This window comes from Taudactylus pleione, unplaced genomic scaffold, assembly GCF_031769625.1.
Source record: "Taudactylus pleione unplaced genomic scaffold, aTauple2 ptg000913l, whole genome shotgun sequence".
Taxonomy (NCBI): domain Eukaryota; kingdom Metazoa; phylum Chordata; class Amphibia; order Anura; family Myobatrachidae; genus Taudactylus; species Taudactylus pleione.
The window spans coordinates 1078943-1223121 of NW_028285314.1; the positions used below are offsets into that span (position 1 = coordinate 1078943).

Consider the following 144179-nt stretch of genomic DNA (forward strand, 5'->3'; position numbering starts at 1 on the left):
TGAATAAATGATTATTCTACATGCCAACTACAAGACAACAACAAAGGGCTAAATAACATGCGTAATACATAAAACATAATGACATCAATGTAAGTGGTAGCGCAGTGTTATTATTTTCTTATTCATAAAAAATCTTGTGACACTGTAAGTAATAGTGCAGTGTGCTATTCTTTTCTTATTCATAAAAAATCTTGTGACACTGTAGGTCATTGATACAGCAGTGTAATATTTAAAATTGGTACAAATTGACGTGTGTGCTGTACCCCACTTCACTCGGGTTTGTTGATATGGAGAATGATCAGTTGAGAGGAGAGCAAGAACCACATACTAGTGCTGGAGCTGCTGCCAGTGCCACCAGTCATGACGAAACTAGTCCGTCTACGTCATCTACTAAAGCCGATGCCCAAGGGCATACAGTGCTTAAGTCAGGGCATCTAAAATCAAAGAAAAAAATCTTTTACATTGGTAAATAAAAAAACATCAAAGGGAAAGTTATCTGCAGAAATACATAAAATTGGCAATATGCCTTGAACCACACAAAGTGGCAAGGAAAGGGTAACACCTTGGCCTTATTTATGACTGGTGGTTCTGCCTCTTATGATGATGTAAGTCCTTCTCCCTGTTGACATTTCAAAAAAATTTAAATCGTTAAGGCACAGGAACCAACTGAAATGTCACAAATCCCTGAGGAGAGTCTAAGTGTGTCGGTGGGTGCCATGTGTGAGCCTGACCTTTCCAAAACTGTACTCATTGAAGAGCCTCCTTCCACCACTTGGGCGTCCTCTGCAAATGTGGGCATGAGCAGCACGAGTCACAATGCTGACATAGAAATCGAGAATGCTTTTGTGGAAGTGCACCAAGATGAGGAGGATATTTGTGTAGTTGATGCAAAAAAGGATGTTGATGATTATGCTGATGATGAGGATGTTGTTGATGAGGATGTTGTTTGTGTAAATCAGGCCCCAGTGGAAACAGTTGTTGCCCATGATAAGGAAAAGTCCATTGTCAAGCCTGGGCATAAAACAAAAAATCCACATATGTTTGGAATCATTTCTACCCAAATCCGGACAACAACGGTCAAGCCATCTGTACCTGTTGTCATGCCAGAGTAAGTAGAAGTAGGGACCCTAACCATCTAGGAACCTCCTCCCTATTATGTCATCTACAGTGCATGCATCCAAAGTGTTTGCAAAGTTCAGAAACTTTGACTAAAAGAGTAACAACAAGTAGTCCAGCATAAGCTAGCTCCCTTCTCTCTGCTAGTTCCAAGCACCTGGCATCTTCACCACCAACACCTTCATCATCAATATCCTCAATCATGATCAGAACTATTCCTGCATCCAGTTTGATGAGGCTAACTCAGTCCTACCCTGTCCTGGATACCACAGAAGAATCCTTAAGTGCTATGCCTGCTGCTGCTGGGAGTGAATCTTCATCCCAGAAGGGGACCAGGAAGACTACTAGTAGTAGTTAAAAAAAAATCAATTGACTGTTATACAATCCTTTGCACAGCGAATCACTGACACCATAACATCTATGCTGGTATTAGATGTGCGTCTGATATCCGCCATTAATGCAGTGGGTTTTAGACAGTTAATTGAGGTCCTGTGTCCCTACCAAATCCCAGCTAGGTTCCACTTCACTAGAAAAGCAATTCCCAGCCTGTACAGGGACTTTATAAAGAACTTAATTAGTGTCCTCCAAAATGCTTATACAGATGAAAGTAAGCGTTCCACAGGCGCTGTCACAAATATGCAATCCTCTCCCATTTTCTGGATGCGATATGTCTCAACCAGGGGAGATAAAACAATAATCAAGAGTCAATCCAACAAAAACGTAAACAATGAGATGGGATAATCACTTGGGCACTCACCTTCTAGAGGTGCCCTATATTCCTATAAAGGTTTCTTTAACTTCATTCACCACCATCAATAAAAATATCTTCACTGTATGAGATACAAGTTTTCCCCATAGGGAATTAACACACCTGGGACCATGGATTGATGTTTCCCAAAAGGTTTCTTTGTATCCCTCAGTACTTCACATAGAGGTTTCATGAAGTGGGATAATAAAAAGTCCTTTATTCAAAGTCTTCCTTCCAAAAAACATTTATTACAAATAAAAAATCCAAAAAAAGAAATGAGATAAAAAGCACAGAGTGAAGGACCACCTATAGTAACTGGAATCACCTATATCCGGATCAGGGTTCCTCCAGAACAATGATTGATAAGGGAAGTCCAACTCTGCATAAAATCCTACTATACACAGCAACGTGTTTCAGACTTTCCTGGTCCTTCCTCAGGATGAAGGCGCGCATGCTGAAAAAGTGGGCGTGGCCACATGCAACAAAGGGACGTGGCCACTGAAAAATGGGACGTGTAAACATGACACACCACCGTTTCTCGTCATTCTGGGAACATTCCTTTACATTCCATATGCACCTTAATGCCCCCAGTAGTAGTGCCCCTTATGCAATGCCCCTAGTAGTAGTGCCCCTCATGCAATGCCCACTGTAGTAGTGCCCCCTATGCAATGTCTCCAGTAGCAGTGCCCCTTATGCAATGTCCGCAATATATAGTGCCCCTTATGAAGTGCCTCTTATGCAGTGCCCCCAGTAGTGTCCAATATATAGTGCCCCCAGTAGCACCGCTTATGCAGTGCCCCAGTAGTGCTCAATATATAATGCCCCTTATGCAGTGACCAATATATAGTACCCAAAGTAGTGCCCAATATATAGTGCACCCAGTATTGCCCCTTATATAGTCCCCTTATGCAGTGCCCAATATACAGTGCTCCCAGTAGTGCTCCTTATACAGTGCCTCCAGTATTGCCCAATATACAGTGCCCCTTATATAGTGCCCCTTATGCAGTGTCCCAGTAATGCCCAAGTAGTGCCCAATTTATAGTGCCCATTATATAGTGGCCCCTATGCAGTGCCCCTTATACAGCGCCCCCAGTAGCAGTGCCTTTAACATAAAACACCCATAAACACACACAATATTATACTTATCGGAATCCCTGCTCCTGCTCCTGCCCCTGCGCCCTCCACTGTCCACTGCTCCTGTCCCACTCGGCACTATGGGAAAGATGTGATGACGTCTCTCCCTTTACCAGTGTGGGAGCCGGAAGGCAGAGCTCAATAGTGAGCCAATAAGAGTCTGCCCGACAGTGCTAAAACAAACACACCGCAGCCGCTGTGTAGTGCCGCGGACCGCACATGCCCTGGACTGTGGCCAGCGGCACCCTCCCGCGCCACTGGGTTCATCGGCACCCAGGGCACATGCTCTGCTCGAACCCCCCAAAGTTGCGCCACTGGTAAGCAGTGCAGTCACAAACAGCGGTGAGCTAAACTACTACCGCATCGGCACTGTGCTGTCGGCATTGTAACTAGAGATGTGCGCGGACCCCCATGATTTGGCTTTGGTCCTAATTCATCATTGTGTTTTGGTTCGGATTTGGTTTTTGTTTGTTTCTGGATTCCTTAAAAATCGATAAAAAATTAAATTGATAAAGCGTAATAAAAAAACCCAATAAAATAGCTAAAATCGTGTAATCCGGACCTGTTTACATACTTTCCAGAACCCAAGTTCGGTTTTTAAATCCGTGTTCCGAAATTACAGCAGACATCTCTAATTGTATGTGCCACGCAATCATGCAGGACCTATGTATTACATACTTGTCTACACTCCAGGAGACCACCCTCCTGCATCCAGCCCACCTCTCCCATTGGGGCGTGATGACGCATCCCACTGTGAATCACATGATCGCAGCCCCCCCATCAAAAGCACTGTACCACAGGGGGAGGGGCTTCAATGACCGAATTTGTGGCTCCTACGCCACCACCACCCACCCCGGACCTCTCTCTTATCAATATGCAGCAATAAGGTAGATTTTTTTTGTTATCGCTGTAATAATCACATACATGACAAATTGTGGTACCTCACAAAAGAACAGGGGGCATGGTGATGATATCTGCATAACGATGGGATCACCCCCCCCCTGTAGCCTCCTCTGAACTGACGCATGGCTGGCTGTGAATGGTCAGAAGAGTCTTCCACAGGGGGACTGGGTGGCTAGAGGGGTATAATTGGCATCCTGCCCAAATTTTACCATGAGGCCCAACAATGCTTTGTTCCGCACCAGCATGGCAGCATCAGTCCTTTACGCAGGAAGATAGATGTTCTGCTTGAGCACATGCAATAGTCTGGGTTCAATTTATTCAGTTATTCGCTGCTACTTTATACTCCAAATAACTATAACACCTGGTAATTTTACTTGGGGGCTGCAGGAACCCCAGTAAAATCCGCCACCTCAGTGAGTCAGTTGCAATCCGTGACTGCACTGGCAACACTGTGACTGGCACTGACTTCCAGTTGAAAGCGCCATCACACACAGGACAGGCAGTCGCAGTGGAGGTGTTTTCTCCCCCAGGGACTGCCGGTCCGGGCTAAGATTAGCCTAACAATAACCTACCCCCTAGGCTAACCCTAACCTTCCCTGGGGGGGGGTGCCTAACCCTAAATCCCCCCCGGGGGTCCCTAAACCTAACCCCCCATCCCTGGGCTAAGTGTTATATTTACCCATCAGCGGACGATCGGGATAGCGGGGGTCAGTCTTCCGGCGTCGGGAATAAGATAGGCATCGGCATTTCGACGCCTATCTTAAGTCCCTTATCGGGCAGGTCCAGTTCGAGATTTAGACCAGCGGCATTGCGTGCGCCGGTCTATTAACTACATTCCACGCCAGAATATTCCATCGTGCTTTACACCGATTCCAAGTCGGACGCAGCAGCTGACGTTTTTGCATCTTTTGCCGAAGTCTCGACTGTGGCTTTATGCCATACCTGCCTACCCTTCCGGAATTCGCGGGAGGCTCCTGATTTTTCGGGTAACCCACCCCCCGTACCCTCGGAAAGGTAGGCACTTCTCCCGCATTCTGCATACTTCCTAGTGAAGTGGGCTTAATGAAGAGATTCTTATGAATTCTTAATGACGTGTCCCGTCAGGCCACACCCCCGTCACAACCCACCTGCTGCTTCTCCCGGGGAGGAGAAAAAAAAAAGTAGGCGAGTATGCTTTATGCCAATGTCAATACAAATACGCCATTCCCTGGTGTACAGCTCATAGCTGCCAACTCTCCCTGACATAGCAGCAATCTCCCTGATTACCCCCATTATGTAGCTGTTATATTAAAAAAATAAACAGATATATACATCCAAATGGGATCATTAGTATAATGTCCCTGCATTGGTTATAAGGCACTCAGGCCTGATTCAGCAAGGAACGCACGCTAGTAGACGCAAGTATCCGTCCGCTGTGAGAATATGCTAATCAATGCACACGCACGGAGACCGCAGCACAAGATGCGGACGCCCAGCCCCATATAAAACCGCCCATCTCCCTTTACTCACATTCTGTTCAGCACGCAAGTTAGCGCAAACATCGCTAACATCGAGAACCATCGGGAACAATAGTGGTTGACCTGACCTGGCGCAGGATTTTGGTCGCTTACTGTGTACAGCTTACGGTATGGCTGCGTATGCCGGCGCACTGTCTTGATTATGCACGCCCCTATAACGGCGTTATGATGCCTGCGTTCGCCTGACCACCCCCCCGTCACCACCCACAAATGGCACTTCCTGTCAGTCAATATCGGAAGGGTCTGCGTGCACACTGAATGTAGTCTGCGTACCCTAACCCTATCGCAGTGGCTGGTTCACACGTGCGCAGATCAAAAATATCGGCCAAGTGCGTGCGTTCTCTCCTTTGTGTTCCTTGCTGAATCGGGCACAATGATCCCTATGGCTACAGGCGTTTACTGAAAAGTATCAGTGTGTTTTCATCAAGAAATAGATCTTACAAACTGCTTTGGGGCTCATTTACATTTGGATGTGAGTCAGGTTTAGGACACGCCTCTCAGATGTAGCAGGACACGCCCACTTTACCGCCGTGCTCATTGGCGTAGCTTTCACACTCTCCCTGACATGCTTTTTCAAAAGTAGGCAAGTGTGGTACAGCTGAGCGTCCGAATGTGCAAGTACTGAGACGCCCACTTGCAGAATCTATAGACGCCATCAGTCGCACCAGCCCTGTGGCGGGCACAGATTACCCGCCTGAGTATGGCCTCCTGTGTAAACGATTCAGAGTCTCTGCACCCAAACACTTTCAGCGACAGGACCACGACACTGCCATAATACGCTGTGTCTTCATGTTCCCTCCCAATCACCGCTGAGGAACGGTTTTGCGACAGTGCATGTGAGTCTTTACTGCGTTTCTATATGAAGACCATTCAGGACACAAGCGCAGACAGAGAAACATTGTCCGTTTGCGTTAATATTACAGATGAGCTGGTCCGGTTCCCTGAGAACCGGACCCACCCCAACTTCAGGGATCCGGGGCGACCTGCCTCCTGCCCCGGATCCGTAATCGAGGCAAAACCTTGAGATCCTCTGTCGGATCTCGAAGTTTTGCCTTGAGCGGCCATTTTTAAAAATCCCTTTGCCTTCAATGGGCAAAGCGCTGATTGACTGACAAAGCCATCTGTCACAGCTCTCAGCCAATCAGCGTTAAGCCCATTGAATTCAGGGAAAAAAAAGATGGTGTTGGTTCCCGCGGCCGGCACCCCCTGCTGCCGACACACCTGCTGCCGGCACCCCCCATGCCGGCACACCACGCTGCCGACACACCAGCTGTTGGCACCCCCACTGCTGACACCACTGGCTCCCCCATGCTGCCGACACTGCCGGCACCCTGCATTGAGAACACCCCTGCACTTCTAGGAATGATTACATAAGAGAACGATGGCAGAGGGTCACAGCTAGTTGTAGTTGGGTCAGGATTGGCGATGGCTGGCTTAGGATACAATTGGATGACATAATAAAGTGTCCAACTGACTACATGTTATAAACTTTTATCACCAAGCAGAACTCTAATGGAGTGAGGGCAGGGGGTGCAACCACAACACAATCGCATCTTCTTTCTATGGGTTACACTACATTTAGGGTCCCATTTATCAGCGTAACTTATTACCAGCGGCATATTCTGTTTAGTAAAGCAGTGATCGCTAACGAATATGCCACTGGTAGTCAGCATTACTTACCTCTCCAGCGAGGTCTGGCAGTGATCCCCCTTCCTCAGCGGCGTCTTCTGCTCTGTTGCTGGCAGGGTATCGCTGAACGTCCTCCAGTATTCTTCATCCTTCTTCTTGCCAGGACAGCTCTGTGACACCCAGCTGTCCTGGTGATGTCATCACTTGGAGTTTATGACCCGGGTGATGTAATGAGTACGCACAGCCATCGGTGTAGCCACTACCGAAGAGGGATCCTTCAGATCCCTCTCCAGACCAATTTTTAATATTGTAGCCAATACGGTACAATGTCATACTTGCCACCTCTCCCTCATGTCAGGGAGACTCCCTGAAATAGCAGCAATCTCCCTGTCTCCCTGAGGAGTCTACCAATCTTCCTGATTGCACCCTACCCCCATTATGAAGCTGTTATGTTAAAAAACCTCAGAGATATATACATTCAAATAGGATCATTAGTATCATTTCCCTGCATTGGGTATAAGGCACAATGGCCCTCATTCAGAGCCGCTCGTTAGCGGCAGTACGCTCGTTCCGAGCGATGTTTGTACATCTGCGCATGCGTACGGTTTTTAGTACGCATGCGCGAACCAGTCAGTGCGGCCAAAAATCGTTTGTACGCAATATAGCGAGGGCCTGCTATTTTGAGTGACAGAATGAGGCGTATGTGGGTGGTAACAGGGGAAGGTGCTTGAAAATGGGGAGTGGAGATCCGAACGCAGGCGTGCTTAAAGGTCAAAACGGGCGTATTATGGGTGTGCATAATTAATACAGCAGCGTCATTGACCACGTCACTGGGTTATTTTATAGCCAGAACTGCTCGCAAATTTGTGGTAGCAAACACCAACCACAAGAATAGCGAGCAGTTCATACGCTGCTCGATGTACTCGATTAATCTAATAAATAGCGGACATGACGTATGGTGCGAGCGGCCAGGGGGCGTTTTTAACAAATAAACGAGCGTATGTTTTGATCGCTCGTTCAGACTTAGAGGTGTGAACAGACTGCAATTTGCGAACGGATCATTTGAATAGCCACCCCTTGTTTTTGAACGAACGACCGCAAATAGCGAACGGCTCTGAATGAGGGCCAATGATCCCTATGGCTACATGCATTCTCTGATAAGTATCAGTGTGTTTTCATCAACAAAATAGATCTTACTAACTGCTTTTGGGCTCATTTACAGTTGGATGTAAATCCATTTTATGACATGCCTCTCAGATGTAGCAGTACATGCCTATCACATGTATGACACGCCTCTCTGATGTAGCAGTACATGCCTATCACATGTATGACACGCCTCTCTGATGTAGCAGGACACGCCTATCACATGTATGACACGCCTCTCACATGTAGCAGTACACGCCCACTTTACCGCCACACTCATAGGTGCTGACCACCCACAGCTATAGCGAGCGGCCAAAAATATGGTCGCGATGGTCAAGACCTTCGCGACCATCGGGCTTGCGACGAGACCCTTGCGGTAGGGTCTCGTGGCCGCAAGCCCCCAAAGAGCTTTCGGCTCTAACAGAGACGGAATCTCTCCACTGACATCACTTGTGATGTCAGTGGGGCCGGCCCCAGACGGTAGGCGTTCCCATGGAAACGCCTCCGTCTGGGCAGCCACGCCCCCGGCACGCCCACCAAAGGGGGCGTGCTGTCACTCACCATCGACAGCATGCCCCCTTTGGTGAGAGACCCATAGCGACGGCTTGTCCATCATTATTCGGGTCTCGCGCATGCGCACGACGGAGCCGCCTCCGTCGTGCACATGCGCACTTGGCCAACATCGACCTGCTTGCGAGCGCTCAGCGCTCGTGAGCGGGTCTGAATTAGGTCCTGTGTTCTCCCAGCAGAACACAATAAAGATTAGAAAAAAAAATAAATTGTTTTTCTAATCTGTACTGTGGTGTGCTGGGAGACCATGTGACAGACCAGTAGGACGGAGCCGGAGGCTGCTGCGCGGACAGGTAAGTGCGGGACGGGGAGGAGGTGAGCGGAGGGTGGGGAGGGGTAGAGGGATTACACAAAATTACCGCAGCTCTAAGTAGTGCTGCGCATGCGCTGGGTTTACGAATGTAACAGCGCATGTGTAGCACGGATTCCAGCTGCGGTAAGTTAGTGTAGAGAGGGATAACTATCTATTTCCCGAAAAGCTGTCATCACAAAAATTACAGTTTTCCGGAATAGATAGTTATGGAGAGGAGGAATGATGAATCCTTCTGTAATTAGGCAGAACTCCATGCCAGTTCTAAACCTAATTACCTCCATCGATTTTTATGTGTTAATGAATAAGCCCCCCAGTTAGATTGAATTAGGAAAGGTTTGGAGTGTAGCCAATTACACAATACGTTTTTTAAAGATTTAGGCCCTGATTCAGAGCCGGACGCTATTTGCGCTCGCTCGTTCATTAAAAAGGGGTGGCTATTCAAATGAACCGTTCGCACTTTGCGGTCTGTTCATGCCTCTATGTCTGAATGAGCGAACAAAACTTGCGGTCGTGATTTTGAAAAAGACGCCCCCTGGCCGCTCGCATCCTACGTCATGTCCGCTATTTAATAGATTAATCGAGTACATCGAACAGCGTATGAACTGCTCGCTATTCTTGTGGTTGGTTTTTCCTACCGCAATCTTGCGAGCAGTTCTGACTATAAATCAACCCAGTGACGTGGTCAATGACGCTGCTGTATTAATTATGCACACCCATAAAACGCCTGTTTTGACCTTTAAGCACGCCTGCGATCTAATTCCACACCCCCGTTTTCAAGCACCTTCCCCTGTTACCACCCACATACGCCTCCTCCTGTCACTCAAAATAGCAGGCACTCGCTATATAGCGAACAAACGATTTTCGGCCGCACTGACTGGTTTGCGCATGTGTATTACAATCCGTACGCATGCGCAGTTGTGCGAACATCGGACAGAACGAACGAGCGGCCGCTTACGAGCGGCTCTGAATCAGGCCCTAAGTCAGATAGATCAATTTCTGTAAAAGAATACAATTTGTTCCGAAAACACTTTTCTATGAAACCACAACAATATTATTTCCTTTTTATTTTTCAGGAACTTGGTGGTATCTGTCTGCTCCTCACTATAATGCTGGCCATACACGCTGCAATTATCGGGACGGTCAGCCCGATATCGGCGGATCGCCGCGATAATTGTAGCGTGGGGGGGGCAACCGAGGGTTAAATATTGCTCGGTCGGGCATGCTGGATTGTCCAGCATGCCCGTCCGATGCGATATTCACCCGGTAACTGTCGGCCGCATCCGGCAGTGTATGCCCAGCGCAGCCGACAGATAGACATTTCCTAAGGTTGGGTCTCGGCCCTTGTAAGCCCCAGGGAGCTTCCTGCTCTGTTTGAGCAGGAAACTCCCCACTGACATCACTGATGATGTCAGTGCGGCCGCCCACAAAACGGTAGGCGTTCGCATGGGAACGCCTCCGTTTTGCAAACCACCCCCCCCGGCGAGCCTACCAAATGGGGCGAGCTGTCAATCAACATCGACAGCCGCCCCTTTGGTAACGAGCTCCGGAGCGACAGAGTTTCTCGCCGAGTTTCTCTGTCACTACGGGGCTTGCGCACGCGCAGCGGCAGCACTGCGCGTGCGCAAGCCCCGTAGTGACAGAGAAACCATCGAGTCAGTTACGAGCGCATCGGCGCTTACGACCGACTCTGAATGAGGTCCTAGGTCCCTTGTCACTGAAAACTTGGTTACTTCTAAATGTCAACTACTCAGTGGGCTAAACATCAATGACGGTTGTCAGCGTGACGCTATCTCATTTATGAGTCAGTCCTGTATCTCTTCTGCGGCTATTCTACAAGGGCGCTATATTTTACACTGATTATCCTGTTTGGCTACACTAAATGTAGATGTAAATGGTTGGGGATCACTGTGTAATGCGGTCTACTGTCTCTACCTCACTGCACAGAGGTGATAAACTATAGTTCTGTGAGAGGTCTAATCTCCGATTGTACTCACGATGCTATCGCTTCAGCCCCAGATGTCTCCTCCTAACTCCGACTGACTCGGGCCCCTGCGTCACCAGCAACCGCCTCTCAACAGCCAGGCTGGCTTAACAACCTCCGTCCCGATCTCCGCCTCTGCCGCACCTCCCAGGACTCCCATTGGACACGGACGGGAGTACCCGATCTCCTCCAGACAATCTCCGCCTCTTCCTACCACTCCCTAGTAGGCTGCCGAAAGGTCTACAGGCCCTGCTGTCCTCCGCGATGCGCTGAAGCCTCCGTCTGCCCTCTCCAACTGTCGGTAACTCCCAGTAACCGCCCTGTCAGCGCGTGTCTCCTCATCAGTTCTAACATCTTAGGCAGTACCATACATAGGTACTCAGGGGGGTTCCTTCTTACATTTTCTCTACATTAATGACCTTCTTACAACATAAATATTCACTTACATACATCATGCTATATATATATATAATTATATATATATATCAATAGGCTATATATATATCAATATATATATCAATATATTAACATCGAGTTCTAATACACAGTTCCTCTATAATGAATATAGGGCCTGATACAGACCCAGTCGCAAGAGCTGAGCGCTCGCAACCGGGTCGATGGTGGCCCACAGCGCATGCGCACGACGGAGCCAGCTCCGTCGTGCGCATGCGCGAGACCCGGCTAGCGACGGGCACTCCGTCGCTCCAGGTCTCGCACCAAAGGGGGCGTGCTGTTGATGTTGAGTGACAGCTCGCCCCCTTTAGTGGGCAGGCCGGGGGGGTGGCAGCCCAAACGGAGGCGTTCCCATGAGAACGCCTGCCATTTGGGGGCAGCCCCACTGACATCACAAGTGATGTCAGTGGAGAGATTCCGGCTCTGTTAGAGCCGAAAGCTCTTTGGGGGCTTGCGGCCACGAGACCCTACCACAAGGGTCTCGTCGCAAGCCCGATGGTTGCGATGGTCTTGACCATCGCGACCATCATTCTGGCCGCTCGCAATAGCTGTGGTTGGTCACCCACAGCTATGTGAGCGGACAAGAGGCCGCACCAAAAAAATAAAAGCCCGGTCCTGATTCAGAGAGCGCGCTCTGTCAGAGCGAGCGGCTCTGAATCAGGCCCATAATTAGCTTCTGGGATATTGCAGTTAGCTTTAGGGTTAATCAGTACTTTCAAGGTACTTTCTAATAATTTACATATACTGTCAATAGGCTTTCCACATGTTCTTGATATGCTCTCAATATGCGTGCAATAGGGACGTCTACCTTTAGCAGCTGTAACTTACACGGCCTCCACGGATCTCTGCATCGGCTGTCTCCGGATCTCAGACTCACTCTGCTGGTGCTTCTGCAGCCATCCATGGTGCACCATCAGTGAGTACCGTTCGATATATCGTTCAGACGTGGATCAGAACGATATATATCGTACACATCGTATAGTGTGTACGCTCGACCCTGCGTTCCCAGTCATCGTTCATTGCATCATCCCATCTGCTGTCCTGTATCGTTACATTGGCATACCTCCCAACTGTCCCGCATTCAGCAGGACAGTCCCGTCTTTCTGGGACCGTCCAGCTGTACTACCCATGGGCCGCAGTATCCCGCGGTGGGAGGGGAAGTTGGGGGAGCACAAACCGATGCTCTACATAGCAGAGGAGTGGGTAAGCAGAGGCAGAACAGACGTTAACGGGGGTGCAGCGAGGCTCGTTCCCATTTTCCTGATGCTCCGCCCACAGAGGCAGTCAGTGGAAAGTGGGTTAGATAATTGCACACAAGCCTCTCATATAGTTTAGATGGGATGGAGGGAAGAGAAAGTGGAAGAGAGGTAGAGCTGAAGAAGGGAAAGTGCCACTGGAGAGGGAAACATGACAGATGTGAGCAGGCTTGTGGTGGAGGGAGCCGAGGAGCTGGTGTGGATAGAAGATATTGCAAGTAAAACCCTCGGCAACTGTAGAGAAAGAATTGAGGGCGTTTAGGTGAATGGAGGAGAAGACGAGCAAGGACGGATAGTCTCCCTTTTGGCTTTGATGTAGGTGGGAAAGTCAGGAATGGACATCAGAAGCTGATGCATAACTATGTCCATCGATCTTCCAGTCTACATGGACATAGGACCTGATTCAGAGCCGCTCGCATCCAGCGTATGCAAATTTGTCACAGTGATGCCATGGGAAGCGCGCGCTCGCTCGCCAAGGCAAGGCATAAGCACGCCCACTTTGGCGGTGCGAGCGATTGCTCTGTGTATGCAGACACCCACTAGCGTATGTAGAGACGCCCACTAGAGCACATCATCTCCAGGAAGTGTATTAAAACATTGGTACATCGAGCACCATCGGATGCGATCGCAGCGCTTGTGGTTGCCATACCCTACCGCAAGCACTGCGAGGACTTCAGTGTAAAAACCAGGCATGTGACATGTACTATGACGCTGCCTGTTAATTATGCAAGCCTTAAAAACGGCGTTGAAACACTCAGGCACGCCTGCGTTCGCACCTCCACTCCCCCGTTATTAGTGTCCTGCCCCTGTTACCACCCACAAACTGCCTCTCCCGTCACTCATTTCACTGGGCTGTCTTTGCTGGGCGAGCGAGCGGGCTGCGATCGTACAGAGTAGTTCGCGCACGATCAAAACGAAGCGTGCGCACACACGTACGCAAACCATCGGGCCGCTTGGGAGCGCACAGCACTTGCGAGCGGCTCTGAATCAGGTCCATAGTTTTTCCATCTGATGCTGGGTTTGCCAGTGGCGTAACTTCATCCCAGGTGCCCGGAGGCAAGATAAATGTTGGTGCCCCCCCCACCCCCAAACTAAAATGTACCACCCCTCAGCACCTATGCCAGCCCCAGCTGCCGCCGCCCCCTTATGCAGTTCCTTTTATATAATGCCCCCAGTAGTGGTCCGCCTATGTAGTGCTCCCCAGTAATGGTCCCCCTATGCAGTACATCCAGTAGTGAGCCCCCGGAAGTTGCCCCCAGTAGTGAGGCCCCTGTAGTTGCCCCCAGTAGTGAGGCCCCTGTAGTTGCCCCAGTAGTGAGCACCCTGTAGTTGACCCCAGTAGTGAGGACCCTGTAATTGCCCCCAGTAGTAGGCCCCTGTAGTTGCCCCCAGTAGTAGGCCCCTGTAGTTTCCCCCAGTAGTGAGGCCCCTGTAGTTACCCCCAGTAGTGAGGCCCCTGTAGTTGCCCCCAGTAGTGAGCCCCTGTAGTTGCCCCCAGTAGCAGGTCCCTGTAGTTGCCCCTAGTAGTGAGCCCCTGTAGTTGCCCCCAGTAGTAGGCCCCTGTAGTTGCCCCCAGTAGTGAGCCCCTGTAGTTGCCCCCAGTAGTGATGGCCCCCACCGCGCACACACACACAAAAAAACAAAAACAAACACTTACCTTTATCCCCGCTCCAGTGCTGCTGCCGTCCATCCCTGGTGTCTGCTCCTCGGCACTATGGGAGTGACGTCATTACGTCACTCCCATAGTGCTCTGCGGGACCTGGAAGATGGAGCTCACTCCTGAGCTCCGTCCCCGGCGTCCGCTCCTCGGCACTATGGGAGTGACGTAATGACGTCACTCCCACAGTACACTGTGGGACCCGGAAGACGGAGGGAGCTCCGTCCTCCGGCTACCGCCAGGAGGATAGGAGCCGGGCGCCCGCTGGTAACACACTCAGCGGGCGCCCGGCAAATGGAGGGTGCAGGGGTGCGACTGCACCCCTTGCACCCTCCGTAGTTACGCCAATGGAGGTGGAGCGCCGATCACCAGCGCTCCACCTCCATGCAGCTCCCGGGGACAATGGAGCCAGGTGCCCCCTTCAGGGCTGACGCCCGGTGGCAAATGACTCCATTGTCTCCGGGAGTTCCGCCACTGGGGTTTGCATAAAATGCCAGTCCTCACAAGCCTCCTCATGATGCCCATATGATGCTGCATCAGTTAAGTTCAGCTGCGGACACCCTGAAGGGTTGTCCGCAGCATGGCAGATAAAATCCAAATCTGATGGGGAATGTGCATTGAACAACCAGTGATGTTTAATTGTGTTAGCTATGTACCCACTGGCGTAACTACCATGGGTGCAGCGGGTGCGGCTGCTATGGGGTCCGGACCAACCCGGGGCCCGGCCCTCCCCCTGCACCTACGGTGCGAGGCCTCTGTCCGTGGCGGCCCTTCCCTCCGCACCCTCCTCACTCCCCCATCACTCTCCTCACTCCCCTCTACCCCACTTACCTGCTCCGTGGTCGCACCCCCCCCCCCGCTCCTTGGTTTTGTCTTACCAGTCAGTTCCGCCCCCACTCTACCAATTGACTGATACTGGGAGAAGGCGTGGTCGCCTCCTCCCAGCATCAGTCAGTGAGATGGAGCCGACCGGGAGAGAAGGTGCGCCTGCCCAGCACAGCGCGACCATGGATCAGGTAAGTCGGGGAGTGAGGAGGGTGTGGTGGGGGGGCCTCAGGCCAAGGGGGGTCCATGGGACGAGAGAGGGGGGGGCCGCGGGCTGAGAGGGGGGGCCTGTAAAAAATTTTGCTATGGGGCCCCCGTAGGTATAGTTACGCCCCTGTATGTACCTACATGTGTGCTGTGGCCACCTCTAATCTGTGGTCATCCCTAGAAAGTCAGGAGTGTTGTGAGGACAGCGGTGTGGTGATGGAACATAAGGAGAGGCTACCTTTTACTTGTCTGCCGGCTCATTGTACATATTTTACATTCTGTAATGTACTTCCTAATACTTACTTATGTTTGTTAGTTGGGCCCCATTTTCTTGTCTCCCCAGCTGCTGGACGGATCATTTGCCAGGAAGTGGTCAGTGGAGGACCCCAACCAAGCTGTGGAGCAGGGCCATAAATAGGGTGGTGCCACCCAGGGGCTGGCTGGTAACTTTTAGCCTGGGGGGCAAATGCATGCAGGTGGCCCTGGCAGAGGAGTAGCGTGTAGCCAGGGTGCCCGGAGCACGTGCGTGCTACGGTGCCCCCGCCCCTCAAGTGTATGCGATTAATGTAAAGTAAAAATAAAGATTAGGGGTAGTCCCCTGTAGTGGTGCCCATATGCAGTGCCCCATGTGTGCCCCAGTAGAGGTCCCCCTTATGCAGGCCTCCAGTAGTGCCCCCAGTAGTGATCCCCCTATGCAGAGCCCCTTATACAGTGCCCCCAGTAGTGGTCCCCTTGTGTTCCCAGTAGTAAGCCCCTTATATAGTGCCCCCAGTAGTGGTCTCCCCCTTGTAGTACCCCAAGTAGTGGTCCCCCCCTTGTAGTGCCCCCAGTAGTAGCCCTCCCATGTAGTGCCCCCAGGAATAGTCCCCCCTTGTAGTGCCCCCAGGAGTAGTCCCCCCCCTTGTAGTGCCCCCAGGAGTAGTCCCCCCCTTGTAGTGCCCCCAGTAGTAGCCCCCCTTGTAGTGTCCCCAGTATTGCTCTCCCCCCCCAGTAGGCACACATAATAATAAAAAAACCCACTTACCTTAATCCCCGCTCCCGCCGCCGCCATCCGCTCCTCCGTTCGTCCTCCCGGGCCAGGCCGCTCTGCATTATGGGAGAGACATCATGACGCCTCTCCCATTACCCACTGCAGGAGCCGGAAGATGGAGCGGCTCCTGCAGTGGGCGCATCAGCAGCTACTGAGAGTCTGACAGACTCTCATTGGCTGCCACTCAAAACAAACACACAGCTGCCGGCGCCGGCGGCTGTGTGTTTGTCAGTCACTGTGTAGTGCTGACTGAACTCTGTCCAGTCAGCGCTACAAGCTCGGTGCAGTCTGTGTCGCATGGCACCCTGCCCCCGGCCCAGCCCGCCACTGGTGCCACCACAGGGCAGGGGGCGCTGTTTGGGCCTGTCAATTTTCCTGTTTATTATCATTCTCACTTGTAGCTTCCTCTTCTTTTATCCCCAGCATCTCCTGGCCTCCCCTATCTCTTCCCTGGCCCTTCCCCATGAGGCCATGGCCCTCTCTCAGGTGCACTATATTATGTCCCTATTTATCCCCAGCATCTCCTGGCCTCCCCTATCTCTTCCCTGGCCCTTCCCCATGAGGCCATGGCCCTCTCTCAGGTGCACTATATTATGTCCCTATTTATCCCCAGCATCTCCTGGCCTCCCCTATCTCTTCCCTGGCCCTTCCCCATGAGGCCATGGCCCTCTCTCAGGTGCACTATATTATGTCCCTATTTATCCCCAGCATCTCCTGGCCTCCCCTATCTCTTCCCTGGTCCTTCCCCCATGAGGCCATGGCCCTCTCTCAGGTGCACTATATTATGTCCCTATTTATCCCCAGCATCTCCTGGCCTCCCCTATCTCTTCCCTGGCTCTTCCCCGTGAGGCCATGGCCCTCTCTTTGGTGCACTATATTATGTCCCTATTTATCCCCAGCGTCTCCAGGCCTCCCCTATCTCTTCCCTGGCCCTCCCCATGAGGCCATGGCCCTCTCTCAGGTGCACTATATTATGTCCCTATTTATCCCCAGCATCTCCTGGCCTCCCCTATCTCTACCCTGGCCCTTCCCCGTGAGGCCATGGCCCTCTCTTTGGTGCACTATATTATGTCCCTATTTATCCCCAGCATCTCCTGGCCTCCCCTATCTCTTCCCTGGTCCTTCCCCCATGAGGCCATGGTCCACTCTCAGGTGCACTATATTATGTCCCTATTTATCCCCAGCATCTCCTGGCCTCCCCTATCTCTTCCCTGGCCCTTCCCAATCAGGCCATGGCCCTCTCTCAGGTGCACTATATTATGTCCCTATTTATCCCCAGCATCTCCTGGCCTCCCCTATCTCTTCCCTGGCCCTTCCCCATGAGGCCATGGCCCTCTCTCAGGTGCACTATATTATGTCCCTATTTATCCCCAGCATCTCCTGGCCTCCCCTATCTCTTCCCTGGCCCTTCCCCATGAGGCCATGGCCCTCTCTCAGGTGCACTATATTATGTCCCTATTTATCCCCAGCATCTCCTGGCCTCCCCTATCTCTTCCCTGGCCCTTCCCCATGAGGCCATGGCCCTCTCTCAGGTGCACTATATTATGTCCCTATTTATCCCCAGCATCTCCTGGCCTCCCCTATCTCTTCCCTGGCCCTTCCCCGTGAGGCCATGGCCCTCTCTTTGGTGCACTATATTATGTCCCTATTTATCCCCAGCGTCTCCTGGCCTCCCCTATCTCTTCCCTGGCCCTCTCCATGAGGCCATGGCCCTCTCTCAGGTGCACTATATTATGTCCCTATTTATCCCCAGCATCTCCTGGCCTCCCCTATCTCTACCCTGGCCCTTCCCCGTGAGGCCATGGCCCTCTCTTTGGTGCACTATATTATGTCCCTATTTATCCCCAGCATCTCCTGGCCTCCCCTATCTCTTCCCTGGTCCTTCCCCCATGAGGCCATGGTCCACTCTTAGGTGCACTATATTATGTCCCTATTTATCCCCAGCATCTCCTGGCCTCCCCTATCTCTTCCCTGGCCCTTCCCAATCAGGCCATGGCCCTCTCTCAGGTGCACTATATTATGTCCCTATTTATCCCCAGCATCTCCTGGCCTCCCCTATCTCTTCCCTGGCCCTTCCCCATGAGGCCATGGCCCTCTCTCAGGTGCGCTATATTATGTCCCTATTTATCCCCAGCATCTCCTGGCCTCCCCTATCTCTTCCCTGGCCCTTCCCCATGTGGCCATGACCCTCTCTCAGGTGCGCTATATTATGTCCCTATTTATCCCCAGCATCTCCTGGCCTCCCCTATCTCTTCCCTGGCCCTTCCCCATGAGGCCATGGCCCTCTCTCAGGCAGTGGCGTAACTAGGGTATTTGGACCCCAGGGCAAATTTGAAAAGGGAGCCCCCCCCATGTGCACGCGCCGAAAAAGTTGGCGTGGTCACTTAAAAATGGGGCGTGTCAACATGACACACCCCTTTATTTTCAAACTGAACATTCCTATCCATATGCACCTTAACCCCAGTAGTACCCCTTATACAGTACCCCCAGTATGCAGTTGTGGTCCCTCTCATGCAGGCCCATAGTAGTGCCCCTTATACAGTATCCCCAGTAGTGGTCCCTCTTATACAGCCCCCAATTAGTTCCCCTTACTCAGTACCCCCAGTAGTGGCCCCCCCAAATGCAGTGCCCCAAGTAGTGTTCCCCCTTATGCAGTGCCCCCAGTAGCAGTCCCCACAATGCAGTGCGCCCAGTAGCGGTATCCCCTTATGCAGTGCCCTTTTATATAGTGCCCCCAGCAGTAGTCCCCCACATGCAGTTTTCCCAGTAGTGATCCCCCTATGCAGAGCCCCTTATACAGTGCCCCCAGTAGTGGTCCCCCTGTGCAGTGCCCCTTGTGTCCCCAGTAGTAAGCCCCTTATATAGTGCCCCCAGTAGAAGTCCCCCCCTTGTAGTGCCCCCAGTAGTGGTCTCCCCCTTGTAGTACCCCCAGTAGTGGTCCCCCCCTTGTAGTGCCCCCAGTAGTAGCCCCCCTTGTAGTGCCCCCAGGAATAGTCCCCCCTTGTAGTGCCCCCAGGAGTAGTCCCCCCTCTTGTAGTGCCCCCAGTAGTAGCCCCCCTTGTAGTGTCCCCAGTATTGCTCTCCCCCCCAATAGGCACACATAATAATAAAAAAAAACACTTACCTTAATCCCCGCTCCCGCCGCCGCCATCCGCTCCTCCGTTCGTCCTCCCGGGCCAGGCCGCTCTGCATTATGGGAGAGACATCATGACGCCTCTCCCATTACCCACTGCAGGAGCCGGAAGATGGAGCGGCTCCTGCAGAGGGCGCATCAGCAGCTACTGAGAGTCTGACAGACTCTCATAGGCTGCCACTCAAAACAAACACACAGCTGCCGGCGCCGGCGGCTGTGTGTTTGTCAGTCACTGTGTAGCGCTGACCGAACTCTGTCCAGTCAGCGCTACAAGCTCTGTGCAGTCTGTGTCGCATGGCACCCTGCCCCCGGCCCAGCCCGCCACTGGTGCCACCACAGGGCAGGGGGCGCTGATTGAGCCTGTCAATTTTCCTGTTTATTATCATTCTCACTTGTAGCTTCCTCTTCTTTTATCCCCAGCATCTCCTGGCCTCCCCTATCTCTTCCCTGGCACTTCCCCATGAGGCCATGGCCCTCTCTCAGGTGCACTATATTATGTCCCTATTTATCCCCAGCATCTCCTGGCCTCCCCTATCTCTTCCCCGGCCCTTCCCCATGAGGCCATGGCCCTCTCTCAGGTGCACTATATTATGTCCCTATTCATCCCCAGCGTCTCCTGGCCTCCCCTATCTCTTCCCCGGCCCTTCCCCATGAGGCCATGGCCCTCTCTCAGGTGCACTATATTATGTCCCTATTTATCCCCAGCATCTCCTGGCCTCCCCTATCTCTTCCCTGGCCCTTCCCCATGAGGCCATGGCCCTCTCTCAGGTGCACTATATAATGTCCCTATTTATCCCCAGCATCGCCTGGCCTCCCCTATCTCTTCCCCGGCCCTTCCCCATGAGGCCATGGCCCTCTCTCAGGTGCACTATATTATGTCCCAATTTATCCCCAGCGTCTCCTGGCCTCCCCTATCTCTTCCCCGGCCCTTCCCCATGAGGCCATGGCCCTCTCTCAGGTGCACTATATTATGTCCCTATTTATCCCCAGCATCTCCTGGCCTCCCCTATCTCTTCCCCGGCCCTTCCCCATGAGGCCATGGCCCTCTCTCAGGTGCACTATATTATGTCCCTATTTATCCCCAGCGTCTCCTGGCCTCCCCTATCTCTTCCCCGGCCCTTCCTCATGAGGCCATGACCCTCTCTCAGGTGCACTATATTATGTCCCTATTTATCCCCAGCGTCTCCTGGCCTCCCCTATCTCTTCCCTGGCCCTTCCCCATGAGGCCATGGCCCTCTCTCAGGTGCACTATATTATGTCCCTATTTATCCCCAGCGTCTTCTTGCCTCCCCTATCTCTTCCCTGGCCCTTCCCCATGAGGCCATGGCCCTCTCTCAGGTGCACTATATTATGTCCGTATTCATCCCCAGCGTCTCCTGGCCACCCCTATCTCTTCCCCGGCCCTTCCCCATGAGGCCATGGCCCTCTCTCAGGTGCACTATATTATGTCCGTATTCATCCCCAGCGTCTCCTGGCCTCCCCTATCTCTTCCCCGGACCTTCCCCATGAGGCCATGGCCCTCTCTCAGGTGCACTATATTATGTCCCTATTTATCCCCAGCGTCTCCTGGCCTCCCCTATCTCTTCCCCGGCCCTTCCCCATGAGGCCATGGCCCTCTCTCAGGTGCACTATATAATGTCCCTATTTATCCCCAGCGTCTCCTGGCCTCCCCTATCTCTTCCCCGGCCCTTCCCCATGAGGCCATGGCCCTCTCTCATGTGCACTATATTATGTCCCTATTTATCCCCAGCGTCTCCTGGCCTCCCCTATCTCTTCCCTGGCCCTTCCCCATGAGGCCATGGCCCTCTCTCAGGTGCACTATATTATGTCCCTATTTATCCCCAGCGTCTCCTGGCCTCCCCTATCTCTTCCCTGGCCCTTCCCCATGAGGCCATGGCCCTCTCTCAGGTGCACTATATTATGTCCCTATTTATCCCCAGCGTCTCCTGGCCTCCCCTATCTCTTCCCTGGCCCTTCCCCATGAGGCCATGGCCCTCTCTCAGGTGCACTATATTATGTCCCTATTTATCCCCAGCGTCTCCTGGCCTCTCCTATCTCTTCCCTGGCCCTTCCCCATGAGGCCATGGCCCTCTCTCAGGTGCACTATATTATGTCCCTATTTATCCCCAGCGTCTCCTGGCCTCTCCTATCTCTTCCCTGGCCCTTCCCCATGAGGCCATGGCCCTCTCTCAGGTGCACTATATTATGTCCCTATTTATCCCCAGCGTCTCCTGGCCTCCCCTATCTCTTCCCTGGCCCTTCCCCATGAGGCCATGGTCCTCTCTCAGGTGCACTATATTATGTCCCTATTTATCCCCCGCGTCTCCTGGCCTCCCCTATCTCTTCCCTGGCCCTTCCCCATGAGGCCATGGTCCTCTCTCAGGTGCACTATATTATGTCCCTATTTATCCCCAGCGTCTCCTTGCCTCCCCTATCTCTTCCCTGGCCCTTGCCCATGAGGCCATGGCCCTCTCTCAGGTGCACTATATTATGTCCCTATTTATCCCCAGCGTCTCCTGGCCTCCCCTATCTCTTCCCTGGCCCTTCCCCATGAGGCCATGGCCCTCTCTCAGGTGCACTATATTATGTCCCTATTTATCCCCAGCGTCTCCTGGCCTCCCCTATCTCTTCCCTGGCCCTTGCCCATGAGGCCATGGCCCTCTCTCAGGTGCACTATATTATGTCCCTATTTATCCCCAGCGTCTCCTGGCCTCCCCTATCTCTTCCCTGGCCCTTCCCCATGAGGCCATGGCCCTCTCTCAGGTGCACTATATTATGTCCCTATTTATCCCCAGCGTCTCCTGGCCTCCCCTATCTCTTCCCTGGCCCTTCCCCATGAGGCCATGACCCTCTCTCAGGTGCACTATATTATGTCCCTATTTATCCCCAGCGTCTCCTTGCCTCCCCTATCTCTTCCCTGGCCCTTCCCCATGAGGCCATGGCCCTCTCTCAGGTGCACTATATTATGTCCCTATTTATCCCCAGCATCTCCTGGCCTCCCCTATTTCTACACTCGCCCTTCCCCATGAGGCCATGACCCTCTCTCAGGTGCACTATATTATGTCCCTATTTATCCCCAGCATCTCCTGGCCTCCCCTATCTCTTCCCTGGCCCTTCCCCATGAGGCCATGGCCCTCTCTCAGGAGCACTATATTATGTCCCTATTTATCCCCAGCATCTCCTGGCCTCTCCTATCTCTTCCCTGGCCCTTCCCCATGAGGCCATGGCCCTCTCTCAGCTGCACTATATTATGTCCCTATTTATCCCCAGCATTTCCTGGCCTCCCCTATCTCTTCCCTGGCCCTTCCCCCATGAGGCCATGGCCGTCTCTCAGGTGCACTATATTATGTCCCTATTTATCCCCAGCATCTCCTGGCCTCCCCTATCTCTTCCCTGGCCCTTACCCATGAGACCATGGCCCTCTCTCAGGTGCACTATATTATGTCCCTATTTATCCCCAGCATCTCCTGGCCTCCCCTATGACTTCCCTGGCTCTTCCCCATGAGGCCATGACCCTCTCTCAGATGCACTATATTATGTCCCTATTTATCCCCAGCATCTCCTGGCCTCTCCTATCTCTTCCCTGGCCCTTCCCCATGAGGCCATGGCCCTCTCTCAGGAGCACTATATTATGTCCCTATTTATCCCCAGCATCTCCTGGCCTCCCCTATCTCTTCCCTGGCCCTTCCCCATGAGGCCATGGCCCTCTCTCAGCTACACTATATTATGTCCCTATTTATCCCCAGCATTTCCTGGCCTCCCCTATCTCTTCCCTGGCCCATCCCCATGAGGCCATGGCCCTCTCTCAGCTGCACTATATTATGTCCCTATTTATCCCCAGCATTTCCTGGCCTCCCCTATCTCTTCCCTGGCCCTTCCCCCATGAGGCCATGGCCCTCTCTCAGGTGCACTATATTATGTCCCTATTTATCCCCAGCATCTCCTGGCCTCCCCTATCTCTTCCCTGGCCCTTACCCATGAGGCCATGGCCCTCTCTCAGGTGCACTATATTATGTCCCTATTTATCCCCAGCATCTCCTGGCCTCCCCTATCTCTTCCCTGGCCCTTCCCCATGAGGCCATGGCCCTCTCTCAGGTGCACTATATTATGTCCCTATTTATCCCCAGGATTCCCTTGGACTCTCCTATCTCTTCCCTGGCACTTCCCCATGAGGCCATGGCCCTCTCTCAGCTGCACTATATTATGTCCCTATTTATCCCCAGCATTTCCTGGCCTCCCCTCTCTCTTCCCTGGCCCTTCCCCATGAGGCCATGGCCCTCTCTCAGGTGCACTATATTATGTCCCTATTTATCCCCAGCATCTCCTGGCCTCTCCTATCTCTTCCCTGGACCTTCCCCATGAGGCCATGGCCCTCTCTCAAGAGCACTATATTATGTCCCTATTTATCCCCAGCATCTCCTGGCCTCCCCTATCTCTTCCCTGGCCCTTCCCCATGAGGACATGGCCCTCTCTCAGCTGCACTATATTATGTCCCTATTTATCCCCAGCATCTCCTGGCCTCCCCTATCTCTTGCCTGGCCCTTCCCCATGAGGTTATTCCCCTTGTTTTGGGTGTGTTCTGTCCCTTTGAAAAATGAGGGGGGCGCCAATGCTCTTTCTGGCACAGGGCACCAAAAAGTCTAGTTACGGATCTGCTGTGGAGACCATGGAGGAGCAATGACAGACCTCCTGGCAGCGGGGGCATTGCCAGATAAGGTAGCAGGACTGGAGAAGCCACCGTCACATCATAATGAGGGCACACCCATGCCCCCCTACAACAGCACCTGTTAATGTGAAAGTCTAAACCTTGTACGTTAGCTTCATACCCAGTGGCTTAACTAGGATATTTGGAGTCCAGAGCAAGATGGAAAATGGAGCCCCACCCCATGTGCGCACGCAGAAAAGTGGGCATGGCCACTGAATAATGGGGGCGTGTCAACATGACACACCACCGTTTCTCGTCACTCTGGGAACATTCCTTTTCATTCCATATGCACCTTAATACCACCAGCATTAGTGCCCCTTATGCAATGCCCACAGCAGTAGTGCCCCTCATGCAATGCCCACTGTAGTAGTGCCCCTTATGCAATGTCCCCAGTAGCAGTGCCCCCAGTTGTAGTGCTCCTTATGCAATGCCCCCAGTTGTAGTGCTCCTTATGCAGTGCCTCATTAATGCCCCTTAAACAGTGCCCCCCATACTGCCCCTTATACAGTGCCCCCAGTAGTGCCAAATATATAGTGCCCGCAGTAGTGCCACTTATACAGTGCCCCCGTAGTGCCCCAATATACAGTGCCCGAGTAGTGCCCTTTATGCAGTGCCCAATATATAGTGCCCCTTCTACAGTGCCCCAAGTAGTGCTCCTTATACCGTGCCCCCAAATATATAGTGTCGCCCCTTATGCAGTGCCCCCTGTAGTGCCCAATATATAGTGCCCCTTATGCAGTGTCCAATATATAGTGCCCCCCAGCAGAGCCGTAACTAGACTATTTGGTGCCCTGTGCCAGAAAGAGCATTGGCGCCCCCCTCATTTTTCAAAGGGACATAGGCCCTCATTCAGAGCCGCTCGTAAGCGGCCGCTCGTTCGTTATGAGCGATGTTTGCTCATCTGCGCATGCGTACGGATTGTAATACGCATGCACGAACCAGTCAGTGCGGCCGAAAATCGTTTGTTCGCTATATAGTGAATGCCTGATATTTTGATTGACAGAATGAGGCGTATGTGGGTGGTAAGGGGGGAAGGTGCTTGAAAACGGGGGTGTGGAATTAGATCGCAGGCGTGCTTAAAGGTCAAAACGGGCGTTTTATGGGTGTGCATAATTAATCCACCAGCGTCATTGACCAGGTCACTTGTTTTTTTTTAACTCAGAACTGCTCGCAAAATAGTGGTTGAAAAAACCAACCACAAGAATAGCGAGCAGTTCATACGCTGTTCGATGTACTCGATTAATCTAATAAATAGAGGACATGACGTATGGTGCGAGCGGCAAGGGGGCGTATTTTTCAAAATTACAACCGCAAGTTTTGCTCGCTCGTTCAGACTTATAGGCGTGAACAGACCGCAAAGAGGGAACGGTTCATTTGAATAGCCACCCCTTGTTTTTGAACGAACGACCGCAAATAGCGAGCGGCTCTGAATGAGGGCCATAGTGCACTCAAAAAAGGGCCATGGCCTCATGGGGAAGGGCCAGGGAAGAGATAGGGGAGGCCAGGAGATGCTGGGGATAAATAGGGACATAATATAGTGCACCTGAGAGAGGGCCATAGCCTCATGGGGAAGGGCCAGGGAAGAGATAGGGGAGGCCAGGAGATGCTGGGGATAAATAGGGACATAATATAGTGCACCTGAGAGAGGGCCATGGCCTCATGGGGAAGGGCCAGGGAAGAGATAGGGGAGGCCAGGAGATGCTGGGGATAAATAGGGACATAATATAGTGCACTTGAGAGAGAGCCATGGCCTCATGAGGAAGGGCCAGGGAAGAGATAGGGGAGGCCAGGAGATGCTGGGGATAAATAGGGACATAATATAGTGCACCTGAGAGAGGGCCATGGCCTCATGGGGAAGGGCCAGGGAAGAGATGGGGGAGCCCAGGAGATGCTGGGGATAAATAGGGATATTATATAGTGCACCTGAGAGAGGGCCATGGCCTCATGGGGAAGAGCCAGGGAAGAGATGGGGGAGGCCAGGAGATGCTGGGGATGAAATAAGAGGAAGCTACAAGCAAGAATAATAATAAACAAAAATTTGACAGGCCCAAACAGCACCCCCTGCCCTGCGGTGCCCTGTGTGATGGCACCGGCCGCACTACCCTAGTTACGGCCCTGCCCCCCAGAAGTGCCCAATATATAGTACCACTTATGCAGTGCCCCTTATATAGTGCCCCCCAGCAGTAGTGGCTTATACACATAAGAGTGACACACACAGCACATAATGATTCGCAAACTTGGTCCTCAGGACCCCACACAGGTCACGTAGCAGGTGCACAGGTGTATTCATTACTCACTAACCACTGACACATTTTAAAACATTCACCCACAGGTAGAGCTAAGTATTTCACTTGTGGTTCTGTGAGGAGATCTGGAAAACATGCACTGTTTGGGGTCCTGAGGACCGAGTTGGAGAACCTGTTCTCTATAAAATTACCTGGCAACTTATTCATTTGCACATTGAGACACAATGGCTTACACTTAATGTAATCTAGACCAGGTAATTGCAATCAGAAGTTGGGTAAATTATAAGCAAATCCTTCTGACTGACCTGCTGGGACCATATAACATAATTACAGTGTAAGTACTGAGAGTTTGCTACACATGCAGAGCGAGGGCGGGGAGGGCTGGGAAGGTTGGCTGCAGTTACTAGCATGCAGGGGCAGATATTTGGGGAGGGCTGGGGGAGCTGCACACAGTGCACAGTGATTAGCAAGCGGGGCAGAGATTTGGGGAGGGTTGGGTAGGGGAGGCTGCACAGAGATTAGCAGGCAGAGAGGAGGGTTTGAGGAGGGATGGGTAAAGAAGGCTGCAGAGAGGAGGGTTTGGGGAGGGCTGGATGGAGGAGGCTGCACAGTGATTAGCATGCAGAGAGGGGGGCTGGGTGATTAGCATGCAGAGAGGGGGGCTGGGTGATTAGCATGCAGAGAGTGGGGCTGGGTGATTAGCAGGCAGAGAGGGGGGCTGGGTGATCAGCATGCAGTGGGGCAGAGCCCTGTGTAGGGAGGGGGAGTGGCATGCAGGGGGCAGAGATTTGGGGAGGGCATGCCTGGCTGTGCCGCAGGAAGTACTGAGGGGATACGAGCTGCAGACAGGTACCTGCTGTACTACTGACATGTGCATGATAGAGCTATAGGGAAGTGTGACTGTATGTACATTACACAGAGCTGAGGTGTGAGGTCATCAATACACAGGTGACTGCTTATGTGTATATTATATATGGGGACAGGTGTCTGCTTATGTGTATATTATATGGGGCACAGGTGTCTGCTTATGTGTATATTATATGGGGGGGCACAGGTGCCTGCTTATGTGTATATTATATATGGGGCACAGGTGTCTGCTTATGTGTATATTATATATGGGGCACAGGTGTCTGCTTATGTGTATATTATATATGGGGCACATGTGTCTGCTTACGTGTATATTATATATGGGGCACAGGTGTCTGCTTACGTGTATATTATATATGGGGCACAGGTGTCTGCTTACGTGTATATTATATGGGGGGCACAGGTGCCTGCTTATGTGTATATTATATGGGGGGCACAGGTGTCTGCTTATGTGTATATTATATGGGGGGCACAGGTGTCTGCTTATGTGTATATTATATGGGGGGCACAGGTGCCTGCTTATGTGTATATTATATGGGGCACAGGTGCCTGCTTATGTGTATATTATATATGGGGCGCAGGTGCCTGCTTATGTGTATATTATATATGGGGGTCACAGGTGCCTGCTTATGTGTATATTATATATGGGGCACAGGTGTCTGCTTATGTGTATATTATATATGGGGCACAGGTGTCTGCTTATGTGTATATTATATATGGGGCACAGGTGTCTGCTTATGTGTATATTATATATGGGGCACAGGTGTCTGCTTATGTGTATATTATATATGGGGCACAGGTGTCTGCTTATGTGTATATTATATATGGGGCACAGGTGTCTGCTTATGTGTATATTATATATGGGGCACAGGTGTCTGATTGTGTGTGTGTGTGTATGTATGTATATATATATATGTATATATATATATATATATATACACACACACACACACACAATGTGTGTATGGGGGGTGGAATCACAGGTGTTTGTATATTCTATGTGGGTCACAGGTGTCTGTATGTATATTAAATGGGGATCACAGGTGTCTGTATGTGTATTAAATGGGGATCACAGGTGTCTGTGTGTATATTAAATGGGGATCACAGGTGTCTGTATATTATATAGGGGGGTGGGGTCACAGGTGTCTATGTATATTATATGGGGGGGTCACAGGTGTCTATGTATATTATATGGGGGTCACAGGTGTCTGTATATTATATGGGGGTCACAGGTGTCTGTATATTATATGGGGGTCACAGGTGTCTGTATATTATATGGGGGTCGCAGGTGTCTGTATATTATATGGGGGTCGCAGGTGTCTGTATATTATATGGGGGTCACAGGTGTCTGATTGTATGTATATTATATGGGGGTCACAGGTGTCTGTATATTATATGGGGGTTACAGGTGTCTGTATATTATATGGGGGTCACAGGTGTCTGGTTGTATGTATATTATATGGGGGTCACAGGTGTCTGTATATTATATGGGGGTCACAGGTGTCTGATTGTATATTATATGGGGTCACAGATGTCTGCTTATGTGTATATTATATGGGCGTCACAGGTGTCTGTTTTTATGTATATTACTGTATATAAGGTCACAGGTGTATGATTACATGTTTATTATATGGGTGTCAGGTTTCTTGTATATATTATATGGGGTCGCAGGTACAGTATCTGCTTATTTGTATATTACAGTATATGTGGTCACAGGTGTCTGCTTATGTGTATATTATATGGGGGTCACAGGTGTCTGCTTATGTGTATATTATATGGGGGTCACAGGTGTCTGCTTATGTGTATATTATATGGGGGTCACAGGTGTCTGCTTATGTGTATATTATATGGGGGTCACAGGTGTCTGTTTTTATATGGGGGTCACAGTTGTCTGTTGTACAAGTGTGGGTTAAGGTGCTATCGATTCCTACCTATCTAAACACTCTAAAATTGTCGCTATTTAACGTTATGAGTCACACAAGAAATAATTGCTTTCAGACTTTGATTGTGGCTCCAAAGCACAAAAAGTTATTATTCACCATAAAAACAGATAGTTACACGCTGTGATCTAAGTACAATTAGCGCAAACAAATTATACAGACACAAGGTACAGTCACGTACGCACACGCTCTGGATCCAGATCCCGGCATCAAAGATGAAACCTCCGTCAACAGCAAAGCAAGAAGTCTAGCATCTAGTTTCAGAGAGCCTGCATATATAATCTAGCAGAGATAGGCAATACAGTAGAACAGGTTGGCATGGTTCAATTGGTTCTTCTTTCTGGTTCTTCTGTTACAGTACAGTTCATAGGTCAATTCGTATGGTCACATTCCAGCCTCCAACAGCTCTTTGTGTCCATTTTCCCGCTGCATAACAAATTAGACTGCATTACAGGAAACATTTCAATCCCTAACTCTCTATGATCCATTACTTGCAGACACATGTTGCGATTTCTTCCCCGATGGAACTGGAAATCTGCAAAGACACAGTGGTTTAGAATGACACCAAACACGGTCTGCTTATCATGCACTAAACCTTAGATATCGAATAACATGTATTTCACAACATTACTGATCATGAATAAAACCTTAAATATTAACCATAATACTAGGGAACCTTTTTATGTAAGTGTGCAGTGTGTAAATATTGGGGTATTGAAAAAAGACGCTAGTTATTGTTGTGCGACTACGTGTTTTGTGGAGTACACCGTGGTACGTGTTTTGCAGGGTTGATCATATTATATGTTTTAGTAACTGTCTGTATTTATATTATGAGGACTTTTAACATCTTTCTATTGCGTGGGAATCGCACAACGCTAAATAATAGCATCGCCCGTATGTACTTATGTGTGAGATTTGCAAAAATGGCGCTGGGCGGCCAGTCGCAAATGGCGTCTTGTTGCCATTCGCAAAATGGCGTCGTGCAGATTTAATTTTAAACAGATTCTCTCAGCCAATTATCCGGCTTTGACAGTGCGTACACACTTGCCAATATTTTGGACGACAGAACGATAACTATATTGTTCAGTTGTTCACTATATCGTCCCGTTTGTACGCAAAAACGATTAACGATAACGACCAAAGATGCGCGCTCCTGCAGGTCGTTGGTCTCTTCATCGCCCGAACATGCAGGCTAATCTGATGATATTGTCGCGGTTTTGAGGATGATGGAGGGTGCTGGCACTGAACGATATCGTGCATGATATCGTTCAGTGTGTGTGCTCAATGTCGTTAACGACACTGAGCACACACCTGCCAGGGAAACTCTAGACGATACCGCTCATGCAGCGAATCGTCTAGTGTGTATGCACCATTAGACTTAGCGGAATGAGGCCCTGATTCAGAGCCGGACGCTCTGACAGAGCGCTCGCTCTGAATCAGGGCCGGCCATCTTTTTTAGAGTGGCCTCCCGGCCGCTCGCATAGCTGTGGGTGACCACTCACAGCTATAGCGAGTGGGCAGGAAGATGGTCGCGATGGTCAAGACCATAGCGACCATCGGGCTTGCGATGAGACCCTTGTGGTAGGGTCTCGTTGCCGCAAGCCCCAGAGAGATTTCGGCACTAACAGAGCCGAAAGCACTCCCACCGACATCACTAGTGATGTCAGTGGGGCCGGCCCCAGACGGTAGGCGTTCCCATGGAAACGCCTCAGTCTGGGCAGACACGCCCCCGGCCCGCCCACCAAAGGGGACGTGCTGTCACTCAACATCCACAGCACGCCCCCTTTGTTGCGAGACCCGGAGCGACGGATTGCCCGTCGCTATGCGGGTCTCGCGCATGTGCACAACGGAGCAGTCTCCGTCGTGCGTATGAGCACTGGGCCACCATCGACCTGCTTGCGAACGCATAGCACTCGCGAGCGGGTCTGAATCAGGCCCTCTGTTTATATGACTTTTATATGGGGTATTACGTAATCACAGTCCTAGTTGCACCTCTGTGAGTATGCCTGCCTTGTGCGTGCTCCTAAATAATTATCAATATAAATCTGCATCTTCTACCCGACTCAGAACCCTGGACACTGAACATGGGTGAAGCTGGGTTTCAGTACATTACCCCCTTTCACACCTGGGTGATGGTCCCGAGTTATTCCTGGGTCGTCACCCTTCACACCAGAACCCGGTCTTCCGTCCAACAGTGGGCGCTTGGAGATGATGTAATCTCCAAGCGCTACTGTGCCCGCCAATCAAGTCTTTTTTAGGTATGACCCGGGTTATGCCTTTCAGACATATGTTGGGGCACTAACACGGGTTGCAAGTCCCGGGAATAACCCCGGTCCATTGCAGTGTCATAGAGCCGGGACTGCGACCCGAGTAGCTTCTGTTCAGACATAGCCACGACCCGGGCTGATGCGCTTACACAGGGGAAAAAACCCGTATTTTTGGCGTATGTCTGAAATGGGTAATATCATATATCTACAATTAGAGATGTGCCGGGACTCCCGTGTTTTGGAAAAACCACCCTCAATTTTTATGGGTTTGGTTTTGGACTTATTTAAATTTGATACAAACAGCTAAAAGCATGTAATCCATAACCCGAGACTCAGTTTTTACATTCGAGTCCTGGACTTACAGCCGACCCGAGCCGGGACTCTAATCAGAACCGATAAGTCCTGGATTTACAGCAGACCTGGGCTGGAACTAATCAGAACCCCCAAGTTCCGGACTTACAGCAGACCTGAGCCGGGCATCTAATCAGAACCCCTAAGTCCTGGATTTACAGCAGACCCAAGCTGGGACTCTAATCAGAACCCTTAAGTTCCAGACTTACAGCAGATCCAAGCTGGGACTCTAATCAGAACCCCTGTCCTGGACTTACAGCAGACCCGAGCCAGGACTCTAATAGAACCCCTAAGTCCTGGATTTACAGCAGATCCAAGCTGGGACTCTAATCAGAACCCCTAAGTTCCGGATTTATAGCAGATCTGAGCCGGGATTCTAATCGGAACCCCTGTTCTGGACTTACAGCAGACCTGAGCCGGGATTCTAATCAGAACCCCTAAGTCCTGGACTTACAGCAGACCCAAGCCGGGACTCTAATCAGAACCCCTAAGTTCTGGTGTGTTAGATTCTCGCTTCTCTATGTACCACAGTCTGATGACACAGTGCAGGTATATAGTGCAGGTATATAGTGCAGGTATATTACCTGTCTTATCAGGATACATTACACTGATGTGAGGTTTTAGTGTTTATTGTCATTTAATATGTATAAATATTAAACAGAGCGGTGTCTGTATAACCAGTGTGGAAATACTCAATGTCATTATACAGTGCGATCTTATCATTATTATTATAGATACTACGTATTATTATACAGCTTGTCCTAATCACTATCAGTGTATACTTAGCATTATTACACCGTTTACAGTTGTCATTATCAGCATATAGATAATCATGGTTGTTTAATGCTGTATTTGTAACTACAGAACTCTGTTAATTACACCGCACTATTATTAATGGGTAGGTACAACACATGGGTTTATTATATGATATTTTCCTATTATAAATGTATACTTACTTTCATTATGATCCCTTAATTTCTATTTTGCATATACGAATGTATTTATGACATGGTGTAGTAGTGTATGTACTGGGCTGTGTGTATGTGTGTATGTATGTATGTATGTATGTGTGTGTGTGTGTGTATATATATATATATGAGACATGGTGTAGTAGTGTCTGTACTGGCTGTGTGTGTGTATATATATATATATATATATATATATATATATATATATATATGGCATGGTGTAGTAGTGTCTGTACTGGGCTGTGTGTGTGTATATATGACATGGTGTAGTAGTGTCAGTACTGGGCTGTGTGTGTATATATGGCATGGTGTAGTAGTGTCTGTACTGGGCTGTGTGTGTATATATGGCATGGTGTAGTAGTGTCTGTACTGGGCTGTGTGTGTATATATGACATGGTGTAGTAGTGTCTGTACTGGGCTGTGTGTGTGTATATATGACATGGTGTAGTAGTGTCTGTACTGGGCTGTGTGTGTATATATGGCATGGTGTAGTAGTGTCTGTACTGGGCTGTGTGTGTGTATATATGACATGGTGTAGTAGTGTCTGTACTGGGCTGTGTGTGTGTATATATGGCATGGTGTAGTAGTGTCTGTACTGGGCTGTGTGTATATATGACATGGTGTAGTAGTGTCTGTACTGGGCTGTGTGTGTATATGACATGGTGTAGTTGTGTCTATACTGGGCTGTGTGTGTGTATATATGACATGGTGTAGTAGTGTCAGTACTGGGCTGTGTGTGTGTATATATATATATATATATGACATGGTGTAGTAGTGTCTGTACTGGGCTGTGTGTGTATATATGACATGGTGTAGTAGTGTCTGTACTGGGTTGTGTGTGTATATATGACATGGTGTAGTAGTGTCTGTACTGGGCTGTGTGTGTATATATGACATGGTGTAGTAGTGTCTGTACTGGGTTGTGTGTGTGTATATATGACATGGTGTAGTAGTGTCAGTACTGGGCTGTGTGTGTATATATGGCATGGTGTAGTAGTGTCTGTACTGGGCTGTGTGTGTGTATATATGACATGGTGTAGTAGTGTCAGTACTGGGCTGTATGTGTATATATGACATGGTGTAGTAGTGTCTGTACTGGGCTGTGTGTGTGTATATATGACATGGTGTAGTAGTGTCTTTACTGGGCTGTGTGTGTATATATGACATGGTGTAGCAGTGTATGTACTGGGCTGTGTGTGTATATATGACATGGTGTAGTAGTGTCTGTACTGGGCTGTGTGTGTATATATGACATGGTGTAGTAGTGTCTGTGCTGGGCTGTGTGTGTATATATGACATGGTGTAGTAGTGTCTGTGCTGGGCTGTGTGTGTGTGTATGTGTATATATGACATGGTGTAGTAGTGTATGTACTGGGCTGTGTGTGTATATATGACATGGTGTAGTAGTGTCTGTACTGGGCTGTGTGTGTATATATGACATGGTGCAGTAGTGTCAGTACTGGGCTGTGTGTGTACTGTATATATGACATGGTGTAGTAGTGTGTACTGGGCTGTGTATGTGTATATATGACATGGTGTAGTAGTGTGTACTGGGCTGTGTATGTGTATATATGACATGGTGTAGTGGTGTCTGTACTGGGCTGTGTGTGTATATATGACATGGTGTAGTAGTGTCTGTACTGGGCTGTGTTTGTGTGTATATATGACATGGTGTAGTAGTGTCTGTACTGGGCTGTGTGTGTATATATGACATGGTGTAGTAGTGTATGTACTGGGCTGTGTGTGTGTATATATGACATGGTGTAGTAGTGTCTGTACTGGGCTGTGTGTGTATATATGACATGGTGTAGTAGTGTATGTACTGGGCTGTGTGTATATATGACATGGTGTAGTAGTGTGATATACTGGGCTGTGTGTATATATGACATGGTGTAGTAGTGTATGTACTGGGCTGTGTGTATATATGACATGGTGGAGTAGTGTCTGTACTGGGCAGTGTGTGTATATATGACATGGTGTAGTAGTGTCTGTACTGGGCTGTGTGTATATATGACATGGTGTAGTAGTGTCTGTACTGGGCTGTGTGTATATATGACATGGTGTAGTAGTGTCTGTACTGGGCTGTGTGTGTATATATGACATGGTGTAGTAGGGTATGTACTAGGCTGTGTGTGTATAGATGACATGGTATAGTAGTGCCTGTACTTGGCTGTGTGTGTATATATAACATGGTGTAGTAGTGTCAGTACTGGGCTGTGTGTGTATATATAACATGGTGTAGTAGTGTCTGTACTGGGCTGTGTGTGTGTGTATATATGACATGGTGTAGTAGTGTCTGTACTGGGTTTTGTGTGTATATATGACATGGTGTAGTAGTGTCTGTAGTGGGCAGTGTGTGTATATATGACATGGTGTAGTAGTGTCTGTGCTGGGCTGTGTGTGTGTGTATATATGACATGGTGTAGTAGTATCTGTATTGGGCTGTCTGTGTATATATGACATGGTGTAGTAGTGTATGTACTGGGCTGTGTTTGTATATGACATGGTGTAGTAGTGTCTGTACTGGGCTGTGTGTGTATATATGACATGGTGTAGTAGTGTCTGTAGTGGGCAGTGTGTGTGTATTTCTACTTCAGGGTCCATAGGGTTCCACAGGATACCTTGGGGTATAGGTGTGACGTCAGTCGCAGGGCACCAAAGAGTTAAGCTTTCAGCCTCCCAGGATGCACTAGGTCCCCCTCCTATACCCCGCCCCCGGGCCAAGGCACCTCAGTTTACTTTGGTGCCCGGCCGGAGTCGGGTGCACCTGTTGGAGTGGGGGCTAGAAGAGCCCCTGAAGCTTATTCTTCATGCAGCTGTGCCTGCACAACTGGATGTACAGCATGGACAGTCAGTCCTGACGTCCATGCTGTCTTCCCTACACCCCGCCGGTACCAGAATGCCGGTACTGATCCGGGGATGCTGGTGGGCGTCTGGGGTCACAGCTAGCGGTGACCCCAGATGCTCCGGACCATGGCCGGATTCAAGGGGGACAGAGGTAAGCAGCGGGGTCCCGCGGTGGGTCCCCGCTGATCACATGGTCCTAAGTCCCCAGGCAGGGGGCTCCCTGGGGACTGGCTGCAGCGTGGAGCCAGGCGACCAACCTGCGCTTCCACTACCCCCTGGGACAGCGGACCGCAGCAGAGCGGTAGCGCTGCGGCGTCCCAGGGGTTAAATGCATGCCAGGGGAGCGCGCCTTCCCTGTCTCACAGCCGGCGCCTCCCCCGCTGCACACAGCCCTCTCTGCATGCTGCCGACTGGTCCTGTGGCAGCGCTCCTCCCCCAGGCCAGCCTCCTCTCTGCTCCTCGGCGGCCATCTTCTCCAGAACGCATGGTGAACGCTGCTGGAAGCGCTGGACGGAAGCATCGTGGTCTGGGTCCCCCCGCATACCTCTCCTCCGCTGTGGTCAGGTCTGTGTATGCAGCGCTGTGTCCTACCAGGCCCTGTGTCTGTGTAGTTGAGTGATCAGCGCTGTTAGTGCAGGAATTGTTATTTCTCTGCATTGTATGTGACTGTGCTAGCGCTGCTGCCTGTAATCTTTTCTTCATCTAAACTGTCAGCTTTATTACTGTCCCTGTTCTTTCTGCTAAAGCCCTTGCGGTGCGGTGCTGCAGGGTGGTCTCTCGCCTATTTAATACTTAATTGGTGAGAGAGGTCACATACGTGGTGCCATCATGTCTGAAAGTGATTTTCCCCTCCGGCTACAGTGTACCACGTGCAAAGTACCGTTAGCGGAGGGGGAGGGTAGCGCGGAGGGCCTTTGCCGGCAGTGTTTGTCCATGGCGCGGCCTATTACGGTTACAGCACCGGTACAGGAGCCGCCCTGGGCTTGTTTCGCTCAGGCGTTAACAGCTTTAGTGGGCCAGTTAGCTCCGCAGCCCGCGTTTACTCCGATGGGTTTGTCCCAGCAGTCTGTGGTGTCGTCACCCATGCAGGGGTTCCCACGACAATTGGTGGTACCCCACAGTCTCCCTATTTCCCCGCTCCCGGGTTCTCAGGAGCCAGCGTGGGTTAACTCCCTGACGAGTTCTGTACAGCACTTGTCGGATGTGTTGCAAGGGGAGTCTGTGATGCGGTCTCATAAAAGGCCGGTGGCGTCTCTGTCCGCTCCTTATGAGGATGACGAAGGGACGTCTGATGATGGGGAGATTCTAGATCCTTACGATCAGGAACCTCTCCATACTAAGGACGCTGATGCTAAGTCCAAAGTATATATTCCTGGACTTATTCGGGCGGTCCGCACAGCCTTGGTGATTGAGGACGAAGTTCCCCCAGCGGCTAAATCTAAGTATGCCTTTTTCAAAGATGTGAAGGGCGATGCCACAGTCTTTCCTCTTTCGGGTCAGTTGGTGGACCATTTAGAGGAGGCGTGGAAACAACCTGGCAAAAGATACCAGCCGCAGAGACGCCTGGCGGTGGCTTATCCGTTCGCGGATAATTATTTTGCGAAGTGGGAATCCCCTCCACAGGTGGATTCTCACGTGACCCGTCTTGTCCGTAGTGCCACATTGCCGATGCCATCCATGTCCTCCCTTAAGGATGCTACGGACCGCAAGGTAGAAATCTGCCTGAAGTCCGCTTATTCCCTTGCAGGGGGGGCAGCACGGCCGGCTATGGCCATTTGCTGGGTTGCCAGAGCGATGGAGCGCTGGGCGGATTCATTAGAGGCTTCTTTTGAATCCGACTGTCCGGCCGATCAGGCGGAGTTGATTGGCAATCTCCGTGATTCGGCCACCTACATCAACGAGGCGGCTCTAGACATTAGTACTCTGGTGTCTAGAATTTCTTCAGCAGCGGTAGCTGCTCGTCGCACCTTGTGGCTGCGATCCTGGAAGGCGGACGCAGATTCCAAGAAAGGTCTGGAAGCGTTGCCGTTTACCGGAGAAGTTCTCTTCGGTCCGGATCTGGATAAGATTGTGGCCACGCTGGCGGCAGCCAAATCTGCCTGTCTCCCGTCGGCCGCTGCTCCTTCTGGTTCGGGACCATCGTCCTTTCGGTCATCTAGGGCCCAGGGCAGGCCCAAACCACAGTCGTTTCCTCGACAGGCTGGCCCTAAGAAATCGGTCAAGCCCCGGAAGCAGGCATGGAGTACCAGACGTCCGGCCCCCAAGCCAGATGACAAGCCTGCGGCCTGACGGTCCGGGCCTCCCTTTGGGGGATCCCAGGGTGGGAGGCCGCCTGCTACAGTTCGCCCAGTGTTGGTCGACCACTACGACAGACACTTGGGTTCTGGAGGTGGTTTCTCACGGATACGCCCTCTCCTTCCGGCACAGACCCCCGGCTCGCTTCTTCACCACGGGTCTCCCATCAGACCGGAACAAGGCTACGGAGCTGCGGAAGGTATTGCACACTATGCTCCAGGCTGGAGTTATAGTGGCGGTTCCATTCTCCCAGAGGGGCCAGGGTTTCTATTCAAATCTATTTTTGGTACAGAAACCCAATGGGTCATATCGTCCGATTCTCAACCTCAAAGCACTCAACAAGTCTTTGCGGGTCCCGAAGTTTCGGATGGAGACCCTACGGTCCATCATTCTGGCGCTGGAACCTGGGGACTACTTGGTGTCATTGGACATACAGGACGCTTACCTGCATGTCCCTATTCTTTGGCGCCATCAACAGTTCCTCAGGTTCGCAATCAGCAGCGACCACTTCCAGTTTCGGGCGTTACCTTTTGGCCTGGCAACAGCACCACGTGTTTTCACCAAGGTGATGGCGGTCATGGCGGCTTCTCTGCGGCTGCAGGGAGTCCGCATGTTGCCGTATTTGGACGACCTGTTATTGGTGGCAGGATCTCCAGAGCTCCTGTTACGCCACTTGGACCTGACCATTGCACTGCTGCAACGGCACGGCTGGCTAATCAACTGGCAGAAGTCCACTCTAATCCCGTCTCGGAGGATTCTGCATCTTGGAGCCTTATTGGACTCGGGACAGCAAAGGATCTTCGTGACGGAGGACAAGATCTCTGCTTTACAGTCAAGGGTGCGCAGTTGTCTGCACAGTCGCCGGGTGTCCTTACACTCGGCGATGAGGTTACTGGGCTCCATGGTGTCGGTGTTCGACATGGTGGAATACGCCCAGTTTCACTCCAGACCTCTGCAGCACCTGATCCTGTCCAAGTGGAACGGGCTGACTCAGTCTCTGAAGTCCCAGACGATTGTGCTCACCCAGGAGGTTCGCCTGTCCCTTACGTGGTGGTTACAGACGACCCACCTCAACAAGGGACGTCCGTTCGGGGTTCCAAATTGGGTCCTGTTGACAACGGACGCCAGTCTTCGGTGCTGGGGAGCAGTTTCGGGTCCACACTTGTTCCAGGGCAGGTGGACGCCGACAGAAGCGGAGCTTCCAATAAATATCTTGGAACTCCGTGCGGTCTTCAATGCTCTCCAGCAGGCACAGCGGTTTCTCCAGGGTCGCCCGGTGCAGGTCCAGTCGGACAACGCTACCACCGTGGCCTACATAAACAGGCAAGGAGGAACTCGCAGTCGGGCGGCTCTCGTAGAGGTCTCTCGGATCCTGGTTTGGGCGGAGCGCAATCTTCCGGCCATATCAGCGGTCTTCATCCCGGGAGTGCTCAATTGGGAGGCGGACTTTCTAAGTCGCCAGGACGTTCATCCGGGGGAATGGTCCCTGCACCCGGACGTTTTTCAACTACTGGTGGACAGGTGGGGTCTTCCAGAAATCGACCTCATGGCGTCCCGGCACAACAACAAGTTGCCGGTGTACGGGTCTCGCACAAGAGGCGAAGGGGCGTCTCTGGTGGATGCTCTGTCCGTCCGGTGGACGTTCCGGTTCGCATACCTGTTCCCTCCGGTCTCCCTTCTTCCACGGGTAATCCGGAAATTCAAACAGGAAGGAGGGACGCTCCTGTTGATAGCTCCCGCGTGGCCCAGACGGCACTGGTTCTCAGACCTTCAGGGTCTGTCCGTGGACATTCCTCTGCGGTTGCCGCTACGACCGGACCTTCTGTCTCAGGGTCCTTGCCTTCACCCGGACCTGACTCGGCGGTCTTTGACGGCGTGGCTGTTGAGACGGCCATGCTGAGGTCCCGGGGGTTTTCCAGCTCTGTGGTGCGTACCATGTTGCGAGCTCGGAAACCGTCTTCCGCGAGGATATACCATCGCGTGTGGCATACGTTCTTCCAGTGGTGTCGACCGAGAGGTTATGCACCGCGGGAGTTTCGTCTGTCTCGGATTCTCGCCTTCCTGCAAGCGGGACTAGATCATGGGCTTCGCCTTGCTTCTTTGAAGGTACAGGTTTCGGCCCTATCTGTCTGGTTTCACCGTAGGATTGCTACAATCCCGGATGTGCGCACCTTTATGCAGGGTGTTCTCCGCATTCAGCCGCCCTTTGTTCCACCTGTGGCGCCTTGGGATTTGGCTGTGGTCCTGAGGGCTCTCCAAGGACCGCCGTTTGAACCACTGGGCTCAGTGGATCTTAAATGGCTAACAGCTAAGACTGTTTTCCTTCTGGCCATTGCTTCGGCCAGACGTGTTTCTGAGTTAGGGGCTCTTTCTTGTAGACCCCCTTTCTTGGTTTTTTATGGGAACAGGGCAGTGCTCCGCACTCGGCCCGAGTTTCTTCCCAAAGTTGTTTCCCAGTTTCATATTAACGAGGAAATAGTTGTTCCGGCCTTTAACTCACCGGGTCTTTCCGTGGGTGAGGCCTCTTTGGATGTTGTGCGGGCCTTAAGGACTTATGTTGACCGCACTTCTTCGTTTAAGAAGTCGGACGCTTTGTTTGTCCTCTTTGGCTTCCGTAAAAAGGGTTGGCCTGCTTCAAAGCAAACTTTGGCAGCCTGGATCCGTATGGCTATTTCTGAAGCTTATCTTCATGAAGGCCTACCGGTCCCTCCTTCTCTGAAGGCTCATTCCACTAGGTCTGTGGGTCCTTCGTGGGCAGCTCGACGTGGTGCCTCGGCAGTTCAGATCTGCAAGGCTGCTACGTGGTCTTCTGTCCATACCTTCGTGAGGTATTACAGGTTTGACACCTTCGCCTCTCAGGATGCTTCCTTCGGGCGGCGGATTCTCCTTTCTGCACAGGAGCGTCCCCACCCTTAAAGGATACTGCTTTGGGACATCCCCAAGGTATCCTGTGGATACCCTATGGACCCTGAAGTAGAAAATATGAGATATGGTAAGAACTTACCCTTGTTATCTCTATTTCTACGAAGTCCATAGGGTTCCACAGGACTCCCGCCCTGTCGCACCTGTGCTGCAGATGGGCTTTGCTCTGGTCACCGGTTTTCCGTCTCCCTCTGGTGAGAATGTGATTCTTGTATGTGTCCAGATCTTTGTTCTCTCTCTTCCTTCTCCTCCTCCGGCCTATGGCTTGGTAACTAACTGAGGTGCCTTGGCCCGGGGGCGGGGTATAGGAGGGGGACCTAGTGCATCCTGGGAGGCTGAAAGCTTAACTCTTTGGTGCCCTGCGACTGACGTCACACCTATACCCCAAGGTATCCTGTGGAACCCTATGGACTTCGTAGAAATAGAGATAACAAGGGTAAGTTCTTACCATATCTCATATTATATGACATGGTGTAGTAGTGTCTGTACTGGACTGTGTGTGAATATATGACATGGTGTAGTAGTGTCTGTACTGGGCTGTGTGTGTGTGTGTATATATGACATGGTGTAGTAGTGTCTGTACTGGATTTTGTGTGTATATATGACATGGTGTACCAGTGCCTGTACTGTATAGTATAGTGTGTGTGTTGGATGTGAGCTGTAGCTTTATGGTGTAGTAGTGCCTGTACTGTATAGTATAGTGTGTGTATTGGATGTGAGCTGTAGCTTTATGGTGTAGTAGTGCCTGTCCTGTATAGTATAGTGTGTGTATTGGATGCGTCTGTAGCTTTATGGTGTAGTAGTGCCTGTCCTGTATAGTATAGTGTGTGTGTTGGATGTGAACTGTAGCTTTATGGTGTAGTAGTGCCTGTACTATATAGTATAGTGTGTGTATATATGGCATGGTGTAGTAGTGTCTGTGCTGTGTGTGTGTATATATGGCATGGTGTAGTAGTGTCAGTACTGGGCTGTGGGTGTGTGTGTATACATGTCATGGTGTAGTAGTGTCTGTACTGGGCTGTGTGTATAATATATACATGTCATGGTGTAGTAGTGTCTGTACTGTGTAGTGTGTTTTAGATGCGAGCTGTAGCTTTATGGTGTAGTTGTGCCTGTACTGTATAGTATAGTGTGTGTATTGGATGTGAGCTGTAGCTATATGGTGTAGTAGTGCCTGTACTGTATAGTATAGTGTGTGTATTGGATGTGAGCTGTAGCTTTATGGTGTAGTATTGCCTGTACTGTATAGTATAGTTTGTGTATTGGATGCGAGCTGTAGCTATATGGTGTAGTAGTGCCTGTACTGTATATTATAGTGTGTGTATTGGATGTGAGCTGTAGCTTTATGGTGTAGTAGTGCCTGTACTGTATAGTATAGTTTGTGTATTGGATGCGAGCTGTAGCTTTATGGTGTAGTAGTGCCTGTACTGTATAGTATAGTGTGTGTATTGGATGCGTCTGTAGCTTTATGGTGTAGTAGTGCCTGTACTGTATAGCAGGACCGTAGCTAGGGTAGTGCGGCCGGTGCCATGGCACAGGGCACCACAGGTCAGGGGGCGCTGTTTGGGCCTGTCAAATTTCTGTTTTATTATTATTCTTGCTTGTAGCTTCCTCTTATTTCATCCCCAGCATCTCCTAGTCTCTCCTATCTCTTCCCTGGCCCTTCCCCATGAGGCCATGGCCCTTTTTTGGGTGCATTATGACCCTTTGAAAAAAGAGGGGGCGCCAATGCTCTTTCTGGCACAGGGCACTAAAAAGTCTAGTTACGGCTCTGCTGTATAGTATAGTGTGTGTGTTAGATGCGAGCTGTAGCTTTATGGTGTAGTAGTGCCTGTACTGTATAGTATAGTGTGTGTGTTAGATGCGAGCTGTAGCTTTATGGTGTAGTAGTGCCTGTGCTGTATAGTATAGTGTGTGTATTGGATGTGAGCTGTAGCTTTATGGTGTAGCAGTGCCTGTACTGTATAGTATAGTGTGTGTATTGGATGCGAGCTGTAGCTTTATGGTGTAGTAGTGCCTGTACTGTATAGTATAGTGTGTGTATTGGATGCGAGCTGTAGCTTTATGGTGTATCAGTGCCTGTACTGTATAGTACAGTGTGTGTATTGGATGCGAGCTGTAGCTTTATGGTGTAGTAGTGCCTGTACTGTATAGTATAGTGTGTGTATTGGATGCGAGCTGTAGCTTTATGGTGTAGTAGTGCCTGTACTGTATAGTATAGTGTGTGTATTGGATGTGAGCTGTAGCTTTATGGTGTAGTAGTGCCTGTACTGTATAGTATAGTGTGTGTATTGGATGTGAGCTGTAGCTTTATGGTGTAGCAGTGCCTGTACTGTGTGATGCAGTAGTGTGATACTCTTCCTCTCTCTCCCAGTCTGGGCGTAGCTGTGCTCTCTGGGATGGGTGCACTGGGAGTGACTGGTGAGATCACAGCATGTATGCAGGAGTTACAGGATGGAAGTGCTGTGATATGTACCCAACCAAGAAACAACAGAGGTGACTCCAGGGCAAGGCCCAGCTGTGTGCCCGGGTGCAGTGTGTGAGGGGTGGGTACAGTGCAGGCAGTGATGTAGTGACTGAGCTGTGTGTGATGGGGAGTAGTGTAGCAGGATGGGGAGGGCTGAGCTCAGTGAGTGATGTAGTGTCTGGGTGTGTGATTAGTTCAGGAAGAGTACAGTACATATCTCTGCAGTGCAGAAGGTGATGTAGTGTCACATAAGTACTGTTACACAAGTTTTAGCTGCACTGCAGAGGGGGGGATTACTGTGCGTTACAGTAAGTGAATAACAGAACGCAGCTGTGCTCATCTACATTAACATCCAGACTTCTGTCATTTCATCAGTGTCTATGTGACATAATGTATTGTATTGTCACACAGGAAAGAATAGCAGAGTGATGGCGTGTGCTAGTGTAGCGGGATATATGGAAGCTGGATGAGCAGAGGAGTAGCAGAGTGATGCACTGTGGTGGTATAGAGAGGAGTAGCAGAGTGATGCACTGTGGTGGTATAGAGGGAGGCTGGCTCTGTGCAGGAATAATGGGATGATACATTGTAGTTCTGTGTCTGAGTTGTGTATTAATGTTACACAGTAGGAAGACGGATTTGTGTGTGATTGGGACCAGGACACCAGGTGTGGGGAAACTACAAACCCCAGGATGCTCTGATAGCTGGCAGGGTATGCTGGGACTTGTAGTTTCACCACACCTAGAGAGCCACCGGATATACTAGCCGGCAGCACAAGAATAGCAGAGTTGTCTATATGTCTTGGCATGACCCATTATTTACTCTGCATATCAGGTGTTTAACCCTCTGTGTACCGGGAATGTGGATTGTCTGATCTGCTATGTCTGTCCGTCCGTCCAGCATAGAGATACCCACTGCTGCGTTCTCCCTTCCGTAATACCGCCTGCATATACATCGGTAACATCGGAGCACATCGGCCCCTCACGCTGCAATGACATCAGGTCTGACCTGTCTCAGAAATTGGCAATCTCGCTGCACTCAAGCTGCGTAGGCCATCGCAGTGGCTAATTTATGCAGGCCCATGCTACGGCGTTTTAACGGACGGGACCGCCCGCGTTTCTCCGGCCGCGCCCGCGTCACCACCCCCAAACGCTCACAGCCTGTCACTCACTCTGCGATGGATTCCTGTCTGTGTGTGTGATCGCAATGCTATCGGTGCATGCGCAGTACGCACCATCGGCTGATCTGCAAACACGGTTGCATTTGCAATCCATGCTGAATCAGGCTCTATGACCCAAATGCAATAACCTGCGAGATTTCGGTGCTGATTCCGGTGGCAGATTGCTTTAATGCAAACCCCAAAAATTGCAGCTTTATATCTTGCGGCAACATTGCCAAAATCTCGCCACTGCCGGCATCTCACGCTGTTGACTGATCCCTCCCTCTCTCTCTTTCTTGCCACGGGCACTGAGATATGGGAAAATGAAAATGTCAGGCCTCCTGTGACTGTGTGACTGGCTCCAATAGGATAATCACCTCTGTCCTACTCATTCGTAAATGGCAAAATGTATATTTTAGATGCTTTCTATGTAGACTACAAGTTGATTCTCGGGGTAAATAAATCTTGTGCCATGCATGATGTCGTTAAGGTTCATATAGTAGTTTAGGTCATCAAATAGTAGAAGAATACATGTAAACTGTGATACAGGATGAGTTCTTGCAGTGTAATGTGTGTCAGCTGCATGTGGTCGCTGGCAATCATCATAGTATAGTGGGTGACAGCATTATGGGGTCATTATTGCAGATCAGTGGTGGGATAAGGCAGCAGCATGGGGTCGTTGTGTCAGTGCGGCTGCCACTTCCCCTATTTTAGCTCACAGCGGCGCGGCCATCTTCCTGACTATGTACTCGGAAAAGATGACGCATGTGCAGAAGGGCAGAAAGCTCTCCGCTAATCTTTGTGAATACATAGCCAGAAAGATGGACATTGCCATGTGCTGTGCGGCGCCGTCTTTCCTTAGACCTAGCCGGAAAGATGGCCGCACCACTGTGAGCCAAAGTAGGGTAAGGGGATCAGCCGCACGGGTATCAACGAATCCTTGGTTCAGGGTGTGCTGGGCCCCCCGGGACCCACGTGCAGCACACACCTTGCATTATAGATACGCCACTGCCCCTGCTGTACTAACATTAGTTTAGTACTCCGCACCTATCCCTGGCATTCACCCTACCACTACCATCATTATTAGTAGCATTTTGTGTGTTAAGTACACTCCCTATTTGAGAACAGATCTTAATATTTTTCAGAACAGGGAACAAACGCTGATGTGCTGGTCTTTTGGAATTTTTTTTTTTTAACGTTTTATCAACAACACTTTATTATCTTACTCCTCTTGCCATTCAGTTTTTCTTTTCTGAAAGATAATGCTCAGGCTCCTGTGCTCAGTGACGCATGAGACTGATCTGGGGGGAGGGACTGGGAATTAGATAATGATGAGCCATGGACGCCTGCACATGCGTTAATGCAATCGCTGATCTTTATGTAATATTTGGACGCTGGAGTCGTAATTGGTACATTCCTACTGAGCCCGGGTTTGGTTTGTTCTTTTTTTTTATGCGTAGGCAATATCATTGCTATTGCCCTTTGTGGGCAGATATTTTACCTACCACAGTAATGGACCCCAGTCTCCTCCCATATGATTGCATTGCTCAACGGTCAGGGACGCAATCAGACATTGGGGTAAATGGCAGGTTGTGCTATTCCAATCCAAATAAAACCCATCTTTCCTACGTCTTAGTAAATCCTCTCCTTTTTACAAACCATAATAGAAGGTATATTTACTGAAGTTCAGGTTTATAGAAGTGCAGGTGTTGCCCATAGCAACGCCTCCAACTTGATCTCTCTCCAAGGGTTGATACATCTCACTGATAGAGGGGAAAAGGAACATCGACGCCTGGACTCCATACTTGAATCTAATGAAGCAAGTCCGGCCCGGGTCCATACCCGCGAGTCTGTGTGTAACAACTATTTCTCTCTAATTTCCGGCCATCACATCATTGTGGCTGCTGCCGTTCAGTCATCCTTATTTCATGTCTCCAAGAAGTGTCCTTTCTGTTCTCAGATTGAGCAGGGATCAGGCCTGTACAGTGTCTTTGGCTGGGTGTAGTTCTTGTTTATCTACCGCGGTGTGTGACCTCCTGCGTGTAGCCAGGCGATGGGGCCAGGCTGTGACGCTGCATCTCAAGCATCTGTGTTTGGTTATTTAAGATATTATTGGGAAATAAAAAATGATGGTAGAGATTAATCCTTGTTCTATGCCTGAACCTGTGCTTTGGCCTCAGTCCGCTCTCTGCCGATAGTGTAGCGGGGGGGGGGGAGTGTAACGCCTTCTCGCATTCGTCCTCCGTCGTTCTCCGTATTCTGTGACGTTGTACCCAAACTTTTTGTTATTACAGAAAGCCTGCCAAAAAAAGAATCTGCGCTTTTTATAGTACACCCCCTGTGATTGCTGTTCCCAGTATATCTGCTCTCCTCCTCTTCAGGACAAAGAGAGGAAATGTGAACATTCCAGTATTAGAGGCTCAGTTGCATGCACTTGTGCGCAGGGTCACAGTTGCGATTGAGGCGCACGGGATACGCACTGCCACAGAAATGTCTTGGAAAAGTGCTGGGCGATGACAGGGAGGCGGATAAATAGTCGCACATAGGTGGTCCGTATTTTGGGCATGTTATGGGAGTCTTGCGGGCGTCGCTGAAGTGTTTGCGCACTCAGGAGCTGAACCGGTTACATAGGAGGCCGTCCTTGAACAAAGAAAAACTGCACCTGCCGTACAACTGGTACAAGTCTCGATGGTGCCGCCTTAGACGCCACTAATCGGCATTGCATCGTACAGTGGGTGTCTCGGCACAGTCGGAGGCACGGATGTGCGCCAGGGAAGGGCTTTGTAGCTGCATTAGCATAAAGTCGCAGGCGGGCAGCCAGCAAAAGATGCATACGTGGGCTCGACTCCTTGGTATCAGACATTAATAAGAACACTGGCGCGTTCTGCCACCCATATAACATAGCAAGCGTTATCATGCAAAATCAAGGTAAGTACAATTTATGAATAATGTTGGTAATTATTCCATGCCGGAGCGTAAAATAAGCGGTGGCGTATTAAGTAGTCACTAGGCATTCCCGGAAGATCGCCCGTCTTACCGACTTGTGCCTGCGCAGTCGAACTGGAAGCCCAGAATTTGCCATAGAAAAACAGCGAGCTGCTGTGATTTCCTCTTAGGGTCGCTTCATTTTTTTGAAAAATAAATAGTCCCATCAAATTTGGGGTACATGAAAATCGGTGCAAGCATATTTTTAAGTCTCCCTAAAGTGATTATTTAAAAATCCACCTGCCGCAACCAACCGCATTCTAAAAAACACCTGCCGCTAGTTTTTTAGTTTGTCCCCCAACTTTTTTTTTTTTCGCCCCCCAAATCGAAACCACTTCTTTTGGGGTGCCCTATCAAACTTTTTAAAACATTTTTGGCACAGATTACTTTAAGGGGACATACCAAGGGGTGCAGGGTACTTTTTTTTTTTTTTAAGTCTGCACCCCCAAAACCCCAATTCTGCACTCTTTTTCGCCACCTATTCATAGGTGAAAAGTTATCCCCAGTTTTTGCCAAAGACTTTTCGCACCTGCGAAAAGTCTTTAGAATTGAATATGGGGAAAAGTCAAAACGGCGAAAACGACGTCACCGGCGATAAATTATCGCCGATAACGGACTTTTCTCTTCTAATTGAATATGGCCCTTAATACAGTATGGAGGTGGAGGTACTTTCTTTATGCAGAAATCCTCATAAAACTGCATTTTTGGAGGATATTCTGCAAAACCGAATGAATACTGTACATGTTCCCTTACGTGACAATCTGGCAGGGAATCTGAGAGCAGCTGACTGATTCTGATTGTCTGCCAGACCGTCTATCACTGATGGCTCTGATTAATGGCCGTGCGCTTTCTCCGCTGCAGTAAGCGCTGAGCCCCCCGGTCAGTGTGAGAGGCTAGATGGGGGACTATCGCCCGGGGGTCTGGGACAGATGTTAATCAGTGGTTTTAATGCCTCGTACAATTCGGGACACATGGGGGGGATAGCCTCTGGGAATCCCCCTGGGGGAGAGGGAAATCTGGGATAACCTGCTCAGTCTGACCCTTACCCAGGGAAGAAGGGGTAATGAGGAGTTAATAATAATTATTATTATTGTTATGATTAATTTATATGGCGCCACAAGTGTTCCTCAGCGCCTTAAAAAGTAATTATATGAATAATACTGTGTACACTGCAATAAGGTAATCATGGGATTAAACCTACGTCCTGCATTATTTATTACAGGTACTGTTATCCGATAACCTATAATCCAGCAACGTCCATAGAAACGCATAGCTACAGCTCAGTAATGTCCTGCAGATGGTCTCTGTGCATTGTCCTCTATACTCACTGTGAGGAGCACTGCTGCATTACTTCACCTAATGAGGGGGGGGGGGGGGGGGAGTCAGGGGCAGTATGGGGAGATGAGGGTCATTTTCTAATGTCATTTAGGATATTCTTGGGATTGTGATCTAACTTCTGGAAACGATATAGAGCTATAGGGCCTGGTTCAGCAGCAGAGGGTAAAGCAATCGCAACTGCAATATCTTACAGATCGCATTTGCTAAAATATGCTATTGCCTTCCAAGGCTTAGCCCAGCATAGGTGACACCCGCCGCTGCCTTCTCATATCCGTCCAATGCCGCACTCGTGTGTAAACATCGGTACCATCGACGCACACCATGCAGCATTTACAATAGCTCTGACTTGTCTCCAACACTGCGGCTCTCCTGACACGCAGAGAGCTCTCACGCAGCGTATGCAATGGCTAATTTATGCACGCCCATAAAACTGCGTCCCAACGGAGAGGCGTTTTTCTGCCCCCAGTTACCACGCTCAAACGCCGACTTCCTGTGCTTAGCGATGGTTTCCTCTGTGCTTCCGGAATCGCAGCACAATTGCTCATGCACAGTGCGGCTTTTACGAATTGCGCAGACATCGCCATTGCGTTTGTTGCTAAATGGTGCCCATACAGCAGATGGCGGCAGCATATACGGCTCCAGGTTTTGCTTGATTTACGGGAATGTCTAGAAACCGTGCTACCACAACCATTGGACCCCACACGCTGCCTACTTTGTAATAGGGAAGAGCCGATTGTCATTCGCGTTAGTAATTCTGTGTCTGTCCATGTTATTTACCATAAGTAGTACGTGTGGTCTGACTGATATGTACTGATCTCATTTACAAGGCCTGTTCTATGGTCCTTCCGCACATTTCTCACCCTCCGTCCCTTCCCTCAAGGTGTTTGCTACTATGCCGACCCCGGACAGCCCAGACGGTTGTTACCTGCCGGAACACCTGGACACCGCGGCCTTAGACATCGAACTCGATGAACTGGACTCTATACGAGAAGATGAAGACGGTATGAGCTGCTCTATATACGTTCAGATATATCCTGACATTCCATCTGTCATAGAGTTTTATCCTTTTATTAAGGTTTAGCAAACGTTCCTTCTTCCAAATGACACTCTCCATATTAGAGACCCCACTAAGCACCCTGATTAACCCTTTCATGTATGAGGCAGGTATGTAAAGTGTTACTCTGACATTCAGCTGCAATTTTTGTTATTTTTGATCACAGCATTATCTGATCAGACCCCCACAGTCAGCGAAAGCACTATGTACACTTTTAGGACAGCAGTGATTGTGAAAAAGGAATTGATGCTAAATGCAAAAATATTCCCCCTTCCCTGGGACAGGGACTAATCAGAAGCTTATCCAGTATTCTCATTTCTTCCATCTTCCACCGCTAGTTATCTGTTTCATGCTAGAACTTTATGTTAGCAAGTCTGCAAATCTGTCACTCATACTCTGCTGGCTCCGAATGATGCAGGAGGATTCGCCTCTCTCCTAAACGGGCAGCCTGCTACAACAAGCGTCGAAGGACAGCATGAATTACATGCTTGGTTACTTTAATTCAAGGGATAATATTTTTAGCTCCGTAATAGAAATTATTTCATAGGCCTCCATGTGAAATTGTTGGTAATTACAGCTTATTATCAAATGACTGCTAGTTCCATATCGCTGTAATTGGCCAGTAAATGTAAAATACACCGGGTGACAGAGGCAGTGATGTCCCTAGCAGCCACTTGTATTCTGTTGCTTTTCTAGTGTAGTTTAGACGAGTAAATCTAGTCTGCTGCTTGTATTTTCTCCTCTGTCTAATAATAGGATATACCCGCATATGGGTTACGGCATAGGCCTGTTACTTATCACGGCATAATGAGTATTAAGGGGTATATTTACTAAAGTTAGAGTTTTTAAAGTTGGAGATGTTGCCCATAGCAACCACTCAGATTCTAGCTATTATCTTCTAGAAGGTGCTAGTTAAATGTTAAGTAGAAACTGATTGGTTGCTATGGGCAACATCTCCAACTTTAAAAACTCTCTCACTTTAGTAAATATACCCCTTAGTGTTTTTTTTTAGCATTTGTGTTTGGTTTAATACGAGGGTATATGAGACTGATGGCATGATGGAGCTGTGCTCTGAATGAGCGCCCGCTCTGAATCAGGGCGTTTTTTTTTTTTTTTTTAATGGTGCGGCCTCTTGGACGCTCGCATAGCTGTGGGTTACCACCCACAGCTTATGCGAGCGTCCATGATGATGGTCGCGATGGTCAAGACCATCGCGACCATCGGGCTTGCGACGAGACCCTTGCGGTAGGGTCTCGTTGCCGCAAGCCCTGGAGTGCTTTTGGCTCTATCAGAGCCTCTATCAGAGGCCGGCCCCAGACGGTAGGTGTTCCCATGGGAACGCCTCCGTCTGTGCAGACACGTCCCGGCGTGCCCACCAAAGGGGGTGTGCTGTCACTCAACATCGACAGCACGCCCCCTTTGTAGCGAGACCCGGAGCGACGGCTTCCCCGTCGCTATCCGGGTCTCGCACATGCGCAGTGGGCCACCATCGACCCGCTTGCGAGCAAATAGCGCTCGCGAGCGGGTCTGAATCAGGCCCTGTGTGCGGCCATTGTGAGCCTTTATGTGGCATTGGAGTCTATGGTGGTGCAACATAGTGTATATGGTGGCGATCTTGGGGTCTCTATCGCAGGATTACCCGACCCAGGATGGGACGGTCATTGGTGGCGCAGTGGGAGCATTAAGTATTGCTGTATATCGCAGCGGTACATAATGCGGTTGTGCCTGTATTTCTCTATTTGCGGCACCTTTTGGAGCCCTTGCGAAACCCCGCTCCTATGCAGAGGTTTCCTCCCCCTCGCTGGCAGCTTTAATGCTGCCGGCCAACGGCTCCGGAGGAATGTGACTGGGCATAAGCACGTTACTCCAAGGGGATCCAGAAGCCGCTGCGGATTCACGGACCCACCATTGCGAAGATTGGTAATAGTACCTAACTATCTGATTAATGACAGAGATCCCGCAGCTTAGTGGAGACCCCAGACGGTGTTATGTCCCACTATGGTTACCGTTCAGCCTAGCGTTAGCGGTTCTCCTGTAGATGGCAAAGGGGGAGACGTATCAAGTTGGAGAGAGATAAAAATGCGCAAAGCACAGTCTTTGACATCACAGATGCTGATTGGCTGCCATTTGGCAACTGCTCCACTTTCTCTCTCTCCAAGGCCGGGTACATCTCCCCCTAAAGTGCTGAAAATGTGCTGGATTTTGATTAAAGGGCCTGATTCAGAGCCAGACGCAATTAGCGCTCGCTCGTCCAGAAAATAGGGGTGGCTATTCAAATGAACCGTTCGCTGTTTGCGGTCTGTTCACGCCTCTAGGTCTGAACGAGCGAACAAAACTTGCGGTCGTTTTTTGGGAAACTACGTCCGCTGGCCGCTCGCATCCTACGTCATGTCCGCTATTTATTAGATTAATCGAGTACATCGACCAGGGTATGAACTGCTCGCTATTCTTGTGGTTGGTTTTTCCTACCACAATTTTGCGAGCAGTTCTGGCTATTAAATAACCCAGTGACGTGGTCAATGACGCTGCTGTTTTAATTATGCACACCCATAAAACGCCCGTTTTGACCTTTTAAGCACGCCTGCGTTCTGATCTCCACTCCCCGTTTTCAAGCACCTTCCCCTGTTACCACCCACATACGCCTCATTCTGTCACTCAAAATAGCAGGCATTCGCTATTTTGCGAGCACATGAATTTCGACCGCACTGACTGGTTCGCGCATGCGTATAACGATCCGTACGCATGCGCAGTTGGGCAAACATCGCTCGGAGCGAACGAGCGGCCGCTTACGAGCGGCTCTGAATCAGGCCCAAAGTGCTTTATCCTCCATTCACGGGTCTCACACACTTCTGCTTCATTTCTGATGTCATATATTTTCATTGTTTGTTTCCCTTTTCCAGGTTCTCATCTCAGCCCCTTCCTCACCGTCTATGACCATAAACCACTCAAACACCTGGGGTCTGTTTTCCTGAAAGGAGTCCCCGTTATGGCTCACATATCCCAGACGGAGCGTTACACTAGTGGCTCAAAGGTGACGTGTAACATAATTATTATTCTGCCCCTCCCCCTGCAGGGTGACACATTGACACAGACAGAAGGGAGCTATGAGTCTGTCCCTCCCCCTGCAGGGTGACACAGACAGAAGGGAGCTATGAGCCTGTCCCTCCCCCTGCAGGGTGACACAGACAGAAGGGAGCTATGAGCCTGTCCCTCCCCCTGCAGGGTGACACAGACAGAAGGGAGCTATGAGCCTGTCCCTCCCCCTGCAGGATGACACAGACAGAAGGGAGCTATGAACCTGTCCCTCCCCCTGCAGGGTGACACAGACAGAAGGGAGCTATGAACTTGTCCCTCCCCCTGCAGGGTGACACAGACAGAAGGGAGCTATGAACCTGTCCCTCCCCCTGCAGGGTGAGACAGACAGAAGGGAGCTATGAGCCTGTCCCTCCCCCTGCAGGGTGAGACAGAAGGGAGCTATGAGCCTGTCCCTCCCCCTGCAGGGTGACACAGACAGAAGGGAGCTATGAGCCTGTCCCTCCCCCTGCAGGGTGACACAGACAGAAGGGAGCTATGAGCCTGTCCCTCCCCCTGCAGGGTGACACAGACAGAAGGGAGCTATGAGCCTGTCCCTCCCCCTGTAGGGTGACATAGACAGAAGGGAGCTATGAGCCTGTCCCTCCCCCTGCAGGGTGACACAGTGACACAAACAGAAGGGAGCTATGAGCCTGTCCCTCCCCCTGCAGGGTGAGACAGACAGAAGGGAGCTATGAGCCTGTCCCTCCCCCTGCAGGATGACACAGACAGAAGGGAGCTATGAGCCTGTCCCTCCCCCTGCAGGGTGACACAGACAGAAGGGAGCTATGAGCCTGTCCCTCCCCCTGCAGGGTGACACAGTGACACAGACAGAAGGGAGCTATGAGCCTGTCCCTCCCCCTGTAGGGTGACACAGACAGAAGGGAGCTATGAGCCTGTCCCTCCCCCTGCAGGGCGACACAGACAGAAGGGAGCTGTGAACCTGTCCCTCCCCCTGTAGGGTGACACAGACAGAAGGGAGCTATGAGCCTGTCCCTCCCCCTGCAGGGCGACACAGACAGAAGGGAGCTGTGAGCCTGTCTCTCCCCCTGCTGGGCGACACAGTGACACAGACAGAAGAGAGCTGTGAGCTTGTCCCTCCCCCTGCAGGGCGAGACAGACAGAAGGGAGCTATGAGCCTGTCCCTCCCCCTGCAGGGCGACACAGACAGAAGGGAGCTATGAGCCTGTCTCTCCCCCTGCAGGGTGAGACACACAGAAGGGAACTATGAGCCTGTCCCTCCCCCTGCAGGGTGCTACAGACAGATGAATCTAGGTTCCTATGATGACTATGTTACAGTGTATTGATTGCCAGTCACTGGGATTGTGTTGAGTTAATGTCCCTCTGTCTGTGTAACAGGTCCGCACCAGCACTTTATATTCCGTACACCTGATGCACGGCCCGTTCCAATGGACCATCAAAAAGAAATTCAAACATTTCCAGGAACTCCATCGGGATCTTCTCAGACACAAAATATTTGCCTCACTCCTGCCCCTCAACCCTCTGTCCCGGTACGGTATAGCGGATTACGTGGCTCATTGTCTTGTGGCCTAAACCCTCTTCTCAGCCGGTCAGAACTCTGCTGAGAGAATCTGCAGAACGTTCTCTGACTGTCGCACTTCCTCCCGTCTCCTTCAGCCGCGCTGTTTAATTTAATAGACATTTTGTTAATGTTGCCGTAGATGAGAACATGAAACACTGATCTGTTCTTCTGTCCCCCAGCTTTGCCGTGACCCGGAGTCGCGCTGAAACCACTGCGGCGATGCCCTCGCTGCCTCACGTCTCTGGAGAGTCGCCGCAACGGGCCTCCAGCAAACAGGTGCGTACTCTTCACATTCAGGCTAACAGGGGAATTCAATATGGAGCGAAAACTCCGTTTTTGCGATGTTTTCGAAAAGTCTTTGAAAAAAAAAAACGGGGATAACTTTTCACCACTGAATAGATGGCGAAAAAAAGTGCAGAATTGGGGTTTAGGGGTGCAGGCTTAAAAAAAATAGGGAATGACATTTTAAAAATAACTGTCAAAAAAAGTTTTAAAAAAAAAAATAGGGACACCCCAAAAAATTTATAAAAAATTGGGGTGAAAAAAAAAAATGGGAAAAAATTATCAATAGGGAAATAGGTTCAGGGCTATTCTGCAAGGATGCGGCAGGTGTATTCTAGAATTTATTATTAGCGACAGGTGTATTCTAGAATAGATTTATAGCGGCAGGTGTATTCTAGAATAGATTATTAGCGGCAGGTGTATTCTAGAATAGATTATTAGTGGCAGGTGTATTCTAGAATAGATTATTAGCGGCAAGGTGTATTCTAGAATTTATTATTAGCGGCAGGTGTATTCTAGAATAGATTATTAGCGGCAGGTGTATTCTAGAATAGATTATTAGCGGCAGGTGTTTTCTAGAATAGATTATTAGCGGCAGGTGTATTCTAGAATAGATTATTAGCGGCAGGTGTATTCTAGAATAGATTATTAGCGGCAGGTGTATTCTAGAATAGATTATTAGCGGCAGGTGTATTCTAGAATAGATTATTAGCGGCAGGTGTTTTCTAGAATAGATTATTAGCGGCAGGTGTATTCTAGAATAGATTATTAGCGGCAGGTGTATTCTAGAATAGGCTATTAGCGGCAGGTGTATTCTAGAATAGATTTTTAGCGGCAGGTGTTTTCTAGAATAGATTATTAGCGGCAGGTGTATTCTAGAATAGATTATTAGCGGCAGGTGTTTTCTAGAATAGATTATTAGCGGCAGGTGTTTTCTAGAATAGATTATTAGCGGCAGGTGTTTTATAGAATAGATTATTAGTGGCAGGTGTATTCTAGAATAGGTTATTAGCGGCAGGTGTATTATAGAATAGATTATTAGCGGCAGGTGTATTATAGAATAGATTATTAGCGGCTGGTGTATTATAGAATAGATTATTAGCGGCAGGTGTTTTCTAGAATAGATTTATAGCGGCAGGTGCACAATTGCAGAATTTTTAAAAAATTACTTTAGGGACATCAAAATATGCTAGTACCCATTTTCATGTACCCCAAATTTGATGGGACCACTTAAAAAAACGAAAAAAATAACCTAAGTGCTCTTCTGCATCACTTCTTCAATGTCGGGGGGAAAAAAACACCTGCTGCGGCTATTTAAAACCCTGACTTTCATTTGCAGGCTAAAACGGGGGTACCCATAGTGATCCCCCATGTTTTTACAACTTTAGGGGGTCCTACAATTTATTCCAGGTAAATTTCGTTTTTTTTCGCTTATCCTACTTCGCTGGGTCCCATTTTCATATTGAATACCGGGATAAAGCGGGCGCGCGCACGATACTTTATCCCAGGAAAATCTCCGATATGCAACGTAAACTTCGACAGCGAAGTTTACGTTTCATATTGAATATCCCTGTAAGTGCTAAATCATTTACTCACACCCTGCACCCAGCCACCGATTAGCTTGCATTAGTACTAAGCAGCTGACTGATGTAAGCTGTTATCTGATTGGCTGCTGCGGGTGATAGTATATCACACTATTTACTCTGTGTTATAAAACAAACCTTTCCCCAGGGGGGGGGGGGGTGAGGGCGTATGGATGAAGCCACTGTGGGATTAGTTTGCATAAAGTAAAACAGGATGTAAATCCCGCAGATCAGCATCGGTTTAGTTAAATTTCAGTGGGAATCTTTTTTTCTAATATCCAAGAGGGTAACCCGAATCTATTGGCCTGTGGCTGTCAGTATATTCTGCAAACCATAAAGAAAATGTCCTAAAACCAGAATTTTAAACTTTTTTGAAATCCTCCGTTCATAGGAGGATCCCTTTCCTGTAACAATATATTTCCGGGAAGCTGTTTCTGGGTAGACTGTGACGTCACCTTTTGTGACTTTGTTCCCACATTTACACAAATCCATCTTCTAATTTGCAGAAGCACCTGGCCGAATACCTCAACGTGTTGCTAACAAGATCCTTCTACCGAAACTACCATGCAATGGTGAGCACCGCCCGAAATGGGGCGAGAGAAGATTTCCACCCCCTGTCCTCCATCTTGGCTTTGTGCTGTCCTGACCGTCAGAACTTGTGGTCTAAGATTCCCGGATCGGCTGGTTCAATATCTGCACAGATTTAGCCGACTGTGGCAGTCGTTTCTCTGGTGCTATTATTGCCCCGGCTTGCAGGGGTAGTTACCAGGGACCAATCCTCCTTTTTAAGTTTTTTTTTTTTTTAACTGCACCCCTGTTTCTTACAGATGGAGTTTTTGGAGGTCAGTCACCTGTCCTTTATTACAGACCTTGGACCTAAGGGACTGTGAGTATGAAAACCTTCACTCTCTAAACCCTGACTTAAAACCCCTTTCAGACATAAAATCCCGGCTTCAACCCTGCTCAGACCCGGGAAGCCGGGACTACTTTCACACAAGGGTGACGACTCGGGTTATTCCTGAGTCCGTCACCCTGAACCCGGGTTTTCCAGTGATGATGTCATCTCCAAGCACTACTGTCCCCAGCCAATCAATTTCTTTTAGGCATGACCCGAGTCCTCAAAACCGGGTCATACCTTTCAGACTTGAGCAAGGGTCATGGTCCTGAGTTGCAAGTCCTAGGAAAAACCCCGATAGTGACCAGGGTCGCGGACCAGGGACTGTCAACCCAGGTTGGACCTTCCACACATGTGCTAAACCCGGGCCGATGCGCGTTCATGTGCAAGCACCCGGGTTTTTGGGTTATGTGTGAAAGGGGCATTAGAGAGACCGGGCCTGATACTGAGTCGGACGGATCGAACAAATATCTGCATACTGTGCCGTAAAAATAAAATTGTCGACAGTGCTGGCGTCGGACCAAGGCGAACGCTCACGGACGGAGTTTACAACAGCGTACGGATTGATCCATCTGCCTGTTTAGGACTCTTTCGGTCAAATGAGACGGTAGCTGGGTGGAGACCATGTGGACGCTGGGAACTGATGCGTATCGTTGGTGTGTTATAGCGGCTTCTGCGCTCGTTTGTAGCGTGCGGGTGCTGATGGTGCGCCTTTTTCTGACTGTTCTTTTGTGCCCAGCATGGGGTAGGCACAGACTCCAATACTAATGAGGACGACTGCGGACGGAAAAACAGCGTGGGGGTGGACTTCCACATGCAGGCGCACGGATATTCAGCGTACACGGGCGGGTTCTCGCATTAGGGAGTAAGTCACCTGCCGTGGCCGTGCGGGTGAGTGAATGAGTCCATCTTAGAATCGGGCGCTCGGTCTCTCCTTGTAAGGAATTGCCGAAACACCCTGATTTTGCTGCTCTGGAGAGTCCCCTCCCGGTAATCGTCCCCCGCTGACGTGACTGTAAGACGTCCTCTAATCCATTTATCATAGCTGCGTTTATTACATGCATACTCCAGTACATACAAACATTCAGATACATGTTGAAGAAAGATCTTACACACTAACGAATATCATCACTGCTACAAGCTGGAAAACAAATCTTTCACTTACCACCCAATATAAAACTGTTCCTGTGCGCATTCTAATGGTGCGCATTCTAGTGGTGCTCATTCTCAGCATTCTGTCTTATTTGTGTACTTTCTATTTATTTTAAAGGGAAGGTTTCATACTGAAAAGATCCGGGGGCCACAGGATTCAAGGTCTCAACTGCTTCGGCCATCACCAGATCTGCTACCGCTGGTCAAAGAGGTCAGACCTATGGCTCTCTCTATGTATCCCTTAGATGTGCTCCAACACTAAAGGGAAATTCTTTTTAGAAAGGCTTCCCAACATCTCTCACTCATCTACTTGAGCAGGGGTGACACTCCAGCTGTTGTGGAACTACACGTCCTAGCATGCCCTGCTCTTAGAGCATGCTAAAACTGTTGCAGGGCATGCTGGGATGTATAGTCCCACAGCAGCTGGAGCGCCATACGTTGCCTTCCCCTGTAGTAGAGACTGTGGGTGGCTATTCAAATGAACCGTTCGCTCTTTGCGGTCTGTTCACGCCTATAAGTCTGAACGAGCGAACAAAACTTGCGGTCGTAATTTTGAAAAAGACGCCCCCTGGCCGCTCGCATCATACGTCATGTCCGCTATTTATTAGATTAATCGAGTACATCGAACAGTGTATGAACTGCTCGCTATTCTTGTGGCTGGTTTTTCCTACCGCAATATTGCGAGCAGTTCTGACTATAAAACAACCAGGTGACGTGGTCAATGACGCTGCTGTTTTAATTATGCACACCCATAAAGCGCCCGCTTTGACCTTTAGGCACGCCTGCGTTCTGATCTCCACTCCCCGTTTTCAAGCACCTTCCCCTGTTACCACCCACATACGCCTCCTCCTGTCACTCATATTAGCAGGCATTCGCTATATAGCGAACAAACGATTTTCGGCTGCACTGACTGGTTCGCGCATGTGTATTACAAACCGTACGCATGCGCAGATGTGCAAACATCGCTCGGAACGAGCGAACGGCCGCTTACGAGCGGCTCTGAATGAGACCCTGTAGCCAGTGACCATGTATCGTCCAGCCTCATGTTAGCTACATAACCGGGGTGATTTAGCAAAGTGTGGAGAGTATAAACTACCAACCAATCAGCTTCTAACTGGCATGTTACAGCCTGTGTTTAAAAACTGAGCTAGGGGCTGATTGGTTGGTACTTTCTCTCTCCAAGGCTTGATAGATCTGCCCCTAAGCTTGATACTTCTTCCCCTTTGCTTGCTAAGTGGTTCTGCATCTTCACATTCCGCTTACGTTTCCAATGTCCCGGCCCTGATAGAAATAGGACAGTGTACGCTACTCTCCTGTTTGTATCGTGACCTTGGCCCCGTCGGGCAGGTCGCGGTCTGAGCAGAATCTCTCGCCTTGTCTCCTCTAGGTGGCTGGTGGTAAAAGATTCCTTCCTCCTGTATCTGAAGCCGGACTCTGGGGAAATTTCCTTTGTGCTGCTCTTTGACCCTGAATTCAAAACCCAAGTTGGTAAAAAACCTACAGAGACCAAATACGGCGTCAGGATCGAGAACTACTCCAGGTAATGGGGAGATTTACTAACGGCCCCTCTCATTATATTTGTTATTGAAAATGTACAGTCCCTCTGGTCTATCCAGTAATAAATGGTTTATGATTAGGACCCTATGCAAGAGGCTCGACAGCACTGCAAACTCAGAATAGTAGTATATATGTAATACAGTGTACAAGGTAATACTGCTCAGAGGTTCTGCATGAGCAGCGGAAGTAATAAATGACTCGCAGGTTAACCACAACAATGAAATTGAAACCAAAAAATAATCTAAAGAAAACAATCCTGTGTGCCGTGACTCCACGTGATCTGATGGTTGTGTGTGGGGAGATGCTCTCTGTATGCCGGGACTCCACGTGATCTGATGGTTGTGTGTGGGGAGATGCTCTCTGTATGCCGGGACTCCACGTGATCCGATGGTTGTGTGTGGGGAGATGCTCTCTGTATGCCGGGACTCCACGTGATCCGATGGTTGTGTGTGTCGGGAGATGCTCTCTGTATGCCGGGACTCCATGTGATCCGATGGTTGTGTGTGTGGTGAGATGCTCTCTGTATGGCGGGACTCCACGTGATCCGATGGTCGTGTGTGTGGGGAGATGTTCTCTGTATGGCGGGACTCCACGTGATCTGATGGTTGTGTGTGTGTGGGGAGATGCTCTCTGTATGCCGTGACTTCACGTGAATCAATGATTGTGTGTGTGGGGAGATGCTCTCTGTATGACGGGACTCCACGTGATACGATGGTCGTGTGTGTGGGGAGATGCTGATCCGATGGTTGATGGTAGTGCGTCAGGAGGAAGGGTGGCTGCTTCCTCTCTTGTACTCAACTCTAAGATCCCATCAAATTTAAGGGTTGGACAGGATATAGAGCTCTACCACCTAACAATACAATGGGCCGATAGAGGCTCCTTCTTCCCAGTAGGAGAGATTGTCAGCGGGGACTAGTATGTGGAACAGTTCTCAATTAAGGGTCTGTTGGGCTCCGACAGGTGTAGCAGTGATCTAGCGATCTCACCACCACACTCTGCGCTGGTGGACGCGTGTGCGTGTTACCAGCCATGGGATATTTTACCGCAGGTGGTTATGTATGGGGCGATCTGTGCGGCCTGTTTTATCCAGCGCCGGCATAATGCTGCAATTTAATTATGTCTCATAAGCATGAAACTATTAATCTCATAGACTGGCCGTGATGGGATTATGGATTAGTTGGTCATTCATGTGATTTATTAATAATTTTTTTTATTTATTTTTGCATTACGGGGCAGGAACTGCTGCTGTGTCCTGTGTAATAAGAGACGAATAAATGGCGCAAATTATCATAAATTATTATGAGCGATTAAATCCCATCCCATGAGCTGTAACTGTAAAGGCTGAAGAACATCGGTGTAGGTAATCTGACGATCTTGCTGTGGTCTTGCTCCCAGATATATGTCTCCGTGTAATCAGATAATGGTTCTGTCTGACAGTTCCCATAATTCAGTTACTTATCCAGCTCAGCACTTACAGGAATTCATCCCTAAATTCCCTCTGCTGGGGACAGAAGATTTATGTAATCCGTCGTCCTCTTATTGCAGCGTTGCCAGATTAGCGAGACTCAGCCTGTAATGCAGAAATATCTTCGGTTTAGTTAAATGTGAATCCGATTTTGTTTATTGACGCTGCGATCGCTGCAAAGGCTTTCACTATAGAAGGACGAGTTTCCCTGTCCCAGCTTGTTCTGCTGTCGTCCCTGGGAAATGAAATGGCTGTTTAATCTCAGTGATGTGACCTCGTGTATTCCCTCGGACAGCATACGGGAATCATTACTGAGAAGGTCTGTAAATAGCTGTGGAAAGTACCCACTTCACAGATGTCAACAGTCTGTTTGGGGGGAAACAAAATCTGCCGTTCACAGCACGACAAAACCGAGCCAAAGCCTTGCTGAGCCCACCCGGACTGCTTGTGTCTTCTCCGGGGGCCCACAGAAGTGTCCAGACATTACTGGGTTAGAAAGGAGATAGCATTGCTGTGTTCACTGTATTGGATTATATTAAATATCATATCACTGTCTGCAGCAATGTACGAGGCCTGTGGGTATTGCACCATAAAGTTAACCAATGCAAAGTGTGCAGAGGGCCCTGCACGTCAGATCTTCCAATGAGGGAGGGCAGGGGGACAGAGTCTGGGTGAGCATCTCGGTAAAGATGATTTCACAGTGACCGATTTAAAGGTCGAGAAGCTGGTGGAAAGTCTATGGGAGCCTTCTGCAGAATAACGGTTTGTTCCTTATCCAACCTCGTTAAGTTCCCCACTTGCAAAGCACATCTACGTGTTTACCCGGCTCATGTATTTTTGGGCAGGTTTGATTGGTCTGCCCTGATGGGTCTTGTGGTTCCAGAGCATCTGCAAAGCCTCAGGTTTGCTGCCTCACTCCCAAGCGAAGGCGGGCTAGCCACTGGCTTTGCATGAACACCAGGGAAACGCATTGGTGATTATAGATGATGTGGCAGATTTACACGCCAAGACACGACCGTATGTATGTGATAATGTCGAGTATTTTTTTTAACCGACCTATAAAAATAGAGCGCTAGTAATAAAAGACAACAGAAATGTAAAATATAATGGTATTGTAATAGGGAAAATGTCAGCACAAAATACCTAAATACGTACGCTATTCTCTGGGGGCTTTTGTGGGATCCGCTATAAAAATTGAGACCTACAATAAGCAATATAGCCGTCCAGGGGATGTACTCGTAATATCAGCATTTTAAACGGCACAATCATAAAATCGACAGTTATGATGGACATGTGCAGTGTTCACATTCTGCATGGACTGGCAGCGGAGGGTTAGGGTAAGGGCAGGTTAGGATTAGGCACTAGCGGGAGGGTTAGAATACAGGAGGAGAGGTTAGGATTAGGCACTAGGGGGAGGGTTAGACTACAGGAGTAGAGGTTAGGGTTAGGCACTAGGGTGAGGGTTAGACTACAGGAGGAGAGGTTAGGGTTAAGCACCAGGGGGAGGGTTAGACTACAGGAGGAGAGGTTAGGGTTAGGCACTAGGGGGAGGGTTAGACTACAGGAGGAGAGGTTAGGATTAGGCACTAGGGGGAGGGCTAGACTACAGGAGGAGAGGTTAGGGTTAGGCACTAGGGTGAGGGTTAGACTACAGGAGGAGAGGTTAGGGTTAAGCACCAGGGGGAGGGTTAGACTACAGGAGGAGAGGTTAGGGTTAGGCACTAGGGGGAGGGTTAGACTACAGGAGGAGAGATTAGGATTAGGCACTAGGGGGAGGGTTAGACTACAGGAGGAGATATTAGGATTAGGCACTAGGGGGAGGGTTAGACTACAGGAGGAGAGATTAGGGTTAGGCACCTGGGGAAGTTTTAGACTACAGGAGGAGAGATTAGGGTTAGGCACTAGGGGGAGGGTTAGGCTACAGGAGGAGAGATTAGGGTTAGGCACTAGGGGGAGGGTTAGACTACAGGAGGAGAGGTTAGGGTTAGGCACTAGGGGGAGGGTTAGAATACAGGAGGAGAGATTAGGCACTAGGGGGAGGGTTAGACTACAGGAGGAGAGATTAGGGTTAGGAACTAGGTGGTGGGTTAGACACTAGGGGAAGGGTTAGGCTACAGGAGGAGAGATTAGGGTTAGGCACTAGGGGGAGGGTTAGACTACAGGAGGAGAGGTTAGGGTTAGGCACTAGGGGGAGGGTTAGACTACAGGAGGAGAGGTTAGGATTAGGCACTAGCGGGAGGGTTAGACTACAGGAGGAGAGATTAGGGTTAGGCACTAGGGGGAGGGTTAGACTACAGGAGGAGAGGTTAGGGTTAGGCACTAGGGGGAGGGTTAGACTACAGGAGGAGAGGTTAGGGTTAGACACTAGGGGGAGGGTTAGACTACAGGAGGAGAGGTTAGGGTTAGGCACTAGGGGGAGGGTTAGACTACAGGAGGAGAGGTTAGGGTTAGGCACTAGGGGGAGGGTTAGACTACAGGAGGAGAGGTTAGGGTTAGGCACTAGGGGAAGGGTTCGACTACAGGAGGAGAGATTAGGGTTAGGCACTAGGGGAGGGTTAGGCTACAGGAGGAGAGATTAGGGTTAGACACTAGGGGAAGGGTTAGGCTACAGGAGGAGAGATTAGGGTTAGGCACTAGGGGGAGGGTTAGGCTACAGGAGGAGAGATTAGGGTTAGGCTCTAGGGGGAGGGTTAGGCTACAGAAGGAGAGGTTAGGGTGAGACACTAGGGGAAGGTTTAGGCTACAGGAGGAGAGATTAGGGTTAGGCACTAGGGGAAGGGTTAGACTACAGGAGGAGAGATTAGGGTTAGACACTAGGGGGAGGTTTAGACAGGTTCGGTATGAAATCCCGCCACTCGGTATGCCTGTTGTCAAAAGACCGACAGCGGCATCCCGACGCTGAGAATCCCGACAGGGGAGAGGTAAGTTCTCTTAACCATCCCTCCTTAACCCCCTAACCCTCCCTGTTAGTGCCTGAACCTAACCCTCCCCCCTTAGTGCCTAACCCAACCCCCTCCCCCAGTGGTACCTAACCCTAATCTCCCCCCTCCAGTAGCCTAACCCTATACCGCCCCCCTGTGGCTAAGACCTAAGGGCTCCCGCTGTACTTACCATCAGCATGCTGGCTGTTGGGATCCTGGCGTCGGCATCTCCCCTCTTGTCGGGATTCTAGCTCCAGTGGCTTGTCCCCAGTACGGCATTCCAGAGCCGGGATCTCGTCACCCGGCATGCCGTTGGTCGGCAATTTAACTACATCCATGTTAGACTACAAGTAGCGAGGTTAGGGTTAGACACTAGAGGGAAAGTTGGGCTACGGGAGGGGAGGTTAGGTTACACCTTAGGGGTAGGCTAGGATTAGGAATACTCGCCACCGGAAGCTGTGCAGTATCTGCTGGGAGATATCCTAACATCACCGCTGGGTCCAGAAGACACAGCTGGACCCACCGTACAAGGTAAGTCACCATTAGACCACCCAGGGACGTTTTGTCAGAATTCCATGAGTGTAGATATTATGAATGTTGACAAAATATACCACAAACATATCCGGTTGGTAAATTTTATATGGGCAATGCAAGAGTGATGCTTAATATCCCTATGATCCGTTTGCAAAGGGTGCCATCACTGATCGATATCGTTAACGACATTGAGCACGGAAGTGCATGGGAAACGCTTAACTATATCCCTCATGGAGCATATCGTTAAGTGTTGTGATAGAAGCACTGGAGAAGTCTGGGATATCATATATGTGTGTCTCAGATTCCTTTCATATGTGTTTTAAAAAAAAAAAAAAAGCCAGGAAAAGTCTGTTATGCCAAACAGACTAGAAGTGTCGGCTTTTGGTAAAAGCCGGATAAAGGGTCCTGGGGGTGTGGATGTGAGAAGAGAGGGAGGGCTCCACCCACAGGCCATTCCAGGTGTTGGGCCTTTCAGTCTGAGAGCAGGCTGATTAGTAGTTGCACCTGGAAGTGGCTCAGATAAGCTGTGTTAGGTTTTGGTTCAGTGTCTCACGTACCCTGGGGAGAAACAGAAATTGAGGTTTGTTCAGAGACACTGTGATATTTGAAAGTGCTGTGTTTGTGTTTGTGGTAAGGCAGTAGTCCCTGCCACTTGTAGAAAGGGAATAACCTGTCTAGTTAGTGCCCAGACGGGCTAGGACTTATTTATATGTTTTGTTTATTTTGTGACTTACATTGCACAATCAAACTGGTTCCGACCAGCTTGCATGAAAACCCTGGACTGGTGTGCTGTTTCCTGGCTGCTGTGTGTAAGGAGGTGTCCACCTACCCCAGGAGAGGGACCCCCTACCCCGACTATATCACAGTGTGTCTGAGCCTTTAGCCGACCTAAAGATTTAAGTCAAACATTAATGAATGAAGAAAATCCTAAAGTACCTGAAGGCTCCCTCCCACACACAGGGCCTGACACAGCTGGAAGAAAACCTGGCTTGCAATGTGCGAGACTCTCCCCATCGCCGTACTTGGGTGCGCTCAGCTCCAAAGCCTCCTCAGAGCAGAATGACCCAAGATATTTCGCCAACTGGCGTTCCTTCAAATTGGCATTAGCCCCACAGTGTTCTGTGTAATCCAGATGTAGAGGAACTGGAGGCGAGTGCAGAAAACCAAGGACTGATACAGTTCCCGTTCTTCATTGCGATTGAATACCCCATTAAACCCATAATTGTGCCCCATACGGGGTCACGCAGCGCTATTTCTGACGCCCTAAACCCAGATACTGAGCGTCTCTCTGTAATTTACAGGACACTGATACTAAAGTGCAGCGGGTATCGCCAGGCTCGCTGGTGGGGGCAGCAGATTAACCAGCTTGCTGAGGATCATGGGAAGGATTTCCTGAGCATTCACCGGTTTGGTGCCCATGCCCCAGTGAGGCAGAAGTCGCAGGTGAAATGGTGAGGATGTAGCTCATGCGGACCTCCCCTAGCCCACCTCACTTTCCTCTACATTGCTATTCTCCTGCCCCCCCCCCCCCCACCTCCGTCATCTGTGCCTTTATATCTATCGTCAGGTTTGTTAATGGATCCGGTTACTTTGCTGCTGTGGCCGATGCCCTCTTGCAGGCACGGGAGGAAATCTTTATCACAGATTGGTGGTAAGACTGAATTTCATAATGATATCTGGGGCTACCTTTAGGGCTGCTCTAGTACATGGTGACATCCAGGGGGTACATGTCGAACTGGTCTAGAACATGGTGACATCCAGAGGGTACATGTAGGACTGCTCTAGAACATGGTGACATCCAGAGGGTACGTGTAGGACTGCTCTAGTCTGTGTAGTACTGATCTAGAACATGGTGACATCCAGGGGGTACGTGTAGGACTGCTCTAGAACATGGTGACATCCAGTGGGTACGTGTAGGACTGCTCTAGAACATGGTGACATCCAGGGGGTACGTGTAAGACTGCTTTAGAACATGGTGACATCCAGGGGGTACGTGTATGACTGCTCTAGAAGATGGTAACATCCAGGCAGTACTATGTGTAGTACTGATCTAGAACATGGTGACATCCAGGGGGTACATGTAGTACTGCTCTAAAACATGGTGACATCCATGGGGGTTCATGTAGGACTGCTCTAAAACATGGTGACATCCAGGGGGTACGTGTAGAACTGCTCTAGTACATGGTGACATCCAGGCAGTACTACATGTTGGACTGCTCTAGAACATGGTGACATCCAGCAGTCCTACACATACCCCCTACATGGTGACATCCAGGGGGTACGTGTATGACTGCTCTAGAACAGTCCCTGGATGTCACCATGTTCTAGAGCAGTCCTACATGGTGACACAGGGTTTACTGCTCTAGAACATGGTGACATCCAGGGGGTACGTGTATGACTGCTCTAGAACATGGTGTCACTCAGGGGGTACTACGTGTATGACTGCTCTAGAACGGGGTGACATCCATGGGGGTACGTATAGGACTGCTCTTGAACATGGTGACATCCAGGGGATACATGTAGGACTGCTGTAGAACATGGTGACATCCAGGGGGTATGTATAGGACTGTTCTAGAACATAGTGACATCCAGGGAGTACCTGTAGGGCTGCTCTAGAACATGGTGATATCCAGGGAGTACCTGAAGGATTGATCTAGTAAATGTTGGTATCGAGGGGGCACCTGTAGGGCTTCTCTAGCACATAGTGACATACAGGGGGGTTTATGTAGGGCTACTCCAGTATATGGTGAGATCCAGGGGAACCTGTAGGACAGCTCTAGTGTATGGTGACATCCAGGAGGTACCCATAGTACTGCTATAATAGATGGCGATGTACAGGAGGTACCCATAGTACTGCTATAATAGATGGCGATGTACAGGAGGTACCCATAGTACTGCTATAATAGATGGCGATGTGCAGGAGGTACCCATAGTACTGCTATAATAGATGGCGATGTACAGGAGGTACCCATAGTACTGCTATAATAGATAACGATGTACAGGAGGTACCTGTAGGACTGCTCTAGTGTATGGTGACATCCAGTAGGTACCCATAGTACTGCTATAATAGATGGTGATGTACAGGAGGTACCCATAGTACTGCTATAATAGATGGCAATGTACAGGAGGTACCCATAGTACTGCTATAATAGATGGCAATGTACAGGAGGTACCCATAGTACTGCTATAATAGATGGCGATGTACAGGAGGTACCTGTAGGGATGCTCCAGTACACAGTGACATGCATGAGGGTACCTGTAGATCTACTCAAGGACTTGGCGAGATTCAGGAGGTCTCTGGTTGGACTGAAGTGGAACATTGTGAGGTTGTGGGGGTATCTGTTGTAACTGCTTTAGTACATAGTGACCTGTTCAGTAGATATTAGGACTGGTTTTGTCTGTAGGTTGCCAGTTTTGTCTCTCCATCCGCTGCAGATGACCTATTTACTCTGCAAAGGAACCGTTATTACTTACTGTTGTTCTTCATCGGTTTCCAGTACCTCAGACAGACCTGCACTGATTTCTAATGTCTCGTCTCTGTAGGCTCAGCCCTGAGATCCACCTAAAGCGACCGGCAACTGATGATAATTGGAGGCTTGACATCATTTTGAAGCATAAGGCGGTCAGTACAGGCGGCGTATGAGCTCTTTCCATCTCCTCACCTAATGGCACCATACACCGTTACTGAAGTACATGTTGTGCATAGTGTTTCTCAGGCTCTGTCTGGGTACTGTACAATTCCTGGGAGGAGAACATTCTCCACCGTTTCTGTAATATACTCTCACCTCATTAGTGAACCAGTTCGTAATCTTAACAGGGTATAGAGCGACCAACCCCATCGTAATACTTATTTTAATGTGAGCGGTGGACTCCGGCACAGGGACCCACGTGATAAGGTCACATATTACCCTGGGCATCCACTCTGGGCCGATATACCGGGCAGCTGGGTGAGTATACCGGGCATTACGATAAGTATTGCACTGTGGTTGGGAGTCTCCGCCCCCTTTTAGATGGGTTGGCCAAAGAACATTACTCTCAATGTCCCACCCTATGGTTGTTGGTCTTGGCAAGCGGAGTCTGCCAGATCTCCTCCTATTGCTCTGTGTGTTACCTGGGGTGATGTCCACCTAACGACTACAAAATTGTACAAGTAAAACAAGGGAAACAATGTTGTTAGAACTTTCTTTCTCCCTTATTTAAATGACTTCAGCGTGTTACACTAGTGCGCTATGTATAGGAAGGGGCTTATTTATTAGTTATGCTTTGTTTATACTGTATATCGCCTACATGTTTCTAAGCGTTTTGCAAAGAATGTTTCATTCTTCCCATGGAGTCAGTTTTTCTCTCTGTTTTGTACTTTGGTAATAATACTATTTACTATTGCAGGAGGCCGGAGTGCGGGTCTGTGTTTTGCTGTTCAAGGAGGTAGAATTGGCTCTGGGCATTAACAGCGGGTACAGCAAGAGGGCATTAATGCTCCTCCACCCCAATATCAAGGTAAGGGGACAAAACCTGCAACCCCAAAACACACCATGATACCACAAAATTACAGAGCTTTGCGGAATGCCTCAGCCACTGCACCATCGTGGTGTCTGCTTCCCAGGGTGCTATGCTAGTCTTAATCTCACTCCTTCACCATTAGTGTCTGCTTACAGTGCCGCCTCCCCATCTCTTCATCTCACTCCTTCACCATGTGTCTGATTACAGTGCCGCATCCCCGTCTCTTCCTCTCACTCCCTCACCATGTGTCTGATTACAGTGCCGCATCCCCGTCTCTTCCTCTCACTCCCTAACCATGTGTCTGATTACAGTGCCGCCTCCCCATCTCTTCCTCTCACTCCCTCAGCATGTGTCTGCTTACACTGCTGCCTCCCTATCTCTTCCTCTCACTCCCTAACCATGTGTCTGCTTACACTGCTGCCTCCCTATCTCTTCCTCTCACTCCCTCAACATGTGTCTAATTACAGTGTCTCCTCCCCATCTCTGCCTCTCACTCCCTCACCATGTGTCTGATTACAGTGCCGCCTCCCTATCTCTTCCTCTCACTCCGTCACCATGGGCCAAATATAATAGGGTGAGAGTTTAGAAAAGTGAGAGTTTCTGACACTTTTTAAACTTTGCCAATGTTATAGAGTCCAAAAACAAAGTAACAGAGCGAACTTGCATGTTTTTTAGACTTAAAAAACTCTCACGATTTAAAATCTCATTCAGATGTTTTCCCATTTTGAAGATAAAACTCAACCAATGTGAGAGTTTACTGCTAAACTCTCACTTTTTCTAAACTCTCACCCTATTACATTTGGCCCCATGTGTCTGATTACAGTGCCGAGTCCCCATCTCTTCCTCTCACTCCCTCACCATGTGTCTTATTACAGTGCCGCCTCCCCATCTCTTCCTCTCACTCCATCGCCATGTGTCTGATTACAGTGCCGACTCCCCATCTCTTCCTCTCACTCCCTCACCATGTGTCTTATTACAGTGCCGCCTCCCCATCTCTTCCTCTCACTCCATCACCATGTGTCTTATTACAGTGCCGCCTCCCCATCTCTTCCTCTCACTCCCTCACCATGTGTCTTATTACAGTGCCGCCTCCCCATCTCTTCCTCTCACTCTGTCACCATGTGTCTGATTACAGTGCCGCCTCCTCATCTCTTCCTCTCACTCCCTCACCATGTGTCTGATTACAGTGCCACCTCCCCATCTCTTCCTCTCACTCACTCAGCATGTGTCTGCTTACACTGCTGCCTCCCTATCTCTTCCTCTCACTCCATCACCATGTGTCTGATTACAGTGCCGACTCCCCATCTCTTCCTCTCACTCCCTCACCATGTGTCTTATTACAGTGCCGCCTCCCCATCTCTTCCTCTCACTCTGTCACCATGTTTCTGATTACAGTGCCGCCTCCTCATCTCTTCCTCTCACTCCCTAACCATGTGTCTGATTACAGTGCCGTCTCCCCATCTCTTCCTCTCACTCACTCAGCATGTGTCTGTTACACTGCTGCCTCCCTATCTCTTCCTCTCACTCCCTCAACATGTGTCTGATTACAGTGCTGCCTCCCTATCTCTTCCTCTCACTCCCTCACCATGTGTCTGCTTACACTGCTGCCTCCCTATCTCTTCCTCTCACTCCCTCAACATGTGTCTAATTGCAGTGCCTCCTCCCCATCTCTGCCCCTCACTCCCTCACCATGTGTCTGATTACAGTGCCGCCTCCCTATCTCTTCCTCTCACTCCCTCACCATGGGCCAAATGTAATGGGGTGAGAGTTTAGAAAAGTGAGAGTTTCTGACACTTTTTAAACTTCGCCAATGTAATAGAGTCCAAAAACAAAGTAACAGAGCGATCTTGCATGTTTTTTAGACTTTAAAAACTCTCACGATTTAAAATCTCATTCAGATGTTTTCCCATTTTGAAGATAAAACTCAACCAATGTGAGAGTTTACTGCTAAACTCTCACTTTTTCTAAACTCTCACCCTATTACATTTGGCCCCATGTGTCTGATTACAGTGCCGACTCCCCATCTCTTCCTCTCACTCCCTCACCATGTGTCTGATTACAGTGATCTCTTCCTCTTCATGTAGGTGATGCGTCACCCGGATCATGTCTCCTCCATAGTCTTCCTCTGGGCCCACCACGAGAAGATGGTGGCCATAGACCAGTCTGTGGTGTTCCTGGGTGGCCTAGATTTAGCCTACGGGCGATGGGATGATCACAGTTATCGGCTGACTGATGTTGGCGCTCCGGAGAAACAGCAGAAGGTATTTATTGCTCTAGACATAAAATAATATGTGTATTCCTGAGACTGTATCTGTTACTCGGTCACATTATTCCTGTTACTTCTCTGTCTCCATCACATTACTCCTGCCATGTTACCCCATCGCATTACTCCTGCCGTGTTACCCCATCGCATTACTCCTGCCGTGTTACCCCATTGCATTACTCCTGCCCTGTTACCCCATTGCATTACTCCTGCCCTGTTACCCCATTGCATTACTCCTGCCCTGTTACCCCATTGCATTACTCCTGCCCTGTTACCCCATAGCATTACTCCTGCCCTGTTACCCCATAGCATTACTCCTGCCCTGTTACCCCATAGCATTACTCCTGCCCTGTTACCCCATAGCATTACTCCTGCCCTGTTACCCCATAGCATTACTCCTGCCCTGTTACCCCATAGCATTACTCCTGCCCTGTTACCCCATAGCATTACTCCTGCCCTGTTACCCCATAGCATTACTCCTGCCCTGTTACCCCATAGCATTACTCCTGCCCTGTTACCCCATAGCATTACTCCTGCCCTGTTACCCCATTGCATGACTCCTGCCCTGTTACCCCATTGCATGACTCCTGCCCTGTTACCCCATTGCATGACTCCTGCCGTGTTACCCCATTGCATGACTCCTGCCGTGTTACCCCATTGCATGACTCCTGCCGTGTTACCCCATTGCATGACTCCTGCCGTGTTACCCCATTGCATTACTCCTGCCGTGTTACCCCATTGCATGACTCCTGCCGTGTTACCCCATTGCATTACTCCTGCCGTGTTACCCCATTGCATTACTCCTGCCGTGTTACCCCATTGCATTACTCCTTTCTTCCGTGCATTACTCCTTACCTCTGGTGCATTACTTGTAGCAGGCTATAATTACTGTATAATAATACTGCTGTTACTCTTGTCAGACTATCATTTTACCCTTTGTTCATACTCCACAAACCCCCCTCCCACTTATTACATTGCCTCAGAGCTCTGCATATTATTCCTCAATACGCTGATCATTTATAATCCACAAACCCCTTTAGCTGGTCATTGCCCAATTGTTCCTTTTCGTCCTCCTATTCCAGATGAGTCCCATAACCACATCCTCCGCCTTACTCCTATAATCCCCTCCCCACACTACACATAGGGGGAGATGCATCACACCTTCTACAGAGAACAAGTGAGGAAGATGCCCAATCCGCTTCTAACTATCATTTTATAGAATGTACAAAGTAAATGACAGTATCCGATTGGTTGCTATGGGCAACGTCACCGCTTGTCCTCTTTAGAAGGTTTGATGCATCTCACCCATAATTCCTTCTATTAATCCATAAAAACCTCTCCTAATACCTTTATGCTCATTATAAACTTTTACTCCCTGCTCTGTCTAAACCCTCCTATTACTCAATACACTTTATAAGCCTGCCTGCGGCTCCTCGGCCCTCCTGTGCCCACCTGCGGGTCCTCGGCCCTCCTGTGCCCGCCTTCGTCTCCTCGGCTAGCCTGAACCCGCCTGCCTCTCCTCTGCCCACCTGCGGCTCCTCGGTCTGGCTGAACCAACTTACTACTCCTGGGCCTCCTGCGGCTCCTCGACCTTCCTGTGCCTGCCTGCGGCTCCTCGGCCCTCCTGTGCCCGCCTGCGTCTCCTTGGCTAGGCTGAACCCGCCTGCCTCTCCTTGGCTAGTCAGAGCTCGGCTTTGGCTTTTTACTCTCTCCTATAAATCTTCCTAGCACTCCACGTAACATTCCCTATATTTCCTCCTTTTCTCTGATATCTCTTTTTCTTTTGCTGTCTGTCTCTTGCTGCTCCCAACTTCTTTAAGGTGGCCTCCTGCTGTCTCTCAGCAGGATAGATTCCCAGCTGACAACATATCTCCTGAAGAGCCTGCAATGATGTCCCAGACATGGCTGGGCAAAGACTACAGTAACCTTATTCTCAAAGACTGGGTGCAGCTGGAGAAACCATTTGAGGGTAAGAAACATACCAACCTTCTGTGTTTATCAGTGTATGTAGAAAAGAGCCCTAGACTGCACACCCTGAATATATATATAATGGGAGGTGCTACCTGTAGAGATTAATATTGCAAACACAAAAAGAGGAATACAGGTGCACAACTCCAACATTACTAATTATATATAATATAATACATTTTGCAATAAATTAGAGGTTTTGGCATAATCATGGTTATGGGCCTACCCACCGCGGCCAGGTAACCTCTGAGGGTAGGTCCCTAACATACTGGGGTTGAAATCCAGAGTGCAGGGCACCCCCAAACAGGCCCAGAGGAGCCTCCCCAGGGCATCACTCTAATGAGAGAAGGTGAAGTGTAAGAAAGTGTATGTATATATATATATATATATATATATATATATATATATTTTTTTTTTTTTTTTTCAGGGTGTGCAGTTTAGGGCCCTTTTCTACATATTCTATTTAGTGTGTTCTTATGCACACCTGAAGGCATGAGATGCCTTCAATCTAGGTTATAAGCACAAGAAGAAAAGAGAGATGAACTGTCATGAGTGGTGCACTGTTTAAAACATAACTTTTAATAAATAATAGTTAATACCCATTATATAGGAAAGACAACAGCGAAATTAGGTAAAATATAAAGTAGTGTAATAAAGACAGAAAAGTGATTAAAAATAAGTGGCAGCGCGTGTACCTGCCTCCATTATGTCCTAATATAAATTGGCTGGTGATGCGTAAGATATCTACTCTCTCATATATTTGGGATACACCTTTCCCTGTATTATCGTGATAGCATATAGATATAGATATAGTATAGAATACTACATAAATATGTAGTTTATCACTGGTATTTCAGCTTCAGCCAACAAAAAGTGTGCTTGTGTTTGAAATTTCTAAATAACCAATCAACAGACACAAAGTCTATTTATTATGAATTGCCATCTACATGAAAAATTAATCAGGAGGATTAAGGATCACGTTGGAGTGGTGATCACTAGAGAAAATCCTTCTCTGATATATCGGAGTTAAATCAGTTTTTACAACAGCATGTTATGGTACAATCTCAGGGAGTAATTCTCATAATGTGCTCAGATAGTTATGGCAAATATAATTGTACCTATAAATTAACTGTCCCAGCAGTCCCTATTGTTCTTTAGTACATCATAATATATCATATGTACAAATTACCCAGTATAACAATCATATATTACGTTTTATAACGTTTGCAACCATTTATTGTGGCAAGTATATCTGGGAAATATGCAGATGTAATATTTTCACCATGTGACTAGGTGTTCTGTACTGATCGTTGCATAACAGACATGGGTTTGCACAGGCAGTATCAGGTATAACTCCGAGTTTGGACAAACACAAACATATTAATAACAATGAGACATGAGGTCAGGTCACACGCGCCGCTAACCGACGCGGCGTTTCGCTACACTGGCTTTGTCAAGGCGAATTTCTATATTGTGAGACATTATTAGTCTTGTGCGACTGTTATTGCTTCCATGTTCAATCTAGGTTAGCACCCCTTCCCACCTGTCCCTTATTGGTTTTAAGCAGGGATCTGGCATTTTGACTACACTTTAGTAAGAGCCACAATCTCTAGGTAAGTCCTACAAATGTTTATACTACAGTGCAGCTATGGGTTGATGTTTGGGGCGTGGGTCCCCTGGATTGCTTTGGTTGGGCTGCTTCAGGGCATCGCATTATAAACACATTTTTCCTTTCTTGCACTTTTAGCACTTTCATTGTTTGTTTAATATATATGTATTATTGTCACATCTTTATTTTTCACCTCCCTACATGCAGCAGCTGCTGCTCTTATCTATCTAACACCTTGTTACACTTCACCTTCTCTCATTAGAGTGATGCCCTGGGGAGGCTCCTCTGGGCCTGTTTGGGGGTGTCCTGCACTCTGGATTTCAACCCCAGTATGTTAGGGACCTACCCTCAGAGGTTACCTGGGCGCGGTGGGTAGGCCCATTACCATGGCCATGATTATGCCAAAACCTCTTTTTATTGCAAAATTCTATTGTAAAATGTATTATATTATATATAATTAGTAATGTTGGAGTTTTGCACCTGTATTCCTCTTTTTATGTGTATCAATGTGTAACCTACAGAATGAGGGGCAGACTCCCTGCAGGGGGAGGGACAGGCTCATAGCTCCCTTCTGTCTGTGTCACCCTGCAGGGGGAGGGACAGGCTCATAGCTCCCTTCTGTCTGTGTCACCCTGCAGGAGGAGGGACAGGCTCATAGCTCCCATCTGTCTGTGTCACCCTGCAGGAGGAGGGACAGGCTCATAGCTCCCATCTGTCTGTGTCACCCTGCAGGGGGAGGGACAGGCTCATAGCTCCCTTCTGTCTGTGTCACCCTGCAGGGGGAGGGACAGTCTCATAGCTCCCTTCTGTCTGTGTCACCCTGCAGGGGGAGGGACAGGCTCATAGCTCCCTTCTGTCTGTGTCACCCTGCAGGGGGAGGGACAGGCTCATAGCTCCCATCTGTCTGTGTCATCCTGCAGGAGGAGGGACAGGCTCATAGCTCCCATCTGTCTGTGTCACCCTGCAGGGGGAGGGACAGGCTCATAGCTCCCATCTGTCTGTGTCACCCTGCAGGGGGAGGGACAGGCTCATAGCTCCCTTCTGTCTGTGTCACCCTGCAGGGGGAGGGACAGTCTCATAGCTCCCTTCTGTCTGTGTCACCCTGCAGGGGGAGGGACAGGCTCATGGCTCCCTTCTGTCTGTGTCACCCTGCAGGGGGAGGGACAGGCTCATAGCTCCCTTCTGTCTGTGTCACCCTGCAGGGGGAGGGACAGGCTCATAGCTCCCTTCTGTCCTGGGTCACCCTGCAGGGGGAGGGACAGGCTCATAGCTCCCTTCTGTCCTGTGTCACCCTGCAGGGGGAGGGGCAGGCTCATAGCTCCCTTCTGTCTGTGTCACCCTGCAGGGGGGGGACAGGCTCATAGCTCCCTTCTGTCTGTGTCACCCTGCAGGGGGGGGGGACAGGCTCATAGCTCCCTTCTGTCTGTGTCACCCTGCAGGGGGAGGGACAGGCTCATAGCTCCCTTCTGTCTGTGTCGCCCTGCAGGGGGAGGGACAGGCTCATAGCTCCCTTCTGTCTGTGTCACCCTGCAGGGGGAGGGACAGGCTCATAGCTCCCTTCTGTCTGTGTCACCCTGCAGGGGGAGGGACAGGCTCATAGCTCCCTTCTGTCTGTGTCACCCTGCAGGGGGAGGGACAGGCTCATAGCTCCCTTCTGTCTGTGTCACCCTGCAGGGGGAGGGACTGGCTCATAGCTCCCTTCTGTCTGTGTCACCCTGCAGGGGGAGGGACAGGCTCATAGTTCCCTTCTGTCTGTGTCACCCTGCAGGGGGAGGGACAGGCTCATAGCTCCCTTCTGTCTGTGTCACCCTGCAGGGGGAATGTGAGCTATCTATACAGCAGATGCAGAATGAATTACACCTTTATCTCCCTGTTCTTGCTGTAGTCAGCCAGCTGTGCCCCTCTCTGCTTTTCCTAAGCCACCTCCGCATACACAGCTCCCACTACACCTCCAGAACCCCTGGGCACCGGCAGTGTGAGCTTCCCCCTGTCTCTACTATATTATTCCTGTGATTACAGATTTCATCGACCGGATGAAAAATCCCAGAATGCCGTGGAGAGACGTGGGAGCCGTCATCCATGGTAAAGCAGCTAGAGACGCCTCTAGACACTTCATCCAGAGGTGGAACTTCACCAAGGTGAGTACTAGACCGGATACCAGAGGCAGATTGCTGCAATAAGTGAGCAGAGTAAAGTTTTGGGCAGGGACCTGAGGTGCTACCACTGCCTCCTGGGCCCCGGTCAGTCACCAGTGAAGCACAGTGGGGGCCTCTTCTACGTTGGTCCAGTACAATACAAGAGCAGTGGTGGCCCTCTCTGTTCCTAGATGTCCTCTGGAGGGTCACCTGGTATTCATTCGTAGCTTCCGCACCACTTACTTGTTACACGGAGCTATGTAAGGCTAACGCGTTTCGCTCTTCTTTGTATTGTTACAATACAAGAGGCCTTGCTCTGTTCTCAGAAGTCCTCTGGAGGGTCACCTGGTATTCATTCGTAGCTTCCGCACCACTTACTTGTTACACGGAGCTATGTAAGGCTAACGCGTTTCGCTCTTCTTTGTATTGTTACAATACAAGAGGCCTTGCTCTGTTCTCAGAAGTCCTCTGGAGGGTCACCTGGTATTCATTCGTAGCTTCCGCACCACTTACTTGTTACACGGAGCTATGTAAGGGCTAACGCATTTCGCTCTTCTTTATATTGTTATGTCGGAACCTTTTACTTTTTTTTTTTTTTTCCTAATGACCAATAAACATTTGTTTTTTTTTTATATTTTTTTTTTTCTTAAACTGGTTTACCGTATGTTTACTCAGACGTTATTCATAATTTCTCAGTTTAATGTTTACCTAATAAAAGAGTAAGTTGAGTTTTATCTAAAATTAAACCTAAAAGGACATAAAATGCGAGATTGTATGATCTTGGTGCATTAGGGATAACAATGGTAAAGTGCTATGCGCAGCTATCTCTCTTTTGCGGCTGGTTTCAAAATGGTCGTCTCTTAACCACTTAACTGGCATGGTTGCATGGGAATGCGAATTTGTTGTAGACGTGCAGAACATATCTCCTCTGACTCCCCGGACTCTCCTGTGTACCCGGCAGTTTCTGACCAGTTTTGCTGGAAATACCGTCAGTTAAGTGGTTAATCGTAGTGGCTGGACTGACATCCGCTGTGCGTGCCGCAGGTTAACCCTTTCTGCCTCCCTTACTATATTGCAGACGACTAAGAGCAAATATAAAGGACCATGGTTCCCTTACTTACTTCCCAAATCCCTCAGCACAGCAGAGAGACCGAATTACACGGTGCCGGGATGTCACAGCGCCACGGTGCAGGTGAAGTAGTGTGTCTCCTGTCTGAATGTGTGTGTGGTCACAGAGGATACGATGTAATGGGATAGCAGAGAGGTGCGCGGTAGCGTAAGGGTAGTGTTAATGATTGTTTAGTTCAGTGTGAGATCACATTTCTGTTTCTGAGAGTGGGATCTTTAGTGAGAGCAGATTGGGGTCAGGAATTACAGAGAGGTAAATGGAACATTAGTGCTGAATGTGTCCAGGAATAGCAGAGAGCTGGAGGTGTAATAGTATCTGTGTATGCAGGATGGCATCAAGAATAGCAGAGTGCTGATAGTGTATCAGCAGCTGGATGTGTCCAGGAATAGTAGGTAACCGGAGGTATAGTAAGTACAGTGTGCTGGATGTGTTCTGGAACAGCAGAGGCTGGAGGGGTAGTTTGACCTGTGTGTGTGGTGGGTTTAGGAATAGTATAAAGTAGTAGGTGTAGTGACCCTTGTGTGCTTGGTGAGTTCAAGAATAGCAGAGAGCAGGAAGTCTAGTGATACATGTGATTACTTTGTGAGTTCAGGAGTAGCATAGAGCCGTAGGTGTAGTGAGACGTGTGTGCTCGGTGAGTTCAGGAATAGCAGAGAGTAGGAAGTGTAGTGAAACCTGTGTGTGTGTGTGTGTGGGAATAGCAGAGTTCAGTAGGTGCAGGGACACCTGTGTGCTCGGTGAGATCAGTAATAGTAGAGACCAGTAGGTACCCGAACACCTGAAGGCTTGGTGAGTTCAGGAATAGCAGATAGAAGCAGGTGTAGTGAGACCTCTGTGCCCAGTGAGATCAGGAACAGCAGAGAGCAGGAAGTCTAATGATACATGTGATTACTTTGTGAGTTCAGGAGTAGCATAGAGCCGTAGGTGTAGTGAGACGTGTGTGCTCGGTGAGATCAGGAATAGTAGATGGCAGGAGGTATAGTAGGAACGGTGTGTGCTGGATGTGTTCTGGAATAGCAGAGAGGTGTAGAAAGACCTGTGTGTGTGTTTGGTGGGTTTAGGTTAGCATAAAGCAGTAGGTGCAGTGACCCCTGTGTGCACGGGGAGTTCAGGAATAGCAGAGAGCAGGAAGTGTAGTGAAACCTGTGTGTGCTTTGTGAGTTCAGGAATAGCAGAGAGTATGCAGTGTAGTGAATCCTGTGTGTGTGTGGGAATAGCAGAGTTCAGTAGGTGCAGGGACACCTGTGTGCTCGGTGAGATCAGGAATAGTAGAGACCAGTAGGTACCCGGACACCTGAAGGCTTGGTGAGTTCAGGAATAGCAGATACAAGCAGGTGTAGTGAGACCTCTGTGCCCAGTGAGATCAGGAACAGTAGAGAGCTGGCAGTGTACCGATATTTGTGTGCCCGGTGGGAGCAGGAATAGCAGAGAGCTGGCAGTGTACTGATATTTGTGTGCCCAGTGAGAGCAGGAATAGCAGAGATTGGTAGTGCAGTGAGACCTGTATGTGCTTGGTGGGTATACTGTTGTAACATTAGTATGACCAGTAATTCTTTCCCCTGTAGGTGCTACGCTCGGTGGATGGCTGGTCAGCGGGGTGTAATGAGTGCTCTATTCTCAATGCCTATCTACACTGCATATCCCACGCAGAACACTATGTGTACATAGAGGTGAGGATGCTGCTACTCACTATGCACGGACGTTATACAGCTTATGGTTGTGTGACTGCTGTATGTCAGACACTGTCATCCACTCCTGCACGATTTTCCACTACATGTTTTGTATAAACCTTAACAGGATTCAGAATAAGATGAACCTATTACAGGGAGAGACCACCTTCAGGTAGACAGAGATGGCAGGCAGTAGAGGATGGAGATGGCAGGAGGGGAGGGAGCAGGAGATGGCAGGAGGGAACCGAAAATGGCAGGCAGGAGAGGAGGGAGCTGGAGTTTGCAGGCAGGAGAGGAGGGAGCTGGAGTTTGCAGGCAGGAGAGGAGGGAGCTGGAGATTGGAGGCAGGAGAGGAGGGAGCTGGAGATTGGAGGCAGGAGAGGAGGGAGCTGGTGATTGGAGGCAGGAGAGGAAGGAGCTGGTGATTGGAGGCAGGAGAGGAGGGAGCTGGTGATTGGAGGCAGGAGAGGAAGGAGCCGCAGATTGGAGGCAGGAGAGGAGGGAGCTGGAGATTGGAGGCAGGAGAGGAGGGAGCTGGAGATTGGAGGCAGGAGAGGAGGGAACCGCAGATTGTAGGCAGGAGAGGAGGGAGCTGGAGATTGGAGGCAAGAGAAATGGGGTCTGGAGATTGGAGGCAGGAGAGGAGGGAGCCGCAGATTGGAGGCAGGAGAGGAGGGAGCTGGAGATTGGTGGCAGGAGAGGAGGGAGCTGGAGATTGGAGGCAGGAGAGATGGGGTCTGAAGATTGGAGGCAGGAGAGGAGGGAGCTAGAGATTGGAGGCAGGAGAGGAGGGAGCCGCAGATTGGAGTCAGGAGAGGAGGGAGCTGGAGATTGGTGGCAGGAGAGGAGGGAGCTGGAGATTGGAGGCAGGAGAAATGGGGTCTGGAGATTGGAGGCAGGAGAGGAGGGAGCCGCAGTTTGGAGGCAGGAGAGGAGGGAGCCGCAGATTGGAGGCAGGAGTGGAGGGAGCCGGAGATTGGAGGCAGGAGATGAGGGAGCTGGTGATTGGAGGCAGGAGAGGAGGGAGCTGGTGATTGGAGGCAGGAGAGGAGGGAGCTGGTGATTGGAGGCAGGAGAGGAGGGAGCTGGTGATTGGAGGCAGGAGAGGAGGGAGCTGGTGATTGGAGGCAGGAGAGGAGGGAGCTGGTGATTGGAGGCAGGAGAGGAGGGAGCTGGTGATTGGAGGCAGGAGAGGAAGGAGCCGGAGATTGGAGGCAGGAGAGGAGGGAGCTGGAGATTGGAGGCAGGAGAGGAGGGAGCCGCAGATTGGAGGCAGGAGAGGAGGGAGCTGGAGTTTGGAGGCAGGAGAGATGGGGTCTGAAGATTGGAGGCAGGAGAGGAGGGAGCTAGAGATTGGAGGCAGGAGAGGAGGGAGCCGCAGATTGGAGTCAGGAGAGGAGGGAGCTGGAGATTGGTGGCAGGAGAGGAGGGAGCTGGAGATTGGAGGCAGGAGAAATGGGGTCTGGAGATTGGAGGCAGGAGAGGAGGGAGCCGCAGTTTGGAGGCAGGAGAGGAGGGAGCCGCAGATTGGAGGCAGGAGAGGAGGGAGCTGGAGTTTGGAGGCAGGAGAGGAGGGAGCCGGTGATTGGAGGCAGGAGAGGAGGGAGCCGCAGATTGGAGGCAGGAGAGGAGGGAGCTGGAGATTGGTGGCAGGAGAGGAGGGAGCTGGAGATTGGAGGCAGGAGAAATGGGGTCTGGAGATTGGAGGCAGGAGAGGAGGGAGCCGCAGTTTGGAGGCAGGAGAGGAGGGAGCTGGAGATTGGAGGCAGGAGAGATGGGGTCTGCATATTGGAGGCAGGAGTGGAGGGAGCTGGAGATTGGAGGCAGGAGAGATGGGGTCTGCAGATTGGAGGCAGGAGAGGAGGGAGCCGCAGATTGGAGGCAGGAGAGGAGGGAGCTGGAGTTTGGAGGCAGGAGAGATGGGGTCTGAAGATTGGAGGCAGGAGAGGAGGGAGCTAGAGATTGGAGGCAGGAGAGGAGGGAGCCGCAGATTGGAGTCAGGAGAGGAGGGAGCTGGAGATTGGTGGCAGGAGAGGAGGGAGCTGGAGATTGGAGGCAGGAGAAATGGGGTCTGGAGATTGGAGGCAGGAGAGGAGGGAGCCGCAGTTTGGAGGCAGGAGAGGAGGGAGCCGCAGATTGGAGGCAGGAGAGGAGGGAGCTGGAGTTTGGAGGCAGGAGAGATGGGGTCTGAAGATTGGAGGCAGGAGAGGAGGGAGCTAGAGATTGGAGGCAGGAGAGGAGGGAGCCGCAGATTGGAGTCAGGAGAGGAGGGAGCTGGAGATTGGTGGCAGGAGAGGAGGGAGCTGGAGATTGGAGGCAGGAGAAATGGGGTCTGGAGATTGGAGGCAGGAGAGGAGGGAGCCGCAGTTTGGAGGCAGGAGAGGAGGGAGCTGGAGATTGGAGGCAGGAGAGATGGGGTCTGCATATTGGAGGCAGGAGTGGAGGGAGCTGGAGTTTGGAGGCAGGAGAGATGGGGTCTGAAGATTGGAGGCAGGAGAGGAGGGAGCCGGAGATTGGAGGCATGAGAGGAGGGAGCCGGAGATTGGAGCCAGGAGAGGAGGGAGCTGGTGATTGGAGGCAGGAGAGGAGGGAGCCGGTGATTGGAGGCAGGAGAGGAGGGAGCCGGTGATTGGAGGCAGGAGAGGAGGGAGCTGGAGATTGGAGGCAGGAGAGGAGGGAGCTGGAGATTGGTGGCAGGAGAGGAGGGAGCTGGAGATTGGAGGCAGGAGAAATGGGGTCTGGAGATTGGAGGCAGGAGAGGAGGGAGCCGCAGTTTGGAGGCAGGAGAGGAGGGAGCTTTAGATTGGAGGCAGGAGAGATGGGGTCTGCATATTGGAGGCAGGAGTGTAGGGAGCTGGAGATTGGAGGCAGGAGAGATGGGGTCTGCAGATTGGAGGCAGGAGAGGAGGGAGCCGCAGATTGGAGGCAGGAGAGGAGGGAGCTGGAGTTTGGAGGCAGGAGAGATGGGGTCTGAAGATTGGAGGCAGGAGAGGAGGGAGCTAGAGATTGGAGGCAGGAAAGGAGGGAGCCGGAGATTGGAGGCAGGAAAGGAGGGAGCCGGAGATTGGAGCCAGGAGAGGAGGGAGCTGGTGATTGGAGGCAGGAGAGGAGGGAGCCGGTGATTGGAGGCAGGAGAGGAGGGAGCCGGTGATTGGAGGCAGGAGAGGAGGGAGCTGGAGATTGGAGGCAGGAGAGGAGGGAGCTGGAGATTGGAGGCAGGAGAAATGGGGTCTGGAGATTGGAGGCAGGAGAGGAGGGAGCCGCAGTTTGGAGGCAGGAGAGGAGGGAGCTGGAGATTGGAGGCAGGAGAGATGGGGTCTGCAGATTGGAGGCAGGAGAGGAGGGAGCTGGAGATTGGAGGCAGGGGAGATGGGGTCTGCAGATTGGAGGCAGGAGAGGAGGGAGCCGCAGATTGGAGGCAGGAGAGGAGGGAGCTAGAGATTGGAGGCAGGAGAGGAGGGAGCCGCAGATTGGAGTCAGGAGAGGAGGGAGCTGGAGATTGGTGGCAGGAGAGGAGGGAGCTGGAGATTGGAGGCAGGAGAAATGGGGTCTGGAGATTGGAGGCAGGAGAGGAGGGAGCCGCAGTTTGGAGGCAGGAGAGGAGGGAGCTGGAGATTGGAGGCAGGAGAGATGGGGTCTGCATATTGGAGGCAGGAGTGGAGGGAGCTGGAGATTGGAGGCAGGAGAGATGGGGTCTGCAGATTGGAGGCAGGAGAGGAGGGAGCCGCAGATTGGAGGCAGGAGAGGAGGGAGCTGGAGTTTGGAGGCAGGAGAGATGGGGTCTGAAGATTGGAGGCAGGAGAGGAGGGAGCCGGAGATTGGAGGCATGAGAGGAGGGAGCCGGAGATTGGAGCCAGGAGAGGAGGGAGCCGGTGATTGGAGGCAGGAGAGGAGGGAGCCGGTGATTGGAGGCAGGAGAGGAGGGAGCCGGTGATTGGAGGCAGGAGAGGAGGGAGCCGGTGATTGGAGGCAGGAGAGGAGGGAGCTGGAGATTGGTGGCAGGAGAGGAGGGAGCTTGGAGATTGGAGGCAGGAGAAATGGGGTCTGGAGATTGGAGGCAGGAGAGGAGGGAGCCGCAGTTTGGAGGCAGGAGAGGAGGGAGCCGCAGATTGGAGGCAGGAGAGGAGGGAGCTGGAGTTTGGAGGCAGGAGAGGAGGGAGCCGGTGATTGGAGGCAGGAGAGGAGGGAGCCGGTGATTGGAGGCAGGAGAGGAGGGAGCTGGAGATTGGAGGCAGGAGAGGAGGGAGCTGGAGATTGGTGGCAGGAGAGGAGGGAGCTGGAGATTGGAGTCAGGAGAAATGGGGTCTGGAGATTGGAGGCAGGAGAGGAGGGAGCCGCAGTTTGGTGGCAGGAGAGGAGGGAGCTGGAGATTGGAGGCAGGAGAGATGGGGTCTGCATATTGGAGGCAGGAGTGGAGGGAGCTGGAGATTGGAGGCAGGAGAGATGGGGTCTGCAGATTGGAGGCAGGAGAGGAGGGAGCCGCAGATTGGAGGCAGGAGAGGAGGGAGCTGGAGTTTGGAGGCAGGAGAGATGGGGTCTGAAGATTAGAGGCAGGAGAGGAGGGAGCTAGAGATTGGAGGCAGGAGAGGAGGGAGCCGCAGATTGGAGTCAGGAGAGGAGGGAGCCGCAGATTGGAGTCAGGAGAGGAGGGAGCTGGAGATTGGTGGCAGGAGAGGAGGGAGCTGGAGATTGGAGGCAGGAGAAATGGGGTCTGGAGATTGGAGGCAGGAGAGGAGGGAGCCGCAGTTTGGAGGCAGGAGAGGAGGGAGCTGGAGATTGGAGGCAGGAGAGATGGGGTCTGCATATTGGAGGCAGGAGTGGAGGGAGCTGGAGATTGGAGGCAGGAGAGATGGGGTTTGCAGATTGGAGGCAGGAGAGGAGGGAGCCGCAGATTGGAGGCAGGAGAGGAGGGAGCTGGAGTTTGGAGGCAGGAGAGATGGGGTCTGTAGATTGGAGGCAGGAGAGGAGGGAGCCGGAGATTGGAGGCATGAGAGGAGGGAGCCGGAGATTGGAGCCAGGAGAGGAGGGAGCTGGTGATTGGAGGCAGGAGAGGAGGGAGCCGGTGATTGGAGGCAGGAGAGGAGGGAGCCGGTGATTGGAGGCAGGAGAGGAGGGAGCCGGTGATTGGAGGCTTGAGAGGAGGGAGCTGGAGATTGGAGGCAGGAGAGGAGGGAGCTGGAGATTGGAGGCAGGAGAGGAGGGAGCTGGAGATTGGAGGCAGGAGAAATGGGGTCTGGAGATTGGAGGCAGGAGAGGAGGGAGCCGCAGTTTGGTGGCAGGAGAGGAGGAAGCTGGAGATTGGAGGCAGGAGAGATGGGGTCTGCAGATTGGAGGCAGGAGAGGAGGGAGCTGGAGAGTGGAGGCAGGGGAGATGGGGTCTGCAGATTGGAGGCAGGAGAGGAGGGAGCCGCAGATTGGAGGCAGGAGAGGAGGGAGCTAGAGATTGGAGGCAGGAGAGGAGGGAGCCGCAGATTGGAGTCAGGAGAGGAGGGAGCTGGAGATTGGTGGCAGGAGAGGAGGGAGCTGGAGATTGGAGGCAGGAGAAATGGGGTCTGGGGATTGGAGGCAGGAGAGGAGGGAGCCGCAGTTTGGAGGCAGGAGAGGAGGGAGCCGCAGTTTGGAGGCAGGAGAGGAGGGAGCTGGAGATTGGAGGCAGGAGAGATGGGGTCTGCATATTGGAGGCAGGAGTGGAGGGAGCTGGAGATTGGAGGCAGGAGAGATGGGGTCTGCAGATTGGAGGCAGGAGAGGAGGGAGCCGCAGATTGGAGGCAGGAGAGGAGGGAGCTGGAGTTTGGAGGCAGGAGAGATGGGGTCTGAAGATTGGAGGCAGGATAGGAGGGAGCCGGAGATTGGAGGCATGAGAGGAGGGAGCCGGAGATTGGAGGCTGGAGAGGAGGGAGCTGGTGATTGGAGGCAGGAGAGGAGGGAGCCGGTGATTGGAGGCAGGAGAGGAGGGAGCCGGTGATTGGAGGCAGGAGAGGAGGGAGCTGGAGATTGGAGGCAGGAGAGATGGGGTCTGCAGATTGGAGGCAGGAGTGGAGGGAGCTGGAGATTGGAAGCAGGAGAGATGTGTCTGCAGATTGGAGGCAGGAGAGGAGGGAGCCGCAGTTTGGAGGCAGGAGAGGAGGGAGCTGGAGATTGGAGGCAGGAGAGGAGGGAGCCGCAGTTTGGAGGCAGGAGAGGAGGGAGCTGGAGATTGGAGGCAGGAGAGGAGGGAGCTGGAGATTGGAGGCAGGAGAGGAGGGAGCTGGAGATTGGAGGCAGGAGTGGAGGGAGCTGGAGATTGGAGGCAGGAGAAATGGGGTCTGGAGATTGGAGGCAGGAGAGGAGGGAGCCGCAGTTTGGAGGCAGGAGAGGAGGGAGCTGGAGATTGGAGGCAGGAGAGGAGGGAGCTGGAGATTGGAGGCAGGAGAAATGGGGTCTGGAGATTGGAGGCAGGAGAGGAGGGAGCCGCAGTTTGGAGGCAGGAGAGGAGGGAGCCGGAGATTGGAGGCAGGAGAGATGGGGTCTGCAGATTGGAGGCAGGAGTGGAGGGAGCTGGAGATTGGAGGCAGGAGAGATGGGGTCTGCAGATTGGAGGCAGGAGAGGAGGGAGCCGCAGATTGGAGGCAGGAGAGGAGGGAGCTGGAGTTTGGAGGCAGGAGAGATGGGGTCTGAAGATTGGAGGCAGGAGAGGAGGGAGCCGGAGATTGGAGGCAGGAGAGGAGGGAGCCGGAGATTGGAGCCAGGAGAGGAGGGAGCTGGTGATTGGAGGCAGGAGAGGAGGGAGCTGGTGATTGGAGGCAGGAGAGGAGGGAGCTGGTGATTGGAGGCAGGAGAGGAGGGAGCTGGTGATTGGAGGCAGGAGAGGAGGGAGCTGGAGATTGGAGGCAGGAGAGGAGGGAGCTGGAGATTGGAGGCAGGAGAGGAGGGAGCTGGAGATTGGAGGCAGGAGAGGAGGGAGCTGGTGATTGGAGGCAGGAGAGGAGGTAGCTGGTGATTGGAGGCAGGAGAGGAGGGAGCTGGTGATTGGAGGTAGGAGAGGAGGGAGCTGGTAATTGGAGGCAGGAGAGGAGCGAGCCGGTGATTGGAGGCAGGAGAGGAGGGAGCTGGAGATTGGAGGCAGGAGAGGAGGGATCTGGAGATTGGAGGCAGGAGAGGAGGGATCTGGAGATTGGAGGCAGGAGAGGAGGGAGCTGGAGATTGGAGGCAGGAGAGGAGGGAGCTGGAGATTGGAGGCAGGAGAGGAGGGAGCTGGAGATTGGAGGCAGGAGAAATGGGGTCTGGAGATTGGAGGCAGGAGAGGAGGGAGCCGCAGTTTGGAGGCAGGAGAGGAGGGAGCCGGAGATTGGAGGCAGGAGAGATGGGGTCTGCAGATTGGAGGCAGGAGAGGAGGGAGCCGCAGATTGGAGGCAGGAGAGGAGGGAGCCGCAGATTGGAGGCAGGAGAGGAGGGAGCCGGTGATTGGAGGCAGGAGAGGAGGGAGCCGGTGATTGGAGGCAGGAGAGGAGGGAGCCGGTGATTGGTGGCAGGAGAGGAGGGAGCCGGTGATTGGAGGCAGGAGAGGAGGGAGCCGGTGATTGGAGGCAGGAGAGGAGGGAGCCGGTGATTGGAGGCAGGAGAGGAGGGAGCCGGTGATTGGAGGCAGGAGAGGAGGGAGCCGGTGATTGGAGGCAGGAGAGGAGGGAGCCGGAGATTGGAGGCAGGAGAAATGGGGTCTGGAGATTGGAGGCAGGAGAGGAGGGAGCCGCAGTTTGGAGGCAGGAGAGGAGGGAGCTGGAGATTGGAGGCAGGAGAGATGGGGTCTGCAGATTGGAGGCAGGAGAGGAGGGAGCTGGAGATTGGACGCAGGGGAGATGGGGTCTGCAGATTGGAGGCAGGAGAGGAGGGAGCCGCAGATTGGAGGCAGGAGAGGAGGGAGCTAGAGATTGGAGGCAGGAGAGGAGGGAGCCGCAGATTGGAGTCAGGAGAGGAGGGAGCTGGAGATTGGTGGCAGGAGAGGAGGGAGCTGGAGATTGGAGGCAGGAGAAATGGGGTCTGGAGATTGGAGGCAGGAGAAATGGGGTCTGGAGATTGGAGGCAGTAGAGGAGGGAGCCGCAGTTTGGAGGCAGGAGAGGAGGGAGCTGGAGATTGGAGGCAGGAGAGATGGGGTCTGCATATTGGAGGCAGGAGAGGAGGGAGCTGGAGATTGGAGGCAGGAGAGATGGGGTCTGCAGATTGGAGGCAGGAGAGGAGGGAGCCGCAGATTGGAGGCAGGAGAGGAGGGAGCCGCAGATTGGAGGCAGGAGAGGAGGGAGCTGGAGTTTGGAGGCAGGAGAGGAGGGAGCCGGAGATTGGAGGCAGGAGAGGAGGGAGCCGGAGATTGGAGGCAGGAGAGGAGGGAGCCGGAGATTGGAGGCAGGAGAGGAGGGAGCCGGAGATTGGAGGCAGGAGAGGAGGGAGCTGGTGATAGGAGGAAGGAGAGGAGGGAGCCGGTGATTGGAGGCAGGAGAGGAGGGAGCCGGTTATTGGAGGCAGGAGAGGAGGGAGCTGGAGATTGGAGGCAGGAGAGGAGGGAGCTGGAGATTGGAGGCAGGAGAGGAGGGAGCTGGAGATTGGAGGCAGGAGAGGAGGGAGCTGGAGATTGGAGGCAGGAGAGGAGGGAGCTGGAGATTGGAGGCAGGAGAGGAGGGAGCTGGAGATTGGAGGCAGGAGAGGAGGGAGCTGGAGATTGGAGGCAGGAGAGGAGGGAGCTGGAGATTGGAGGCAGGAGAGGAGGGAGCTGGAGATTGGAGGCAGGAGAGGAGGGAGCTGGAGATTGGAGGCAGGAGAGGAGGGAGCTGGAGATTGGAGGCAGGAGAGGAGGGAGCTGGAGATTGGAGGCAGGAGAGGAGGGAGCTGGAGATTGGAGGCAGGAGAGGAGGGAGCTGGAGATTGGAGGCAGGAGAAATGGGGTCTGGAGATTGGAGGCAGGAGAGGAGGGAGCCGCAGTTTGGAGGCAGGAGAGGAGGGAGCCGCAGTTTGGAGGCAGGAGAGGAGGGAGCCGCAGTTTGGAGGCAGGAGAGGAGGGAGCCGGAGATTGGAGGCAGGAGAGATGGGGTCTGCAGATTGGAGGCAGGAGTGGAGGGAGCTGGAGATTGGAGGCAGGAGAGATGGGTCTGCAGATTGGAGGCAGGAGAGGAGGGAGCCGCAGATTGGAGGCAGGAGAGGAGGGAGCTAGAGATTGGAGGCAGGAGAGGTGGGAGCCGCAGATTGGAGGCAGGAGAGGAGGGAGCCGCAGATTGGAGGCAGGAGAGGTGGGTGCTGGAGATTGGAGGCAGGAGAGATGGGGTCTGAAGATTGGAGGCAGGAGAGGAGGGAGCGGGAGATTGGAGGCAGGAGAGGAGGGAGTCGGAGATTGGAGCCAGGAGAGGAGGGAGCTGGTGATTGGAGGCAGGAGAGGAGGGAGCCGCAGATTGGAGGCAGGAGAGGTGGGTGCTGGAGATTGGAGGCAGGAGAGATGGGGTCTGAAGATTGGAGGCAGGAGAGGAGGGAGCCGGAGATTGGAGGCAGGAGAGGAGGGAGCCGGAGATTGGAGCCAGGAGAGGAGGGAGCTGGAGATTGGAGGCAGGAGAGGAGGGAGCCGCAGTTTGGAGGCAGGAGAGGAGGGAGCCGGTTATTGGAGGCAGGAGAGGAGGGAGCCGGAGATTGGAGGCAGGAGAGGAGGGAGCCGGAGATTGGAGGCAGGAGAGGAGGGAGCTGGAGATTGGAGGCAGGAGAAATGGGGTCTGGAGATTGGAGGCAGGAGAGGAGGGAGCCGCAGTTTGGAGGCAGGAGAGGAGGGAGCTGGAGATTGGAGGCAGGAGAGATGGGATCTGCAGATTGGAGGCAGGAGTGGAGGGAGCTGCAGATTGGAGGCAGGAGTGGAGGGAGCTGGAGATTGGAGGCAGGAGAGGAGGGAGCCGCAGATTGGAGGCAGGAGAGGAGGGAGCCGCAGATTGGAGGCAGGAGAGGTGGGTGCTGGAGATTGGAGGCAGGAGAGATGGGGTCTGCAGATTGGAGGCAGGAGTGGAGGGAGCTGGAGATTGGAGGCAGGAGAGATGGGTCTGCAGATTGGAGGCAGGAGAGGAGGGAGCCGCAGATTGGAGGCAGGAGAGGAGGGAGCCGCAGTTTGGAGGCAGGAGAGGAGGGAGCCGGAGATTGGAGGCAGGAGAGATGGGGTCTGCAGATTGGAGGCAGGAGTGGAGGGAGCTGGAGATTGGAGGCAGGAGAGATGGGGTCTGGAGATTGGAGGCAGGAGAGGAGGGAGCCGCAGATTGGAGGCAGGAGAGGTGGGTGCTGAAGATTGGAGGCAGGAGAGGAGGGAGCCGGAGATTGGAGGCAGGAGAGGAGGGAGCCGGAGATTGGAGCCAGGAGAGGAGGGAGCCGGTGATTGGAGGCAGGAGAGGAGGGAGCCGGTGATTGGAGGCAGGAGAGGAGGGAGCCAGTTATTGGAGGCAGGAGAGGAGGGAGCTGGAGATTGGAGGCAGGAGAGGAGGGAGCTGGAGATTGGAGGCAGGAGAGGAGGGAGCTGGAGATTGGAGGCAGGAGAAATGGGGTCTGGAGATTGGAGGCAGGAGAGGAGGGAGCCGCAGTTTGGAGGCAGGAGAGGAGGGAGCTGGAGATTGGAGGCAGGAGAGATGGGGTCTGCAGATTGGAGGCAGGAGTGGAGGGAGCTGGAGATTGGAGGCAGGAGAGATGGGTCTGCAGATTGGAGGCAGGAGAGGAGGGAGCCGGAGATTGGAGGCAGGAGAGGAGGGAGCCGCAGATTGGAGGCAGGAGAGGAGGGAGCTGGAGATTGGAGGCAGGAGAGGAGGGAGCTGGAGATTGGAGGCAGGAGAGGAGGGAGCTGGAGATTGGAGGCAGGAGAGGAGGGAGCTGGAGATTGGAGGCAGGAGAGGAGGGAGCTGGAGATTGGAGGCAGGAGAAATGGGGTCTGGAGATTGGAGGCAGGAGAGGAGGGAGCCGCAGTTTGGAGGCAGGAGAGGAGGGAGCTGGAGATTGGAGGCATGAGAGATGGGGTCTGCAGATTGGAGGCAGGAGTGGAGGGAGCTTGAGATTAGAGGCAGGAGAGATGGGGTCTGGAGATTGGAGGCAGGAGAGGAAGGAGCCGGAGATTGGAGGCAGGAGAAGAGGGAGCCGGAGATTGGAGGCAGGAGAGATGGGGTCTGGAGATTGGAGGCAGGAGAGGAGGGAGCCGCAGATTGGAGGCAGGAGAGGAGGGAGCCGCAGATTGGAGGCAGGAGAGGAGGGAGCCGCAGATTGGAGGCAGGAGAGGAGGGAGCCGCAGATTGGAGGCAGGAGAGGAGGGAGCCGCAGATTGGAGGCAGGAGAGGAGGGAGCCGCAGATTGGAGGCAGGAGAGGGAGCGAGCTGGAGATTGGTGGCAGGAGAGGAGGGAGCTGGAGATTGGAGGCAGGAGAAATGGGGTCTGGAGATTGGAGGCAGGAGAGGAGGGAGCCGCAGTTTGGAGGCAGAAGAGGAAGGGGCCGCAGTTTGGAGGCAGGAGAGGAGGGAGCTGGAGATTGGAGGCAGGAGAGATGGGGTCTGCAGATTGGAGGCAGGAGTGGAGGGAGCTGGAGATTGGAGGCAGGAGAGATGGGGTCTGCAGATTGGAGGCAGGAGAGGAGGGAGCCGCAGATTGGAGGCAGGAGAGGAGGGAGCCGGAGATTGGAGGCAGGAGAGGAGGGAGCCGGAGATTGGAGCCAGGAGAGGAGGGAGCTGGTGATTGGAGGGAGCTGGTGATTGGAGGCAGGAGAGGAGGGAGCCGGTGATTGGAGGCAGGAGAGGAGGGAGCTGGAGATTGGAGGCATGAGAGGAGGGAGCTGGAGATTGGTGGCATGAGAGGAGGGAGCTGGAGATTGGAGGCAGGAGAGGAGGGAGCTGGAGATTGGAGGCAGGAGAAATGGGGTCTGGAGATTGGAGGCAGGAGAGGAGGGAGCCGCAGTTTGGAGGCAGGAGAGGAGGGAGCTGGAGATTGGAGGCAGGAGAGATGGGGTCTGCAGATTGGAGGCAGGAGTGGAGGGAGCTGGAGATTGGAGGCAGGAGAGATGGGGTCTGCAGATTGGAGGCAGGAGAGGAGGGAGCCGCAGATTGGAGGCAGGAGATGAGGGAGCTGGTGATTGGAAGCTGGAGAGTTGATATGAAGATAGCAGAAGAGACCATGTACTGGGATTGGAGCTTAATAAAGTTCCTAAAGATTGGTACTAGGTTGTTCCAGAGTCTAATAAAGCTAGGAGCACACTATAAGATTATCTGTTTAATCTGGCTGGTGAGAACAAAAATCTGGTCATATATGGTAGCAAATGACAATCGACCAATTGCTCCCAAACGCCAGAAAACGGACAAAAACGTTCATTCGGACAAATTGGTTAAATCAAATGGATTGTCTGACGTTGTGTTGTCTGACGTTGTGTTGTCTGACGTTGTGTTGTCTGACGTTGTGTTGTTTGACGTTGTGTTGCCTGACGGTGTGTTGTCTGACGGTGTGTTTTTGTCTGTTTTCCAGTGTTGGAAATACATGGTGAATTGTCATTTGCTTCCATACATTACCAGCCAGATTAAACAGATAATCTTATAGTTTGTATCTCTGTCATATTTTCATGGATGTAAATTATATTCGTATCCTGGATCCTACGGTGTGATATGCAATGTTATCGGGTGTTAAGTTGAGGCTATTAGTCCTATGAATCATGGCCTGGAAGCCAGTAATTCTGCCTCTGGGCAAAGCTGAGCTCTCTGCAGAGCACTACGGAGGCTCAGACGTCGGAGGAGATGGCTTTGGGGAGGTTTCCCCTTACCAGCCTTACCCTCCCCCTCTCCTGCCGGTATAATGTACTAGTGATAGTCTGAGAGTTTGTGGCTATTCTCTGCAATAGATTGTATCTGTGTAGCGCAGTGAGACGTGAGCTGTCTTCATATTACATGGTATTTGCATACATGAGACACCCAGAGCTTAAAGCATTAACCCCTGTGTGTGACTCTACACAGCACAAAGAAACGGGCAGGGACTGAGGCGCCCAGGTGTGTTTACCATCCCACGGTCCTGGCACATGTCTGTGTGTGTCTCTGTGTGGGCTGTGTACGGGAAATTTCAATGTTCTGTGTATGGCACCATGGGTGAGAGGAGAGGTGAGGGTGCATTGTAGGAGAACGCCATACAGCGGTGCCCGGTGAGACTGTAACGCGTCCTGTACATATAGTGGCCGCGTTATGTAACCTGTACACTAAAACCTGAAAAACTAGTGGTCTGACACAAATGTGTGTGTACACTACACACACACACAGTCTGTGTATATCATTGTCAAACCAATTATTTATTTAGGATGAGCCCAGCTGCTGACACCTGATGCCATGACTCACGGTTGTCACCTGTCAGCACTTGCAGTGCAATATACAGGACACAGGCTGGGTGTTTGCCGCAGCTGTCAGCCATGTACGCGGTATTGTGTTGCAACAAAGGCTTCTCCTGGGTCTTTTGATATTGAAGATTCCAGTGACGCCTACACGTGAGAATGATGAGAGATTATAAGGGCAACTTTTCTGTTGTTCTCTCTGGGTTTTTTTTGGGAAGGTATAACTCGGGGTAGGGGTGGAATTTAGACTTGGGGTTTGTTTTATTAGGTAGCTATTGTGCCAGGGTAGGTGCTTTTTGGGGTTCAGGTAAATTAGAAAGTTACAGTTTTTAAACTTTTACCTCAAGAATGCGCCATTGAATAGATAGGAAATTTCAACTTTGTTGCGCAGCTTCAGTAGGAGCCTCCAGCAGGTGTATTCACTGTGGCTTCACTTGGGTGCACAAAGATGGCCGTCGTTTGCGGGCTTTAGCGGTGGACCAACCCGGCAATGGAATCGGTCGTAAGCGGGGACACGGCGGCGGTCAAGCGGTCGTCACCGGCGGAGCGGGCTGCAGCGGCATCTGTGCAGGCTGCGGCGGCGGTGATGGTGCAGCCGGCGGGACCTGGCAGTGGTAGCACCGTGTCCCGGCGTCTGTGCGGCCGGTGGTGGCGGGCCTGGATCCCAGAGGATCCAATCCCTGCCAGCCATTCTGCTGAGTACGGCAGCGGCACCCATTTAAAATATGGCGTCTCAGCGCCATTTTTGAAATTCAAAGATGGCCACCGCGAGCCAATCACGGCTCGCTACGTCATCGCCCCGCCCCCTCAGCTAGCTTAAACAAGCCAGCGCAAGGAGACAGCATGGCAGTGCGGCGGCCAGGAGGGAGCAGAGAAGAAGCTCCTGAAGAAAGAAGACGCCGGAAATCCTAGTGGGCGGCGGCCATGCAAAAGAGCTGACACAGGCCGCCGCCCACTAGGTGAAGAGGACAACAGAAGCCCTGGGGAGGTGGCAGCCGTGCAAAAGAGCTAATTGGATGCCACCCCCCAGGCGAAGACGCCAGAAGCCCTGGTGGGTTGGCGCCCGCCAGACGAAGATGCCAGAAGTCCTAGGAAGCGACGGCCAAGAAAAAGAGCTGACACAGGCTGTCGCCCAAAGGCGAAGAGGCCGAAGCCCTGGAGGGTTGGTGCCCGCCAGGTGAAGAGACCAAAGCCCTGGCAGGTTGGCGAACGCCAGGCGAAGAGTCTAAAGCCCTTGGGTGGTGGCGGCCACGCAAAAGGGCTTAAAAGCCGCCGTCCCCTAGGTGAAAACGCAGTAAATTAAATTTTACAATATTAAAGTGTATTGTGTTTATTTTAATATTTTCTTTACAGGTGCCAGTGGGCCCTTATGCCCTGCATGCTGGTACTTGTGGTTCTCCAAGTACCAGCATGTAGGGGGAGACTTACTGCGACCTGTAGTACACCTGCAAAGGACTATACACAATCACCCCGCAATCCACCGCCCAGGGGTGCTGGGGATAGCCCCGGGCTATCAGCCTAGGTCCGGGGTGCCCTGGAGAGGGGACCTCTTTATTGGGGGCGTCCCCAAGGATCTCCGACCTGGGCTGACTAGCAGTCAGGGTTAATGCTTTGCCCGGGGGGCCCAGTGAAAAGGGCTCCTCTGGCTGTGGCATTACCCCCCCCCCCCTGCTAGAAAAAGTCTGGTGCTGGTTCTAGATAATACAGGGGGACCCTACTCATTTTTTCCCACAGCATTTCTATAACCAGGACCGGATCAGAGCCAAGTGCTGGTTGCGCAAAGTACGGGGGACCCCTACGTCGTTTGTCCCCCGTATTTTGGCAACCGGGGCTAGTTCTGACTTGCCGGTGCTAGTTGTGCTAGATACGGGGCACCCCAACGCTTTTTGTCCCCTGTAGTTTCACAACCAGGACAGGCCGTGAAAAGCCCGGGCCTGGTTGTGCGGGTCACCTTTTTTTTTTTTTCTTTAATTCTTTTTTTTTTAAATTTACATTTTTAACATAGATGGATCTCACTGATGCATCAGTGCATCTGTGACTTATTGATTTTATTTTCTCAGGTGCATGCCTAGTACCGGTGAGCCCGCTAATGCCCCTGTGCACTGCCCCTCTGCTGCCACTGCTCTTCAACCCCGCTGGGGGTTACGGGCCATGCTGGGCATTACAGGCCTGCTGGTACCTGTAGTTCCACAGCAAAAGCAATATTAAGAAACCACAGAACACACACACCGTTGAAAAGTAAAAATTTTATTAAAACATACATGCACACACATATGTAGTCACACATGCACACATTATCTCACATACTCTCCCTGTAGCCATTTTGTCCTCTTCTCCAGTAGATAATCCAATGGAGTATCTGTAATAAAAAATCCATACTCTCCTCCTCCTATGCGTGGATCTGTCCTCTTCAGACAATCCAGGGTCCAGACGGAGCGCACAATTCTGTGAATTAGCAGCTCCACCATTTTGCGAGTGACAGCAATCTCACTCTGAGAGTACTGAATCTGCAGTTAACCACATGGTGTCATGGCATACGATATCTGTATTACACAAGGAACACGTCCATTAAGGCGTCAACCTTAATGATCGTAATTTCATTGCTTTTCGGAGTTTGAGTGGCAGAAATTCAATAGGTTTTGTGCATTTTCAGATCAAGTCTAAGAAGCCTTAATGAGACATGTGAAACCGTAAGGTTTTTTGTCTATGGAATATATATATATCACTGAGTGTCCAAATTATTATGACCCCACCGGGTTAGTACTTTATTTGGCCACCTTTTGCCCTTAATACGGCTTGAATGATACTAGGCATGGCTTCTACTAACTCTCTGTATGTTATGAGGGGAGTATTAGCCGAAATTTGATGATCTGCATCTCCTGTTACGTTGCCTACGGCAGCCTGATGAGTCCATTTCTAGTCATTTACTGTCCAATTTCTGTGTTCCTGAGCAGACTGGGAGGCGTTTCACCCTGTCTGCAGCAGATGGCAATGGTGTGCGGATGGGCCCTCTGCTCCGCTTCTGTAGACCATAGTAGCTACATTGCATAACATCTCCTTATCTATTTATAGATCTATCTATTGCCATGGCCAAAAGTTTTGAGAATGACACAAGTATTGGTTTTCACAAAGTTTGCTGCTTCAGTGTTTTTAGACCTTTTTGTCAGATGTTACTATGGTATACTGAAGTAACATTACAAGCATTTCATAAGTGTCAGGCTTTTATTGACAATTACATTAAGTTTATGCAAAGAGTCAATATTTGCAGTGTTGACCCGTCTTTTTCAAGACATCTGCAATTCGCCCTGGCATGCTGTCAATCAACTTCTGGGCCACATACTGACTGATGGCCGCCCATTCTTGTCTAATCAGTGCTTGGAGTTTGTCAGAATTTGTGGGTTTTTGTTTGTCCACCCGCCTCTTGAGGATTGACCACAAGTTCTCAATGGGATTAAGGTCTGGGGAGTTTCTTGGCCATGGACCTAAAATTTCAATGTTTTGTTCCCCGGCCCACTTAGTTATCACTTTTGCCTTATGGCAAGGTGCTCCATCATGCTGGAAAAGGCATTGTTCCTCACCAAACTGTTCTTGGATGGTTGGGAGAAGTTGCTCTTGGAGGATGTTTTGGTACCATTCTTTATTTATGGCTGTGTTCTTAGGAAAAATTGTGAGGGAATTTACTCTCTTGGCTGAGAAGCAGCCCCACACATGAATGGTCTCAGGATTAGCCCACAGGTCAGGCCTTCCCAAGGCTGTCAGCTTCTAGAAAGGCTGTCAAAACCAAGAAACAGGCCTGCAGTACAAGACGTCCTGCTTAAAAGTTCAAGGATAAACCCTCAGCCTAACGGGACGTGCCTCCCTCTGCCGGATCCCAGGGTAGGAGGCCGACTTCTTCAGTTCACCCAGTGTTGGTGTCAGACCACTGCAGACACCTGGGTAAGAGAAGTGGTCTCTCATGGGTACGCCCTCTCCTTCCGAAGAAGACCGTCCCATCAGTTTTTCTGCACAGGCCTTCAGTCAGACAAAGACAAGGCCTTACAAATCCAGAAAGCCGTACAATCCTTGCTTCAAGCAGGAGTCATAGTACCTGTTCCATTGCCCCAGAGGGGAATAGGTGGTTATTCCAACCTCTTTTTGGTTCAAAAACCGAACGGATCCCTTTTGCCTATCCTCAATCTCAAGTCCCTGAACAAATTCCTCAGGGTACCTCGGTTCAGGATGGAAACCCTGGGTGTGGTATAAGAGATAGACGAAAATTAGTTAGACAATGTCTAGATCTACCCCAGTTGTTAGACAGTCAATAGATCGACAGTTACAAAAGGTCGACAGGTACAAATGGTCGACGTGGAAAAGGTCGACACGAAAATGGTCGAAACATTTTTTTTTTGGCGTAAATACCATTTGGCCCCTTGCGGGCTCGCTTCGCTCGCCCCGCTGCGGGCACGGTGGCTCGCTTTGCTCGCCACATGGATTTATTCCCCCTCCATGCCCACTTGGATGGTAGGGAATGACGTTGGACACTGGCTCATCTTAAGTGCCTAGCCCTAAACCTAAAAAAAAAAATGTAGATAATTTTTGTGTCGACCATTTTCATGTCGACCTTTTGACCCTGTCGACCTTCTTACATGTTGACCTTTAGTGTGTCGACCTTTTGTACCTGTCGATCTATTGACTGTCTAACAACTGGGGTTGATCTAGACATTGTCTAACTAATTACTGTCTATCTACAGTCCTGCACCCTACGCTTACTTATACTGGCTATGGAACCTGGGGATTTTATGGTGTCACTGGATTTTCAGGATGCTTATTCCAATTACTTCGGCTCTTTAGCATTTTCTCAAGTTTGCTGTTCTGCAACAACGTTTCCGGATTCGGACTCTACTGTTTGGCCTCTCTACTGCACCTCGGGTGTTTACCAAATTTATGGTGGTAATGGCAGCACATCTGCGGCGGCAGGGGGTCCGCCTGTTACCCTACCTGGATGACCTTTTACTGTTGGCAGGGTCTCCAGAGGTAATACAACACCATCTACAGCTGACAATATCTGTGCTTCAGGCACACGGGTGGTTGATCAATTGGAGGAAGTCCTCCTTGACTCCATCCCAGAGGATGCTCCATCTGGGAGCTCTGTTGGATTCCCAACAGCAGATAATTTTTCTGACTGCAGAAAAGATCTGCACTTTGCAGATGCGAGTACGCAGATGCCTCCACAGTTGCCGAGTGTCTGTCCACTCAGCAATGCAAGTACTGGGGTCCATGGTATCGACATTCGACATGGTGGAATATGTCCAGTTTCATTCCAGGCCTCTGCAGAAATTGATCCTCTCCAGGTGGAACGGATTACCCCATCAGATAAAAGCACAAACGATGGTGCTCTCTCCAGAGGTGCGTCCGTCCCTTGCCTGTTGGCTGCAGACGTGTTACCTCACCAGACGGCGCCCCTTTTGGATCCCAGACTGGGTCCTCCTGACGATGGACGCCAGTCTCCGGCATTTGGGTGCAGTGACAGGTCCACACCCGTTTCAGGGGAGGTGGACAGCAGAGGAGTCTTCGGCGGTCTTCAGGGCCCTGCAACAAGCCATGCAGCAATGACAGAGGTGTCACGCATTCTGACATGGGTGGAAGGTCATCTCCCAGCCATATCGGCAGTGTTTATTCCAGGAGTTCTCAAATGGGAAGCGGACTTTCTCAGTCGTTCATCCCGGGGAATGGTCTCTACACCAAGAAGTGTTTCAGCGCCTAGTGGACAAGTGGGGCCCCCCGACACAATCACAAACTGCCAGTGTACCGGTCCAGGACAAGAGGCGCCAAGGCTGTCTTGGTAGTCACTCTGTCAGTCAAGTGGACCTTCCAGTTTGCATACCTCTTTCTTCCAATCTCTCTTCTTCATCGAGTACTTCGGGAGTTCAAACAGGAAGGGGGCACTGTCCTGCTGGTGGCTCCAGCGTGGCCCAGACGTCACTGGTACTCAGATCTTCAGAGTCTCTATTGACACTCCGTTGCTGTTGCCTCAACGTCCGGACCTGTTGTCTCAAGGTCCTTGTCTTAAGACATCCATACGAAGGTCCAAGGGTTTTTCTGACTCTGTGGTTAACACCATGCTCAGAGCTCGTAAACCAGCCTCTGCCAGGATTTACCACAGGATGTGGCACACCTGCTTTCAATGGTGTTATGATCCCCAATTGTTTCGGATATCCAGAGTTTTGGCTTTCCTGCAGGTGGGTTTGAATCTTGGTCTCCGCCTTGCCTCACTGAAGGTGCATGTATCTGCTCTTTCAGTGTGGTTCCAGTGAAGGATTGCTCCTCTTCCTGATATCCGCACTTTCCTACAGAGTGTCCTTCGCATTGTCTCCCTTTGTCCCTCCTGTGGTGCCTTGGGATTTGGCTGTTGTCATTTGGGCCCTCCATTTGAACCCCTGGACTCAGTTTATCTCAAATGGCTTACAGCTAAGACTGTTTTTCTTCTGGCTATTGCTTCCGCCAGAAGGGTGTCAGACTTGGGAGCTCTCTCTTGCCATTCCCCATTTCTAGTTTTGCACCAGGACAGGGCGGTGCTTCAGACTCGCCCTGGGTTCCTTCCTAAGGTGGCTTCTAGTTTCCACATTAATGAGGAAATTATTGTACCGGTCTTTAATTCTCCAGACCTCTCGGCAGGTGAGGCCTCATTGGATGTGGTACGTGCCCTCAGGCTTTATGTGGACCGTACCAGTTCCCTTCGGAAGTCAGACTCCTTGTTTATGGATTCCACAAGAAGGGATGGCCAGCCAATAAACAAACTTTGGCTAGATGGCTTCGCTTGTCGATCTCTGAGGCTTACACTCATGAGGGCCTTCCAGTGCCACCCTCTGTTACTGCTCATTCTACTGGGTCCGTGGGTCCTTTGGGCAGCTCGCCGTGGCACCTCGGCTGTTCAGCTTTGTAAGCCGGCCTCGAGGTATTATGCATTTGATACCTTTGCCTCTCAGGATGCTTCCTTTGGGCGGTGGCTTCTCCTCTCTGCACAGGAGCGTCCCCACCCTTAAAGGTACTGCTTTGGGACATCCCCAAGGTCTCCCTGTGGAGCCTATGGACCCTGAAGTAGAAAATGAGAGATATGGTAAGAACTTACCTTTGTTATCTATCTTTCTATGAAGTCCACAGGGTACCCACCCTGACGCACCTGTGCTTCAGATGGGCTTCGCTCTGGTCACCGGTTTTCTGTCTCCTTCCTTGTGAGAATGTGTTTCTTGAGTGTTCCAGACTTTATTCTCTCTATTTTATCCTCCTCCGGCCTTTGGCTTGCTTTGAAAATGAGGTGCCTCTGGCCCAGGGGCGGGGTATAGGAGGGAGACCCAGTGCATCCTGGGTGAAAAATTTCTCCCTGTGGACCCTATGGACTTCGTAGAAAGAGAGAACAAAGGTAAGTTCTTACCATATATCTCATTATCAATCAATCTATCACATATCTATCTATTTATTGTGTGTGTATATATATGTACGTAAGCAGGGGACATTCTAGGTAGACAAAGGACTCATGAGAGTGCTTACAATCTAATGGGACAGGGTGACACAGTTGGGAGAAGAGGAGCTACAGGAGAGGAGTATGGAATATAATCCCTGTGTGTGTAATAATCCCTGCAGGTGGGTGAGGGGGATGTGAGCGTTGGCAGGATTCCGTTGATTTGTGATATACCGTATAATCTTCTCTCTCTTTCTAGAACCAGTTTTTCATCAGCTCCACAGATGGACGAACCGTGCAGAACACTATTGCAGAAGCGATTGTGCAGCGTGTCTCCCGAGCACACAAGTAAGGGGGGGAAGGGGGGGGGGGGGGGCGATACTGGGTACACTGCAGGCTGGGCATGCACCTGGGTTGTGGTTGGGATTAGTACGGTGCCCAGTATTGGGTAGTGTGTCGGGGTATAAAGGAATATCAAAGGGAACGGCACCTGTGAATATTGCTAAAAGTAACGTTGTGCAATAATTAAAGACTATAACTGTATAATTATGGGGTCTATTTACTGAGCAGTGTTAGGAGACAGAGTGAAAAGTGATAAGGTGCCAGCCAATCAGCTCCCAACTGTCATTTTTCAAACACAGCCTGTGAGATGGCAGCTAGGAGCTGATTGGCTGGCACCTTATCACTTTCTTATCACTTTTCACTCTGTCTCCTAACACTGCTTAGTAGACCCCTAAATCTCTAGTGCTGCAGTATATAGTGCTGGAGGTATTTTGGTTCTTGTTATATAAATAGTTTTCCTCCTCTAGTTTTCTATTTATGTGTTTTAGTGTGTGTGTGTTAGTTTTAGTGTGTGTGTTTAATAGATAACCCTTAATAGGGGTCTATGGGGCAGATGTATGAAGCTCTGGAAAGTGATGGAGTGACAAATGACCAGCCACTCAGCTCCTAAAGCTGGGTACACACTGACAGATACATTGGCCAATCAATTGATCGCCCAATATATCTGCTGTACTGATATATGCTGGACTTTTGGACTATGCTTTATAACACTAATGCATTCCAGACCGTAGTCACTAATCCTTTTTAAAAGCGAGCTTCATTGGTTTATTGTCCCAAAGGGACCAAAATAGGTGATTGTCCTCCTTTTTTTTATATCAGTTTTTTTTGTTTTTGTTTTAATCTATTTTTTGATACTGTGGATCCACATTAATTTTGTTATGTAAATGTTTTACATTATATATGTGTCCCTTCCTATTTGATTAAAATATTGATTAAGCAGCGCTACCTCGGTAGAAGGATTTCTTTATTTCTAAATTTGTATATTTGTGTATTGATGGACAGATATGTCTGCAGACCTATCTGTCCATCGGCAAGTGTGTCCGCCCGTACACACACAGCGGCAGCCACGGGGAGGGGGGCAGAACCCGCCCACCGGCCGCCAGGTCCCGGCCGCCGGAAACCGGGGGCACAAGCAGATGATGGCCGTTCAGTGTGTATGAACGACCACCATCTGCAGATATATCGGTCAGGTGTGTACCCACCATAACTGCCATGTTACAGGCTGTGTTTGAAAAATGACAGTTGGGAGCTGATTGGTTGGTACTTTATCACTCTCCACTTTATCACTTCCCAGAGCTTCATACAGCTGCCCTGTGTACTTGGAGAGCGTATAAAGTAGCAACTAATCAACTCCTAACTTGTTTTTTTAAACACACCCTGTAACAATGGCAGTTAGGTGCTGATTGGTTGGTACTTTATCTCTTTCCAAGACTTAAAGCCGTATTCAATTGCAGACGTCATTTCGCCAGTTGAAGACTTTCCGCCCAAATCAATTGCAATGACTTTTCTCCTAAGCGGAAAGTCAATGTATTCAGATAGGCGAAAAAAAATCGCCTCTGAATGGAGGTGGAGAAAAGTGCAGTTTTGGGGTGCAAAGTTGCGGGAACCCCCGTGCAGTGTTGGGACAGTCCCCCAAAGGTAAACTGCGTCATAAAAAGTTATAAAAAACCTTTCGAACACCCCAAAAAAGTGCTGTCGTTTTGGGGGCGAAAAAGTGCAAAGTTGGGGGACAAACTAAAAAAACTAGCGAAATTAACTCCAGGGGGTCCCCATGTATGCACCAGGTGTTAATTTCTTTGCAGCTGGATTTGCCATGATTTTTAAAACTTCACTTTAGCAACTTTTAAATATGCTAGCCCCCATTTTCAGGTACCCCAAATTTGCTGGGACTAGTTTTTTTGATGGAAAAATATTGCTAAATGCTATTCCCCACCCCATATGCAAATACGCTAATTAGCACCTATTGAGACCATTTAAGTACCCCAAATACCTTCAGCAGGGCTATTCGGGGGTATCCATACTGATCCCCCATGCCATCTTTTCGGGGGTGTCAGGCTGATTTCCCCAAAAGTGACAGCACTTTTCGCCTGTTTGAGTTTCGCCGGGTCCCATTTTCGCGTCCCTTGGAATGGAATAGGGAAAAAAGCGGCCGCGCACGCGATACTCTTCCCGGACCCAAAACCAGCGATGTAGGCGGAAAGTGCACCAGGCGAAAAGTCTGTGATTTTTTTTCCCGGCAGTTAAATATGCCCCTTAGAGCGGTATCCAATTTGTTCGGCTGCTAATTGATCCCCGCGATTCCCGTTTTTTTTGCCGACTGTCCGTGATTTTCACCAATATTTTTTTTCACCCTGTCCTATTATTTTGGTCGAAATAATAGGATATTTCTCCCGAAAACACATAGGTCCACGATCTTATCGCGGCTACTATATGTTTTCGCCTTTTTTTTTTTTAGGGTGAAAAAACGGCACTTATCATGGATTATTTAAGTGCCGGCGTCGGGCCAACTTCACGACTAATTGGATAGCCCCGGGCAAGGTAATTAGCTGCGGTAATTTACCGTGGCTATATGGGGTTTGGTACAATTTTTTTCCCCACTAGCCAGCTCTTTGTAATTGAATCCTGCTGTTTCCTATGACTCTTAACTTTACTGATCGCGTATTTTTAGATGTTTCATTACAAAATGTATCATTTCATTTTAGGATTATTTGGGCGCTATCCGGGAGCTGGCAGACCAGTGCTGGTCTTTGTAGTGCCTGGGTCTGTGTGTTGGGGTGCGGTATGTCACACTGGCGTTATACACTGACGATCTATCTGTTTTTGCAGGGAGGGCGCAAATTTCCGGGTCTTCATTGTGATCCCTCTGCTGCCTGGATTCGAGGGGAATATTGAATTGGGGGGAGGAAACTCCATCCAGGCCATATTGCACTACACTTACAGGTAACCCCACGTTCCAGACTGTGTGTCTCTCTTTTCCTCTTTTCTTTTTCTTTCTCTCTTTTTCTCTTTCTCTCTCTTTCTCTTTCTCTTTCTCTTCTCTCTCTCTCTCTCTCTCTCTCTCTCTTTCTCTCTTTCTCTCTCTCTCTCTCTCTCTCTCTTTTTCTCTCGCTCTCTCTCTTTTTCTCTCGCTCTCTCTCTTTTTCTCTCGCTCTCTTTTTCTCTCTCTCGCTCTCTTTTTCTCTCTCTCTTTTTCTCTCACTCGATCTCTCTCTCTCTCTCTCGAATGGGAGCATAAGGGAAGCGGTTGTGAAGGGAAGAAAAGAAAAGATCAAACAACAGATAAATAACATGCAGATACTTACATTGTAATGCAACAATGGGGAGAGCGAGTAGTATGATATGTAGCAATGTATAAAGTATGACCAGATATACACAGCCCATATCATTGAGATGATGGAAGGGAGGGGAAGAGGAAATATACGAGGGAAGTTCTGTAGATTAGTCTCGGTGAGTCTGTGGGGCTCCATAATGATCAGCCCATGGGGACCGTATGTTAACAGATTTATGTGAGGAAGGTGTACCGGAGATATATTCCATGCGATAAACTTGCCAGACTCTCCACTGATAATAAACAACAGTAAGCTGGGGGTGGGGGTTCCAATACTGGGCAGTATGTAAAATGCATGTAATGAGTTTCCGGATAGGTTTGAGTGTGCCCAGAATGTCACGGAATCAATAGGAGAGGTTCAATCAGGTGGTGTACATTGGCCCTGAAGAAACAGGATTACCACCCATGGGACTGAGTACCCGCGGACCAACAGGCCCACCAGCAGAGCGGGAGCAAGGTGCCATTCATAGTACACTGTTAGGGCATTCTCGTGGATTTTAATGCAAATCGAGCACTCGGAAACCACATTTTAACCCATTGCTCAGGGTCAGTGGTGTCGCCCATGTCCTGCTGCCACTTAAGTTCACGAGGCTTTGAGTGGGTGGTTGTAAGACCTAAGTAAATGCGGTTGTAAAACCTAGGTAAATGCTGGAGGGTTTAAATTAGACCTATTTTTTAGTAGAGTTTTTCTTCTTTTTGCATGCAAAGGAGACTTCCAACGAGAAGTTCTAAATAGGCCATAAATTGTGTCTTTTATGTCTGCGTCCTGCTTATAACATTGGTATTAAGTCGCCATTATTGCTGTCTGTGCTTGTACACCGCTGGTAAAATTTCCACCGGCGACCATAGGTTTTATATTCCTACGGTTAGGACCATTGACTCTGCTTTTTGCTTTCTCCATTTTGAAAACGACCTGTAGTTAATTCTTTGAAAGACGTGTTTTCTAAAAGACTATTTTAATGGGTTCGGTGTGTAACTCTAATCCCACTTCTCTTACAGTTCGATTTGTCGCGGGGACAATTCTATCATCTCTCGTCTGAAGGAGGAAAGTAAGTGTGGTTATGGGGGTTACATTACACCCTGTGGGTGGTGGAGATATTGGGTGACGAGGATCCAGCATTCAGCCAATCGGTGCACACACAAATAATGACACCGCTGAGACATGATGCAAAAAACGCCTTTTGTCCCAGGTCCTTGTGCACCGATTAGCTGAAGTTTTTAGGCCAGAAAATGGTCTCATTGTCTGATGGGTGACCTTTGGGAAGAAGATGGAGATGGTTCAGTGTTATCTCTGCCCAGTCCATTGTGTTTCCAACTGTTATCTATTTATTTTTGTAGTGGGCGACAACTGGCGTCGACACCTCTCGGTGTGTGGTCTGCGAACGTACGGAGACATGCCAGATGGGTCTCTAGTCACGGAGCTCGTTTACATACACAGCAAGCTGCTAATTGTGGATGACAGAATTGTTATAATTGGTATGTTCTGTGGGAAGCTTTGATATGTGCGATACATGGACCTCTAAGATTGGCCACATTTTGTTTGTATGCCGTTGTGCAATGCAGTGTGAGTGTGACCAGCTCCATTTTGTTTGCTAATGAAGGTTCGGCTAACATCAATGACCGGAGCATGCTGGGAAAGCGGGACAGCGAGCTGGCTGTTATGGTGGAAGATACAGAATTTGTACTGTCTGTGATGGATGAGAAGCCGTACCAGGCCGGAAAGTTCTCACTCAGCCTCCGCATGGACTGCTTCAAGTGAGATATTACCTCCATGTTCCCTCATACTACAATATCACCCATATTCTACTTTTCCACCACTACACCATCCTCCTCCACCACAGACTACTACATCACCATCTCCCGTACCATCCTCCTCCACCACAGACTACTACATCACCATCTCCCGTACCATCCTTCTCCACCACACACTACTACTACATCACCATCTCCCATACCATCCTCCTCCACCACACACTGCATCCATCTCCCATACCTTCCTCCTCTAACTACAAACTACTACATCATTACCATCTCCCATACCATCCTTCTCCACCACACACTACTACATCATCACCATCTCTCATACCATCCTCCTCCACCACACACTACTACTGCATCACCATCTCCCATACCATCCTCCTCCACCACATACTACATCATCATCTCCCATACCATCCTCCTCCACCACACACTCCTACATCTTCACCATCTCCCGTATCATCCTTCTCCACCCCACACCACTACATCATCACCATCTCCCATACCATCCTCCTCCACCACACACTACAACATCATCATCTCCCATACCATCCGCCTCCACCACACACTACTACATCACCATCTCCCATACCATCCTCCTCCACCACACACTACAACATCATCATCTCCCATACCATCCTCCTCCACCACACACTACAACATCATCATCTCCCATACCATCCTCCTCCACCACACACTACAACATCATCATCTCCCATACCATCCTCCTCCACCACATACTACTACATCTTCACCATCTCCCGTATCATCCTTCTCCACCCCACACCACTACATCATCACCATCTCCCATACCATCCTCCTCCACCACACACTACAACATCATCATCTCCCATACCATCCGCCTCCACCACACACTACAACATCATCATCTCCCATACCATCCTCCTCCACCACACACTACAACATCATCATCTCCCATACCATCCTCCTCCACCACACACTACAACATCATCATCTCCCATACCATCCTCCTCCACCACACACTACAACATCATCATCTCCCATACCATCCTCCTCCACCACACACTACTACATCACCATCTCCCGTACCATCCTCCTCCACCACATACTACATCACCATCCCCCCATACCATCCTCCTCCACCACACACTACACCCATCTCCCATACCATCCTCCTCCACCACACACTACATCACCATCCTCCTCCACCACACACATCACCATCCCCCATACCATCCTCCTCCACCACATACTACATCCATCTCCCATACCATCCTCCTCCACCACACACTACATCATCACCATCTCCTATACCATCCTCCTCCACTACACACTACATCATCATCTCCCATACCATCCTCCTCCACCACACACTACATCCATCTCCCATACCATCCTCCTCCACCACACACTACATCCATCTCCCATACCATCCTCCTCCACCACACACTACAACATCATCATCTCCCATACCATCCTCCTCCACCACACACTACAACATCATCATCTCCCATACCATCCTCCTCCACCACACACTACTACATCATCATCTCCCATACCATCCTCCTCCACCACACACTACTACATCACCATCTGCCGTACCATCCTCCTCCACCACATACTACTACATCACCATCTCCCATACCGTCCTCCTCCACCACACACTACTACATCATCATCTCCCATACCATCCTCCTCCACCACACACTACATCCATCTCCCATACCATCCTCCTCCACCGCACACTACATCACCATCCTCCTCCACACACTACATCACCATCCTCCTCCACCACACACATCACCATCCCCCATACCATCCTCCTCCACCACATACTACATCCATCTCCCGTACCATCCTCCTCCACCACACACTACATCATCACCATCTCCTATACCATCCTCCTCCACTACACACTACATCACCATCTCCCATACCATCCTCCTCCACCACACACTACATCCATCTCCTATACCATCCTCCTCCACCACACACTACATCCATCTCCCATACCATCCTCCTCCACCACACACTACAACATCATCATCTCCCATACCATCCTCCTCCACCACACACTACTACATCACCATCTGCCGTACCATCCTCCTCCACCACATACTACTACATCACCATCTCCCATACCGTCCTCCTCCACCACACACTACATCACCATCCCCCCATACCATCCTCCTCCACCTCACACTACATCCATCTCCCATACCGTCCTCCTCCACCACACACTACATCACCATCCTCCTCCACACACTACATCACCATCCTCCTCCACCACACACATCACCATCCCCCATACCATCCTCCTCCACCACATACTACATCCATCTCCCGTACCATCCTCCTCCACCACACACTACATCATCACCATCTCCTATACCATCCTCCTCCACTACACACTACAACATCATCATCTCCCATACCATCCTCCTCCACCACACACTACTACATCACCATCTGCCGTACCATCCTCCTCCACCACACACTACTACATCACCATCTGCCGTACCATCCTCCTCCACCACACACTACATCCATCTCCCATACCATCCTCCTCCACCACACACTACATCCATCTCCCATACCATCCTCCTCCACCACACACTACTACATCACCATCTCCCATACCATCCTCCTCCACCACACACTACATCACCATCCCCCCATACCATCCTCCTCCACCACACACTACTACATCACCATCTGCCGTACCATCCTCCTCCACCACATACTACTACATCACCATCTCCCATACCGTCCTTCTCCACCACACACTACATCATCATCTCCCATACCATCCTCCTCCACCACACACTACTACATCACCATCTCCCATACCATCCTTCTCCACCACACACTACTACATCTTGTACTAACCCTTTCCCTATGTTTCACTATTTGACCCGCTCTCTCGTTACAGCACAGTTCTGGGTGCTCTCACCTCTCCGTGTCTCGATGTCTCCGATCCAGTTTCTGATCAGTTCTTTAATGAAGTTTGGAATCAGACGGCTCTAAACAATGCAGCTCTGTATGATCAGGTATCAGTGTTTTATCCATTCATTTGATCCAGGGGGTCACGAGAGCCTTGTGCTTTTTTCCAGGGCTCTGCACAGGCCACTCACATCATAGCGCAGCAGGGCCAGCCGTGTAATGCAGTGCAGTACTTTATCGCCACCTTCCCCGGACACCAGAGCAGGGTAAAAGCTGCCGGCATGGGTGGGACTGGATGAGACGTGTGATCAGTGACACCCCACAGACTGGCCCTTGCTGTGCTGTCAGAGTCAGGACAGTTGTCGGACTGTGTCCCTCCCCCCCTATTTCTTATTGCATCTTTCACTACAGGTTCTGTTTGGTTGGATCTTGCAATGTTTGGGGCCTATTTGGTACTAGTCACCTCCTGGAAAGCTGGTCAACAAGCGAGCACACACTCCCTCCCCTGACAATTACTCCTAAGCCCCTACATTTAATAAACTGTCCTCCTTTCCCCAAACTAGCCACTAAGTCATTTACATTTAATAAATCGGCCTATTTTCCCCCAGCTAGCCCCATGATTCAATGACTAGCCCCCTCATTTACGTCTCCTGCATTGCATTAAGCTGGGTACACACCTGCCGTATTTCAGCGCAATATATTGTTACATACTTAATTTAAGTACACCGCATCGTCCCTGCAGCACATCTGATGGGACCGTGCAGCCACACACTAAACGATGAATTGTGTGTACACACTACATGATGGCCGTGCAGGGTGGGCACAGGTACCGTGATTGAGCGACAAATCGTGCAGTGTGTACCCAGCTGTAGCCCCTACTATATAATAATGCCCCCACCAATCTCACACTATATTAATACCCACCACATTTAGGGCCGTATTCAATTAGAAGCGAAAAGTCAGTTTCCGCGATACTTTATCGCCGATGTCATTTTCGACGGTTTCAACTTCAATTCCAAATACTTTTCGCCTAGGCGGAAAGTCAATACAATGGAGCCTGCGAAAATGTTTCGCCTATGAATAGCCGGCAGGAAAAAAGTGCAAAATTGGGGTTTTGGGGTGCAAACGTGGGGAAACCACCCAGCACCCTTTGGACAGCTCCCAAAAGGTAAGCTGTAAAAACAAAATTTCAAAAATAATTAAGAACACCCCAAAAAAGTACTTTAATTTTGGGGCCGAAAAAAACAAAACAAAAGGTGGGGTACAAAGTTCAAAACTAGAGAAATTGACTCCAGGGGGTCCCCAAGTTTGCCCCAGATGTTTTTATGATTGCAGGTGGTTGCGTCAGGTGGATTTTTCACGTTTTTTTACAACGTCACATTAGCAACTTAAAACTATGCTTGTACCCATTTTCATGTACCCCAAATTTGATGGGACCAGTTATTTTCTCTAAAAAAAAAAAAAACACCCTCCAAAATACTATTCTTGACCACTTTTTAAAACACGCAAAATGGCACCTATTGAGAACATTTAAAGTGGACAAATACCTTCCTCAGGGCTATTCTGGGGTACCGATAGTGATCCCCCATGTCAGAGCATCTTTAGGGGGGTGTCAGGCTGATTTCCCCAAAACTGACAGAACTTTTCGCCGATTTCAATTTCGCCGGGTCCCGTTTTCGCTGTTTTGGAATTGAATACGGGGATAAGTGGGGATAAGCACGATACTTTTTCGCACCCAAAACCAGCGATGATGGCGAAAAGTCCGGCAACTGACTTTTCGCTACTAATTGAATACGGCCCTTAATAGAGACCTCATATTAACTTACTCTCGTCTCTCCTGTAAATGCATTACATTAATACCCCCACGTTCCACTGATTGTCCTCACACTACAGAAATAGTCCCCATCAGCAGTAACATTACACTAATACCCTACGTTACATTAGCCATATTACATAAACTTTATAGCCCCCCTCCACTATATGACCGTAATAGCCAACCACCGCAATTATTATTTTATTAATTATGATCACTGTACAGCCCTGTAGACAGTTTGTGGCGCCGCGTAAATAAGAACATAATGACATAAATGTTCCATAATTACATTGGATAACCGTAAACCCAATAATAGGACAGTGTAGGGGAAAGAGGTCTAGAGGGTACGATAGAGACGCCCTACGGGCGAGATGTATTATTGATGGCGTTTGTAATCTGATCATTATCGCACACCATTGCCTACTTAGCCGCTGTTATCTCTACCGGAATCCTTCATGGGAAAACTTGCCGGGACAGCTCTGCGCTGCCCAGCTGTCCCTGCCACGTCATCACTTCTGGGGTTATGACACCGCTGATGGAATGCGCTGTGTGGCCGTCGGGCTTCGCACGTGCGGTAGTGACCAATCTCCGAGAGGGATCCTTTGTATTGCGGGAGAGCCAGGGGTAGAGGGGCTGCCGGCTGTTGATGAGGGTGGATATTAGAAGTCGGTGTGTTTGGCGAGAGGGCAGCGTAGTAGGAGGAGCAGATGCAGTCAGTGTATTGCGGGATAATCTCCCTGTGCATGACGCGTTTGATTATATTGTAAAAGCAGGTGACCGCACAATATAGTCTCAATTTTTCCCACCGACCCCTCCCTAATTTTGTCATGTTCTTTTCTCCCCTTCCCTCAAGGTGTTCCGCTGCCTTCCCACCAATGCCGTGCCGAATCACCGCGTGCGCCAGGTGTATACAGCCGTATCCCATTTGGCCAGCACCGACCCCAGCCTCTCCAGAGATATGCTAGCCAGGGTCAGGGGCCACCTGGTTGAGTTCCCATTGCACTTCCTCTCTGAGGAGTGGCTGCTACCGCCTCTGAGTTCTAAGGAAGGCGTTATACCCACAGAGGTCTGGACGTGACCCAAGAAAAAGACTAAACGCCAGCTCATCCGGGCGTCTCCGATCACCAGAATAAAGTGGGCATAGGACGTCTTCCAGAACGGTCAGCTGCTGCCCGTCCCCCACAGCCAGCATTCCATGGGAAAATCGTGTCACTCACCGTGTGTCCTGCGCAAATCACGCACACTATAATGTCGGATCCCAGTTCTATATACACACACACTGTATGCTGTGCTAATTACACACACACACTAACCTTATGTAATAGCCACTTTATACCTTTATTGTATCCTATACTAATACCACCTATAAATATACACTCTCCTGTCCTAACCCCAGGTCTGTAGACACGTACGCACATGCACTGTCCTGTCTGACCCCAGGTGTACTGTACAAACACACACATACACGGTATACTGTACTAATCCAGCTCCATATACACACACGTCCATATAGACACAATCCACATCCTTAGCATGTTCAAGTCCAGACAATGATGGTCTCAGATCCACCCCCACCCCCCTCTCTCTCTCACTTCCCGTTATGCTTGTGATATGCACACGGGGTATCGGGCACAGCTGTACATATAAAGTTGCCCTCTACCGCCAATCCTTTACCGCAGCTGGAGAACGGGGGCCGGGAGGTTACGGAGGGTGAGAGAGGAAAAAGCTATTTCTTTTTTCAGTGGAGGAAGAAAACACCTCCCAGAGAGTATAACCACCCAGCCGCCCCCGGGATCTCGCTGTTCCCACTAATCGCAGTGTTTACAGAGCCGCTTTTGTTTTGTTTTTTTTACAGTCAAAATGGTAAAAACCTCATATTACACTATAACGAGCTCACAATGCAATAAACACTTGTAGCTTCCATTATATTTGTCTTCCAGAGATCTGCATGTCGTGTTCTCACCTTTACACACTAATAATGACTGATTTACGTTATGGGAATGACTGGAGCTTGTGATGCCAATAAAGATTATATCTATTTTATCTCTTGTATGTAACGTGGTGTTGTCGTCAGCCTCTGTACCGGAGGACCTGACACTTCAACCTGCAGAGGAGGCTTTATGCGCTGGCCAGGGCCGGATTAGCGCCACATGGGGTTGAGTATGATCAAGGGCCTATTGTGAAAATTGGAGGAGCTGTGATCAGTGCTGTGTGGGTGTGGCCAGTGCTGTGTGGGGGTGGCCAGTGCTGTGTGGGGGTGGCTAGTGCGATATAGGTGTCTACACCCCCTACACAAAATTGCTTCATTTTGTGAGGAAAATAGAGGTTACAGTTTTAATAGTTATGGTTTACGGCCGTCCATGTGGGCGGCTGGTCACTATGATGCTGTCATGATGATGGCCTGTTTTTATGTGGAGGCCAGGAGCTGGAGTCCCATCCGCCCCATGGTTAATTTGGCCCCAATGTCCAGGAACCGTTCTGACCTGTACGAGGGTTGCGAGAACCACTCCATCTGATTATTCTCTAATTGCCACAGTCCAAAAATGTGCAATGCATTACGCAGTAATATAGAAGAGGCTTTTATTTGCTGAAAGCATTTCTCTTCACTGACCCCCGTGTGAGGCAAAAACCCCTGAAGGATGACCTCAGAAGCTTCTATAGGGCCCCGCCCGGTGGATTCTGGACATATGGGTTCAAAAGTTTATTCTGATTCATTAGGTTTCGTGAAGATCCTTTTTTCGTCTTTCTGTCAAATATTAATTAATACTTGTCCCGTATGCATGTTGCTTTAAGGCCGTTCTGTGTTGACATTGCCCTTTTTCTGGCAAGGTGTCATTTCCAGCTGAGACAGAGATCTCAGTCGTGGGTCTGGATTCACTAAACTGTCTACTGTGCTCAACCACTAACCATCAGTTCTCAACGGCTTGTGGACAGCAGTTCCTTCAGCTGAGGCTTCCAATTCTCTATGTAGGAACTAGCGAGGGCGCACAATGGGTAAACAGCCACACATTGCCTCTCTAATGCTGCAAAGATGCTGGACCTGTCCCCACCTGGCGCTCCATGGCGAACACCTTCATGCCTCTCTCCCACCCCATTCATCCCCACAATAGCTCCCTATAGACCCACAAGAAATCTGTTCCCTCGGCCAATAATCCTTTTTTTTTTTTTCAACCCCATTTTTCCACTTTAGAATGGATGACGCAGGGTCATTGCAAATGGTTTTAGCACAAAGGATCTCTGTACAACATATTTTATGCTAATTTGTTTTATTTTTTATTGTGGAGTCAAAAGTATTTAGCCTCTAAAATGTTACAGTGATAATTAAGCACCATCTCTCAAAGTAAGAGAGCCCACCACTGTGTTGCGGACATGTATTATAGGATTAATCTACCAACTGAGAATATATGCAGCCTCCCTGGTGTGTGCCTTGGAAACCCCCCAGTTATTGATAAACTGTGGTTTCGTGGCCCCCCCACAGACTTAATTCCGCCAGATGCTGACAAGCATTAGATCCATACCAAGCACACTACATTATTCAGATGTCATCTTCTAACAATGACATTAACATGAAGGCTTATTGCATTGTGGCAGCATCTGTCCAATCAGGTATTGCCAGAGCTCAATTATTCATTGGACAACATTTTGAATAGCGTTATGCTCTCTGGGCCTGATCCAGCGCTCCGGCATAAACATCGGTAATAACATCGACTTACAGCAGGCAGTCGCGTAGCATGTACAGCAGGTCTGACCAGCCGCAAACACTGGCGCTCTCCGCGCACGTAGAAAGCTCTCATGCTGCGAATGCAATCGCAGTGGCTAATTTATGCGCGCCTATGAAACAGCGGTCAGACACGCCTGCGTTTACCTTACCATCCCCTTTACCTCCCCCCAAACACTGACCACATGACACTCACTGTGTGAATTGATCCTCTGTGCGAACGTAATCTCAAAGCAATCGCGAACCGTGTGCAGTGTGAATTACGCGCATGTGCAATGGCAAATCGCACGATCTGCGTAAAATATCGCCATTGCGTCCGTTGCTGAATCGTTCCCTTTAAATGGATCTGAACAGCTGAAGGGCTGAAGTAAGTGGTCCTTGCATATCGTTCTGTAGGGGGCAATGCAGGATGGAGGCAACACGACCTTTCTGGTACTCGGGTGAGGACATTCATAGTGTGGGGATGGCTTCCTGAGTGGAGTCCTTGTTTAATGTCACCCATTGCAAATCGCCTCCTTTGGTGGTGTCTCCATTGTGTATCTAGCGATATATCTTGCCCGATGATCCTGGAGGAAGTGGACATAGAAGGCCCTCTGTTTATGCCTTGATATCATCAGGTTGGCGTAGGGTGTCAGCCAGGAATCGGTATGATTTACCGCCACTCTTAGGAGTGCCTAACCCGATAATGATCCTTCCGCAGGTTCACCTACGGAAACCTTGTTACGACTTTTACTTCCTCCGGGAGCCCCTAACCTCCCACCCCCCCTCCCCCTTCGATCAGGGTGCCGGGTGTCGGGCTCCTGGCGTAAGTAAAATGACAGGCGTCGAGATAGCGACACCTGCCAGACCCTTGCCGGGATTAGACAGTCATGATGCCGATGGTCGGCATTCAGACCGTCAACATCCCGACTGCATACCGTCAGCCATAGACGGACGAATGTATATGAGCAGTCACCAGAGATGAAGCTTCTGCAGAAGAGTAATGGATTCTAATAAACAATTAGGGGGAGATGTATCATTTATCGCAAACAAGCTCCCCCTCTATTCACCTGCATAGCAGCATTTTAGGTTATTGTTATGGAGGATAACCTTGATGCCGGAGCAGCTCTTCTGATCTAGAGCTGTCTCCGGTGATGCATGGACTTCCCCCATTTATGACCCAAATGTGCATGTGTGAAGAGAAGTCCATTGACTTCTATAGTTGGTGCCATGTATTGATGGGGGGGATGGAATTGTGGAAGCGTAATATTCTATAAGCTGATAGTATTCAAGAAATGTCCAAAGATCTTCACTCAATGAGGACTATAGAGGGAAGTCCTTCAACACACAATTCCACCATTCGTAGCTCCTGTGGTCACCATATGGAATGTTGGCTGATCCTGCCCAAACAATAGTGCTTAGCTGGCTTAAGTGGTAGGGCAAGAGGTGCAACAGGAATACTCTATGATTTAAAGTATATTCACTTTTAATGGACACAATATGGTGGAAGTAACTCATCATTTTGACACCTGTTTATAGTTAGTTCTTCAAAAGAATCAGTCCAGACTTTCTGTATAAAACGTAATTTCTCCTTCATCTTCCACGGGTTTCAATCTATATTGCTGTTCAGTAGTGGAAATTTTATTTCAGAATTATTATTCTGAAATATTATATGGAATTTTTTCGTGCTTCAATTTTTTATTTCCAGGTAATGCTAGTTTGCTTTCCATTGCATCAAAGTCTTCACAGACCTGTACATGGCGGATCTGATCTCCTGGCTCCTCATGCTGTAGATCAGAGGGTTGAACAGAGGCGTCCCCAGTGTGTAAAGTAACGAGAGGCCTTTGTTTGTATTTACAGAGTTTTCCCGAGGTGGGAATAAGTAAATAGATGACAACGTGCCGTAGTACAGACACACAACGGATAAGTGGGAGCTGCAGGTGGAGAAGGCTTTCTGTCTGCCGCTGGTGGAGGGGATCTTGAGGATGGTGTGAAGGATGGAGATGTAGGTGACCACGATAAACACGAATGGAGACACAATGACTGGGAAAGAAACCACAGCTGCGGCCAGTTCCACCGACGATGTGTCGGAGCAAGAGCGTTGTATAAGAGGTGCAATATCACAAAAGAAATGATTAATTACATTGAGACCACAGAACTTTAATTTGTTTAAGAACATGTACACAACAAGCGAGCACGTGAAGCCCCCCAGCCAGCAGAAGGTGACTATATGAAGTTGATGCGTGAAGGTCATAATGATGGCATAGTGTAATGGCCTACAGATGGCCACATGGCGGTCAAGGGACATGGCTGCCAGCAACAGACATTGGGACACGGATGGAACGGCTAATAAATAGAACTGTAGTTTACATTGAGCGCCTGATACCTTTCCACCCCCCGCCAGTATCAGCCACAGCATGTTGGGCACAATGTTACTGGTGAAGAGAATTTCCGACAAAGACAAATGGCAGAGAAAGAAGTACATGGGGGAGCGGAGGCTCTGGTTGGCTACAACCAAGACAATGACGAGGGCATTTGCTGACAAGGCCATGACGTGAATGGTCAGAAAGAGCAGGAAAAGCAAAATCCTGAAGTTGTGGAGGTTTCCGAATCCCAGGAGGAGAAATTCTGTGACCGCTGTCTGGTTCCTCTCGTCCATTTACTGGGGAACATAAGACAACAGCTGAGATATTTGATACTGGTTCACAATGATATAAGACGTTAAATCGTTTATCAATATAATATAATTATCTTTTATTCATATGGTGGTACAAAGTGTCCTGCCAGGGGCGTTTCTAGTGAGGAAGGGGCCGGTGTACAGTCTCCATCACGGGCCCCCTCCTCTCCATTCGGCAGCCGGCAGCGCTCTGAGCTGTGCGCGGCCAGCTCCGGAGTTATAGACTCTGGGCGCTAGAGTGTGCCCAGAGTCTATAGCGCATGCACAGGTCACTCGGAAAATGGCCCCGTCCGCCATTTTCCCTGTACTGCGCACGTGCAAACGACTGGAAAGTGGCCGCTGCGGCCATTTTCCAGGCGTTTTTACAATGCCGGAACCGCCTGCCCAGCACACCCTGCACCTATTATAGATACGCCCCTGTGTCCTGCATATATTACAGACCCTCCAACATGACCCGTTCCATTAGGTACAAAATGCTCTGCTCCTGGACTTCCCACCTAATGTATGATTGCAGAGTGTTTGGTACCTAATGGAATGGGTCATGTTGGAGGGGAGGATATTAACAACATTATTCATCAATGCATTAGATACCATAGGATAACAATCAGCCTAATGATCTGACCAAAGGCAGGGTGGAGCCAGGAGAGAATACAGCAACATGCCGCAGCTAATAAAAACCAAGTAGTCATTCGTCTGGAGGAGGGTAAGTAAATCTGCACCCAATAAACCTTTGCCGATAAGGTCATCGGAAATACCTGGATCAGAGTCACTGGTGGGAGTTATTGGAAGGAGAACAGATGTGTACAGGGGTGTTCGGTTTTGGCATTCTCTAATAGCAAAAGGGTAGCAGGGCATGCTGGGATGAGTAGTTCCACAACAGCTGGTGGGCCTCATGTTGAACACTCCAGTGGTAGTAGGAACAAGGATAGAGGGTCCTGTCCATAAGGGCTTATGGTCTAAGACTGATAGACCTAACCAGGAAGCGTGGACAGAGGCGTAGAGTAATGAGCTAAGACGAGGGCCGATTGGGTTTTATGGTGAGTATTTAGGGTACAATTGATGGTGTGGATGCAGATAGAGTGCCCAGGCGCTATGCAGTCGGGAAGCCGGCGGACCTAATCCCGATAGCCGGCTTCCGACTGCTTAATCCCGGCGAGGGTTAAATGACAGGCGACTAAATTTAGACGCCTGTCATTTTACCAATGCCGGGAGACCGGCGCCCGGCATCCCGAACGAAGGGACGCCGGGCGCCGAGCACGGATAGCCGTGAGGGGGGAGGGTTAGGTTTAGGGTTCCTGGGGGGGACTTAGGGTTAGGCACCCCCCCACAGGAGGTAAGGTTTAGGCGACGGGGAAGGGGGGGATAGATTTAGGCACTTAGAGGGGAGGGAGTTTAGGGTTAGGCACCCCTAAGGGAGGGTAAGGGGTAGAATTAGGTTAGAGAATACTTACCTTGGACTATCGGGATTTCCTCCTCTGATAGAATGCCGCTGTCGGGATTCCAACCGCCGGACATGGGTCCGGTGGTAAATCATACCGATTCTGTTCAGGCAACTACTGCTTTAATGGAGAATAGGGAGGGACAGGCTGGGACAATTGTAACCTTTGGGGCGGCTGCTTGTGACTCTACACTGCATGATGTGACATTAAGTGGTGGCCGAGAACCAGCCAAGGAGCAACCCCTGACTGTTTTTCAGCGGTCCAGCAACTTCCATCCAGTGCACGGGATTCACTCATACCCAGTAGAAGGTTGCTGGCACAATGGGCAGGGGCCTGGTCTTTAAAGAGGCATCGATCTGCCCCCCCTGCTGGGCATGAAGAAGATGCTCCCTGGCCATCCAGAACACAATGAGAGGGAGCATAATCTACCTGCCAGGACACAGCTCTGGTCATTGTGCGGCCACACAGTTACTGGGCATGACAGGCTTCTCTCTCATCCAGCACAGATGGCTGACAGCATACTGCTTATGGGATGGCACTAGCCAGACACCAGTCTGAGCATTGGGAGGTCTCCACACAGTAATGGCGGTCTCTATCCACCAATCAGAGTGCAGGAAGCAGTCAGATGCAGGGCTTAATTATCCACAAAGAGCCACCTAAGGCCTGGTGGTTCCTAGTGGGGCCCATCTACCACCTACCACTGCCGAGTCTTCTATTTTATTTTTAATCCGGTTTTATAAACCGCCCCTAGAAATGGGGTGATTAGTGGTTGTGATTAGGTGGAGTGATTGCTCCACCATCGACCTTGTTGCGTGTAGCGGAGGCACCAGCCGTGACAGACCCAGCAGGGGAGATCCCTGCAGCTCTGACACCGTCCTGGTTGAGGGTTGTGCGATCGGACTGCACTGATCATCGCACCACCCAGGGCCGTAGCTGGGGGGAAATTCGGCCCAGTTGCCGGCCCCGCCCCTGATTTTGTGATGTCATCATGTCACAATGAGGCAGCGGGGCTTTCAGGACCAGGAAGAAGCTGCTGTGGCAACCAGAGCATCCTAAGGATCCCCCAGGCGTCTCGCTAGGCTGCAAGATGCCATTCAAGGCCATTAGAATGTAGGTGGCCTGTGCCCCCCCGTGTGCCTTTTTTCTTTTCTTCTGAACTGTTGCACGTCTGGCTGTAGATAATGCTGTGTTGGAGTTATTGGGTGGTTATCAGGAGTGTCTGTGTTGTTACCATGAGGTATCCTGTGACAAGGGAGTATGGGAGATAACAGAAGTGTTAGGGGACTGTAGGTGTGTGTTATGCCGGAACTCTGGAAGTGACATCACTGACATTTGTGGGAGGGGTCAGATTCACACCAATTGTCGCTACAGGCTAACGTCATTTTTATTTTATTTATATATATGTAACTAGACTGCTGCTCTGAGTATTGACTATCGATCACTAGTATTGTAGTTGGCAGAACACCAGCCCGACGTGGCCGGCATGTGTTGTTATTTTATCAAAGCTACTTGCCACCATCATTCTTAGAATTTCTTATATATTTCATTGGCTACATACAGTTAACCCCACCCACATTAGAGGCACCACGCCGATGCGGACTTAGCCAAGCCCACGTTACGTTATGGTGTGCTGGTAGAAAACTCCTGGCCACTTGCTTGTTTTCCTCTCAGGCTAATGGTGCCAGCCATGATATAATATTAATAAGATGCCCCAGAAGGATGCGCCTAGGCAGCTGAGGTCAAGTCCCTCTATAGGATGTACCCAAATCCTGTGGTTTGTCTGAAAATATATATGTTAGGAGGACCACACCTTGGCGCCACAAAATAATCACCCTACACTCCTACATAAAGGATACTTCTCTCAAGAGACTTGTCTTTATCCTTGATTTGCACCCCACATGTGAAAAAAATTGAGAAAATGTAGTGCAGATGGTTTAAAGGCCCCCATACATCAGAGATTGATTGCAGCAATCGTGCAATTTGCAATCGATTGTGTTTAAAAATCTTTCCCTTTTCCAATCGATTGCAAATTGCATGATTGCTGCAATCAATCTCTGATGTATGGGGGCCTTTACACTCATTCACTATTAAATTTATCCTTTAAATCTCCTTTAAGAAGACAATAAACCAATGGATAATTTATCCTTATGCAGACTCAAAGATAATGTCACATATAAAACAGAACTGTTCCTCCTTTTCTTTTTTTTATAAAACACAGTTTTTAATACAAGACACACAGCAAAATAAATGAATGTTTACTCTGTCCAACAGAGAACAGGTATATAAATCAAATATACACTTGAGCAAGCTTAGATGAAGGTGGACTCATACCAGAATCATATCAATAAATGTAGTAAGCTTTAGCAGATGTTAAATTCCCGGGAGTCTTAAGCCGATCTCTAGGCTCCGTCTACCAACCGGTTCTGGAATGTGGTCCTGATGTCCCCCTACTCCGCCAACGCGTTTCGACCGCTAAAAGGGTCTTTTTCAAGGCAGTGAGGGAGATGATTCGGTAGCTCCCCTATATACCCCTATCAATCTGATATTAATTGCTGGGAGGAGTCCACTACATTTACAATTCACTGAGAAAATACAAACAGGCACACCATATTCAGGTGACCTGCATCCATACTGCACATGGTCTAATCTATCATACCTGATATCATAAAGATATAGAAAAAAATGAAAGAATCGACTGCACGTTATCCACGTTAGCCCCTGGCAGCAGATTGGCTCGGATGCAAATATCTGTGAGGACGTCTCTGCTGGAGAGTCCTGAGGGGCTCCTCCGATTTCAAAGACTTGGCTGCCAAATAGCACGACCCGGTGCCAGAGTGCCAGCTGATCCGTCATTTAAACGACTGTGTGCGCAGTTTGTCTGGTTCTGATTACTAAACGTAGGAGAAGTGTAATGTATACTGACAGTGAGCTACGCTGACGGTCTCTCTAACTCCCACCATATACTACATGTTGCAGTCACTTATTTAGCCCTGGGTTTGACTGATCAGGTAAATGCGTAATTTAAGCCGCATGCTGGACGTGGGCTCACTTCTAAAAATAAATCAAGGAAATGACCAGATGGGGATGTAACTCAGGTCCTGAGCTGGGAACAGAGGGCCTGAATCAGAAAGGATCGCAGTCGCTAATACGCACGCCATCGGCTGATTTTTACGTTCTGCGCATGCGTATCCTTCGCAGTGTGCATGCGTAAAATAGCTATTGCGATCGGGACGGTGATCGCAGAGGCTGCGCAGACCTATGGCAGAGTGATTGACAAGAAGTGCCGTTTGTGGGTGGTAACGGGGGGGGGGTCGGCAGAGCGCAGGCATGCCAGTGCGTTTGAACGCCATTGCAGGGGCGTGCATAAATTATCCACTGCGATGCCGTGCGCAGCCTGAGGCCTCATAGCGTGCGTGGCTGTTAGCAATTCCTGAGTGATGTCAGGGCTTGTGCTAGTCTGCGTATGGGTCCGTTGGTACTCGATTGTGCCGATGGTTTCACTATTCTGCTAAGTTACGGATGTGCGTATGGTAAAGTGGGCGTCCTCATGTGGTGCTGAGAACGCATTGCAATAGCAGTGGTTTGGCTTGCTATCGCAGTTGAACCGTGTGCGTACGCAGGATTGCGATCCGTAGTGAATCAGGCTCAGAGTAATGTAGAGCAAGTAATTCATACTTGCCTACTTTTGAAAACTAGTTTCAGGGAGATTCTAGGTTGCAGCAGGGGGGGCGTGTCATGTTCCGCCCATGGGAGCGCCTACCGTCTGGGGCCGGCCCCACTGACATCACAAGTGGCGGCACCCGATGTAGGGCCCCCAGTGGTAGTCGTCCCCCCCCTATGCAGTCCCACCCTATGTAGTGCCCCTAGTAGTAATCCCCTCCCCTTGTAGTGCCACTAGTAGTAGTCCCCCCCCCCTTTGTAGTACCCCTAGTAGTAGTCACCCCTTGTAGTGGCTCCAGTGCAGTTCCCCCAGTTGTGGTCCCCCGATGCAGTGCCCCTACTAGTAGTCCCCCCCCCTTGTAGTGCCCCCAGTAGTCACACACATAATAGAAATGAAAAAAACCCCACTTAATTGAATCCCCGCTCCTGGTCCCGCCGCCGCCATCCGCTCCTCCGTCCGTCCTCCCGGGCCGGCCCACTCTGCATTATGGTAGAGCTGCGGGAGCTGGAAGATGGAGCTCATGAGTGAGCTCCAGCCCGGCTCCGGCAGTGGGCGCAGCAGTCAGTGAGAGTCTGATAGACTCTCATTGGCTGCTAATTACAACAAACACAGCTGCCGGCGCCAGGCGGCTGTGTGTTTGTCACTGTGTAGTGCTGACCGAACTCCATCCGGTCAGCACTACACGTGCGGTGCAGCTGTGTCACAGAGACAGTCTGCCCGCATGGTCGTAGACGAGGCGCCCTACTCAGCTGCGTACCATGCGTAACTGGGGAAGGGGGGGGGTCGCTTGTCACGGGGGGAGGCCCTGCGGACCGGACACGGTCCTTTAAAAAAAAAAAAAACATTTACTAACTGGCCGCAGCTGCAGGGGACTGGAGGGCCCCTTGAAGCTTCGGGCCCTTGGGCAGCAGCCCTAAAAGCCCAATGGAAGAGACAGCTCTGCACCCAGCCCAAACCCCTTGACCTAGAAACATGAAATTCGGGGAGTGTATTCCTTCCAGGACGTAAGCACCCGGGAAGCAGGTAACTTTTGCAATTCTAACCCTTACGGTGGTGAAAAGTGGTAAAATGTCTCCTCTCGACCAAGGTAATTGGGTGACAAAGTAAGATATGCCCCAGGTGCTGTGGGGCTGTAAGCTCATAGTTTCGGTGGAGTGGCAGATCCAGAGGTGGGGCTGCAGCGTAGCCCAATATTTAAATAGGGGAGCTACACCAACTGCCAGTGATGTTTGGAAGCATTTGGGGTGGCAGTTGGTGTGGCTCTCCTATTTAAATATTGGACTATGCTGCAGCCCTGCCATTGCTAAGGACTTAACACTACGGGCCCCATTTATTAATAAGCTGTATCACCAAAACGAGTGATAAATGTCACTGTGTATGATAAATGGTGCTCCAGCCAATCAGCCCCCAACTGTCAACTGTTAGAAAAAATGACAGTTGGTTGCTGATTGGCTGGAGCACCATTTATCATACACAGAGAAATGTATCACTCGTTTTGGTGATAAAACTCGTTAATAAATGGGGGGGGGGCCTAGGTTTTTTCCATTTGGATACTTCACTTGCTTTGGATGAGAATGAGGGGGTAGAAGGGGAGAACAGGACAGGTGGAGGAGAAGAGGAATCGGTGAGGGAACGGCGAGGAGATTTAGGAGAAGACAGAGGGAGAGGTTCTATGTCACTGAGGAGGGAGGCATCCTGGGTAACACGCCTTTGTACAAATCTGTTTTTGTTTTGCTCATATTGCCAATAAAAATTTGTTTGTAAAAAAACAAAATAAAATAATTTACTTAATCTTTATACTGGTACCCTCCTTTACACCAGAGGCATACAATAAACTAAGTATATATAATTTAAGATGGTATAAAAGAAATGAAAATATCTAAGGTCTACCCGGGTGCAAACAGGTACATCAGATAGTAGATTTATAAATGACAATTAGGTTACCTAAATAATGGCTTTATTTAAAATGTTTAATTTATCTATAATATGTAATTTGTTCTGCTAAATGTAATAATTATTACTCACAATTATTTGACGTTGATACTCATTAAAGAGTATCTTTAAGAAGTCAGATAAAAAAAGCTTAATGCAATTCCTATCTATAACAATCTACACAATGGATTGAGTTGACTAATTTATTTGTAATACAGAAGATGCTTTGCTATAAGACATGAATGCCTGTACTACCTTACCTTACCTGGCATGATACTGCTGTATGTACGGCCTGGTGTGTTTTACCATTATACAAATAGGAGATGGTTTTATACCCGTATACCGGAACCTCAGGGGACAATCTGCCAATATCCCAGCACTAGTTTAGTAATTGTCAGTAGACTCATTAGTGCTTTTTATTTTAATCTAATTTTTACAACTATGATTAATGCAACTGCTGTGATTATTTTATTAACTAGCTTGAATCCACTTAAGTCCAATACTTGTGTCTTACTCATCCGGCTTCTCACGGCGGCTGGCGACATCTCACCCGGCCCTGCGCCCCGTGCAATCCCCACTATGTGCTCACCCTCCCAAACATTCCATCCACCATGTGCCTCCACATCACATATACCCCCTGCCTCCCTTCTCTGTTCCTGGGCACTTTGCAATGCGGGAACTGTTTGTAATGAATTTGCTGTCCCAGTACCTTGGGAAGTGTCTCAGCCTACATCAATGTAAAGAGCTGAGATTCTGTATTATCTCCAGATGACACACGTAACATGAGAAATAAATGTGACTGTAATATCGGGTGTGTCGGCAGGGTTACCGGCGGCACTATATTTGGGCTGTAAAAGTGCCCACAGAACTGTCTCCGATACATGACCATTTTATGCCAAATAAGGGCTCAGGCTACTCTGACTGATGTCTGGTGACTTGTCCCATTGTATGCAGCTTCCTGAGGGTTGGCGGTGGCCTTGTCCAATCCCATCCTCCTTCCTGGCTACCGTTCATTCGTTATGGGTCCGCGACCCATCGGTTGCTTTGCGTTAGTGTAACTTCTCTGTGCCTGTCGCTGGGAAGTTATTACTTCTGAGGCGTTTATAATGTAGTCTTCATTTATCTTTCTCATCTGGTTTAGAATTTCCGAACGGGGTGTTAGATATTCAATTTTCTACTTATCCTTTCTATCTGTCTGGGTTCATCCTTGTGGTTGGCTGCGCTCTTAGGCCTCCAGCAGTTTCCAGCAGCCGGCTTCTGGGCGCGTTATGTCCCACTTATCGAGCTTATTTACATATATGGTCATTGGTTTTGGACTAGTTGCAAGTGCTTAATCTGGGGCAGTTATGCTTGATGCCTACTGATGGCCTATTGGTGGTGTGCCAATGGGGCATGCGTTTTCTGTTTTACCTGTTGCTCCCCAGTGTGGGAATTATAGTCTGGCCCACAGGTATGCAGGACTCTCTCCTTTTCTTCTGTTTCTTGGTTGTTCCATGCTGATGGTTCTACGTTAGCAAAGTTTCAATGTGGACATGCCTTGAGGTGGTGCATTGGTTTTTATGTCTCGTTTGAGAAGTGTTGGCACCCATTTATTCAGAATTGGGGCTGCCACTTCCACTGCCATGGAGGGTTTTCCACTTTCGAGGTCCAAGCTTTGAGCTGTAGGAAGTGTGCCGTTTTTTCGACGTTATGTCCGGCCGGGTCGATTGCTTTTTGGCTCTTCCTTTTGCATGCTAACCAGAAGTTTAGACTACTCACTGCTATTGCAGAGGTCCTTGACAAATATTGTTTTTCCTACGGAGTCATCAATTAGTTTGTTTTTTTTCGAAAAAATAATAACACATTTATAAAGAAAAGTATATTATATATTAAAGATGACCAGTTCGGTTTAGACTCTTTGACTACGTTTGGATCTGAAAACGTCATCTTACTGGCTATCTGGCTAGATAGGCAATACGTTAAATCTGAAGTTGCAATAAGTTACCAAAAAGAACCAAGTGAAAACGGAACCGTTCATTTCGGGATGTAGTTATGATACCTACGTACGGGATACCGGCTGATGAAATCCCGGCACCGGAATCCCGACCTGGGACAGAACACCGGCGCCGAAATCCCGACTCCAGTTTGACGCCCGCATCCCGACAGCCGGCATCCTCAACGTAAGTATAGCAGCCTGGGTTAGGTGTTAGCTGCGGGGAGGGGAGGGTTAGGTTTAGGCACCATGGGGAAGGGGGACTTAAGTTATGGGGGGAGGGTTAGGTGCAGGCACCAAGGGGGGAGGGTTAGGTTTAGGCACTAATGGGGAGGGTTATGGTGCGGGGGGGCAAGGGTTAGGATACAGGAACAGAGGGTTAGGGGGAGAAGGGGGGGAGGGTTTGCATATTTACGGTACCCCTGTTGGGATACTGAGCATCGGGATGCCAATGTCGGTATTTTCACAGGTGGCATCACGAGTGCCGGTATTTCATACCCAATCCATTCATTTTTATTACATATAGAAAAAATCCTAGTAGGTTGTTTGTTTTTACCTCCAGTCTGTTTAACTTGCTTTGTACTAACTCTTTTGTTTTTCTGTTGTGTAGTTTTTTTGTGTGTGTGTTTTTCTGAGTTATTCATGGGGGACTCATTAAGAGGTAATCTGATGGAGGCTGTTAGAGCTTTCAGTATGCCTAAAATAGTAGTTTGTCAGCTGAGAGGCAGTGATTTGGGTCTGGATACTTCTTTAGGCCTAATACGGGCTATTATACGTGATTTGCAGTTCTTACAGCGCGCTTGGCCTTTTTTTGTGTAAGTAAATTTGTTTAGCCATTGTTCTCTGTCGCAGGTGGCAATCGTTAAAGCCTGGTGCTGTTATGGATGAGGCAAGGTGGGAGATCAAGTAATATATAATATAATAGTCTTGTATCATCATGGAATTGTTGTAGAGTTGGTTAGGGTTAGGCATACTCATTTATACAGACCTGTTGTTTATTACTTGGGTGTGCTCTCCCCAGCCATTGCTGGGCAGTTGTCCATTACGGGAACTGACAATGACGTCTGGGAGGGTTTGATTGTGTTGGGAGAGTTGAATACCAGTGTTTGAGTTTGGATGAACGTGTTTTGTCCTTTCTTTGGTCTGCCACCATACCAGCACCGATCAATATAAATACATTCTGATGTGAAATAAAATTTGACTTAATTGAAACACCAACTCCTGTGGTAAAGTCCTTTATTTTATTAAATAAGTTAGAACTGTGGTTAATAATATTATTAACCAAATGTGCATCCGTGAACTTTCAAGTGATGAGGAGTTTAAAGACCCAATTGGTCGGAGTTCAAATATCTAATAACATCCTCCAGTTCCACCAAGACAAATAAACTGTAAGCTCATCTGGTGTGACCTGCTCTTCGCTGTAATCACTGACTAAGGCCCTGATTCAGAGGCGCACGCTATTTGCGTACGCTCGCTCTGAATCAGGGCGTCCCGATTTTTTTTTTTTGACCGGCCCCCAGGCCGCTTGCACAGCTGTGGGTGACCACCCACAGCGTGTGCGTGCGGCCTGATGATGGTCACGATTATCGCGATCATCTGGCTTGCGAGGAGACCCGGTCGTAGGGTCTCAGGTCTTGCAAGCCCGAGTGGACTTCCTGCTCTAATAGAGCAGGAAGTCCACTACTGGCATCACTAGTGATGTCAGTAGGGCCGCCCTTCGGGAACGCCTCAGTTTGTGCAACCACCCCCCCCTCCCCGCTTACAAAACGGGGCGAGCTGTCGATCAACATTGACAGCCGCCCCATCTTGTAGCGAGCCCCGGAGCGCATGCGCAATGGCCCACCATTGACCCACTTGCGAGCGGGTCTGAATCAGGCCCTAAATCCCCTTAAACGGGCTGCAATAGACTTCAGGGGAAAGGACAGGCAGTGGGTGGAGCCTAACCTCTCCTATTAGCCCTGGAGACATTGGGACCAGCAGCCTGATTGTAGTCACATGGACTACTGGTGGACCATATGGACAAGGGAAGAGGGGTGGTGCTGGTTCACTCTTTTACTTCAACCAAACTGGCGCACATGCCGGGGGAAATTTGTTAATGCATACCTTGTGTTCCATGTATGCTTAATGGATTCCGTGTATCAAGACATATATGTAGTAAATGTCACAGCATTCCAAATCTCTCCTCCATATTTGCCCTCAGATGGTTGCTGTAGGTGGTTGGCCATCAATTGGTGTGGATGGAGGAGGAGATAGATTCAGTAAGGGCCCACACTCACTGTAATGATATAGATCCTTACCCTGCGCATAGTTGCACGACTCCTTCCGTATTGGTGCACTGTTGTGTTATAAGTAATACCTTAGTATTACATATGCCCTGTTTTTTTGCACCAAAAATAGATTTTTATAGCGTTCTGTCGAGGAAAAAAAAAAATCTGTTATGATCTAGAAAATCTTAGTGTTGTTTCTCCATGAGCCAGTGTCAAGGGAACCCTGATACCAACTAGGTTAGGAAGCACCACATCACCACACCGGACTATAGATGGCCAGTGATGAACAATGTTTTGCAACATCAATGTTTTCAGAGTGATGGCCATGGTTTTTCCATTTGATGACATGACGGCGATGGTTGCCTCCTTTGCTTGCTTTGTATCGATGGTCATTTACCGATGTTTGGTGATGTGATTCCTGCTGTGTACACCAGAAGGTGAAACCCTGAGTCAGTGGCAGAGTTGCTTTGTGCATGCACACGAGCTTACCATCGATGGCTCAGACCACTAAATGGTTTTCCAATGATGGTTGCATACGGTATGAAACCATGGCAGAAACACTGCAATGGTGCCGTGAGTGTTCTAAGGCAACAATAAGGGTGCTGTTAAGTTGCGTACACACGGTACAATATCTATGAACGATAATGATATTGTTCAATGATATATCGTTCATATCGTTCAATTTTATGCAGTGAACGACCAACGATGCGCGTTTCCGCATGAACGATAACGATATCTATGATCGTTCGTACATGCAGGCCAATCTGGATGATATCGTCAACTTTGACAGGATGACTTCACTGAAAGATACCTTTCAAGTCGTTGGTGGTACAGGAGCCTGCAAGAGAATACCCCAGCTGGGACTTAATGATATCAGGGCTACGTTTAGCAGCAAACTCACTGGAACCAGGTTCCGTAATCTTGAAACCGATTACATCATGGTGGAATAGGGAATGCGCTACCTCCACGAATGCTTCTTATTCAAAGCATTTTACTTGGCATGTCAACATTACAGTATATAACCCAAAAGGATGTTTCCTGTTTTGTGTGTCATGAATAGATTGATGCACAGTGTATGCTCATAGAATATGTAACTTGAGGTATATATTTATTGTAGTATTTTATTTTTTTAGTTTTACATTATAGTCTTTATCATGATATGTACAGATATTTAATTTCAATGATTTGTCCCAAAATACGTAATAAATAGTGGTGTATACCATTCTACTGTGTGTCTACAGCCGATATAGAAAGGTAGGGACGATGTTTCAGCTAAGGACTTTAATTAAATACCTTTACTGTATTAGTAATCAATGTAGGTTATAGGTGGAGGCTGTCTGTCATCTTGGATGTTTTTTGCATAATCACTTTATATCACTAATGCAAAAAAATATATGGTCACCTGTGTCTTAAATTTACTCTCTAAGAACAATATTTGTGGATTTGGTGTGAAAGGTACTGTATGTACTAAGGCATAATGTATAATCTACTTTAGGGGTTTGGAATAACTGGTGACAGGTGCACTTTACAATGGGTAAATTGGGGTTATAACAAAATGGTTTTTATTTTTATTATTTTAGGTCATTATTGTAGACTCAGAAAGTGAAAACTCTGCCAATCTCTGTTACAGCGGTGACTGATGGCGACTTCTCTTCTTAATATAGAAGATGTGGCCCTTACCCCATTTTTGTTTATTTATTTTTGCACATACACAGATATGCCACTTGGAAATAGAAATTCCGGGGTCACTTCCTTAGAACCCCACGCTGCTAATAACCCACCACTGTAACATCAGTGCTCCAGCTTCTATGGTGCATTGGACGTGCACCAACCCAAGCACACTGCTCTATGCAGACATTGGACCTCATTCAGAGCCGCTCGCTCTGAATGAGGGCGGCCGCATGTAAAAAAATGATCCGGCCTCCTGGCCGCTCGCTAGGCTGTGGGTTACCACCCACAGCCTTAACGAGCGGCCAGGATGATGGTCACAATGGTCAAGACCATCGCGACCATCGGGGCTTGCGACGAGACCCTTGAGGTAGGGTCTCGGCTTCCGCAAGCCCCAGAGAGCTTTCGGCTCTAATAGAGCCGGAAGCTCTCCCACTGACATCACTGGTGATGTCAGTGGGGCCGCCGACAAATGGCAAGCATTCGCTTGGGAACGCCTCCGTTTGTGAAACCACCCCCCCACCACGCCTACAAAACGGGGCGAGCTGTCGATCAACATCGACAGCCACCCCTTTTGTAGTGAGCCCCGGAGCGAGAGAATTTCTCTCTCGCTCCGGGGCTTGCGCACGCGCAGTGCGGCCGCTGCGCATGTGCACAGCCAAACATTGACCCGCTTGCGAGCGCTCAGGTGCTTGCGAGCGGGTCTGAATGAGACCCATTGTCTACTGAATTGTTGAATTAGAGAATCAGCCGCTTGTGTGGCTACAGCACTTGACCAATCAGATATTGCCCGGAATTAATTATTCAAATGGAAATATATGTATAGGGCTCCGTAATAATGAGGGCCTGATTCAGCAAGGAACGCAAAGGAGAGAACGCACGCACTTGACCGATGTTTTTGCATTGTGCGTGTGTGAACTAGTCAGTGCGACCGGGTTAGGGTACGCAGACTACACGCAGTGTGTACGCAGACCCCTCCAATGTTGATTGACAGGAAGCACCGTTTGTGGGTGCTGACGGGGGGGTGGTCAGGTGAACGTAGGCGTGCCTGTGCCTTGGGACGCCATTATAAGGGCGTGCATAATTAAGGCATTGCGCTGGCATACACAGCCATACTGTAAGCTCTACACAGGGAGCGGCCAAAATCCTGCGGCGGGTCAGGTCAACCACTAATATGCTAAAGGGTTCCGATGGTTTCTAGATGTTACCGATGTTTACGCTATCTTGCGTACTGATCAGGCTGTGAGTAAAGGGAGATGGGCGGCTTAATGTGGGGCTGGGCGTCTGCATCTTGTGCTGCCGTCTCCGTGCGTATGCATTGTATAGCATATTCTCGCGGCGGATGGGTGCGTGCGTTCTCTCCTTTGCGTTCCTTGCTGAATCAGGCTCTGAAAACGAATATAACTATTCATAGGAGCTGAAGTATTGAAGTCCTTGAGCTTCACTAAACCATGGGTTGATGGAAAGAGGAACTATTAATGAAGATGTATTCATCCTGACCCTTCACACTTAATAGGACCTATGAGAGCCCAACTATGTGAGTCCTATTTGTTGGTGGCTCCTGTAGTCACCATGTTAGAATAATTTTATCCTGCCCATGTGGTGGTAGTTCTTTCTGGTGTGTGGGAAGAGATGGAACGGGGATAATAGATGGGATAAAGTATATTCACTTTTAATGGACAAATAGGGTGGAAGTAACTGATAATTGTAAGACCTACTCTGGCAGAGGATCATTCCAAACTTTCACTATGAAGCACAATATTTCCATCACCCTCCCAGGCTTTATCACATGTGTATGATCAATATTGGAATCTCATTTTGCCGTTATGATTCTTGAACTTTAGTTTGAATTTGAAAGTAAATTTTATTTCATGCCCTGTCTTTCTAGATATATCTAGATTGCTTGCTGCTGCACATCAATGTTCTGGCAGACCTGTAAATGGCGGATCTGATCTCCTGGCTCCTCAAGCTGTAGATGAGGGGGTTGAACAAAGGCGTCCCCAGTGTGTAAAGCAACGAGAGACCTTTGATTGGGTTTACAGAATTGTTTCTGGGGTTGAATATGTAAATAGATGATAACGTGCCGTAGTACAGACACACAACGGATAAGTGGGAGCTGCAGGTGGAGAAGGCTTTCTGTCTGCCGCTGGTGGAGGGGAGCTTGAGGATGGTGTGAAGGATGGAGATGTAGGTAACCACGATCAACACGAATGGGGACAAAATGATGGGAAAGGCGACCACAGCGGTGGCCAGTTCTGCAGAAGATGTATCGGAGCAAGAAAGTTGTATAAGAGGTGCAATATCACAAAAGTAATGATCAATTACATTGAGGACACAAAATTGTAATTTCTTTAAGGAAACGTATAGAACAAGGGATGTTGTGGAACCCGTCAGCCAGCAGAAGATTGCAAGCAAAACTTGAAGTTTATTGGTCATAATGATGGCATAGTGTAATGGTCTGCAGATGGCCACGTGGCGGTCAAAGGACATGGCTGCCAACAACAAACATTGGGATATGGTTGGAACAGCTAATAAATAGAACTGGAATATACATCGGGCAACTGATACCTTTCCGCCCCCCGCCAGTATCAGCCACAGCATGTTGGGCACAATGTTACTGGTGAAGAGGATTTCTGACAAAGACAACTGGCTGAGAAAGAAGTACATGGGGGAGTGGAGGCTCTGGTTGGCTACAACCAAGACAATGACGAGGGCATTTGCCGACAAGGCCATGACGTGAATGATCAGAAAGAGCAGGAAAAGCAAAATCCTGAGGTTGTGGAGGTTTCCGAATCCCAGGAGGAGAAATTCTGAGACCACTGTCTGGTTCCTCTCGTCCATTCCTTGGAGAAAGTAAGACAACAGGCAATCGGAGCATAAGAGTTCACAATAATAAAAAGCATTGTATAAAATGAATCTCAATATGTCACTAGATTTCAATACGTCACTAGAGTCTGTGTTGTTTACTGGCAACTCTCATGTAAATGAAGGATGAATCTAATGTGGAACATAACTAAGACGATGCTTTTGTAGAAAAGTAGCTTGGGATCACCAGATTTCAAGAATCTGTTCTACAATACGTCCAAAAATTAAACAACCAAATAGCAGGGGTTACAGCTGAATTACAATTTAAACACATTAGTCCATGCACTAGCATTGTCTTAGGAGATGCTATAAATAGTTATGAATTGATGGTTTGGGGTTTCCCTGGGAATTACATGCAGGTCTATAGAGTTGAACTGCAGAGAGAATCTTGGGCTGTATGAACTTGTTTCATGTAAAAGTGCTTCTGACACCACAATATTCCTCACAAGTTTGCCAATGGCCTCCCATGGCTTCTCCGTGCTGCCAGTTCTGTCTGTATGGTTGGATAGGCTGCTGACGCAGGAGCATAAAATATTCTGTACTCTAATGCTTTGGCCGCAGGTTTTCCTGAAGGGCTGACTTCATGCCCTGCTTCTTTGTCCCAGATGTTAAAAATGATTACTATAGGTGTACTGAATCTTTGCAAAAACGTACCTAGAAATCTGCAGAAGTGTTTTTGCAAATACACCTGTAGGAGGTATGTATGAATACTATCACGTTTGGCACTGGAGTATTGAAAGCAGAGGTCCGAGGTTGTGGAGCAAATCGGAGGCAAGGGGCCTGAATATGTGATCTCCTCATCCACAGAATTTGGACATTGACGAGACTTGATTAAAAGGTGCGGAGTCTAACCTGCTGGGAGGTGTTCACCAGTGACCCCACCAATCGGGATATGGGTTTTAGCTGCACCCAGCAGGCAGGTCGCCGGTCCTTTGACCAGGTATCCAAAACCGATGGGAATAGAGACTCACACAGATGGTGGCCCGAGGAAAATGCCTCTAAAGAGGCACTACTGTGACAAGAGATGATACTTGTTGTACCCACAGGTTGAGATGTTTAACACACTGTTGCACTGGGAGATGGTATTATGCACACTGACAGAGGCGTTCTGACGCACAGTTGTACTGAGGAGGCACCTGGAGTTGTACACTGGCAGAGGTATTAGGATGCACAGTTGCACTGAGAGATGGCACTTGTAGATGCAGACAGGCATAGGTGTTAGGACGCACTGTTGCACTGAGAGGTGGCACGGAGTTGCACACAGGCAGAGATGGTAGGACGCACTGTTGCACTAAGAGTGGCACTTGGTGTTGCACACAGGCAGAGATGTTCTGATGCCCTGTTGCACTGAGAGATGGCACTTGGAGTAACACACAGGCAGATGTTCGGATGCACTGTTGCACCAAGAAGTGGCACTTGATGTTGCACACAGGCAGAAATGTTCTTACACACTGTTGCACTGAAAGATGGCACTTGAAGTAGCACTTTGCAGAGATGTTTGGACACACTGTTGCACCTAGAGTGGCACTTGAGATGTTCTGATGCCCTGTTGCACTAAGTAGCAGCACTTGAAATACTCGAAGGTAGTAACAAGGGAACCTGGAACGAGGACACGACTAGTATACACCAGAGATGACAAACATTGTTCAGGCAACTTCCTGGAGTTCTGGGGCCATATATATACCCATAGGTAGCAGTTGATAGGACAGTGTCATCTGACCAAGACCATGCTACCATTGGTGGAGATACTGTCACATGAGAAGGACTGTCATGGCAGCGCCCATGACGGAAACTACAATATCCAAGACACAGGGCTGCCCATGGAGTCCACTAGCACCTAAGGCAGAATCCTTAGCGTGTTACCTGCCACCGCACCTGACGTCTGACCGCCCGAGAAGTCAGGGGAAGCCGGCGCAGTGGTGAGTAACGGCCGATCCTAGGCTGAGCCCTGACAAATACAAATGAACATGGTAAATAAATATTTTCTATCAACCTAATTTAGCTCCATAATTTCAGTTTTGAATGAGTGTGAGCTCTGATAATGATCTGCCCAATGCAGGCATCAAACTGTATGTACGGTACAATGTCTCGTTCAGTTCTTTAGCTGAATCAATCAGCATTTTGTCCACAAGGGATTCATTTCCCAGACCAGACAAATGAAATGAACGGGCTGCTGTGCATGTCAGAAAGTGAATACTCCTCCCCAGGTGTGCCTCTGTCGTCAGCATCAATCAAGGCCAATGGCTCACACAATCTTCCATCTTGCCCGAGTAAATCTGATTAAATAAAACTTGACTCGGTTCCACCACCTCCCTTGGTTCTTTATTGGCCTGTACAGAGCAAGAAAACAGAAAACATGCAATGTATCAGGTAAACAAAACATTCTATGAAGAAAGGAGAGTGCTGGCAAAAGAAAGACTCAATTCACAACACAGATAAGTATTGATTTGCAGAGACACAAGCGATATACTGGGTTTAACCCCCTTGTATCTGCCCGCTGCGCTTTTCGCCTCCTTCAACAGAAATTTTAGAGCACAACGCTTAAGAGCTAATTTCCGCAAAGCACTTTATATAGTACACAGAGGTGTAACAATTAGCATATTGATGTCATAATGAGGCTAATAAATAAGAGTACAATGAAATGTAATAATATGATATGTAATAAAAACACTGATAAATCAGTTATATGCCATAGTTATCAATCCCCTAAGAAAACACTGAGATGATGGTTGTTACTATACCATTGGAAATCGAGGAGTAACATACAGTGGTGCTTGAAAGTTTGTGAACCCTTCAGAATTTTCTATATTTCTTCTGAAATTTGGCCTAGATTTTCAAACAGGTCCTAAAAGTAGATAAAGAGAACCAAATCAAGCAAATGAGACAAAAAAATGAGACTTGCTAATTTTTTTTTTTTAATAAAATGATCCAATATCACATATCTGTGAGTAGCAAAAGTATGTGAATCTTTGCTTTGAGTATCTGGTATGACCCCCTTGTGCATCAATAACTGCTTATAAATGTGTCCTGTAATTGTTCATCAGTCCTGAACATCGGCTTAGAGGAATTTTAGCCCATTCCTCCGTACAAAACAGCTTCAACTCTGTTACGTTGGTGGGTTTCCTCCCATGATTTGCTCGCTTCAGGCCCTTTCCGTTGGATTAAGGTCAGAACCTTGACTTGGCCATTCCAAAACTTTAAATTTATTATTCCTTAACCATTCTTTGGTGAAATGATTTCTGGGCTTTGGGTCGTTGTCTTGCTGCATGACTCACGTTCTCTGGAGATGCAGCTCATGGATAGATGTCCTGACATTTTCCTTCAAAATATGCTGGTATAATTCAGAACTCATTGTCCCATCAATGATAGCAAGTCGTCCTGGGCCAGATGCAGCAAAACAGGCCTAAACCATGATACCACCACCACCGTGTGTCACAGATGGGATGAGGTTTTTATGCTGGAATGCAGTGTTCTCCTTTCTCCAAACATAACGCTTCTCATTTAAACCAAAAAGCTCTATTTTGGACTCATCTGTCCACAAAACATTGTTCCAATAGTCTTCTGGCTTGTCCAGGAGATCTTTAGCAAACTGCTGACGGGCAGGAATGTTCTTTTTGGAGAGCAGCGGCTTTCTCTTGAAATCCTGTCATGCACACCATGGTTGTTCAGTGTCCTCCTGATGGTGGACTCATTAACATTAACATTAGCTAATGTGAGAAAGGCCTTCAGTTGCTTAGGTTACCTTGGGTTCCTTTGTGACCTTGTGAGCTATTAGACGCCTTGTTCTTGGCGTGATCTTTGTTGGTCGACCACTCCTGGGGAGGGTAATAATGGTCTGGAATTTACTCCATTTGTACACAATCTGTCTGACTGTTGATTGGTGGAGTCCAAACTCTTTAGAGATTGTTTTGTAACCTATTCCAGCCTGATGAACATCAACAACTCTTCTTCTGAGGTCCTCAGAAATCTCCTTTGTTCGTGGCATGATATGCTCCCACAAACATATGTTGCGAACATCAGACTTTGATAGATCCCTGTTCTTTTCAAAGACAGGTTGTCAACTCACACGTGATTGTCATCTCATAGATTGAAAATACCTGACTCTAATTTCACCTTCAAAATATCTGCTAAGCCTAAATGTTCACATACTTTTGACACACACATATGTCATATTGGATAATTTTCCTCAAAAAAAAAAGAGCATGTCAGATTTTTTTTCTAACTTGTTTGATTTGGTTCTTTTGATCTACTTTTAGGTCAAATTTCAGCAGAAATATAGAAAATTCTGAAGGGTTCACAAACTTTCAAGCACCACTGTACAGTATATAACCAACATCTTTCATGTTTCCTCAGAGTAGCCAGACAAACCCCACTAACCCTTTAATTAAAATGTCAAAGAATTTTAGATGAGGCAGGTCAGTATCCTGCAATTCCGGAAAAACTCCAATATAATGCGGGGAGGTGGTCCAAAACTTAACGTGCTATAGGTGATCATAAATACATTGGCGGAGAGGCCTAATACTGCAGCCAATGTACTTCATGGACAGTGTAATATAAGAGCATTGGCAATACATATAGAAATGTAGACCATAGATCATGCATCAGCTGGAGGTAAAAGTGGATTTTATATCCTTCGGAAGGTGGGGACCCTCTATGAACTTTGGTTCTCTACCAAGCAGAGACAATTTACAATATTCACCAATGTCTCCTTATTGTGGACATTACTTTCCTACAGTATAACCTTTATTCTATCTGCAGGTGACACCTAGGGTTAAATTTATTAAGGTCGAATGACAATGAATGTGGCAAAATCCGCCGATAAATGAATATTCAGAATTTACTAAACACTAAACTCTGCCGCCTTTGCTCCATTCGATGTCTATAAATCGTCCGAGAACACCTGCAAATCGGACGAGAACATGTGTTTGGACAAATAGACCATCGATCCAACTTGGCAGCCTTTTGCCATAGACATCAATAGGCCCTCAGAATTTACTAAGGATTCATATTGTTATAACGGGCGAAATATAGTGCAAATCGACAGCAAAAGATGCAAATACGAACCCTAAATAGAAATCTCAAACAGAACACCTTTTTCTATTCGAGTTTCACATCTCAACATACTAGTTGGCTGGCCGACACAGATGCATGCACGGATCAGGGAGAAAAATTAAAACTTGTGTAAAAAAAAAAAAAAAAAAAAAATGGCTTGGCCCCCCTCCCCAAAAGCACAACCAGCCCCGAGCTTTGGAGCCCCAGTACTGGTTGTGCTAAATACAGCGGACAAACGACGTAGGGGTCCCCTGTATTAAGCACAACTAGCACCAGGCTATTCAGAGCCAGCCCTGGTTGCCAAAATACAGGGGACAAATGACGTAGGGGTCCCCTGTATTTAGCACAACCAGTACTGGGTCTCCAAAGCCCGCTGCTGGCTGTTCTTTTGGGGAGGGGGGTCATGCCGTTTTTTATTTACATTTTTACACAGGTTTTCATTTTTTAAACACAGTAGCACAGACGGATCTCCCTGATACGTCCGTGCATCTGTTTATTTTCTGACACACAGATACATGTATCACGGATCTCCCTGATACGTCCGTGAATCTGTTCGTTCGAGTTAGTCAAAACCGAAAGCTAAATACAAATTTAAAAATACGAATGATATCGAATGATTACACCATCCAACAACACGAATGACAGCAACTCTGCAGCTTAGTAAATTCAGTAACCCGTTCGAAAAATTAAACGCATGAATACGGATGATGTCATCCAATATTGATCTCGGGTGACATTGAATAGAAATCGGCAGCTTAGTAAATGTACCCCTAGTGTGTGGGAGGAATCGCATTTCTTAATTGGGGTTCTTTAAAAACAGCCTCTACCAAACATATCAACCATCTTCAGCTCTAAGCTAGGTAATAGGAGGATATCATATATATATTTTCCCCATTCACTATCCTTATCCAGGGGACACATTTTATTAATCCTAGGATGCTGACTTTTGGGGATTGGTCTAAGCCAAGAGTTCTTGCAGATACTACATGGATTCAAATACGTATTCGCACTCACAGCCTGCGGTAACATAACGTACATTCATACGGTCACTTATTGACCCAAGTCAGCGACTGTAATACCCAGTGACCAAGAATGTAGGACAGATTATCACCGCAGATGGCAGCATGAAGTGAGGATACTCTACAACTTTCTAATATGTGTAAAAGTACTATTTATTTTCTATACTTGACACCAGATGCAGCCCATTATATTACACCTGGCCCCAGACATGGCACAGTATATTATACTTGGTACCATTAAACCTCCCATCGTCTGAGGATTGACCAGCATGCGAATCAGTGACGATAACACATACTCAATTGAATAAAGACACAGAGACTTGTATTTGGCAGAATTTGTTAGCTATTTATTTAAAAACAGATAATGAATTAATTAGTTACTAAATTAATTAAATTAATTTAAATATGGTGGCAAAGAAAGAACGGCTAACAACAGCCCCAAGCCTAACACTATAAACACTCTATCCACAACACAATACGCTCAAGCCTTCTACCTTGACTACCCCCCCGGTAAGGTGATGATGCTGCCCCCGGCAGGGTGGTCCAGCAGACTTTAAGAGTCAATGAAGGTGAGCAAAACAATGAGTAAGCAAATATTCACAGCGCTAATAGGTAACCTGCCGTTCTTTCCCGCCTAAAATAGCCAACGAAACAATCACAAACCCAAATCAAAAAAGCACATAACGTAAAATTTAGGGAGGGAGGGTGGGAAGACAGGAACAAAAGAGGCTGACTCCGCCTCCAACCAACTCTGATATCCCTGCTAAAAACCTACCACCCTAAAAACCCATTGTCACATGATTCCCCACGCCGGTCCGCCCCCAGCCTAGGAGGTTTAACCCTCTCCACTCCTATACAGTCATTTCGTTTATCATATGGGTTAGCTTTTTATATTTGCTGCTAGATGCAGCCCATTATATTACACCTGGCACCAGACATGGCTGAGTACTTTATACTTGGTACCAGATATCTCATAGTTTAGCTTTGTATACTCACCGCCCTTACAGTAAAGAACTCTTCCCATCCTGATGGAAAGCTCTTCTTCCATTGACCCCATGTCCTCTATGTGGTTCTTACGGCTTGATTCAGATCCGCTCGCTAGATGCGTTCGCATGCAGCCATCAGCTGCTCTATATATGCAAAAGCTGGGATCGCACGGTAAGACATTAGTACGCCCACTATGTCTTAAAGTGTGATCGCGGGTTGTATGTAAGATGCCCCTAGCCAGTCTCAAGATGCCCACTTTCCCTTAGTAGCACATGTCATCTATAGGAAGTGTATGCAATAATCAGTAACATCGAGTTCCATCGGACCCATATGCAGCACTTGTGGCTGACCATACCCTGCCGCAAGCACTGCGATCGCTGTCAGTCAGGTGACGTGTACTATGACACTGCGTGTAAATTATGCACGCCCCTAGAACGCACAGGCACGCCTGCGTTCGCACCACCACACCCCCTGTTTTCATCTACCTCCCCCTGTCACCACCCACCAACGGCCCGTCCTGTCACTCAATCTTGCGAGCCGTCTGTGTACTACGTGCGATCGCTTCCAGATCGCAGTGACTGGTTCGCGCACGTGCACTGCATCTTATACGCATCCGCACAAAGCGGAAATTGGCCAGCTGCGAGCGAGCGCAGCCTAGCGGGCGGGTCTGAATCAGGCCCTTAGTGCTAATATAAATATATATATATTTGGATCATGTCTGTATTGTGGGGGATTCTCTGACCATTGGGTCTGAAATCGCCAAATTCTCTCCTGAAATATTTGCGTGTGGCCAGCGCGATTTTCAGCACCTACTTGGACGCACCACGCTTACAGTTTCTCCCTGTGACAGCGTGTGAACGGTGCATGTTTTATACCATTTCATGCAAACAAATCATTCTATACCATTTTATACCTTTTTAATATTTTAGGCTATAGAATTATCTTTGCTCTCAGTATAAACAGCACAGCGCCGCCCTCGGCGAGCAAGATCATCCCGGACGCTCCCAGCAACAGCTGATATGATAGAACTGTTGGTCGTTGGTGTAAAACAGGGGTTCTCAAACACGGTCCTCAGGACCCCACACAGTTCACGTTTTCCAGGTCACCCAGCAGGTGCACAGGTGTGTTCATTACTCACTGACACATTTTAAAAGATCCACAGGTGGAGCTAATTATTTCACTTGCGCTTCTGTGAGGAGACCTGGAAAACATGCACTGTTTGGGGGTCCTGAGGACCGAGTTTGAGAACCTGTGGTGTAAAACAACAACTGATAGCTCTCACCTTGACACCTAAATGTCCCTTAAATGAAGTCTTCCCTTGCATGGGAATGTTCAGCCTGTGTTAGGAACTCCTGGTTGCGCTGCCATTGGTGCATCTTTAACATAATTCAAAAGGGCTCATTGCTCCCTATAAGGATAACAAGGGACAGTCATAATGAGGAAACTCCAGGGCGAATGCTTCACATGACGCAGCTTGTAGGATTGTTTCCATATACAGGACGCTCTGTCATTATACAATGCAGCATTGTGTTCTGCTGGGATTAACAGCTCAAGCTGAGCGCCTTGTACACGGTCCCACAATAAGTATTTCCAATAGTTTTGTGCATTTGCCCTGTTAGGAGGAGTGTGTGATTATACAGCTATAATGAAATCCCCTGTAATGTATATGTTATACAGATATAAGAGATATGTCCCTGTGCTGCCTTATCATACCTGACAGTGTACTTCTCTATGTACAGCCAGATGTATTACTGCAATTATACTAATATCAGACGGTTTTATACCTTTACATCAGAACCTCAGGGGGACAATCTCCCAATACCCCAATCTACAGTACTTCTATTATTGTCAGTGGACTGATTTGTGTTATTTTTTTTTATCCATTTTCTTTAACTGTTATTATTAATGTACAAACAAAAAAGGAAAAAAGATTTCGACTATTTTACAATTGAAGGGGACTTCGGCTGCAGATCATTATATATATATTTTGTTTATTATCAGCTTCCACAAGCCGCAATGACTTTGGCAGAACGCCCTATCAGTCGGTCAGTACGTTATATGGTTGTGTTCTCTGGCCTCAGATCATGGCTGGAAGGTGACAGCTGTGGTATCTGCCCTGGCGAGGCTTCCAGACAAGGTCATGAATACGCTGGCATGCCATGATATGCCCACAATGACCTCATGTGAGTAATATAATCTGCATAAGGTGTATAGGAATAGGGGCGTATCTAACCATTGGCCAGGATGGCACTCGCCAGGGGCGCCGACCAAGGGGGGGGCGCCACCCGGCGGTGACACCTGTGGCCAGGGGATAGAAATCAGGGCTGTCGTTCATGACTGGTGTGAAGTCTGGGGCCGGGCACTTTCAGCAGTGAGTCGGCTGCAATTTAGGAAAGCTAGGCACTGACCGACTGACACTTGTCGAGCTTCCTCTTAACCCGCCTCTGACTTCCTGCCCGATTCTTGCGCTACAGCCAGGGAGGGTGGAGCAGAGTCCTGGCGCTTGTGGTGGTGCAGGGCAATGTCCGGCACCACAGCAAAACACACACTGACTGTGTGTGTGGTCCACTCTCGCCTGCGGACCGCCGGAGCACAGTGTTGGATGTGGAGGGGAGAAGGGGAGCACAGTATGGGATGGGGAGCCCTCAGTGTGAATTACTCAAACGTTGCACGACTTGCACCGCGGTGATACCAGCAGGCGCTGTTACAGTCTGATGCCACCAGCCAGGATCACAACTTTTGAGTGACACACACTGACAGTGAGACAGAGACTGGGCAGATAAGTGTGCTGTTTGTGACAGGGGGCAGGGCTTACCGCAACCGCTCATCCAGCAGACAGGAGCACCCTGGGGCAGGGTAGCTACTGATGTCGGTCAGTGTGCCCTCCACCCTAAGCGTAAACCAGTGAGTGAAGGTGGGTACTTTAAAAAAATAAATAAAATTAATCTCTATTTTAAATGTATTAGTTTTTAACAATATAAGTATAGTGTGTAATTATTCCAAAAATATGGGATGGGGGGGCTCCAGTCCCTTACTTTGCCAGGGGCGCTCGTTCCCCTAGATACACCCCTGTATAGGAAAAGCTCCCGGGACCAAGCCAAGGAGTCTGAGGTAAACTGTATATACCTGACCTTGTACCCCACACAGGCTCGGTGTTATAGTAAGGGCATGATAGAAAGTCTTATCACCAACATCAGTATCAGTTCAAGTAAACTGATACCTATTCTCGGACTTAGGGCGGGATGTACTAAAGTGATAAATGTGGTAAAACTACACAAAATGCCATTTTCGGGGGTTTTACTGCATTTTTTCATATGTACTACAGGTGCTTGGTCCCTGTGTGTAACACCATCTTCAGATGGCTTTACCTAATAGAAGTCTATGGGCTTCTTATCGGGACGCACCCTGAGAGGGATAACATCGGATCCCTCCCATCTCCCCCTGCGGCACTGAGGGACTTCTAGGTGTTAAACGCGGAAGTCCCCCTATCCGGGGGTATCACAAAGGGCGGCTCTTATCGGGAGAGCTATCCTTTGCAATTTAAATTGGCATTTCTAAGTACATACTATGGTTATCAACGGCGGGATGTACCACATCGCGGATGTGATGCTTGGTTCTCCCCGCCCTTATAGAGAAGAGACATTAACCTCCCACACAACAGGAAATAAGCTGAAACTAAAGGTCGTTTGCATATTTGGGTTGGGTAC

General features: G+C 49.5%; 3 protein-coding genes across 8 annotated transcripts; 1 reads left to right on the forward strand and 2 right to left on the reverse strand.

Moving 5' to 3' along the window:
- Positions 1-26840: 26840 nt before the first annotated feature.
- PLD2 (phospholipase D2) lies at positions 26841-113279 on the forward strand. 6 transcript variants are annotated; one of them, XM_088459511.1, is made up of 25 exons: positions 26841-26900; positions 49850-49970; positions 52924-53054; positions 54455-54606; positions 54818-54914; positions 57010-57075; positions 57331-57389; positions 58669-58761; positions 59938-60090; positions 66329-66478; positions 66595-66678; positions 68571-68649; positions 69414-69524; positions 71612-71788; positions 73633-73759; positions 77387-77505; positions 78581-78694; positions 80197-80301; positions 101330-101418; positions 104239-104352; positions 105740-105789; positions 106079-106216; positions 106342-106495; positions 109413-109530; positions 112090-113279. In XM_088459511.1, exons 2-25 carry the CDS (start codon positions 49862-49864, stop codon positions 112312-112314), a joined length of 2814 nt encoding a protein of 937 aa, XP_088315637.1. In that variant the 5' UTR covers positions 26841-26900; positions 49850-49861; the 3' UTR covers positions 112315-113279. The 6 variants fall into 6 exon arrangements, with proteins under 6 accessions (XP_088315637.1, XP_088315635.1, XP_088315641.1 ...); XM_088459509.1 differs by lacking the exon at positions 26841-26900 and adding an exon at positions 27335-27415; XM_088459515.1 differs by lacking the exon at positions 26841-26900 and adding an exon at positions 27335-27415 and having other exon boundaries at positions 73636-73759.
- A 3368-nt stretch (positions 113280-116647) lies between these two features.
- Positions 116648-117592, reverse strand: LOC148473749 (olfactory receptor 6Q1-like). Its single transcript, XM_088459499.1, has one exon. The coding sequence runs from the start codon at positions 117590-117592 to the stop codon at positions 116648-116650; it is 945 nt and encodes a 314-aa protein (XP_088315625.1).
- A 14841-nt stretch (positions 117593-132433) lies between these two features.
- LOC148473750 (olfactory receptor 6F1-like) lies at positions 132434-133390 on the reverse strand. The gene has a single exon (XM_088459500.1). It carries the CDS (start codon positions 133388-133390, stop codon positions 132434-132436), a length of 957 nt encoding a protein of 318 aa, XP_088315626.1.
- Between the last annotated feature and the right edge of the window lie 10789 nt (positions 133391-144179).

Coding starts and splice junctions, on each gene's coding strand:
- PLD2 (XM_088459511.1), top strand. CDS start 49,862: ATGCCGACCCCGGACAGCCCAGACGGTTGTTACCTGCCGGAACACCTG. Junction 80,302..101,329: donor AACACTATGTGTACATAGAG/GTGAGGATGCTG, acceptor CTCTCTTTCTAG/AACCAGTTTTTCATCAGCTC. Junction 105,790..106,078: donor CTCTCGTCTGAAGGAGGAAA/GTAAGTGTGGTT, acceptor TTATTTTTGTAG/TGGGCGACAACTGGCGTCGA.
- LOC148473749 (XM_088459499.1), bottom strand. CDS start 117,592: ATGGACGAGAGGAACCAGACAGCGGTCACAGAATTTCTCCTCCTGGGA.
- LOC148473750 (XM_088459500.1), bottom strand. CDS start 133,390: ATGGACGAGAGGAACCAGACAGTGGTCTCAGAATTTCTCCTCCTGGGA.